A 144179-nucleotide genomic window follows, 5' to 3' on the forward strand; every position below is an offset into this window, starting at 1 on the left:
CAGAAAACGTATAAAATTCAGGTGATTGAGTAAGTCCAAAGAATTTTCTTTGAAAAGATTTAAAAGACACACTTTGATTAAGGAAAACCAAAACATAAGTAAAGAATATACAGAAAGAGTCAGGACAATGTTAGAGCAGAGAATATATGAAATGCCAGTAAATTTGAACATTTCTGTCAAGTGGACCATTTCCTAGCTCCTAAAGTTTACCAACACTGACACAAGAGGAAATCATTTAAGGTCATCATGTCTGCCCTTGGCATTCTCGGAACGCCCTGGCCTCAGAATGCAGCCTCTGTAGTCCATGGTAACCTGCGGAGTGGGGGCAGGGCTGAGGGAGGTTGGAACACTGCCCTCACTGAGGGAGTGTGTGTGGCCATCTCTGCTGTGACTGAACAAAGGGCAGGGGAGCAGGGGGCCCAGGGCAGGGCCCTCAGAGCACGGCAGGTCCAGTGGGGTGTCACAAGCATTAAGGCCCAGGCCAAAGGGCGCCTTCTTTGTCTGCACAGCTGCCCAAACTCTCACCTTTCTACTCAGGCCGCCCTCTTACTTGAAGTGTGTGTGGAATGTGTCCGCGCAGTATACCGCGCTGCACAGCTAAGCATAGGTCTGGGCATCGTAGCTTCCTGCCAGGTGACCGAAGTTCGCAGGCAGATGGGTCCCTGGGACACACGCGGAGAGGCTCCTGCCCGGGTCACAGGCTGCCCACGGCCCCTGCCCCAGATCGGAGGCCGCAAAGCAGCCCTGTCTGAGTCCCCTGCCTCTAGAGGGAGTATTGGACCAACACTTGTAGAAAACGGGGTCCTTGCGGGCCACTCATTGGAGGGACACAAATAAATCTTTGCCGACTTTCTGCTGAAACTTACGAGCGTTCACACCTAAGCCTCTTACAAGGTCAGCTGTTTAGCTAAACATGAGCTCATGATCTAAATTTACACAATATTGAAGAAAGCAGCTACAAGGGGAGACAATCAGCCAAAACCATCAATACCAGAATTAGATTCCCAAGGCCATCCATCAGATGTAGGAACAATCGGGTGCAAGGCAGAAAATATAAATAAAACTGGAACTGAAACAAGGCACAAGGATGTTTTCAAAGACTGGTAGGATCTCTAAAACATTTTTCAAGGACATGTCATTGATAAAGCTAAATACTCCAAGGTTGTGTAATACAACAGATTAATCATTGAGAAGAGTGAAATTATGCTGTTTTGAAAACTATGGCAGGTCAGATTTTCTGCCTAATTATATAAGAAGATTTCTCTAAAAAATACACATTATTTCAAAGACTTATTGGCTGTGAAATAAGTTAAGGGTATTTCAAATGGCTTGTCTGCAAAGAAAGGTGAGATGTAGGGAATCACAGAAAGTCGAGGGGAAAATAGGTCAATATATACATTGCTGTATGGTGAACTAAGCCTTAGGCCAGCAACAATGGAGAGGACCTGACCCTTAGACACGTACAAGTAAGCTGGAATCTTCAAAAGTTCAAATCTTTATAAGTAAAAAGATTTATTAAAATGAATAACCAAGTGTTTTAATTGACATCAGAAGATGAAAACAATAAAACCTGAGAACATGGAGAAAAGATAAATAAAGATATGAGCAGAAATTAATACAACATAAAACGTATAAAATTCAGGTGATTTAGTAAGTCCAAAGAATCTTTGAAAAGATTTAAAAGACACACTTTGATTAAGGAAAACCAAAACATAAGTAAAGAATATACAGAAAGAGTCAGGACAATGTTAGAGCAGAGAATATATGAAATGCCAGTAAATTTGAACATTTCTGTAAAGTGGACCATTTACTAGCTCCTAAAGTTTACCAACACTGACACAAGAGGAAATCATTTAAGGTCATCATGTCTGCCCTTGGCATTCTCGGAACGCCCTGGCCTCAGAATGCAGCCTCTGTAGTCCATGGTAACCTGCGGAGAGGGGTCGGGGCTGAGGGAGGTTGGAACACTGCCCTCACTGAGGGAGTGGGTGTGGCCATCTCTGCTGTGACTGAACAAAGGGCAGGGGAGCAGGGGGCCCAGGGCAGGGCCCTCAGAGCCCGGCAGGCCCAGTGGAGTGTCACAAGCTTTTAGGCCCAGGCCAAAGGGTGCCTTCTTTGTCTGCACAGCTGCCCAAACTCTCACCTTTCCACTCAGGCCGCCCTCTTACTTGAAGTGTGTGTGGAACGTGTCCGCGCAGTACACCGCGCTGCACAGCTAAGCATAGTTCTGGGCATCGTAGCTTCCTGCCAGGTGACCGAAGTTCGCAGGCAGATGGGACCCTGGGACACACGCGGAGAGGCTCCTGCCCGGGTCACAGGCCGCCCATGGCCCCTGCCCCAGATCGGGGGCCGCAAAGCAGCCCTGTCTGAGTCCCCTGCCTCTAGAGGGAGTATTGGGCCAACACTTGTAGAAAACGGGGTCCTTGCGGGCCACTCATTGGAGGGACACAAATAAATCTTTGCCGACTTTCTGCTGAAACTTACGAGTGTTCACACCTAAGCCTCTTACAAGGTCAGCTGTTTAGCTAAACATGAGCTCATGATCTAAATTTACACAATATTGAAAAAGCAGCTACAAGGGGAGACAATCAGCCAAAACCATCAATACCAGAATTAGATTCCCAAGGCCATCCATCAGATGTAGGAATAATCGGGTGCAAGGCAGAAAATATACATAAAACTGGAACTGAAACAAGGCACAAGGATGTTTTCAAAGACTGGTAGGATCTCTAAAACATTTTTCAAGGACATGTCATTGATAAAGCTAAATACTCCAAGGTTGTGTAATACAACAGATTAATCATTGAGAAGAGTGAAATTATGCTGTTTTGAAAACTATGGCAGGTCAGATTTTCTGCCTAATTATATAAGAAGATTTCTCTAAAAAATACACATTATTTCAAAGACTTATTGGCTGTGAAATAAGTTAAGGGTATTTCAAATGGCTTGTCTGCAAAGAAAGGTGAGATGTAGGGAATCACAGAAAGTCGAGGGGAAAATAGGTCAATATATACATTGCTGTATGGTGAACTAAGCCTTAGGCCAGCAACAATGGAGAGGACCTGACCCTTGACACGTACAAGTAAGCTGGAATCTTCAAAAGTTCAAATCTTTATAAGTAAAAAGATTTACTAAAATCAATATCCAAGTGTTTTAATTGACATCAGAAGATGAAAACAATAAACCCTGAGAACATGGAGAAAAGATAAATAAACATATGAGCAGAACTTAATACAACAGAAAACGTATAAAATTCAGGTGATTTAGTAAGTCCAAAGAATCTTCTTTGAAAAGATTTAAAAGACACACTTTGATTAAGGAAAACCAAAACATAAGTAAAGAATATACAGAAAGAGTCAGGACAATGTTAGAGCAGAGAATATATGAAATGCCAGTAAATTTGAACATTTCTGTAAAGTGGACCATTTCCTAGCTCCTAAAGTTTACCAACACTGACACAAGAGGAAATCATTTAAGGTCATCATGTCTGCCCTTGGCATTCTCGGAACGCCCTGGCCTCAGAATGCAGCCTCTGTAGTCCATGGTAACCTGTGGAGAGGGGCGGGGCTGAGGGAGGTTGGAACACTGCCCACACTGAGGGAGTGTGTGTGGCCATCTCTGCAGTGATTGAACAAAGGGCAGGGGAGCATGGGGCCCAGGGCAGGGCCCTCAGAGCCCGGCAGGCCCAGTGGAGTGTCACAAGCTTTTAGGCCCAGGTCAAAGGGCGCCTTCTTTGTCTGCACAGCTGCCCAAACTCTCACCTTTCCACTCAGGCCGCCCTCTTACTTTAAGTGTGTGTGGAACGTGTCCGTGCAGTATACCGCGCTGCACAGATAAGCATAGGTCTGGGCATCGTAGCTTCCTGCCAGGTGACCGAAGTTCGCAGGCAGATGGGTCCCTGGGACACACGCGGAGGAGCTCCTGCCCGGGTCACAGGCCGCCCACTGCCCCTGCCCCAGATCGGGGGCCGCAACGCAGCCCTGTCTGAGTCCCCTGCCTCTAGAGGGAGTATTGGACCAACACTTGTAGAAAACGGGGTCCTTGCGGGCCACTCATTGGAGGGACACAAATAAATCTTTGCCGACTTTCTGCTGAAACTTACGAGCGTTCACACCTAAGCCTCTTACAAGGTCAGCTGTTTAGCTAAACATGAGCTCATGATCTAAATTTACACAATATTGAAGAAAGCAGCTACAAGGGGAGACAATCAGCCAAAACCATCAATACCAGAATTAGATTCCCAAGGCCATCCATCAGATGTAGGAACAATCGGGTGCAAGGCAGAAAATATAAATAAAACTGGAACTGAAACAAGGCACAAGGATGTTTTCAAAGACTGGTAGGATCTCTAAAACATTTTTCAAGGACATGTCATTGATAAAGCTAAATACTCCAAGGTTGTGTAATACAACAGATTAATCATTGAGAAGAGTGAAATTATGCTGTTTTGAAAACTATGGCAGGTCAGATTTTCTGCCTAATTATATAAGAAGATTTCTCTAAAAAATACACATTATTTCAAAGACTTATTGGCTGTGAAATAAGTTAAGGGTATTTCAAATGGCTTGTCTGCAAAGAAAGGTGAGATGTAGGGAATCACAGAAAGTCGAGGGGAAAATAGGTCAATATATACATTGCTGTATGGTGAACTAAGCCTTAGGCCAGCAACAATGGAGAGGACCTGACCCTTAGACACGTACAAGTAAGCTGGAATCTTCAAAAGTTCAAATCTTAATAAGTAAAAAGATTTATTAAAATCAATAACCAAGTGTTTTAATTGACATCAGAATATGAAAACAATAAACCCTGAGAACACGGAGAAAAGATAAATAAAGATATGAGCAGAAGTTAATAAAACAGAAAACGTATAAAATTGAGGTGATTTAGTAAGTCCAAAGAATCTTCTTTGAAAAGATTTAAAAGACAAACTTTGATTAAGGAAAACCAAAACATAAGTAAAGAATATACAGAAAGAGTCAGGACAATGTTAGAGCAGAGAATATATGAAATGCCAGTAAATTTGAACATTTCTGTAAAGTGGACCATTTCCTAGCTCCTAAAGTTTACCAACACTGACACAAGAGGAAATCATTTAAGGTCATCATGTCTGCCCTTGGCATTCTCGGAACGCCCTGGCCTCAGAATGCAGCCTCTGTAGTCCATGGTAACCTGCAGAGAGGGGGCGGGGCTGAGGGAGGTTGGAACACTGCTCTCACTGAGGGAGTGGGTGTGGCCACTTCTGCTGTGACTGAACAAAGGGCAGGGAAGCAGGGGGCCCAGGGCAGGGCCCTCAGAGCCCGGCAGGCCCAGTGGAGTGTCACAAGCTTTTAGGCCCAGACCAATGGGCGCCTTCTTTGTCTGCACAGCTGCCCAAACTCTCACCTTTCCACTCAGGCCGCCCTCTTACTTGAAGTGTGTGTGGAACGTGTCTGTGCAGTATACCGCGCTGCACAGCTAAGCATAGGTCTGGACATCGTAGCTTCCTGCCATGTGACCGAAGTTCGCAGGCAGATGGGTCCCTGGGACACACGCGGAGGGGCTCCTGCCCGGGTCACAGGCCGCCCACTGCCCCTGCCCCAGATCGGGGGCCGCAAAGCAGCCCTGTCTGAGTCCCCTGCCTCTAGAGGGAGTATTGGACCAACACTTGTAGAAAACGGGGTCCTTGCGGGCCTCTCATTGGAGGGACACAAATAAATCTTTGCCGACTTTCTGCTGAAACTTACGAGCGTTCACACCTAAGCCTCTTACAAAGTCAGCTGTTTAGCTAAACATGAGCTCATAATCTAAATTTACACAATATTGAAGAAAGCAGCTACAAGGGGAGACATTCAGCCAAAACCATCAATACCAGAATTAGATTCCCAAGGCCATCCATCAGTTGTAGGAATAATCGGGTGCAAGGCAGAAAATATACATAAAACTGGAACTGAAACAAGGCACAAGGATGTTTTCAATGACTGGTAGGATCTCTAAAACATTTTTCAAGGACATGTCATTGATAAAGCTAAATACTGCAAGGTTCTGTAATACAACAGATTAATCATTGAGAAGAGTGAAATTATGCTGTTTTGAAAACTATGGCAGGTCAGATTTTCTGCCTAATTATATAAGAAGATTTCTCTAAAAAATACACATTATTTCAAAGACTTATTGGCTGTGAAATAAGTTAAGGGTATTTCAAATGGCTTGTCTGCAAAGAAAGGTGAGATGTAGGGAATCACAGAAAGTTGAGGGGAAAATAGGCCAATATATACATTGCTGTATGGTGAACTAAGCCTTAGGCCAGCAACAATGGAGAGGACCTGACCCTTAGACACGTACAAGTAAGCTGGAATCTTCAAAAGTTCAAATCTTTATAAGTAAAAAGATTTATTAAAATGAATAACCAAGTGTTTTATTTGACATCAGAAGATGAAAACAATAAACCCTGAGAACATAGAAAAAAGATAAATAAAGATATGAGCAGAACTTAATACAACAGAAAACGTATAAAATTCAGGTGATTTAGTAAGTCCAAAGAATCTTCTTTGAAAAGAATTAAAAGACACACTTTGATTAAGGAAAACCAAAACATAAGTAAAGAATATACAGAAAGAGTCAGGACAATGTTAGAGCAGAGAATATATGAAATGCCAGTAAATTTGAACATTTCTGTAAAGTGGACCATTTCCTAGCTCCTAAAGTTTACCAACACTGACACAAGAGGAAATCATTTAAGGTCATCATGTCTGCCCTTGGCATTCTCGGAACGCCCTGGCCTCAGAATGCAGCCTCTGTAGTCCATGGTAACCTGCAGAGAGGGGGCGGGGCTGAGGGAGGTTGGAACACTGCCCTCCCTGAGGGAGTGGGTGTGGCCATCTCTGCTGTGACTGAACAAAGGGCAGGGGAGCAGGGGGCCCAGGGCAGGGCCCTCAGAGCCCGGCAGGCCCAGTGGAGTGTCACAAGCTTTTAGGCGCAGGCCAAAGGGCGCCTTCTTTGTCTGCACAGCTGCCCAAACTCACACCTTTCCACTCAGGCCGCACTCTTACTTGAAGTGTGTGTGGAACGTGTCCGTGCAGTATACCGCGCTGCACAGCTAAACATAGGTCTGGGCATCGTAGCTTCCTGCGAGGTGACCGAAGTTCGCAGGTAGATGGGTCCCTGGGACACTAGTGGAGAGGCTCCTGCCCAGGTCACAGGCCGCCCACGGCCCCTGGCCCAGATCGGGGGCCGCAAAGCAGCCCTGTCTGTGTCCCCTGCCTCTAGAGGGAGTATTGGACCAACACTTGTAGAAAACGGGGTCCTTGCGGGCCACTCATTGGAGGGACACAAATAAATCTTTGCCGACTTTCTGCTGAAACTTACGAGCGTTCACACCTAAGCCACTTACAAGGTCAGCTGTTTAGCTAAACATGAGCTCATGATCTAAATTTACACAATATTGAAGAAAGCAGCTACAAGGGGAGACAATCAGCCAAAACCATCAATACCAGAATTAGATTCCCAAGGCCATCCATCAGATGAAGGAATAATCGGGTGCAAGGCAGAAAATATACATAAAACTGGAACTGAAACAAGGCACAAGGATGTTTTCAAAGACTGGTAGGATCTCTAAAACATTTTTCAAGGACATGTCATTGATAAAGCTAAATACTCCAAGGTTGTGTAATACAACAGATTAATCATTGAGAAGAGTGAAATTATGCTGTTTTGAAAACTATGGCAGGTCAGATTTTCTGCCTAATTATATAAGAAGATTTCTCTAAAAAATACACATTATTTCAAAGACTTATTGGCTGTGAAATAAGTTAAGGGTATTTCAAATGGCTTGTCTGCAAAGAAAGGTGAGATGTAGGGAATCACAGAAAGTCGAGGGGAAAATAGGTCAATATATACATTGATGTATGGTGAACTAAGCCTTAGGCCAGCAACAATGGAGAGGACCTGACCCTTAGACACGTACAAGTAAGCTGGAATCTTCAAAAGTTCATATCTTTATAAGTAAAAAGATTTATTAAAATGAATAACCAAGTGTTTTAATTGACATCAGAAGATGAAAACAATAAACCCTGAGAACATAGAGAAAAGATAAATAAAGATATGAGCAGAACTTAATACAACAGAAAACGTATAAAATTGAGGTGATTTAGTAAGTCCAAAGAATCTTCTTTGAAAAGAATTAAAAGACACACTTTGATTAAGGAAAACCAAAACATAAGTAAAGAATATACAGAAAGAGTCAGGACAATGTTAGAGCAGAGAATATATGAAATGCCAGTAAATTTGAACATTTCTGTAAAGTGGACCATTTCCTAGCTCCTAAAGTTTACCAACACTGACACAAGAGGAAATCATTTAAGGTCATCATGTCTGCCCTTGGCATTCTCGGAACGCCCTGGCCTCAGAATGCAGCCTCTGTAGTCCATGGTAACCTGCGGAGAGGGGGCGGGGCTGAGGGAGGTTGGAACACTGCCCTCACTGAGGGAGTGGGTGTGGCCAACTCTGCTGTGACTGAACAAAGGGCAGGGGAGCAGGGGGCCCAGGGCAGGGCCTTCAGAGCCCGGCAGGCCCAGTGGAGTGTCACAAGCTTTTAGGCCCAGGCCAAAGGGTGCCTTCTTTGTCTGCACAGCTGCCCAAACTCTCACCTTTCCACTCAGGCCGCCCTCTTACTTTAAGTGTGTGTGGAACGTGTCCTCGCAGTATACCGCACTACACAGCTAAGCATAGGTCTGGGCATCGTAGCTTCCTGCCAGGTGACCGAAGTTCGCAGGCAGATGGGTCCCTGGGAAACACGCGGAGAGGCTCCTGCCCGGGTCACAGGCCGCCCACTGCCCCTGCCCCAGATCGGGAGCCGCAAAGCAGCCCTGTCTGAGTCCCCTGCCTCTAGAGGGAGTATTGGACCAACACTTGTAGAAAACGGGGTCCTTGCAGGCCACTCATTGGAGGGACACAAATAAATCTTTGCCGACTTTCTGCTGAAACTTACGAGCGTTCACACCTAAGCCTCTTACAAGGTCAGCTGTTTAGCTAAACATGAGCTCATGATCTAAATTTACACAATATTGAAGAAAGCAGCTACAAGGGGAGACAATCAGCCAAAACCATCAATACCAGAATTAGATTCCCAAGGCCATCCATCAGATGTAGGAATAATCGGGTGCAAGGCAGAAAATATACATAAAACTGGAACTGAAACAAGGCACAAGGATGTTTTCAAAGACTGGTAGGATCTCTAAAACATTTTTCAAGGACATGTCATTGATAAAGCTAAATACTCCAAGGTTGTGTAATACAACAGATTAATCAATGAGAAGAGTGAAATTATGCTGTTTTGAAAACTATGGCAGGTCAGATTTTCTGCCTAATTATATAAGAAGATTTCTCTAAAAAATACACATTATTTCAAAGACTTATTGGCTGTGAAATAAGTTAAGGGTATTTCAAATGGCTTGTCTGCAAAGAAAGGTGAGATGTAGGGAATCACAGAAAGTCGAGGGGAAAATAGGTCAATATATACATTGCTGTATGGTGAACTAAGCCTTAGGCCAGCAACAATGGAGAGGACCTGACCTTTAGACACGTACAAGTAAGCTGGAATCTTCAAAAGTTCAAATCTTTATAAGTACAAAGATTTATTAAAATCAATAACCAAGTGTTTTAATTGACATCAGAAGATGAAAACAATAAACCCTGAGAACATGGAGAAAAGATAAATAAAGATATGAGCAGAACTTAATACAACAGAAAACGTATAAAATTGAGGTGATTTAGTAAGTCCAAAGAATCTTCTTTGAAAAGATTTAAAAGACAAACTTTGATTAAGGAAAACCAAAACATAAGTAAAGAATATACAGAAAGAGTCAGGACAATGTTAGAGCAGAGAATATATGAAATGCCAGTAAATTTGAACATTTCTGTAAAGTGGACCATTTCCTAGCTCCTAAAGTTTACCAACACTGACACAAGAGGAAATCATTTAAGGTCATCATGTCTGCCCTTGGCATTCTCGGAACGCCCTGGCCTCAGAATGCAGCCTCTGTAGTCCATGGTAACCTGCGGAGAGGGGGCGGGGCTGAGGGCGGTTGGAACACTGCTCTCACTGAGGGAGTGGGTGTGGCCACTTCTGCTGTGACTGAACAAAGGGCAGGGAAGCAGGGGGCCCAAGGCAGGGCCCTCAGAGCCCGGCAGGCCCAGTGGAGTGTCACAAGCTTTTAGGCCCAGAACAATGGGCGCCTTCCTTGTCTGCACAGCTGCCCAAACTCTCACCTTTCCACTCAGGCCGCCCTCTTACTTGAAGTGTGTGTGGAACGTGTCCGTGCAGTATACCGCGCTGCACAGCTAAGCATAGGTCTGGACTTCGTAGCTTCCTGCCAGGTGACCGAAGTTCGCAGGCAGATGGGTCCCTGGGACACACGCGGAGGGGCTCCTGCCCGGGTCACAGGCCGCCCACTGCCCCTGCCCCAGATCGGGGGCCGCAAAGCAGCCCTGTCTGAGTCCCCTGCCTCTAGAGGGAGTATTGGACCAACACTTGTAGAAAACGGGGTCCTTGCGGGCCTCTCATTGGAGGGACACAAATAAATCTTTGCCGACTTTCTGCTGAAACTTACGAGCGTTCACACCTAAGCCTCTTACAAAGTCAGCTGTTTAGCTAAACATGAGCTCATAATCTAAATTTACACAATATTGAAGAAAGCAGCTACAAGGGGAGACAATCAGCCAAAACCATCAATACCAGAATTAGATTCCCAAGGCCATCCATCAGTTGTAGGAATAATCGGGTGCAAGGCAGAAAATATACATAAAACTGGAACTGAAACAAGGCACAAGGATGTTTTCAATGACTGGTAGGATCTCTAAAACATTTTTCAAGGACATGTCATTGATAAAGCTAAATACTGCAAGGTTGTGTAATACAACAGATTAATCACTGAGAAGAGTGAAATTATGCTGTTTTGAAAACTATGGCAGGTCAGATTTTCTGCCTAATTATATAAGAAGATTTCTCTAAAAAAGACACATTATTTCAAAGACTTATTGGCTGTGAAATAAGTTAAGGGTATTTCAAATGGCTTGTCTGCAAAGAAAGGTGAGATGTAGGGAATCACAGAAAGTCGAGGGGAAAATAGGTCAATATATACATTGCTGTATGGTGAACTAAGCCTTAGGCCAGCAACAATGGAGAGGACCTGACCCTTAGACACCTACAAGTAAGCTGGAATCTTCAAAAGTTCAAATCTTTATAAGTAAAAAGATTTATTAAAATGAATAACCAAGTGTTTTAATTGACATCAGAAGATGAAAACAATAAACCCTGAGAACATAGAGAAAAGATAAATAAAGATATGAGCAGAACTTAATACAACAGAAAACGTATAAAATTGAGGTGATTTAGTAAGTCCAAAGAATCTTCTTTGAAAAGAATTAAAAGACACACTTTGATTAAGGAAAACCAAAACATAAGTAAACAATATACAGAAAGAGTCAGGACAATGTTAGAGCAGACAATATATGAAATGCCAGTAAATTTGAACATTTCTGTAAAGTGGACCATTTCCTAGCTCCTAAAGTTTACCAACACTGACACAAGAGGAAATCATTTAAGGTCATCATGTCTGCCCTTGGCATTCTCGGAAAGCCCTGGCCTCAGAATGCAGCCTCTGTAGTCCATGGTAACCTGCGGAGAGGGGGCGGGGCTGAGGGAGGTTGGAACACTGCCCTCACTGAGGGAGTGGGTGTGGCCAACTCTGCTGTGACTGAACAAAGGGCAGGGGAGCAGGGGGCCCAGGGCAGGGCCCTCAGAGCCCGGCAGGCCCAGTGGAGTGTCACAAGCTTTTAGGCCCAGGCCAAAGGGTGCCTTCTTTGTCTGCACAGCTGCCCAAACTCTCACCTTTCCACTCAGGCCGCCCTCTTACTTGAAGTGTGTGTGGAACGTGTCCGCGCAGTATACCGCACTACACAGCTAAGCATAGGTCTGGGCATCGTAGCTTCCTGCCAGGTGACCGAAGTTCGCAGGCAGATGGGTCCCTGGGACACACGCGGAGAGGCTCCTGCCCGGGTCACAGGCCGCCCACGGCCCCTGCCCCAGATTGGGGGCCGCAAAGCAGCCCTGTCTGAGTCCCCTGCCTCTAGAGGGAGTATTGGACCAACACTTGTAGAAAACGGGGTCCTTGCGGGCCACTCATTGGAGGGACACAAATAAATCTTTGCCGACTTTCTGCTGAAACTTACGAGCTTTCACACCTAAGCCACTTACAAGGTCAGCTGTTTAGCTAAACATGAGCTCATGATCTAAATTTACACAATATTGAAGAAAGCAGCTACAAGGGGAGACAATCAGCCAAAACCATCAATACCAGAATTAGATTCCCAAGGCCATCCATCAGATGAAGGAATAATCGGGTGCAAGGCAGAAAATATACATAAAACTGGAACTGAAACAAGGCACAAGGATGTTTTCAAAGACTGGTAGGATCTCTAAAACATTTTTCAAGGACATGTCATTGATAAAGCTAAATACTCCAAGGTTGTGTAATACAACAGATTAATCATTGAGAAGAGTGAAATTATGCTGTTTTGAAAACTATGGCAGGTCAGATTTTCTGCCTAATTATATAAGAAGATTTCTCTAAAAAATACACATTATTTCAAAGACTTATTGGCTGTGAAATAAGTTAAGGGTATTTCAAATGGCTTGTCTGCAAAGAAAGGTGAGATGTAGGGAATCATAGAAAGTCGAGGGGAAAATAGGTCAATATATACATTGCTGTATGGTGAACTAAGCCTTAGGCCAGCAACAATGGAGAGGATCTGACCCTTAGACACGAACAAGTAAGCTGGTAATTTCAAAAGTTCAAATCTTTATAAGTAAAAAGATTTATTAAAATGAATAACCAAGTGTTTTAATTGACATCAGAAGATGAAAACAATAAACCCTGAGAACATAGAAAAAAGATAAATAAAGATATGTGCAGAACTTAATACAACAGAAAACGTATAAAATTCAGGTGATTTAGTAAGTCCAAAGAATCTTCTTTGAAAAGATTTAAAAGACACACTTTGATTAAGGAAAACCAAAACATAAGTAAAGAATATACAGAAAGAGTCAGGACAATGTTAGAGCAGAGAATATATGAAATGCCAGTAAATTTGAACATTTCTGTAAAGTGGACCATTTCCTAGCTCCTAAAGTTTTCCAACACTGACACAAGAGGAAATCATTTAAGGTCATCATGTCTGCCCTTGGCATTCTCGGAACGCCCTGGCCTCAGAATGCAGCCTCTGTAGTCCATGGTAACCTGCGGAGAGGGGGCGGGGCTGAGGGAGGTTGGAACACTACCCTCACTGAGGGAGTGGGTGTGGCCATCTCTGCTGTGACTGAACAAAGGGCAGGGGAGCAGGGGTCCCAGGGCAGGGCCCTCAGAGCCCGGCAGGCCCAGTGGAGTGTCACAAGATTTTAGGCCCAGGCCAAGGGGCGCCTTCTTTGTCTGCACAGCTGCCCAAACTCTCACCTTTCCACTGAGGCAGCCCTCTTACTTGAAGTGTTTGTGGAACCTGTCCGCTCAGTACACCGCGCTGCACAGCTAAGCATAGGTCTGGGCTTCGTAGCTTCCTGCCAGGTGACCGAAGTTCGCAGGCAGATGGGTCCCTGGGACACTCGCGTAGGGGCTCCTGCCTGGGTCACAGGCCGCCCACTGCCCCTGCCCCAGATCGGGGGTCGCAAAGCAGCCCTGTCTGAGTCCCCTGCCTCTAGAGGGAGTATTGGACCAACACTTGTAGAAAACGGGGTCCTTGCGGGCCACTCATTGGAGGGACACAAATAAATCTTTGCCGACTTTCTGCTGAAACTTACGAGCGTTCACACCTAAGCCTCTTACAAGGTCAGCTGTTTAGCTAAACATGAGCACATGATCTAAATTTACACAATATTGAAGAAAGCAGCTACAAGGGGAGACAATCAGCCAAAACCATCAATACCAGAATTAGATTCTCAAGGCCATCCATCAGATGAAGGAATAATCGGGTGCAAGGCAGAAAATATACATAAAACTGGAACTGAAACAAGGCACAAGGATGTTTTCAAAGACTGGTAGGATCTCTAAAACATTTTTCAAGGACATGTCATTGATAAAGCTAAATACTCCAAGGTTGTGTAATACAACAGATTAATCACTGAGAAGAGTGAAATTATGCTGTTTTGAAAACTATGGCAGGTCAGATTTTCTGCCTAATTATATAAGAAGATTTCTCTAAAAAAGACACATTATTTCAAAGACTTATTGGCTGTGAAATAAGTTAAGGGTATTTCAAATGGCTTGTCTGCAAAGAAAGGTGAGATGTAGGGAATCACAGAAAGTCGAGGGGAAAATAGGTCAATATATACATTGCTGTATGGTGAACTAAGCCTTAGGCCAGCAACAATGGAGAGGACCTGACCCTTAGACACGTACAAGTAAGCTGGAATCTTCAAAAGTTCAAATCTTTATAAGTAAAAAGATTTATTAAAATGAATAACCAAGTGTTTTAATTGACATCAGAAGATGAAAACTATAAACCCTGAGAACATAGAAAAAAGATAAATAAAGATATGAGCAGAACTTAATACAACAGAAAATGTATAAAATTCAGGTGATTTAGTAAGTCCAAAGAACCTTCTTTGAAAAGATTTAAAAGACACACTTTGATTAAGGAAAACCAAAACATAAGTAAAGAATATACAGAAAGAGTCAGGACAATGTTAGAGCAGAGAATATATGAAATGCCCGTAAATTTGAACATTTCTGTAAAGTGGACCATTTCCTAGCTCCTAAAGTTTACCAACACTGACACAAGAGGAAATCTTTTAAGGTCATCATGTCTGCCCTTGGCATTCTCGGAACGCCCTTGCCTCAGAATGCAGCCTCTGTAGTCCATGGTAACCTGTGGAGAGGGGGCGGGGCTGAGGGAGGTTGGAACACTGCCCTCACTGAGGGAGTGGGTGTGGCCATCTCTGCTGTGACTGAACAAAGGGCAGGGGAGCAGGGGGCCCAGGGCAGGGCCCTCAGAGCCCGGCAGGCCCAGTGGAGTGTCACAAGCTTTTAGGCCCAGGCCAAAGAGCGCCTTCTTTGTCTGCACAGCTGCCCAAACTCTCACCTTTCCACTCAGGCCGCCCTCTTACTTGAAGTGTGTGTGGAACGTGTCCGTGCAGTATACCGTGCTGCACAGATAAGCATGGGTCTGGGCATCGTAGCTTCCTGCCAGGTGACCGAAGTTCGCAGGCAGATGGGTCCCTGGGACACACGCGGAGAGGCTCCTGCCCGGGTCACAGGCCACCCACTGCCCCTGCCCCAGATCGGGGGCCGCAAAGCAGCCCTGTCTGAGTCCCCTGCCTCTAGAGGGAGTATTGGACCAACACTTGTAGAAAACGGGGTCCTTGCGGGCCACTCATTGGAGGGACACAAATACATCTTTGCCGACTCTCTGCTGAAACTTACGAGCGTTCACACCTAAGCCTCTTACAAGGGCAGCTGTTTAGCTAAACATGAACTCATGATCTAAATTTACACAATAATGAAGAAAGCAGCTACAAGGGGAGACAATCAGCCAAAACCATCAATACCAGAATTAGATTCCCAAGGCCATCCATCAGATGAAGGAATAATCGGGTGCAAGGCAGAAAATATACATAAAACTGGAACTGAAACAAGGCACAAGGATGTTTTCAAAGACTGGTAGGATCTCTAAAACATTTTTCAAGGACATGTCATTGATAAAGCTAAATACTCCAAGGTTGTGTAATACAACAGATTAATCATTGAGAAGAGTGAAATTATGCTGTTTTGAAAACTATGGCAGGTCAGATTTTCTGCCTAATTATATAAGAAGATTTCTCTAAAAAATACACATTATTTCAAAGACTTATTGGCTGTGAAATAAGTTAAGGGTATTTCAAATGGCTTGTCTGCAAAGAAAGGTGAGATGTAGGGAATCACAGAAAGTCGAGGGGAAAATAGGTCAATATATACATTGCTGTATGGTGAACTAAGCCTTAGGCCAGCAACAATGGAGAGGACCTGACCCTTAGACACGTACAAGTAAGCTGGAATCTTCAAAAGTTCAAATCTTTATAAGTAAAAAGATTTATTAAAATGAATAACCAAGTGTTTTAATTGACATCAGAAGATGAAAACAATAAACCCTGAGAACATAGAGAAAAGATAAATAAAGATATGAGCAGAACTTAATACAACAGAAAACGTATAAAATTCAGGTGATTTAGTAAGTCCAAAGAATCTTCTTTGAAAAGAATTAAAAGACACACTTTGATTAAGGAAAACCAAAACATAAGTAAAGAATATACAGAAAGAGTCAGGACAATGTTAGAGCAGAGAATATATGAAATGCCAGTAAATTTGAACATTTCTGTAAAGTGGACCATTTCCTAGCTCCTAAAGTTTTCCAACACTGACACAAGAGGAAATCATTTAAGGTCATCATGTCTGCCCTTGGCATTCTCGGAACGCCCTGGCCTCAGAATGCAGCCTCTGTAGTCCATGGTAACCTGCGGAGAGGGGGCGAGGCTGAGGGAGGTTGGAACACTGCCCTCACTGAGGGAGTGGGTGTGGCCAACTCTGCTGTGACTGAACAAAGGGCAGGGGAGCAGGGGGCCCAGGGCAGGGCCCTCAGAGCCCGGCAGGCCCAGTGGAGTGTCACAAGCTTTTAGGCCCAGGCCAAAGGGTGCCTTCTTTGTCTGCACAGCTGCCCAAACTCTCACCTTTCCACTCAGGCCGCCCTCTTACTTGAAGTGTGTGTGGAACGTGTCCGCGCAGTATACCGCACTACACAGCTAAGCATAGGTCTGGGCATCGTAGCTTCCTGCCAGGTGACCGAAGTTCGCAGGCAGATGGGTCCCTGGGACACACGCGGAGAGGCTCCTGCCCGGGTCACAGGCCGCCCACGGCCCCTGCCCCAGATTGGGGGCCGCAAAGCAGCCCTGTCTGAGTCCCCTGCCTCTAGAGGGAGTATTGGACCAACACTTGTAGAAAACGGGGTCCTTGCGGGCCACTCATTGGAGGGACACAAATAAATCTTTGCCGACTTTCTGCTGAAACTTACGAGCTTTCACACCTAAGCCACTTACAAGGTCAGCTGTTTAGCTAAACATGAGCTCATGATCTAAATTTACACAATATTGAAGAAAGCAGCTACAAGGGGAGACAATCAGCCAAAACCATCAATACCAGAATTAGATTCCCAAGGCCATCCATCAGATGAAGGAATAATCGGGTGCAAGGCAGAAAATATACATAAAACTGGAACTGAAACAAGGCACAAGGATGTTTTCAAAGACTGGTAGGATCTCTAAAACATTTTTCAAGGACATGTCATTGATAAAGCTAAATACTCCAAGGTTGTGTAATACAACAGATTAATCATTGAGAAGAGTGAAATTATGCTGTTTTGAAAACTATGGCAGGTCAGATTTTCTGCCTAATTATATAAGAAGATTTCTCTAAAAAATACACATTATTTCAAAGACTTATTGGCTGTGAAATAAGTTAAGGGTATTTCAAATGGCTTGTCTGCAAAGAAAGGTGAGATGTAGGGAATCATAGAAAGTCGAGGGGAAAATAGGTCAATATATACATTGCTGTATGGTGAACTAAGCCTTAGGCCAGCAACAATGGAGAGGACCTGACCCTTAGACACGAACAAGTAAGCTGGAATCTTCAAAAGATCAAATCTTTATAAGTAAAAAGATTTATTAAAATGAATAACAAAGTGTTTTAATTGACATCAGAAGATGAAAACAATAAACCCTGAGAACATAGAAAAAAGATAAATAAAGATATGTGCAGAACTTAATACAACAGAAAACGTATAAAATTCAGGTGATTTAGTAAGTCCAAAGAATCTTCTTTGAAAAGATTTAAAAGACACACTTTGATTAAGGAAAACCAAAACATAAGTAAAGAATATACAGAAAGAGTCAGGACAATGTTAGAGCAGAGAATATATGAAATGCCAGTAAATTTGAACATTTCTGTAAAGTGGACCATTTCCTAGCTCCTAAAGTTTTCCAACACTGACACAAGAGGAAATCATTTAAGGTCATCATGTCTGCCCTTGGCATTCTCGGAACGCCCTGGCCTCAGAATGCAGCCTCTGTAGTCCATGGTAACCTGCGGAGAGGGGGCGGGGCTGAGGGAGGTTGGAACACTACCCTCACTGAGGGAGTGGGTGTGGCCATCTCTGCTGTGACTGAACAAAGGGCAGGGGAGCAGGGGTCCCAGGGCAGGGCCCTCAGAGCCCGGCAGGCCCAGTGGAGTGTCACAAGATTTTAGGCCCAGGCCAAGGGGCGCCTTCTTTGTCTGCACAGCTGCCCAAACTCTCACCTTTCCACTGAGGCAGCCCTCTTACTTGAAGTGTGTGTGGAACGTGTCCGCTCAGTACACCGCGCTGCACAGCTAAGCATAGGTCTGGGCTTCGTAGCTTCCTGCCAGGTGACCGAAGTTCGCAGGCAGATGGGTCCCTGGGACACTCGCGTAGGGGCTCCTGCCTGGGTCACAGGCCGCCCACTGCCCCTGCCCCAGATCGGGGGTCGCAAAGCAGCCCTGTCTGAGTCCCCTGCCTCTAGAGGGAGTATTGGACCAACACTTGTAGAAAACGGGGTCCTTGCGGGCCACTCATTGGAGGGACACAAATAAATCTTTGCCGACTTTCTGCTGAAACTTACGAGCGTTCACACCTAAGCCTCTTACAAGGTCAGCTGTTTAGCTAAACATGAGCACATGATCTAAATTTACACAATATTGAAGAAAGCAGCTACAAGGGGAGACAATCAGCCAAAACCATCAATACCAGAATTAGATTCCCAAGGCCATCCATCAGATGAAGGAATAATCGGGTGCAAGGCAGAAAATATACATAAAACTGGAACTGAAACAAGGCACAAGGATGTTTTCAAAGACTGGTAGGATCTCTAAAACATTTTTCAAGGACATGTCATTGATAAAGCTAAATACTCCAAGGTTGTGTAATACAACAGATTAATCACTGAGAAGAGTGAAATTATGCTGTTTTGAAAACTATGGCAGGTCAGATTTTCTGCCTAATTATATAAGAAGATTTCTCTAAAAAAGACACATTATTTCAAAGACTTATTGGCTGTGAAATAAGTTAAGGGTATTTCAAATGGCTTGTCTGCAAAGAAAGGTGAGATGTAGGGAATCACAGAAAGTCGAGGGGAAAATAGGTCAATATATACATTGCTGTATGGTGAACTAAGCCTTAGGCCAGCAACAATGGAGAGGACCTGACCCTTAGACACGTACAAGTAAGCTGGAATCTTCAAAAGTTCAAATCTTTATAAGTAAAAAGATTTATTAAAATGAATAACCAAGTGTTTTAATTGACATCAGAAGATGAAAACAATAAACCCTGAGAACATAGAAAAAAGATAAATAAAGATATGAGCAGAACTTAATACAACAGAAAACGTATAAAATTCAGGTGATTTAGTAAGTCCAAAGAACCTTCTTTGAAAAGATTTAAAAGACACACTTTGATTAAGGAAAACCAAAACATAAGTAAAGAATATACAGAAAGAGTCAGGACAATGTTAGAGCAGAGAATATATGAAATGCCAGTAAATTTGAACATTTCTGTAAAGTGGACCATTTCCTAGCTCCTAAAGTTTTCCAACACTGACACAAGAGGAAATCATTTAAGGTCATCATGTCTGCCCTTGGCATTCTCGGAACGCCCTGGCCTCAGAATGCAGCCTCTGTAGTCCATGGTAACCTGTGGAGAGGGGGCGGGGCTGAGGGAGGTTGGAACACTGCCCTCACTGAGGGAGTGGGTGTGGCCATCTCTGCTGTGACTGAACAAAGGGCAGGGGAGCAGGGGGCCCAGGGCAGGGCCCTAAGAGCCCGGCAGGCCCAGTGGAGTGTCACAAGCTTTTAGGCCCAGGCCAAAGAGCGCCTTCTTTGTCTGCACAGTTGCCCAAACTCTCACCTTTCCACTCAGGCCGCCCTCTTACTTGAAGTGTGTGTGGAACGTGTCCGTGCAGTATACCGTGCTGCACAGATAAGCATAGGTCTGGGCATCGTAGCTTCCTGCCAGGTGACCGAAGTTCGCAGGCAGATGGGTCCCTGGGACACACGCGGAGAGGCTCCTGCCCGGGTCACAGGCCGCCCACTGCCCCTGCCCCAGATCGGGGGCCGCAAAGCAGCCCTGTCTGAGTCCCCTGCCTCTAGAGGGAGTATTGGACCAACACTTGTAGAAAACGGGGTCCTTGCGGGCCACTCATTGGAGGGACACAAATACATCTTTGCCGACTCTCTGCTGAAACTTACGAGCGTTCACACCTAAGCCTCTTACAAGGACAGCTGTTTAGCTAAACATGAACTCATGATCTAAATTTACACAATAATGAAGAAAGCAGCTACAAGGGGAGACAATCAGCCAAAACCATCAATACCAGAATTAGATTCCCAAGGCCATCCATCAGATGTAGGAATAATCGGGTGCAAGGCAGAAAATATACATAAAACTGGAACTGAAACAAGGCACAAGGATGTTTTCAAAGACTGGTAGGATCTCTAAAACATTTTTCAAGGACATGTCATTGATAAAGCTAAATACTCCAAGGTTGTGTAATACAACAGATTAATCATTGAGAAGAGTGAAATTATGCTGTTTTGAAAACTATGGCAGGTCAGATTTTCTGCCTAATTATATAAGAAGATTTCTCTAAAAAATACACATTATTTCAAAGACTTATTGGCTGTGAAATAAGTTAAGGGTATTTCAAATGGCTTGTCTGCAAAGAAAGGTGAGATGTAGGGAATCACAGAAAGTCGAGGGGAAAATAGGTCAATATATACATTGCTGTATGGTGAACTAAGCCTTAGGCCAGCAACAATGGAGAGGACCTGACCCTTAGACACGTACAAGTAAGCTGGAATCTTCAAAAGTTCAAATCTTTATAAGTAAAAAGATGTACTAAAATCAATAACCAAGTGTTTTAATTGACATCAGAAGATGAAAACAATAAACCCTGAGAACATGGAGAAAAGATAAATAAAGATATGAGCAGAACTTAATACAACAGAAAACGTATAAAATTCAGGTGATTTAGTAAGTCCAAAGAATCTTCTTTGAAAAGATTTAAAAGACACACTTTGATTAAGGAAAACCAAAACATAAGTAAAGAATATACAGAAAGAGTCAGGACAATGTTAGAGCAGAGAATATATGAAATGCCAGTAAATTTGAACATTTCTGTAAAGTGGACCATTTCCTAGCTCCTAAAGTTTTCCAACACTGACACAAGAGGAAATCATTTAAGGTCATCATGTCTGCCCTTGGCATTCTCGGAACGCCCTGGCCTCAGAATGCAGCCTCTGTAGTCCATGGTAACCTGCGGAGAGGGGGCGGGGCTGAGGGAGGTTGGAACACTACCCTCACTGAGGGAGTGGGTGTGGCCATCTCTGCTGTGACTGAACAAAGGGCAGGGGAGCAGGGGGCCCAGGGCAGGGCCCTCAGAGCCCGGCAGGCCCAGTGGAGTGTCACAAGCTTTTAGGCCCAGGCCAAGGGGCGCCTTCTTTGTCTGCACAGCTGCCCAAACTCTCACCTTTCCACTCAGGCAGCCCTCTTACTTGAAGTGTGTGTGGAACCTGTCCGCTCAGTACACCGCACTGCACAGCTAAGCATAGGTCTGGGCTTCGTAGCTTCCTGCCAGGAGACCGAAGTTCGCAGGCAGATGGGTCCCTGGGACACACGCGTAGGGGCTCCTACCTGGGTCACAGGCCGCCCACTGCCCCTGCCCCAGATCGGGGGTCGCAAAGCAGCCCTGTCTGAGTCCCCTGCCTCTAGAGGGAGTATTGGACCAACACTTGTAGAAAACGGGGTCCTTGCGGGCCACTCATTGGAGGGACACAAATAAATCTTTGCCGACTTTCTGCTGAAACTTACGAGCGTTTACACCTAAGCCTCTTACAAGGTCAGCTGTTTAGCTAAACATGAGCACATGATCTAAATTTACACAATATTGAAGAAAGCAGCTACAAGGGGAGACAATCAGCCAAAACCATCAATACCAGAATTAGATTCCCAAGTTCATCCATCAGATGAAGGAATAATCGGGTGCAAGGCAGAAAATATACATAAAACTGGAACTGAAACAAGGCACAAGGATGTTTTCAAAGACTGGTAGGATCTCTAAAACATTTTTCAAGGACATGTCATTGATAAAGCTAAATACTCCAAGGTTGTGTAATACAACAGATTAATCATTGAGAAGAGTGAAATTATGCTGTTTTGAAAACTATGGCAGGTCAGATTTTCTGCCTAATTATATAAGAAGATTTCTCTAAAAAATACACATTATTTCAAAGACTTATTGGCTGTGAAATAAGTTAAGGGTATTTCAAATGGCTTGTCTGCAAAGAAAGGTGAGATGTAGGGAATCACAGAAAGTCGAGGGGAAAATAGGTCAATATATACATTGCTGTATGGTGAACTAAGCCTTAGGCCAGCAACAATGGAGAGGACCTGACCCTTAGACACGTACAAGTAAGCTGGAATCTTCAAAAGTTCAAATCTTTATAAGTAAAAAGATTTATTAAAATGAATAACCAAGTGTTTTAATTGACATCAGAAGATGAAAACAATAAACCCTGAGAACATAGAGAAAAGATAAATAAAGATATGAGCAGAACTTAATACAACAGAAAACGTATAAAATTGAGGTGATTTAGTAAGTCCAAAGAATCTTCTTTGAAAAGAATTAAAAGACACACTTTGATTAAGGAAAACCAAAACATAAGTAAAGAATATACAGAAAGAGTCAGGACAATGTTAGAGCAGAGAATATATGAAATGCCAGTAAATTTGAACATTTCTGTAAAGTGGACCATTTCCTAGCTCCTAAAGTTTTCCAACACTGACACAAGAGGAAATCATTTAAGGTCATCATGTCTGCCCTTGGCATTCTCGGAACGCCCTGGCCTCAGAATGCAGCCTCTGTAGTCCATGGTAACCTGCGGAGAGGGGGCGGGGCTGAGGGAGGTTGGAACACTACCCTCACTGAGGGAGTGGGTGTGGCCATCTCTGCTGTGACTGAACAAAGGGCAGGGGAGCAGGGGGCCCAGGGCAGGGCCCTCAGAGCCCGGCAGGCCCAGTGGAGTGTCACAAGCTTTTAGGCCCAGGCCAAGGGGCGCCTTCTTTGTCTGCACAGCTGCCCAAACTCTCACCTTTCCACTCAGGCAGCCCTCTTACTTGAAGTGTGTGTGGAACCTGTCCGCTCAGTACACCGCACTGCACAGCTAAGCATAGGTCTGGGCTTCGTAGCTTCCTGCCAGGAGACCGAAGTTCGCAGGCAGATGGGTCCCTGGGACACACGCGTAGGGGCTCCTGCCTGGGTCACAGGCCGCCCACTGCCCCTGCCCCAGATCGGGTGTCGCAAAGCAGCCCTGTCTGAGTCCCCTGCCTCTAGAGGGAGTATTGGACCAACACTTGTAGAAAACGGGGTCCTTGCGGGCCACTCATTGGAGGGACACAAATAAATCTTTGCCGACTTTCTGCTGAAACTTACGAGCGTTTACACCTAAGCCTCTTACAAGGTCAGCTGTTTAGCTAAACATGAGCACATGATCTAAATTTACACAATATTGAAGAAAGCAGCTACAAGGGGAGACAATCAGCCAAAACCATCAATACCAGAATTAGATTCCCAAGTTCATCCATCAGATGAAGGAATAATCGGGTGCAAGGCAGAAAATATACATAAAACTGGAACTGAAACAAGGCACAAGGATGTTTTCAAAGACTGGTAGGATCTCTAAAACATTTTTCAAGGACATGTCATTGATAAAGCTAAATACTCCAAGGTTGTGTAATACAACAGATTAATCATTGAGAAGAGTGAAATTATGCTGTTTTGAAAACTATGGCAGGTCAGATTTTCTGCCTAATTATATAAGAAGATTTCTCTAAAAAATACACATTATTTCAAAGACTTATTGGCTGTGAAATAAGTTAAGGGTATTTCAAATGGCTTGTCTGCAAAGAAAGGTGAGATGTAGGGAATCACAGAAAGTCGAGGGGAAAATAGGTCAATATATACATTGCTGTATGGTGAACTAAGCCTTAGGCCAGCAACAATGGAGAGGACCTGACCCTTAGACACGTACAAGTAAGCTGGAATCTTCAAAAGTTCAAATCTTTATAAGTAAAAAGATTTATTAAAATGAATAACCAAGTGTTTTAATTGACATCAGAAGATGAAAACAATAAACCCTGAGAACATAGAGAAAAGATAAATAAAGATATGAGCAGAACTTAATACAACAGAAAACGTATAAAATTGAGGTGATTTAGTAAGTCCAAAGAATCTTCTTTGAAAAGAATTAAAAGACACACTTTGATTAAGGAAAACCAAAACATAAGTAAAGAATATACAGAAAGAGTCAGGACAATGTTAGAGCAGAGAATATATGAAATGCCAGTAAATTTGAACATTTCTGTAAAGTGGACCATTTCCTAGCTCCTAAAGTTTACCAACACTGACACAAGAGGAAATCATTTAAGGTCATCATGTCTGCCCTTGGCATTCTCGGAACGCCCTGGCCTCAGAATGCAGCCTCTGTAGTCCATGGTAACCTGCGGAGAGGGGGCGGGGCTGAGGGAGGTTGGAACACTGCCCTCACTGAGGGAGTGGGTGTGGCCAACTCTGCTGTGACTGAACAAAGGGCAGGGGAGCAGGGGGCCCAGGGCAGGGCCCTCAGAGCCCGGCAGGCCCAGTGGAGTGTCACAAGCTTTTAGGCCCAGGCCAAAGGGTGCCTTCTTTGTCTGCACAGCTGCCCAAACTCTCACCTTTCCACTCAGGCCGCCCTCTTACTTGAAGTGTGTGTGGAACGTGTCCGCGCAGTATACCGCACTACACAGCTAAGCATAGGTCTGGGCATCGTAGCTTCCTGCCAGGTGACCGAAGTTCGCAGGCAGATGGGTCCCTGGGACACACGCGGAGAGGCTCCTGCCCGGGTCACAGGCCGCCCACGGCCCCTGCCCCAGATTGGGGGCCGCAAAGCAGCCCTGTCTGAGTCCCCTGCCTCTAGAGGGAGTATTGGACCAACACTTGTAGAAAACGGGGTCCTTGCGGGCCACTCATTGGAGGGACACAAATAAATCTTTGCCGACTTTCTGCTGAAACTTACGAGCTTTCACACCTAAGCCACTTACAAGGTCAGCTGTTTAGCTAAACATGAGCTCATGATCTAAATTTACACAATATTGAAGAAAGCAGCTACAAGGGGAGACAATCAGCCAAAACCATCAATACCAGAATTAGATTCCCAAGGCCATCCATCAGATGAAGGAATAATCGGGTGCAAGGCAGAAAATATACATAAAACTGGAACTGAAACAAGGCACAAGGATGTTTTCAAAGACTGGTAGGATCTCTAAAACATTTTTCAAGGACATGTCATTGATAAAGCTAAATACTCCAAGGTTGTGTAATACAACAGATTAATCATTGAGAAGAGTGAAATTATGCTGTTTTGAAAACTATGGCAGGTCAGATTTTCTGCCTAATTATATAAGAAGATTTCTCTAAAAAATACACATTATTTCAAAGACTTATTGGCTGTGAAATAAGTTAAGGGTATTTCAAATGGCTTGTCTGCAAAGAAAGGTGAGATGTAGGGAATCATAGAAAGTCGAGGGGAAAATAGGTCAATATATACATTGCTGTATGGTGAACTAAGCCTTAGGCCAGCAACAATGGAGAGGATCTGACCCTTAGACACGAACAAGTAAGCTGGTAATTTCAAAAGATCAAATCTTTATAAGTAAAAAGATTTATTAAAATGAATAACAAAGTGTTTTAATTGACATCAGAAGATGAAAACAATAAACCCTGAGAACATAGAAAAAAGATAAATAAAGATATGTGCAGAACTTAATACAACAGAAAACGTATAAAATTCAGGTGATTTAGTAAGTCCAAAGAATCTTCTTTGAAAAGATTTAAAAGACACACTTTGATTAAGGAAAACCAAAACATAAGTAAAGAATATACAGAAAGAGTCAGGACAATGTAAGAGCAGAGAATATATGAAATGCCAGTAAATTTGAACATTTCTGTAAAGTGGACCATTTCCTAGCTCCTAAAGTTTTCCAACACTGACACAAGAGGAAATCATTTAAGGTCATCATGTCTGCCCTTGGCATTCTCGGAACGCCCTGGCCTCAGAATGCAGCCTCTGTAGTCCATGGTAACCTGCGGAGAGGGGGCGGGGCTGAGGGAGGTTGGAACACTACCCTCACTGAGGGAGTGGGTGTGGCCATCTCTGCTGTGACTGAACAAAGGGCAGGGGAGCAGGGGTCCCAGGGAAGGGCCCTCAGAGCCCGGCAGGCCCAGTGGAGTGTCACAAGATTTTAGGCCCAGGCCAAGGGGCGCCTTCTTTGTCTGCACAGCTGCCCAAACTCTCACCTTTCCACTGAGGCAGCCCTCTTACTTGAAGTGTGTGTGGAACCTGTCCGCTCAGTACACCGCGCTGCACAGCTAAGCATAGGTCTGGGCTTCGTAGCTTCCTGCCAGGTGACCGAAGTTCGCAGGCAGATGGGTCCCTGGGACACTCGCGTAGGGGCTCCTGCCTGGGTCACAGGCCGCCCACTGCCCCTGCCCCAGATCGGGGGTCGCAAAGCAGCCCTGTCTGAGTCCCCTGCCTCTAGAGGGAGTATTGGACCAACACTTGTAGAAAACGGGGTCCTTGCGGGCCACTCATTGGAGGGACACAAATAAATCTTTGCCGACTTTCTGCTGAAACTTACGAGCGTTCACACCTAAGCCTCTTACAAGGTCAGCTGTTTAGCTAAACATGAGCACATGATCTAAATTTACACAATATTGAAGAAAGCAGCTACAAGGGGAGACAATCAGCCAAAACCATCAATACCAGAATTAGATTCCCAAGGCCATCCATCAGATGAAGGAATAATCGGGTGCAAGGCAGAAAATATACATAAAACTGGAACTGAAACAAGGCACAAGGATGTTTTCAAAGACTGGTAGGATCTCTAAAACATTTTTCAAGGACATGTCATTGATGAAGCTAAATACTCCAAGGTTGTGTAATACAACAGATTAATCACTGAGAAGAGTGAAATTATGCTGTTTTGAAAACTATGGCAGGTCAGATTTTCTGCCTAATTATATAAGAAGATTTCTCTAAAAAAGACACATTATTTCAAAGACTTATTGGCTGTGAAATAAGTTAAGGGTATTTCAAATGGCTTGTCTGCAAAGAAAGGTGAGATGTAGGGAATCACAGAAAGTCGAGGGGAAAATAGGTCAATATATACATTGCTGTATGGTGAACTAAGCCTTAGGCCAGCAACAATGGAGAGGACCTGACCCTTAGACACGTACAAGTAAGCTGGAATCTTCAAAAGTTCAAATCTTTATAAGTAAAAAGATTTATTAAAATGAATAACCAAGTGTTTTAATTGACATCAGAAGATGAAAACAATAAACCCTGAGAACATAGAAAAAAGATAAATAAAGATATGAGCAGAACTTAATACAACAGAAAACGTATAAAATTCAGGTGATTTAGTAAGTCCAAAGAACCTTCTTTGAAAAGATTTAAAAGACACACTTTGATTAAGGAAAACCAAAACATAAGTAAAGAATATACAGAAAGAGTCAGGACAATGTTAGAGCAGAGAATATATGAAATGCCAGTAAATTTGAACATTTCTGTAAAGTGGACCATTTCCTAGCTCCTAAAGTTTTCCAACACTGACACAAGAGGAAATCATTTAAGGTCATCATGTCTGCCCTTGGCATTCTCGGAACGCCCTGGCCTCAGAATGCAGCCTCTGTAGTCCATGGTAACCTGTGGAGAGGGGGCGGGGCTGAGGGAGGTTGGAACACTGCCCTCACTGAGGGAGTGGGTGTGGCCATCTCTGCTGTGACTGAACAAAGGGCAGGGGAGCAGGGGGCCCAGGGCAGGGCCCTCAGAGCCCGGCAGGCCCAGTGGAGTGTCACAAGCTTTTAGGCCCAGGCCAAAGAGCGCCTTCTTTGTCTGCACAGTTGCCCAAACTCTCACCTTTCCACTCAGGCCGCCCTCTTACTTGAAGTGTGTGTGGAACGTGTCCGTGCAGTATACCGTGCTGCACAGATAAGCATAGGTCTGGGCATCGTAGCTTCCTGCCAGGTGACCGAAGTTCGCAGGCAGATGGGTCCCTGGGACACACGCGGAGAGGCTCCTGCCCGGGTCACAGGCCGCCCACTGCCCCTGCCCCAGATCGGGGGCCGCAAAGCAGCCCTGTCTGAGTCCCCTGCCTCTAGAGGGAGTATTGGACCAACACTTGTAGAAAACGGGGTCCTTGCGGGCCACTCATTGGAGGGACACAAATACATCTTTGCCGACTCTCTGCTGAAACTTACGAGCGTTCACACCTAAGCCTCTTACAAGGGCAGCTGTTTAGCTAAACATGAACTCATGATCTAAATTTACACAATAATGAAGAAAGCAGCTACAAGGGGAGACAATCAGCCAAAACCATCAATACCAGAATTAGATTCCCAAGGCCATCCATCAGATGAAGGAATAATCGGGTGCAAGGCAGAAAATATACATAAAACTGGAACTGAAACAAGGCACAAGGATGTTTTCAAAGACTGGTAGGATCTCTAAAACATTTTTCAAGGACATGTCATTGATAAAGCTAAATACTCCAAGGTTGTGTAATACAACAGATTAATCATTGAGAAGAGTGAAATTATGCTGTTTTGAAAACTATGGCAGGTCAGATTTTCTGCCTAATTATATAAGAAGATTTCTCTAAAAAATACACATTATTTCAAAGACTTATTGGCTGTGAAATAAGTTAAGGGTATTTCAAATGGCTTGTCTGCAAAGAAAGGTGAGATGTAGGGAATCATAGAAAGTCGAGGGGAAAATAGGTCAATATATACATTGCTGTATGGTGAACTAAGCCTTAGGCCAGCAACAATGGAGAGGATCTGACCCTTAGACACGAACAAGTAAGCTGGTAATTTCAAAAGATCAAATCTTTATAAGTAAAAAGATTTATTAAAATGAATAACAAAGTGTTTTAATTGACATCAGAAGATGAAAACAATAAACCCTGAGAACATAGAAAAAAGATAAATAAAGATATGTGCAGAACTTAATACAACAGAAAACGTATAAAATTCAGGTGATTTAGTAAGTCCAAAGAATCTTCTTTGAAAAGATTTAAAAGACACACTTTGATTAAGGAAAACCAAAACATAAGTAAAGAATATACAGAAAGAGTCAGGACAATGTAAGAGCAGAGAATATATGAAATGCCAGTAAATTTGAACATTTCTGTAAAGTGGACCATTTCCTAGCTCCTAAAGTTTTCCAACACTGACACAAGAGGAAATCATTTAAGGTCATCATGTCTGCCCTTGGCATTCTCGGAACGCCCTGGCCTCAGAATGCAGCCTCTGTAGTCCATGGTAACCTGCGGAGAGGGGGCGGGGCTGAGGGAGGTTGGAACACTACCCTCACTGAGGGAGTGGGTGTGGCCATCTCTGCTGTGACTGAACAAAGGGCAGGGGAGCAGGGGTCCCAGGGAAGGGCCCTCAGAGCCCGGCAGGCCCAGTGGAGTGTCACAAGATTTTAGGCCCAGGCCAAGGGGCGCCTTCTTTGTCTGCACAGCTGCCCAAACTCTCACCTTTCCACTGAGGCAGCCCTCTTACTTGAAGTGTGTGTGGAACCTGTCCGCTCAGTACACCGCGCTGCACAGCTAAGCATAGGTCTGGGCTTCGTAGCTTCCTGCCAGGTGACCGAAGTTCGCAGGCAGATGGGTCCCTGGGACACTCGCGTAGGGGCTCCTGCCTGGGTCACAGGCCGCCCACTGCCCCTGCCCCAGATCGGGGGTCGCAAAGCAGCCCTGTCTGAGTCCCCTGCCTCTAGAGGGAGTATTGGACCAACACTTGTAGAAAACGGGGTCCTTGCGGGCCACTCATTGGAGGGACACAAATAAATCTTTGCCGACTTTCTGCTGAAACTTACGAGCGTTCACACCTAAGCCTCTTACAAGGTCAGCTGTTTAGCTAAACATGAGCACATGATCTAAATTTACACAATATTGAAGAAAGCAGCTACAAGGGGAGACAATCAGCCAAAACCATCAATACCAGAATTAGATTCCCAAGGCCATCCATCAGATGAAGGAATAATCGGGTGCAAGGCAGAAAATATACATAAAACTGGAACTGAAACAAGGCACAAGGATGTTTTCAAAGACTGGTAGGATCTCTAAAACATTTTTCAAGGACATGTCATTGATGAAGCTAAATACTCCAAGGTTGTGTAATACAACAGATTAATCACTGAGAAGAGTGAAATTATGCTGTTTTGAAAACTATGGCAGGTCAGATTTTCTGCCTAATTATATAAGAAGATTTCTCTAAAAAAGACACATTATTTCAAAGACTTATTGGCTGTGAAATAAGTTAAGGGTATTTCAAATGGCTTGTCTGCAAAGAAAGGTGAGATGTAGGGAATCACAGAAAGTCGAGGGGAAAATAGGTCAATATATACATTGCTGTATGGTGAACTAAGCCTTAGGCCAGCAACAATGGAGAGGACCTGACCCTTAGACACGTACAAGTAAGCTGGAATCTTCAAAAGTTCAAATCTTTATAAGTAAAAAGATTTATTAAAATGAATAACCAAGTGTTTTAATTGACATCAGAAGATGAAAACAATAAACCCTGAGAACATAGAAAAAAGATAAATAAAGATATGAGCAGAACTTAATACAACAGAAAACGTATAAAATTCAGGTGATTTAGTAAGTCCAAAGAACCTTCTTTGAAAAGATTTAAAAGACACACTTTGATTAAGGAAAACCAAAACATAAGTAAAGAATATACAGAAAGAGTCAGGACAATGTTAGAGCAGAGAATATATGAAATGCCAGTAAATTTGAACATTTCTGTAAAGTGGACCATTTCCTAGCTCCTAAAGTTTTCCAACACTGACACAAGAGGAAATCATTTAAGGTCATCATGTCTGCCCTTGGCATTCTCGGAACGCCCTGGCCTCAGAATGCAGCCTCTGTAGTCCATGGTAACCTGTGGAGAGGGGGCGGGGCTGAGGGAGGTTGGAACACTGCCCTCACTGAGGGAGTGGGTGTGGCCATCTCTGCTGTGACTGAACAAAGGGCAGGGGAGCAGGGGGCCCAGGGCAGGGCCCTCAGAGCCCGGCAGGCCCAGTGGAGTGTCACAAGCTTTTAGGCCCAGGCCAAAGAGCGCCTTCTTTGTCTGCACAGTTGCCCAAACTCTCACCTTTCCACTCAGGCCGCCCTCTTACTTGAAGTGTGTGTGGAACGTGTCCGTGCAGTATACCGTGCTGCACAGATAAGCATAGGTCTGGGCATCGTAGCTTCCTGCCAGGTGACCGAAGTTCGCAGGCAGATGGGTCCCTGGGACACACGCGGAGAGGCTCCTGCCCGGGTCACAGGCCGCCCACTGCCCCTGCCCCAGATCGGGGGCCGCAAAGCAGCCCTGTCTGAGTCCCCTGCCTCTAGAGGGAGTATTGGACCAACACTTGTAGAAAACGGGGTCCTTGCGGGCCACTCATTGGAGGGACACAAATACATCTTTGCCGACTCTCTGCTGAAACTTACGAGCGTTCACACCTAAGCCTCTTACAAGGGCAGCTGTTTAGCTAAACATGAACTCATGATCTAAATTTACACAATAATGAAGAAAGCAGCTACAAGGGGAGACAATCAGCCAAAACCATCAATACCAGAATTAGATTCCCAAGGCCATCCATCAGATGAAGGAATAATCGGGTGCAAGGCAGAAAATATACATAAAACTGGAACTGAAACAAGGCACAAGGATGTTTTCAAAGACTGGTAGGATCTCTAAAACATTTTTCAAGGACATGTCATTGATAAAGCTAAATACTCCAAGGTTGTGTAATACAACAGATTAATCATTGAGAAGAGTGAAATTATGCTGTTTTGAAAACTATGGCAGGTCAGATTTTCTGCCTAATTATATAAGAAGATTTCTCTAAAAAATACACATTATTTCAAAGACTTATTGGCTGTGAAATAAGTTAAGGGTATTTCAAATGGCTTGTCTGCAAAGAAAGGTGAGATGTAGGGAATCATAGAAAGTCGAGGGGAAAATAGGTCAATATATACATTGCTGTATGGTGAACTAAGCCTTAGGCCAGCAACAATGGAGAGGATCTGACCCTTAGACACGAACAAGTAAGCTGGTAATTTCAAAAGATCAAATCTTTATAAGTAAAAAGATTTATTAAAATGAATAACAAAGTGTTTTAATTGACATCAGAAGATGAAAACAATAAACCCTGAGAACATAGAAAAAAGATAAATAAAGATATGTGCAGAACTTAATACAACAGAAAACGTATAAAATTCAGGTGATTTAGTAAGTCCAAAGAATCTTCTTTGAAAAGATTTAAAAGACACACTTTGATTAAGGAAAACCAAAACATAAGTAAAGAATATACAGAAAGAGTCAGGACAATGTAAGAGCAGAGAATATATGAAATGCCAGTAAATTTGAACATTTCTGTAAAGTGGACCATTTCCTAGCTCCTAAAGTTTTCCAACACTGACACAAGAGGAAATCATTTAAGGTCATCATGTCTGCCCTTGGCATTCTCGGAACGCCCTGGCCTCAGAATGCAGCCTCTGTAGTCCATGGTAACCTGCGGAGAGGGGGCGGGGCTGAGGGAGGTTGGAACACTACCCTCACTGAGGGAGTGGGTGTGGCCATCTCTGCTGTGACTGAACAAAGGGCAGGGGAGCAGGGGTCCCAGGGAAGGGCCCTCAGAGCCCGGCAGGCCCAGTGGAGTGTCACAAGATTTTAGGCCCAGGCCAAGGGGCGCCTTCTTTGTCTGCACAGCTGCCCAAACTCTCACCTTTCCACTGAGGCAGCCCTCTTACTTGAAGTGTGTGTGGAACCTGTCCGCTCAGTACACCGCGCTGCACAGCTAAGCATAGGTCTGGGCTTCGTAGCTTCCTGCCAGGTGACCGAAGTTCGCAGGCAGATGGGTCCCTGGGACACTCGCGTAGGGGCTCCTGCCTGGGTCACAGGCCGCCCACTGCCCCTGCCCCAGATCGGGGGTCGCAAAGCAGCCCTGTCTGAGTCCCCTGCCTCTAGAGGGAGTATTGGACCAACACTTGTAGAAAACGGGGTCCTTGCGGGCCACTCATTGGAGGGACACAAATAAATCTTTGCCGACTTTCTGCTGAAACTTACGAGCGTTCACACCTAAGCCTCTTACAAGGTCAGCTGTTTAGCTAAACATGAGCACATGATCTAAATTTACACAATATTGAAGAAAGCAGCTACAAGGGGAGACAATCAGCCAAAACCATCAATACCAGAATTAGATTCCCAAGGCCATCCATCAGATGAAGGAATAATCGGGTGCAAGGCAGAAAATATACATAAAACTGGAACTGAAACAAGGCACAAGGATGTTTTCAAAGACTGGTAGGATCTCTAAAACATTTTTCAAGGACATGTCATTGATAAAGCTAAATACTCCAAGGTTGTGTAATACAACAGATTAATCACTGAGAAGAGTGAAATTATGCTGTTTTGAAAACTATGGCAGGTCAGATTTTCTGCCTAATTATATAAGAAGATTTCTCTAAAAAAGACACATTATTTCAAAGACTTATTGGCTGTGAAATAAGTTAAGGGTATTTCAAATGGCTTGTCTGCAAAGAAAGGTGAGATGTAGGGAATCACAGAAAGTCGAGGGGAAAATAGGTCAATATATACATTGCTGTATGGTGAACTAAGCCTTAGGCCAGCAACAATGGAGAGGACCTGACCCTTAGACACGTACAAGTAAGCTGGAATCTTCAAAAGTTCAAATCTTTATAAGTAAAAAGATTTATTAAAATGAATAACCAAGTGTTTTAATTGACATCAGAAGATGAAAACAATAAACCCTGAGAACATAGAAAAAAGATAAATAAAGATATGAGCAGAACTTAATACAACAGAAAACGTATAAAATTCAGGTGATTTAGTAAGTCCAAAGAACCTTCTTTGAAAAGATTTAAAAGACACACTTTGATTAAGGAAAACCAAAACATAAGTAAAGAATATACAGAAAGAGTCAGGACAATGTTAGAGCAGAGAATATATGAAATGCCAGTAAATTTGAACATTTCTGTAAAGTGGACCATTTCCTAGCTCCTAAAGTTTTCCAACACTGACACAAGAGGAAATCATTTAAGGTCATCATGTCTGCCCTTGGCATTCTCGGAACGCCCTGGCCTCAGAATGCAGCCTCTGTAGTCCATGGTAACCTGTGGAGAGGGGGCGGGGCTGAGGGAGGTTGGAACACTGCCCTCACTGAGGGAGTGGGTGTGGCCATCTCTGCTGTGACTGAACAAAGGGCAGGGGAGCAGGGGGCCCAGGGCAGGGCCCTCAGAGCCCGGCAGGCCCAGTGGAGTGTCACAAGCTTTTAGGCCCAGGCCAAAGAGCGCCTTCTTTGTCTGCACAGTTGCCCAAACTCTCACCTTTCCACTCAGGCCGCCCTCTTACTTGAAGTGTGTGTGGAACGTGTCCGTGCAGTATACCGTGCTGCACAGATAAGCATAGGTCTGGGCATCGTAGCTTCCTGCCAGGTGACCGAAGTTCGCAGGCAGATGGGTCCCTGGGACACACGCGGAGAGGCTCCTGCCCGGGTCACAGGCCGCCCACTGCCCCTGCCCCAGATCGGGGGCCGCAAAGCAGCCCTGTCTGAGTCCCCTGCCTCTAGAGGGAGTATTGGACCAACACTTGTAGAAAACGGGGTCCTTGCGGGCCACGCATTGGAGGGACACAAATACATCTTTGCCGACTCTCTGCTGAAACTTACGAGCGTTCACACCTAAGCCTCTTACAAGGGCAGCTGTTTAGCTAAACATGAACTCATGATCTAAATTTACACAATAATGAAGAAAGCAGCTACAAGGGGAGACAATCAGCCAAAACCATCAATACCAGAATTAGATTCCCAAGGCCATCCATCAGATGTAGGAATAATCGGGTGCAAGGCAGAAAATATACATAAAACTGGAACTGAAACAAGGCACAAGGATGTTTTCAAAGACTGGTAGGATCTCTAAAACATTTTTCAAGGACATGTCATTGATAAAGCTAAATACTCCAAGGTTGTGTAATACAACAGATTAATCATTGAGAAGAGTGAAATTATGCTGTTTTGAAAACTATGGCAGGTCAGATTTTCTGCCTAATTATATAAGAAGATTTCTCTAAAAAATACACATTATTTCAAAGACTTATTGGCTGTGAAATAAGTTAAGGGTATTTCAAATGGCTTGTCTGCAAAGAAAGGTGAGATGTAGGGAATCACAGAAAGTCGAGGGGAAAATAGGTCAATATATACATTGCTGTATGGTGAACTAAGCCTTAGGCCAGCAACAATGGAGAGGACCTGACCCTTAGACACGTACAAGTAAGCTGGAATCTTCAAAAGTTCAAATCTTTATAAGTAAAAAGATGTATTAAAATGAATAACCAAGTGTTTTAATTGACATTAGAAGATGAAAACAATAAACCCTGAGAACATAGAAAAAAGATAAATAAAGATATGAGCAGAACTTAATACAACAGAAAACGTATAAAATTCAGGTGATTTAGTAAGTCCAAAGAATCTTCTTTGAAAAGATTTAAAAGACACACTTTGATTAAGGAAAACCAAAACATAAGTAAAGAATATACAGAAAGAGTCAGGACAATGTTAGAGCAGAGAATATATGAAATGCCAGTAAATTTGAACATTTCTGTAAAGTGGACCATTTCCTAGCTCCTAAAGTTTACCAACACTGACACAAGAGGAAATCTTTTAAGGTCATCATGTCTGCCCTTGGCATTCTCGGAACGCCCTAGCCTCAGAATGCAGCCTCTGTAGTCCATGGTAAACTGTGGAGAGGGGGCGGGGCTGAGGGATGTTGGAACACTGCCCTCACTGAGGGAGTGGGTGTGGCCATCTCTGCTGTGACTGAACAAAGGGCAGGGGAGCAAGGGGCCCAGGGCAGGGCCCTCAGAGCCCGGCAGGCCCAGTGGAGTGTCACAAGCTTTTAGGCCCAGGCCAAAGGGCACCTTCTTTGTCTGCACAGCTGCCCAAACTCTCACCTTTCCACTCAGGACGCCCTCTTACTTGAAGTGTGTGTGGAACGTGTCCGTGCAGTATACCGTGCTGCACAGCTAAGCATAGGTCTGGGCTTCGTAGCTTCCTGCCAGGTGACCGAAGTTCGCAGGCAGATGGGTCCCTGGGACACACGCGGAGAGGCTCCTGCCCGGGTCACAGGCCGCCCACTTCCCCTGCCCCAGATCGGGGGCCGCAAATCAGCCCTGTCTGAGTCCCCTGCCTCTAGAGGGAGTATTGGACCAACACTTGTAGAAAACGGGGTCCTTGCGGGCCACTCATTGGAGGGACACAAATACATCTTTGCCGACTCTCTGCTGAAACTTACGAGCGTTCACACCTAAGCCTCTTACAAGGGCAGGTGTTTAGCTAAACATGAACTCATGATCTAAATTTACACAATAATGAAGAAAGCAGCTACAAGGGGAGACAATCAGCCAAAACCATCTATACCAGAATTAGATTCCCAAGGCCATCCATCAGATGTAGGAATAATCGGGTGCAAGGCAGAAAATATACATAAAACTGGAACTGAAACAAGACACAAGGATGTTTTCAAAGACTGGTAGGATCTCTAAAACATTTTTCAAGGACATGTCATTGATAAAGCTAAATACTCCAAGGTTGTGTAATACAACAGATTAATCATTGAGAAGAGTGAAATTATGCTGTTTTGAAAACTATGGCAGGTCAGATTTTCTGCCTAATTATATAAGAAGATTTCTCTAAAAAATACACATTATTTCAAAGACTTATTGGCTGTGAAATAAGTTAAGGGTATTTCAAATGGCCTGTCTGCAAAGAAAGGTGAGATGTAGGGAATCACAGAAAGTCGAGGGGAAAATAGGTCAATATATACATTGCTGTATGGTGAATTAAGCCTTAGGCCAGCAACAATGGAGAGGACCTGACCCTTAGACACGTACAAGTAAGCTGGAATCTTCAAAAGTTCAAATCTTTATAAGTAAAAATATTTACTAAAATCAATAACCAAGTGTTTTAATTGACATCAGAAGATGAAAACAATAAACCCTGAGAACATGGAGAAAAGATAAATAAAGATATGAGCAGAACTTAATACAACAGAAAACGTATAAAATTCAGGTGATTTAGTAAGTCCAAAGAATCTTCTTTGAAAAGATTTAAAAGACACACTTTGATTAAGGAAAACCAAAACATAAGTAAAGAATATACAGAAAGAGTCAGGACAATGTTAGAGCAGAGAATATATGAAATGCCAGTAAATTTGAACATTTCTGTAAAGTGGACCATTTCCTAGCTCCTAAAGTTTACCAACACTGACACAAGAGGAAATCATTTAAGGTCATCATGTCTGCCCTTGGCATTCTCGGAACGCCCTGGCCTCAGAATGCAGCCTCTGTAGTCCATGGTAACCTGCGGAGAGGGGGCGGGGCTGAGGGAGGTTGGAACACTGCCCTCACTGAGGGAGTGGGTGTGGCCATCTCTGCTGTGACTGAACAAAGGGCAGGGGAGCAGGGGGCCCAGGCCAGGGCCCTCAGAGCCCGGCAGGCCCAGTGGAGTGTCACAAGATTTTAGGCCCAGGCCAAAGGGCGCCTTCTTTGTCTGCACAGCTGCCCAAACTCTCACCTTTCCACTGAGGCCGCCCTCTTACTTGAAGTGTGTGTGAAACGTGTCCGTGCAGTATACCGCGCTGCACAGCTATGCATAGGTCTAGGCATCGTAGCTTCCTGCCAAGTGACCGAAGTTCGCAGGCAGATGGGTCCCTGGGACACACGCGGAGGGGCTCCTGCCCGGGTCACAGGCCGCCCACTGCCCCTGCCCCAGATCGGGGGCCGCAAAGCAGCCCTGTCTGAGTCCCCTGCCTCTAGAGGGAGTATTGGAGCAACACTTGTAGAAAACGGGGTCCTTGCGGGCCACTCATTGGAGGGACACAAATAAATCTTGGCCGACTTTCTGCTGAAACTTACGAGCGTTCACACCTAAGCCTCTTACAAGGTCAGCTGTTTAGCTAAACATGAGCTAATGATCTAAATTTACACAATATTGAAGAAAGCAGCTACAAGGGGAGACAATCAGCCAAAACCATCAATACCAGAATTAGATTCCCAAGGCCATCCAGCAGATGTAGGAATAATCGGGTGCAAGGCAGAAAATATACATAAAACTGGAACTGAAACAAGGCACAAGGATGTTTTCAAAGACTGGTAGGATCTCTAAAACATTTTTCAAGGACATGTCATTTATAAAGCTAAATACTCCAAGGTTGTGTAATACAACAGATTAATCATTGAGAAGAGTGAAATTATGCTGTTTTGAAAACTATGGCAGGTCAGATTTTCTGCCTAATTATATAAGAAGATTTCTCTAAAAAAAAACATTATTTCAAAGACTTATTGGCTGTGAAATAAGTTAAGGGTATTTCAAATGGCTTGTCTGCAAAGAAAGGTGAGATGTAGGGAATCACAGAAAGTCGAGGGGAAAATAGGTCAATATATATATTGCTGTATGGTGAACTAAACCTTAGGCCAGCAACAATGGAGATGACCTGACCCTTAGAAATGTACAAGTAAGCTGGAATCTTCAAAAGTTCAAATCTTTATAAGTAAAAAGATTTATTAAAATGAATAAACAAGTGTTTTAATTGACATCAGAATATGAAAACAATAAACCCTGAGAACATAGAGAAAAGATAAATAAAGATATGAGCACAAGTTAATACAACAGAAAACATATAAAATTCAGGTGATTTAGTAAGTCCAAAGAATCTTCTTTGAAAAGATTTAAAAGACACACTTTGATTAAGGAGAACCAAAACATAAGTAAAGAATATACAGAAAGAGTCAGGACAATGTTAGAGCAGAGAATATATGAAATGCCAGTAAATTTGAACATTTCTGTAAAGTGGACCATTTCCTAGCTCCTAAAGTTTACCAACACTGACACAAGAGGAAATCATTTAAGGGCATCATGTCTGCCCTTGGCATTCTCGGAACGCCCTGGCCTCAGAATGCAGCCTCTGTAGTCCATGGTAACCTGCAGAGAGGGGGCGGGGCTGAGGGAGATTGGAACACTGCCCTCACTGAGGGAGTGGGTGTGGCCATCTCTGCTGTGACTGAACAAATGTTAGGGGAGCAGAGGGCCCAGGGCAGGGCCCTCAGAGCCCGGCAGGCCCAGTGGAGTGTCACAAGTTTTTAGGCCCAGGCCAAAGGGCGCCTTCTTTGTCTGCACAGCTGCCCAAACTCTCACCTTTCCACTCAGGCCGCCCTCTTACTTGAAGTGTGTGTGGAACGTGTCCGCGGAGTACACTGCGCTGCACAGCTAAGCATAGTTCTGGGCATCGTAGCTTCCTGCCAGGTGACCGAAGTTCGCAGGCAGATGGGTCCCTGGGACACACGCGGAGGGCTCCTGCCCGGGTCACAGGCCGCCCACTGCCCCTGCCCCAGATCGGGGGCCGCAAAGCAGCCCTGTCTGAGTCCCCTGCCTCTAGAGGGAGTATTGGACCAACACTTGTAGAAAACGGGGTCCTTGCGGGCCACTCATTGGAGGGACACAAATAAATCTTTGCCGACTTTCTGCTGAAACTTATGAGAGTTCACACCTAAGCCTCTTACAAGGTCAGCTGTTTAGGTAAACATGAGCTCATGATCTAAATTTACACAATAATGAAGAAAGCAGCTACAAGGGGAGACAATCAGCCAAAATCATCAATACCAGAATTAGATTCCCAAGGCTATCCATCAGATGTAGGAATAATCGGGTGCAAGGCAGAAAATATACATAAAACTGGAACTGAAACAAGGCACAAGGATGTTTTCAAAGACTGGTAGGATCTCTAAAACATTTTTCAAGGACATGTCATTGATAAAGCTAAATACTCCAAGGTTGTGTAATACAACAGATTAATCATTGAGAAGAGTGAAATTATGCTGTTTTGAAAACTATGGCAGGTCAGATTTTCTGCCTAATTATATAAGAAGATTTCTCTAAAAAATACACATTATTTCAAAGACTTATTGGCTGTGAAATAAGTTAAGGGTGTTTCAAATGGCTTGTCTGCAAAGAAAGGTGAGATGTAGGGAATCACAGAAAGTCGAGGGGAAAATAGGTCAATATATATATTGCTGTATGGTGAACTAAGCCTTAGGCCAGCAACAATGGAGAGGACCTGACCCTTAGACACGAACAAGTAAGCTGGAATCTTCAAAAGTTCAAATCTTTATAAGTAAAAAGATTTATTAAAATGAATAACCAAGTGTTTTAATTGACATCAGAAGATGAAAACAATAAACCTGAGAACATGGAGAAAAGATAAATAAAGATATGAGCAGAACTTTATACAACAGAAAACGTATAAAATTCAGGTGATTTAGTAAGTCCAAAGAATCTTCTTTGAAAACATGTAAAAGACACACTTTGATTAAGGAAAACCAAAACATAAATAAAGAATATACAGAAAGAGTCAGGACAATGTTAGAGCAGAGAATATATGAAATGCCAGTAAATTTGAACATTTCTGTAAAGTGGACCATTTCCTAGCTCCTAAAGTTTACCAACACTGACACAAGAGGAAATCATTTAAGGTCATCATGTCTGCCCTTGGCATTCTCGGAACGCCCTGGCCTCAGAATGCAGCCTCAGTAGTCCTTGGTAACGTGCGGAGAGGGGGCGGGGCTGAGGGAGGTTGGAACACTGCCCTCACTGAGGGAGTGGGTGTGGCCATCTCTGCTGTGACTGAACAAAGGGCAGGGGAGTAGGGGGCCCAGGGCAGGGCCCTCAGAGCCCGGCAGTCCCAGTGGAGTGTCACAAGTTTTTAGGCCCAGGCCAAAGGGCGCCATCTTTGTCTGCACAGCTGCCCAAACTCTCACCTTTCCACTCAGGCCGCCCTCTTACTTGAAGTGTGTGTGGAACGTGTCCGTGCAGTATACCGCACTGCACAGCTAAGCATAGGTCTGGGCATCGTAGCTTCCTGCAAGGAGACCGAAGTTCGCAGGCAGATGGGTCCCTGGTACACACGCGGAGGGGCTCCAGCCCGGGACACAGGCCGCCCACTGCCCCTGCCCCAGATCGGGGCCCGCCAAGCAACACTGTCTGAGTCCCCTGCCTCTAGAGGGAGTATTGGACCAACACTTGTAGAAAACGGGGTCCTTGCGGGCCACTCATTGGAGGGATACAAATAAATCTTTGCCGACTTTCTGCTGAAACTTACGAGCGTTCACACCTAAGCCTCTTACAAGGTCAGCTGTTTAGCTAAACATGAGCACATGATCTAAATTTACACAATAATGAAGAAAGCAGCTACAAGGGGAGACAATCAGCCAAAACCATCAATACCAGAATTAGATTCCCAAGGCCATCCATCAGATGTAGGAATAATCGGGTGCAAGGCAGAAAATATACATAAAACTGGAACTGAAACAAGGCACAAGGATGTTTTCAAAGACTGGTAGGATCTCTCAAACATTTTTCAAGGACATGTCATTGATAAAGCTAAATACTCCAAGGTTGTGTAATACAACAGATTAATCATTGAGAAGAGTGAAATTATGCTGTTTTGAAAACTATGGCAGGTCAGATTTTCTGCCTAATTATATAAGAAGATTTCTCTAAAAAATACACATTATTTCAAAGACTTATTGGCTGTGAAATAAGTTAAGGGTATTTCAAATGGCTTGTCTGCAAAGAAAGGTGAGATGTAGGGAATCACAGAAAGTCGAGGGGAAAATAGGTCAATATATACATTGCTGTATGGTGAACTAAGCCTTAGGCCAGCAACAATGGAGAGGACCTGACCCTTAGACACGAACAAGTAAGCTGGAATCTTCAAAAGTTCAAATCTTTATAAGTAAAAAGATTTATTAAAATGAATAACCAAGTGTTTTAATTGACATCAGAAGATGAAAACAATAAACCCTGAGAACATGGAGAAAAGATAAATAAAGATATGAGCAGAAGTTAATACAACAGAAAACGTATAAAATTCAGGTGATTTAGTAAGTCCAAAGAATCTTTGAAAAGATTTAAAAGACACACTTTGATTAAGGAAAACCAAAACATAAGTAAAGAATATACAGAAAGAGTCAGGACAATGTTAGAGCAGAGAATATATGAAATGCCAGTAAATTTGAACATTTCTGTAAAGTGGACCATTTCCTAGCTCCTAAAGTTTACCAACACTGACACAAGAGGAAATCATTTAAGGTCATCATGTCTGCCCTTGGCATTCTCGGAACGCCCTGGCCTCAGAATGCAGCCTCTGTAGTCCATGGTAACCTGCGGAGAGGGGGCGGGGCTGAGGGAGTTTGGAACACTGCCCTCTCTGAGGGAGTGGGTGTGGCCATCTCTGCTGTGACTGAACAAAGGGCAGGGGAGCAGGGGGCCCAGGGCAGGGCCCTCAGAGCCCGGCAGGCCCAGTGGAGTGTCACACGCTTTTAGGCCCAGGCCAAAGGGTGCCTTCTTTGTCTGCACAGCTGCCAAACTCTCACCTTTCCACTCAGGCCGCCCTCTTACTTGAAGTGTGTGTGGAACGTGTCCGTGCAGTATACCACGCTGCACAGCTAAGCATAGGTCTGGGCATCGTAGCTTCCTGCCAGGTGACCGAAGTTCGCAGGCAGATGGGTCCCTGGGACACACGTGGAGAGGCTCCTGCCCGTGTCACAGGCCGCCCACTGCCCCTGCCCCAGATCGGGAGCCGCAAAGCAGCCCTGTCTGAGTCCCCTGCCTCTAGAGGGAGTATTGGACCAACACTTGTAGAAAACGGGGTCCTTGCGGGCCACTCATTGGAGGGACACAAATACATCTTTGCCGACTCTCTGCTGAAACTTACGAGCGTTCACACCTAAGCCTCTTACAAGGGCAGCTGTTTAGCTAAACATGAACTCATGATCTAAATTTACACAATAATGAAGAAAGCAGCTACAAGGGGAGACAATCAGCCAAAACCATCAATACCAGAATTAGATTCCCAAGGCCATCCATCAGATGTAGGAATAATCGGGTGCAAGGCAGAAAATATACATAAAACTGGAACTGAAACAAGGCACAAGGATGTTTTCAAAGACTGGTAGGATCTCTAAAACATTTTTCAAGGACATGTCATTGATAAAGCTAAATACTCCAAGGTTGTGTAATACAACAGATTAATCATTGAGAAGAGTGAAATTATGCTGTTTTGAAAACTATGGCAGGTCAGATTTTCTGCCTAATTATATAAGAAGATTTCTCTAAAAAATACACATTATTTCAAAGACTTATTGGCTGTGAAATAAGTTAAGGGTATTTCAAATGGCTTGTCTGCAAAGAAAGGTGAGATGTAGGGAATCACAGAAAGTCGAGGGGAAAATAGGTCAATATATACATTGCTGTATGGTGAACTAAGCCTTAGGCCAGCAACAATGGAGAGGACCTGACCCTTAGACACGTACAAGTAAGCTGGAATCTTCAAAAGTTCAAATCTTTATAAGTAAAAAGATGTATTAAAATGAATAACCAAGTGTTTTAATTGACATTAGAAGATGAAAACAATAAACCCTGAGAACATAGAAAAAAGATAAATAAAGATATGAGCAGAACTTAATACAACAGAAAACGTATAAAATTCAGGTGATTTAGTAAGTCCAAAGAATCTTCTTTGAAAAGATTTAAAAGACACACTTTGATTAAGGAAAACCAAAACATAAGTAAAGAATATACAGAAAGAGTCAGGACAATGTTAGAGCAGAGAATATATGAAATGCCAGTAAATTTGAACATTTCTGTAAAGTGGACCATTTCCTAGCTCCTAAAGTTTACCAACACTGACACAAGAGGAAATCTTTTAAGGTCATCATGTCTGCCCTTGGCATTCTCGGAACGCCCTAGCCTCAGAATGCAGCCTCTGTAGTCCATGGTAAACTGTGGAGAGGGGGCGGGGCTGAGGGATGTTGGAACACTGCCCTCACTGAGGGAGTGGGTGTGGCCATCTCTGCTGTGACTGAACAAAGGGCAGGGGAGCAAGGGGCCCAGGGCAGGGCCCTCAGAGCCCGGCAGGCCCAGTGGAGTGTCACAAGCTTTTAGGCCCAGGCCAAAGGGCACCTTCTTTGTCTGCACAGCTGCCCAAACTCTCACCTTTCCACTCAGGACGCCCTCTTACTTGAAGTGTGTGTGGAACGTGTCCGTGCAGTATACCGTGCTGCACAGCTAAGCATAGGTCTGGGCTTCGTAGCTTCCTGCCAGGTGACCGAAGTTCGCAGGCAGATGGGTCCCTGGGACACACGCGGAGAGGCTCCTGCCCGGGTCACAGGCCGCCCACTTCCCCTGCCCCAGATCGGGGGCCGCAAATCAGCCCTGTCTGAGTCCCCTGCCTCTAGAGGGAGTATTGGACCAACACTTGTAGAAAACGGGGTCCTTGCGGGCCACTCATTGGAGGGACACAAATACATCTTTGCCGACTCTCTGCTGAAACTTACGAGCGTTCACACCTAAGCCTCTTACAAGGGCAGGTGTTTAGCTAAACATGAACTCATGATCTAAATTTACACAATAATGAAGAAAGCAGCTACAAGGGGAGACAATCAGCCAAAACCATCTATACCAGAATTAGATTCCCAAGGCCATCCATCAGATGTAGGAATAATCGGGTGCAAGGCAGAAAATATACATAAAACTGGAACTGAAACAAGACACAAGGATGTTTTCAAAGACTGGTAGGATCTCTAAAACATTTTTCAAGGACATGTCATTGATAAAGCTAAATACTCCAAGGTTGTGTAATACAACAGATTAATCATTGAGAAGAGTGAAATTATGCTGTTTTGAAAACTATGGCAGGTCAGATTTTCTGCCTAATTATATAAGAAGATTTCTCTAAAAAATACACATTATTTCAAAGACTTATTGGCTGTGAAATAAGTTAAGGGTATTTCAAATGGCCTGTCTGCAAAGAAAGGTGAGATGTAGGGAATCACAGAAAGTCGAGGGGAAAATAGGTCAATATATACATTGCTGTATGGTGAATTAAGCCTTAGGCCAGCAACAATGGAGAGGACCTGACCCTTAGACACGTACAAGTAAGCTGGAATCTTCAAAAGTTCAAATCTTTATAAGTAAAAATATTTACTAAAATCAATAACCAAGTGTTTTAATTGACATCAGAAGATGAAAACAATAAACCCTGAGAACATGGAGAAAAGATAAATAAAGATATGAGCAGAACTTAATACAACAGAAAACGTATAAAATTCAGGTGATTTAGTAAGTCCAAAGAATCTTCTTTGAAAAGATTTAAAAGACACACTTTGATTAAGGAAAACCAAAACATAAGTAAAGAATATACAGAAAGAGTCAGGACAATGTTAGAGCAGAGAATATATGAAATGCCAGTAAATTTGAACATTTCTGTAAAGTGGACCATTTCCTAGCTCCTAAAGTTTACCAACACTGACACAAGAGGAAATCATTTAAGGTCATCATGTCTGCCCTTGGCATTCTCGGAACGCCCTGGCCTCAGAATGCAGCCTCTGTAGTCCATGGTAACCTGCGGAGAGGGGGCGGGGCTGAGGGAGGTTGGAACACTGCCCTCACTGAGGGAGTGGGTGTGGCCATCTCTGCTGTGACTGAACAAAGGGCAGGGGAGCAGGGGGCCCAGGCCAGGGCCCTCAGAGCCCGGCAGGCCCAGTGGAGTGTCACAAGATTTTAGGCCCAGGCCAAAGGGCGCCTTCTTTGTCTGCACAGCTGCCCAAACTCTCACCTTTCCACTGAGGCCGCCCTCTTACTTGAAGTGTGTGTGAAACGTGTCCGTGCAGTATACCGCGCTGCACAGCTATGCATAGGTCTAGGCATCGTAGCTTCCTGCCAAGTGACCGAAGTTCGCAGGCAGATGGGTCCCTGGGACACACGCGGAGGGCTCCTGCCCGGGTCACAGGCCGCCCACTGCCCCTGCCCCAGATCGGGGGCCGCAAAGCAGCCCTGTCTGAGTCCCCTGCCTCTAGAGGGAGTATTGGACCAACACTTGTAGAAAACGGGGTCCTTGCGGGCCACTCATTGGAGGGACACAAATAAATCTTTGCCGACTTTCTGCTGAAACTTATGAGAGTTCACACCTAAGCCTCTTACAAGGTCAGCTGTTTAGGTAAACATGAGCTCATGATCTAAATTTACACAATAATGAAGAAAGCAGCTACAAGGGGAGACAATCAGCCAAAATCATCAATACCAGAATTAGATTCCCAAGGCTATCCATCAGATGTAGGAATAATCGGGTGCAAGGCAGAAAATATACATAAAACTGGAACTGAAACAAGGCACAAGGATGTTTTCAAAGACTGGTAGGATCTCTAAAACATTTTTCAAGGACATGTCATTGATAAAGCTAAATACTCCAAGGTTGTGTAATACAACAGATTAATCATTGAGAAGAGTGAAATTATGCTGTTTTGAAAACTATGGCAGGTCAGATTTTCTGCCTAATTATATAAGAAGATTTCTCTAAAAAATACACATTATTTCAAAGACTTATTGGCTGTGAAATAAGTTAAGGGTGTTTCAAATGGCTTGTCTGCAAAGAAAGGTGAGATGTAGGGAATCACAGAAAGTCGAGGGGAAAATAGGTCAATATATATATTGCTGTATGGTGAACTAAGCCTTAGGCCAGCAACAATGGAGAGGACCTGACCCTTAGACACGAACAAGTAAGCTGGAATCTTCAAAAGTTCAAATCTTTATAAGTAAAAAGATTTATTAAAATGAATAACCAAGTGTTTTAATTGACATCAGAAGATGAAAACAATAAACCTGAGAACATGGAGAAAAGATAAATAAAGATATGAGCAGAACTTTATACAACAGAAAACGTATAAAATTCAGGTGATTTAGTAAGTCCAAAGAATCTTCTTTGAAAACATGTAAAAGACACACTTTGATTAAGGAAAACCAAAACATAAATAAAGAATATACAGAAAGAGTCAGGACAATGTTAGAGCAGAGAATATATGAAATGCCAGTAAATTTGAACATTTCTGTAAAGTGGACCATTTCCTAGCTCCTAAAGTTTACCAACACTGACACAAGAGGAAATCATTTAAGGTCATCATGTCTGCCCTTGGCATTCTCGGAACGCCCTGGCCTCAGAATGCAGCCTCAGTAGTCCTTGGTAACGTGCGGAGAGGGGGCGGGGCTGAGGGAGGTTGGAACACTGCCCTCACTGAGGGAGTGGGTGTGGCCATCTCTGCTGTGACTGAACAAAGGGCAGGGGAGTAGGGGGCCCAGGGCAGGGCCCTCAGAGCCCGGCAGTCCCAGTGGAGTGTCACAAGTTTTTAGGCCCAGGCCAAAGGGCGCCATCTTTGTCTGCACAGCTGCCCAAACTCTCACCTTTCCACTCAGGCCGCCCTCTTACTTGAAGTGTGTGTGGAACGTGTCCGTGCAGTATACCGCACTGCACAGCTAAGCATAGGTCTGGGCATCGTAGCTTCCTGCAAGGAGACCGAAGTTCGCAGGCAGATGGGTCCCTGGTACACACGCGGAGGGGCTCCAGCCCGGGACACAGGCCGCCCACTGCCCCTGCCCCAGATCGGGGCCCGCCAAGCAACACTGTCTGAGTCCCCTGCCTCTAGAGGGAGTATTGGACCAACACTTGTAGAAAACGGGGTCCTTGCGGGCCACTCATTGGAGGGATACAAATAAATCTTTGCCGACTTTCTGCTGAAACTTACGAGCGTTCACACCTAAGCCTCTTACAAGGTCAGCTGTTTAGCTAAACATGAGCACATGATCTAAATTTACACAATAATGAAGAAAGCAGCTACAAGGGGAGACAATCAGCCAAAACCATCAATACCAGAATTAGATTCCCAAGGCCATCCATCAGATGTAGGAATAATCGGGTGCAAGGCAGAAAATATACATAAAACTGGAACTGAAACAAGGCACAAGGATGTTTTCAAAGACTGGTAGGATCTCTCAAACATTTTTCAAGGACATGTCATTGATAAAGCTAAATACTCCAAGGTTGTGTAATACAACAGATTAATCATTGAGAAGAGTGAAATTATGCTGTTTTGAAAACTATGGCAGGTCAGATTTTCTGCCTAATTATATAAGAAGATTTCTCTAAAAAATACACATTATTTCAAAGACTTATTGGCTGTGAAATAAGTTAAGGGTATTTCAAATGGCTTGTCTGCAAAGAAAGGTGAGATGTAGGGAATCACAGAAAGTCGAGGGGAAAATAGGTCAATATATACATTGCTGTATGGTGAACTAAGCCTTAGGCCAGCAACAATGGAGAGGACCTGACCCTTAGACACGAACAAGTAAGCTGGAATCTTCAAAAGTTCAAATCTTTATAAGTAAAAAGATTTATTAAAATGAATAACCAAGTGTTTTAATTGACATCAGAAGATGAAAACAATAAACCCTGAGAACATGGAGAAAAGATAAATAAAGATATGAGCAGAAGTTAATACAACAGAAAACGTATAAAATTCAGGTGATTTAGTAAGTCCAAAGAATCTTTGAAAAGATTTAAAAGACACACTTTGATTAAGGAAAACCAAAACATAAGTAAAGAATATACAGAAAGAGTCAGGACAATGTTAGAGCAGAGAATATATGAAATGCCAGTAAATTTGAACATTTCTGTAAAGTGGACCATTTCCTAGCTCCTAAAGTTTACCAACACTGACACAAGAGGAAATCATTTAAGGTCATCATGTCTGCCCTTGGCATTCTCGGAACGCCCTGGCCTCAGAATGCAGCCTCTGTAGTCCATGGTAACCTGCGGAGAGGGGGCGGGGCTGAGGGAGTTTGGAACACTGCCCTCTCTGAGGGAGTGGGTGTGGCCATCTCTGCTGTGACTGAACAAAGGGCAGGGGAGCAGGGGGCCCAGGGCAGGGCCCTCAGAGCCCGGCAGGCCCAGTGGAGTGTCACACGCTTTTAGGCCCAGGCCAAAGGGTGCCTTCTTTGTCTGCACAGCTGCCAAACTCTCACCTTTCCACTCAGGCCGCCCTCTTACTTGAAGTGTGTGTGGAACGTGTCCGTGCAGTATACCACGCTGCACAGCTAAGCATAGGTCTGGGCATCGTAGCTTCCTGCCAGGTGACCGAAGTTCGCAGGCAGATGGGTCCCTGGGACACACGTGGAGAGGCTCCTGCCCGTGTCACAGGCCGCCCACTGCCCCTGCCCCAGATCGGGAGCCGCAAAGCAGCCCTGTCTGAGTCCCCTGCCTCTAGAGGGAGTATTGGACCAACACTTGTAGAAAACGGGGTCCTTGCGGGCCACTCATTGGAGGGACACAAATACATCTTTGCCGACTCTCTGCTGAAACTTACGAGCGTTCACACCTAAGCCTCTTACAAGGGCAGCTGTTTAGCTAAACATGAACTCATGATCTAAATTTACACAATAATGAAGAAAGCAGCTACAAGGGGAGACAATCAGCCAAAACCATCAATACCAGAATTAGATTCCCAAGGCCATCCATCAGATGTAGGAATAATCGGGTGCAAGGCAGAAAATATACATAAAACTGGAACTGAAACAAGGCACAAGGATGTTTTCAAAGACTGGTAGGATCTCTAAAACATTTTTCAAGGACATGTCATTGATAAAGCTAAATACTCCAAGGTTGTGTAATACAACAGATTAATCATTGAGAAGAGTGAAATTATGCTGTTTTGAAAACTATGGCAGGTCAGATTTTCTGCCTAATTATATAAGAAGATTTCTCTAAAAAATACACATTATTTCAAAGACTTATTGGCTGTGAAATAAGTTAAGGGTATTTCAAATGGCTTGTCTGCAAAGAAAGGTGAGATGTAGGGAATCACAGAAAGTCGAGGGGAAAATAGGTCAATATATACATTGCTGTATGGTGAACTAAGCCTTAGGCCAGCAACAATGGAGAGGACCTGACCCTTAGACACGTACAAGTAAGCTGGAATCTTCAAAAGTTCAAATCTTTATAAGTAAAAAGATGTATTAAAATGAATAACCAAGTGTTTTAATTGACATTAGAAGATGAAAACAATAAACCCTGAGAACATAGAAAAAAGATAAATAAAGATATGAGCAGAACTTAATACAACAGAAAACGTATAAAATTCAGGTGATTTAGTAAGTCCAAAGAATCTTCTTTGAAAAGATTTAAAAGACACACTTTGATTAAGGAAAACCAAAACATAAGTAAAGAATATACAGAAAGAGTCAGGACAATGTTAGAGCAGAGAATATATGAAATGCCAGTAAATTTGAACATTTCTGTAAAGTGGACCATTTCCTAGCTCCTAAAGTTTACCAACACTGACACAAGAGGAAATCTTTTAAGGTCATCATGTCTGCCCTTGGCATTCTCGGAACGCCCTAGCCTCAGAATGCAGCCTCTGTAGTCCATGGTAAACTGTGGAGAGGGGGCGGGGCTGAGGGATGTTGGAACACTGCCCTCACTGAGGGAGTGGGTGTGGCCATCTCTGCTGTGACTGAACAAAGGGCAGGGGAGCAAGGGGCCCAGGGCAGGGCCCTCAGAGCCCGGCAGGCCCAGTGGAGTGTCACAAGCTTTTAGGCCCAGGCCAAAGGGCACCTTCTTTGTCTGCACAGCTGCCCAAACTCTCACCTTTCCACTCAGGACGCCCTCTTACTTGAAGTGTGTGTGGAACGTGTCCGTGCAGTATACCGTGCTGCACAGCTAAGCATAGGTCTGGGCTTCGTAGCTTCCTGCCAGGTGACCGAAGTTCGCAGGCAGATGGGTCCCTGGGACACACGCGGAGAGGCTCCTGCCCGGGTCACAGGCCGCCCACTTCCCCTGCCCCAGATCGGGGGCCGCAAATCAGCCCTGTCTGAGTCCCCTGCCTCTAGAGGGAGTATTGGACCAACACTTGTAGAAAACGGGGTCCTTGCGGGCCACTCATTGGAGGGACACAAATACATCTTTGCCGACTCTCTGCTGAAACTTACGAGCGTTCACACCTAAGCCTCTTACAAGGGCAGGTGTTTAGCTAAACATGAACTCATGATCTAAATTTACACAATAATGAAGAAAGCAGCTACAAGGGGAGACAATCAGCCAAAACCATCTATACCAGAATTAGATTCCCAAGGCCATCCATCAGATGTAGGAATAATCGGGTGCAAGGCAGAAAATATACATAAAACTGGAACTGAAACAAGACACAAGGATGTTTTCAAAGACTGGTAGGATCTCTAAAACATTTTTCAAGGACATGTCATTGATAAAGCTAAATACTCCAAGGTTGTGTAATACAACAGATTAATCATTGAGAAGAGTGAAATTATGCTGTTTTGAAAACTATGGCAGGTCAGATTTTCTGCCTAATTATATAAGAAGATTTCTCTAAAAAATACACATTATTTCAAAGACTTATTGGCTGTGAAATAAGTTAAGGGTATTTCAAATGGCCTGTCTGCAAAGAAAGGTGAGATGTAGGGAATCACAGAAAGTCGAGGGGAAAATAGGTCAATATATACATTGCTGTATGGTGAATTAAGCCTTAGGCCAGCAACAATGGAGAGGACCTGACCCTTAGACACGTACAAGTAAGCTGGAATCTTCAAAAGTTCAAATCTTTATAAGTAAAAATATTTACTAAAATCAATAACCAAGTGTTTTAATTGACATCAGAAGATGAAAACAATAAACCCTGAGAACATGGAGAAAAGATAAATAAAGATATGAGCAGAACTTAATACAACAGAAAACGTATAAAATTCAGGTGATTTAGTAAGTCCAAAGAATCTTCTTTGAAAAGATTTAAAAGACACACTTTGATTAAGGAAAACCAAAACATAAGTAAAGAATATACAGAAAGAGTCAGGACAATGTTAGAGCAGAGAATATATGAAATGCCAGTAAATTTGAACATTTCTGTAAAGTGGACCATTTCCTAGCTCCTAAAGTTTACCAACACTGACACAAGAGGAAATCATTTAAGGTCATCATGTCTGCCCTTGGCATTCTCGGAACGCCCTGGCCTCAGAATGCAGCCTCTGTAGTCCATGGTAACCTGCGGAGAGGGGGCGGGGCTGAGGGAGGTTGGAACACTGCCCTCACTGAGGGAGTGGGTGTGGCCATCTCTGCTGTGACTGAACAAAGGGCAGGGGAGCAGGGGGCCCAGGCCAGGGCCCTCAGAGCCCGGCAGGCCCAGTGGAGTGTCACAAGATTTTAGGCCCAGGCCAAAGGGCGCCTTCTTTGTCTGCACAGCTGCCCAAACTCTCACCTTTCCACTGAGGCCGCCCTCTTACTTGAAGTGTGTGTGAAACGTGTCCGTGCAGTATACCGCGCTGCACAGCTATGCATAGGTCTAGGCATCGTAGCTTCCTGCCAAGTGACCGAAGTTCGCAGGCAGATGGGTCCCTGGGACACACGCGGAGGGGCTCCTGCCCGGGTCACAGGCCGCCCACTGCCCCTGCCCCAGATCGGGGGCCGCAAAGCAGCCCTGTCTGAGTCCCCTGCCTCTAGAGGGAGTATTGGAGCAACACTTGTAGAAAACGGGGTCCTTGCGGGCCACTCATTGGAGGGACACAAATAAATCTTGGCCGACTTTCTGCTGAAACTTACGAGCGTTCACACCTAAGCCTCTTACAAGGTCAGCTGTTTAGCTAAACATGAGCTAATGATCTAAATTTACACAATATTGAAGAAAGCAGCTACAAGGGGAGACAATCAGCCAAAACCATCAATACCAGAATTAGATTCCCAAGGCCATCCAGCAGATGTAGGAATAATCGGGTGCAAGGCAGAAAATATACATAAAACTGGAACTGAAACAAGGCACAAGGATGTTTTCAAAGACTGGTAGGATCTCTAAAACATTTTTCAAGGACATGTCATTTATAAAGCTAAATACTCCAAGGTTGTGTAATACAACAGATTAATCATTGAGAAGAGTGAAATTATGCTGTTTTGAAAACTATGGCAGGTCAGATTTTCTGCCTAATTATATAAGAAGATTTCTCTAAAAAAAAACATTATTTCAAAGACTTATTGGCTGTGAAATAAGTTAAGGGTATTTCAAATGGCTTGTCTGCAAAGAAAGGTGAGATGTAGGGAATCACAGAAAGTCGAGGGGAAAATAGGTCAATATATATATTGCTGTATGGTGAACTAAACCTTAGGCCAGCAACAATGGAGATGACCTGACCCTTAGAAATGTACAAGTAAGCTGGAATCTTCAAAAGTTCAAATCTTTATAAGTAAAAAGATTTATTAAAATGAATAAACAAGTGTTTTAATTGACATCAGAAGATGAAAACAATAAACCCTGAGAACATAGAGAAAAGATAAATAAAGATATGAGCACAACTTAATACAACAGAAAACATATAAAATTCAGGTGATTTAGTAAGTCCAAAGAATCTTCTTTGAAAAGATTTAAAAGACACACTTTGATTAAGGAGAACCAAAACATAAGTAAAGAATATACAGAAAGAGTCAGGACAATGTTAGAGCAGAGAATATATGAAATGCCAGTAAATTTGAACATTTCTGTAAAGTGGACCATTTCCTAGCTCCTAAAGTTTACCAACACTGACACAAGAGGAAATCATTTAAGGGCATCATGTCTGCCCTTGGCATTCTCGGAACGCCCTGGCCTCAGAATGCAGCCTCTGTAGTCCATGGTAACCTGCAGAGAGGGGGCGGGGCTGAGGGAGATTGGAACACTGCCCTCACTGAGGGAGTGGGTGTGGCCATCTCTGCTGTGACTGAACAAATGTTAGGGGAGCAGAGGGCCCAGGGCAGGGCCCTCAGAGCCCGGCAGGCCCAGTGGAGTGTCACAAGTTTTTAGGCCCAGGCCAAAGGGCGCCTTCTTTGTCTGCACAGCTGCCCAAACTCTCACCTTTCCACTCAGGCCGCCCTCTTACTTGAAGTGTGTGTGGAACGTGTCCGCGGAGTACACTGCGCTGCACAGCTAAGCATAGTTCTGGGCATCGTAGCTTCCTGCCAGGTGACCGAAGTTCGCAGGCAGATGGGTCCCTGGGACACACGCGGAGGGCTCCTGCCCGGGTCACAGGCCGCCCACTGCCCCTGCCCCAGATCGGGGGCCGCAAAGCAGCCCTGTCTGAGTCCCCTGCCTCTAGAGGGAGTATTGGACCAACACTTGTAGAAAACGGGGTCCTTGCGGGCCACTCATTGGAGGGACACAAATAAATCTTTGCCGACTTTCTGCTGAAACTTATGAGAGTTCACACCTAAGCCTCTTACAAGGTCAGCTGTTTAGGTAAACATGAGCTCATGATCTAAATTTACACAATAATGAAGAAAGCAGCTACAAGGGGAGACAATCAGCCAAAATCATCAATACCAGAATTAGATTCCCAAGGCTATCCATCAGATGTAGGAATAATCGGGTGCAAGGCAGAAAATATACATAAAACTGGAACTGAAACAAGGCACAAGGATGTTTTCAAAGACTGGTAGGATCTCTAAAACATTTTTCAAGGACATGTCATTGATAAAGCTAAATACTCCAAGGTTGTGTAATACAACAGATTAATCATTGAGAAGAGTGAAATTATGCTGTTTTGAAAACTATGGCAGGTCAGATTTTCTGCCTAATTATATAAGAAGATTTCTCTAAAAAATACACATTATTTCAAAGACTTATTGGCTGTGAAATAAGTTAAGGGTGTTTCAAATGGCTTGTCTGCAAAGAAAGGTGAGATGTAGGGAATCACAGAAAGTCGAGGGGAAAATAGGTCAATATATATATTGCTGTATGGTGAACTAAGCCTTAGGCCAGCAACAATGGAGAGGACCTGACCCTTAGACACGAACAAGTAAGCTGGAATCTTCAAAAGTTCAAATCTTTATAAGTAAAAAGATTTATTAAAATGAATAACCAAGTGTTTTAATTGACATCAGAAGATGAAAACAATAAACCTGAGAACATGGAGAAAAGATAAATAAAGATATGAGCAGAACTTTATACAACAGAAAACGTATAAAATTCAGGTGATTTAGTAAGTCCAAAGAATCTTCTTTGAAAACATGTAAAAGACACACTTTGATTAAGGAAAACCAAAACATAAATAAAGAATATACAGAAAGAGTCAGGACAATGTTAGAGCAGAGAATATATGAAATGCCAGTAAATTTGAACATTTCTGTAAAGTGGACCATTTCCTAGCTCCTAAAGTTTACCAACACTGACACAAGAGGAAATCATTTAAGGTCATCATGTCTGCCCTTGGCATTCTCGGAACGCCCTGGCCTCAGAATGCAGCCTCAGTAGTCCTTGGTAACGTGCGGAGAGGGGGCGGGGCTGAGGGAGGTTGGAACACTGCCCTCACTGAGGGAGTGGGTGTGGCCATCTCTGCTGTGACTGAACAAAGGGCAGGGGAGTAGGGGGCCCAGGGCAGGGCCCTCAGAGCCCGGCAGTCCCAGTGGAGTGTCACAAGTTTTTAGGCCCAGGCCAAAGGGCGCCATCTTTGTCTGCACAGCTGCCCAAACTCTCACCTTTCCACTCAGGCCGCCCTCTTACTTGAAGTGTGTGTGGAACGTGTCCGTGCAGTATACCGCACTGCACAGCTAAGCATAGGTCTGGGCATCGTAGCTTCCTGCAAGGAGACCGAAGTTCGCAGGCAGATGGGTCCCTGGTACACACGCGGAGGGGCTCCAGCCCGGGACACAGGCCGCCCAATGCCCCTGCCCCAGATCGGGGCCCGCCAAGCAACACTGTCTGAGTCCCCTGCCTCTAGAGGGAGTATTGGACCAACACTTGTAGAAAACGGGGTCCTTGCGGGCCACTCATTGGAGGGATACAAATAAATCTTTGCCGACTTTCTGCTGAAACTTACGAGCGTTCACACCTAAGCCTCTTACAAGGTCAGCTGTTTAGCTAAACATGAGCACATGATCTAAATTTACACAATAATGAAGAAAGCAGCTACAAGGGGAGACAATCAGCCAAAACCATCAATACCAGAATTAGATTCCCAAGGCCATCCATCAGATGTAGGAATAATCGGGTGCAAGGCAGAAAATATACATAAAACTGGAACTGAAACAAGGCACAAGGATGTTTTCAAAGACTGGTAGGATCTCTCAAACATTTTTCAAGGACATGTCATTGATAAAGCTAAATACTCCAAGGTTGTGTAATACAACAGATTAATCATTGAGAAGAGTGAAATTATGCTGTTTTGAAAACTATGGCAGGTCAGATTTTCTGCCTAATTATATAAGAAGATTTCTCTAAAAAATACACATTATTTCAAAGACTTATTGGCTGTGAAATAAGTTAAGGGTATTTCAAATGGCTTGTCTGCAAAGAAAGGTGAGATGTAGGGAATCACAGAAAGTCGAGGGGAAAATAGGTCAATATATACATTGCTGTATGGTGAACTAAGCCTTAGGCCAGCAACAATGGAGAGGACCTGACCCTTAGACACGAACAAGTAAGCTGGAATCTTCAAAAGTTCAAATCTTTATAAGTAAAAAGATTTATTAAAATGAATAACCAAGTGTTTTAATTGACATCAGAAGATGAAAACAATAAACCCTGAGAACATGGAGAAAAGATAAATAAAGATATGAGCAGAAGTTAATACAACAGAAAACGTATAAAATTCAGGTGATTTAGTAAGTCCAAAGAATCTTTGAAAAGATTTAAAAGACACACTTTGATTAAGGAAAACCAAAACATAAGTAAAGAATATACAGAAAGAGTCAGGACAATGTTAGAGCAGAGAATATATGAAATGCCAGTAAATTTGAACATTTCTGTAAAGTGGACCATTTCCTAGCTCCTAAAGTTTACCAACACTGACACAAGAGGAAATCATTTAAGGTCATCATGTCTGCCCTTGGCATTCTCGGAACGCCCTGGCCTCAGAATGCAGCCTCTGTAGTCCATGGTAACCTGCGGAGAGGGGGCGGGGCTGAGGGAGTTTGGAACACTGCCCTCTCTGAGGGAGTGGGTGTGGCCATCTCTGCTGTGACTGAACAAAGGGCAGGGGAGCAGGGGGCCCAGGGCAGGGCCCTCAGAGCCCGGCAGGCCCAGTGGAGTGTCACACGCTTTTAGGCCCAGGCCAAAGGGTGCCTTCTTTGTCTGCACAGCTGCCAAACTCTCACCTTTCCACTCAGGCCGCCCTCTTACTTGAAGTGTGTGTGGAACGTGTCCGTGCAGTATACCACGCTGCACAGCTAAGCATAGGTCTGGGCATCGTAGCTTCCTGCCAGGTGACCGAAGTTCGCAGGCAGATGGGTCCCTGGGACACACGTGGAGAGGCTCCTGCCCGTGTCACAGGCCGCCCACTGCCCCTGCCCCAGATCGGGAGCCGCAAAGCAGCCCTGTCTGAGTCCCCTGCCTCTAGAGGGAGTATTGGACCAACACTTGTAGAAAACGGGGTCCTTGCGGGCCACTCATTGGAGGGACACAAATAAATCTTTGCCGACTTTCTGCTGAAACTTACGAGCGTTCACACCTAAGCCTCTTACAAGGTCAGCTGTTTAGCTAAACATGAGCTCATGATCTAAATTTACACAATATTGAAGAAAGCAGCTACAAGGGGAGACAATCAGCCAAAACCATCAATACCAGAATTAGATTCCCAAGGCCATCCATCAGATGTAGGAATAATCGGGTGCAAGGCAGAAAATATACATAAAACTGGAACTGAAACAAGGCACAAGGATGTTTTCAAAGACTGGTAGGATCTCTAAAACATTTTTCAAGGACATGTCATTGATAAAGCTAAATACTCCAAGGTTGTGTAATACAACAGATTAATCATTGAGAAGAGTGAAATTATGCTGTTTTGAAAACTATGGCAGGTCAGATTTTCTGCCTAATTATATAAGAAGACTTCTCTAAAAAATACACATTATTTCAAAGACTTATTGGCTGTGAAATAAGTTAAGGGTATTTCAAATGGCTTGTCTGCAAAGAAAGGTGAGATGTAGGGAATCACAGAAAGTCGAGGGGAAAATAGGTCAATATATACATTGCTGTATGGTGAACTAAGCCTTAGGCCAGCAACAATGGAGAGGACCTGACCCTTAGACACGAACAAGTAAGCTGGAATCTTCAAAAGTTCAAATCTTTATAAGTAAAAAGATTTATTAAAATGAATAACCAAGTGTTTTAATTGACATCAGAAGATGAAAACAATAAACCCTGAGAACATGGAGAAAAGATAAATAAAGATATGAGCAGAAGTTAATACAACAGAAAACGTATAAAATTCAGGTGATTTAGTAAGTCCAAAGAATCTTTGAAAAGATTTAAAAGACACACTTTGATTAAGGAAAACCAAAACATAAGTAAAGAATATACAGAAAGAGTCAGGACAATGTTAGAGCAGAGAATATATGAAATGCCAGTAAATTTGAACATTTCTGTAAAGTGGACCATTTCCTAGCTCCTAAAGTTTACCAACACTGACACAAGAGGAAATCATTTAAGGTCATCATGTCTGCCCTTGGCATTCTCGGAACGCCCTGGCCTCAGAATGCAGCCTCTGTAGTCCATGGTAACCTGCGGAGAGGGGGCGGGGCTGAGGGAGGTTGGAACACTGCCCTCACTGAGGGAGTGGGTGTGGCCATCTCTGCTGTGACTGAACAAAGGGCAGGGGAGCAGGGGGCCCAGGGCAGGGCCCTCAGAGCCCGGCAGGCCCAGTGGAGTGTCACACGCTTTTAGGCCCAGGCCAAAGGGTGCCTTCTTTGTCTGCACAGCTGCAAAACTCTCACCTTTCCACTCAGGCCGCCCTCTTACTTGAAGTGTGTGTGGAACGTGTCCGTGCAGTATACCGCGCTGCACAGCTAAGCATAGGTCTGGGCATCGTAGCTTCCTGCCAGGTGACCGAAGTTCGCAGGCAGATGGGTCCCTGGGACAAACGTGGAGAGGCTCCTGCCTGTGTCACAGGCCGCCCACTGCCCCTGCCCCAGATCGGGAGCCGCAAAGCAGCCCTGTCTGAGTCCCCTGCCTCTAGAGGGAGTATTGGACCAACACTTGTAGACAACGGGGTCCTTGCGGGCCACTCATTGGAGGGACACAAATAAATCTTTGCCGACTTTCTGCTGAAACTTACGAGCGTTCACACCTAAGCCTCTTACAAGGAAGGCTGTTTAGCTAAACATGAGCTCATGATCTAAATTTACACAATATTGAAGAAAGCAGCTACAAGGGGAGACAGTCAGCCAAAACCATCAATACCAGAATTAGATTCCCAAGGCCATCCATCAGATGTAGGAATAATCGGGTGCAAGGCAGAATATATACATAAAACTGGAAGTGAAACAAGGAACAAGGATGTTTTCAAAGACTGGTAGGATCTCTAAAACATTTTTCAAGGACATGTCATTGATAAAGCTAAATACTCCAAGGTTGTGTAATACAACAGATTAATCATTGAGAAGAGTGAAATTATGCTGTTTTGAAAACTATGGCAGGTCAGATTTTCTGCCTAATTATATAAGAAGATTTCTCTAAAAAATACACATTATTTCAAAGACTTATTGGCTGTGAAATAAGTTAAGGGTATTTCAAATGGCTTGTCTGCAAAGAAAGGTGCGATGTAGGGAATCACAGAAAGTCGAGGGGAAAATAGGTCAATATATACATTGCTGTATGGTGAACTAAGCCTTAGGCCAGCAACAATGGAGAGGACCTGACCCTTAGACACGTACAAGTAAGCTGGAATCTTCAAAAGTTCAAATCTTTATAAGTAAAAAGATTTATTAAAATGAATAACCAAGTGTTTTAATTGATATCAGAAGATGAAAACAATAAACCCTGAGAACATGGAGAAAAGATAAATAAAGATATGAGCAGAACTTAATACAACAGAAAACGTATAAAATTCAGGTGATTTAGTAAGTCCAAAGAATCTTTGAAAAGATTTAAAAGACACACTTTGATTAAGGAAAACCAAAACATAAGTAAAGAATATACAGAAAGAGTCAGGACAATGTTAGAGCAGAGAATATATGAAATGCCAGTAAATTTGAACATTTCTGTCAAGTGGACCATTTCCTAGCTCCTAAAGTTTACCAACACTGACACAAGAGGAAATCATTTAAGGTCATCATGTCTGCCCTTGGCATTCTCGGAACGCCCTGGCCTCAGAATGCAGCCTCTGTAGTCCATGGTAACCTGTGGAGAGGGGGCGGGGCTGAGGGAGTTTGGAACACTGCCCTCACTGAGGGAGTGGGTGTGGCCATCTCTGCAGTTACTGAACAAAGGGCAGGGGAGCAGGGGGCCCAGGGCAGGGCCCTCAGAGCCCGGCAGGCCCTGTGGAGTGTCACAAGCTTTTAGGCCCAGGCCAAAGGGCGCCTTCTTTGTCTGCACAGCTGCCCAAACTCTTACCTTTCCACTCATGCCGCCCTCTTACTTGAAGTGTGTGTGGAACGTGTCCGTACAGTATACCGCGCTGCACAGCTAAGCATAGGTCTGGGCATCGTAGCTTCCTGCCAGGTAACCCAAGTTCGCAGGCAGATGGGTCCCTGGGACACACGCGGAGGGGCTCCTGCCCGGGTCACAGGCCGCCCACTGCCCCTGCCCCAGATCGGGGGCCGCAAAGCAGCCCTGTCTGAGTCCCCTGCCTCTAGAGGGAGTATTGGAGCAACACTTGTAGAAAACGGGGTCCTTGGGGGCCACTCATTGGAGGGACACAAATAAATCTTTGACGACTTTCTGCTGAAACTTACGAGCGTTCACACCTAAGCCTCTTACATGGTCAGCTGTTTAGCTACACATGAGCTCATGATCTAAATTTACACAATATTGAAGAAAGCAGCTACAAGGGGAGACAATCAGCCAAAACCATCAATACCAGAATTAGATTCCCAAGGCCATCCATCAGATGTAGGAATAATCGGGTGCAAGGCAGAAAATATACATAAAACTGGAACTGAAACAAGGCAAAAGGATGTTTTCAAAGACTGGTAGGATCTCTAAAACATTTTTCAAGGACATGTCATTGATAAAGCTAAATACTCCAAGATTGTGTAATACAACAGATTAATCATTGAGAAGAGTGAAATTATGCTGTTTTGAAAACTATGGCAGGTCAGATTTTCTGCCTAATTATATAAGAAGACTTCTCTAAAAAATACACATTATTTCAAAGACTTATTGGCTGTGAAATAAATTAAGGGTATTTCAAATGGCTTGTCTGCAAAGAAAGGTGAGATGTAGGGAATCACAGAAAGTCGAGGGGAAAATAGGTCAATATATACATTGCTGTATGGTGAACTAAGCCTTAGGCCAGCAACAATGGAGAGGACCTGACCCTTAGACACGAACAAGTAAGCTGGAATCTTCAAAAGTTCAAATCTTTATAAGTAAAAAGATTTATTAAAATCAATAACCAAGTGTTTTAATTGACATCAGAAGATGAAAACAATAAACCCTGAGAACATGGAGAAAAGATAAATAAAGATATGAGCAGAACTTAATACAACAGAAAACGTATAAAATTCAGGTGATTTAGTAAGTCCAAAGAATCTTCTTTGAAAAGATTTAAAAGACACACTTTGATTAAGGAAAACCAAAACATAAGTAAAGAATATACAGAAAGAGTCAGGACAATGTTAGAGCAGAGAATATATGAAATGCCAGTAAATTTGAACATTTCTGTAAAGTGGACCATTTCCTAGCTCCTAAAGTTTACCAACACTGACACAAGAGGAAATCATTTAAGGTCATCATGTCTGCCCTTGGCATTCTCGGAACGCCCTGGCCTCAGAATGCAGCCTCTGTAGTCCATGGTAACCTGCGGAGAGGGGGCGGGGCTGAGAGAGGTTGGAACACTGCTCTCACTGAGGGAGTGAGTGTGGACACTTCTGCTGTGACTGAACAAAGGGCAGGGAAGCAGGGGGCCCAGGGCAGGGCCCTCAGAGCCCGGCAGGCCCAGTGGAGTGTCACAAGCTTTTAGGCCCACGCCAATGGGTGCCTTCTTTGTCTGCACAGCTGCCCAAACTCTCACCTTTCCACTCAGGCCGCCCTCTTACTTTAAGTGTGTGTGGAACGTGTCCGTTGCAGTATACCGCGCTGCACAGCTAAGCATAAGTCTGGGCATCGTAGCTTCCTGCCAGGTGACCGAAGTTCGCAGGCAGATGGGTCCCTGGGACACACGCGGAGGTGCTCCTGCCCGGGTCACAGGCCGCCCACTGCCCCTGCCCCAGATCTGGGGCCGCAAATCAGCCCTGTTTGAGTCCCCTGACTCTAGAGGGAGTATTGGACCAACACTTGTAGAAAACGGGGTCCTTGCGGGCCACTCATTGGAGGGACACAAATAAATCTTTGCCGACTTTCTGCTGAAACTTACGAGCGTTCAAACCTAAGCCTCTTACAAGGTCAGCTGTTTAGCTAATCATGAGCTCATGATCTAAATTTACACAATATTGAAGAAAGCAGCTACAAGGGGAGACAATCAGCCAAAACCATCAATACCAGAATTAGATTCCCAAGGCCATCCATCAGATGTAGGAATAATCGGGTGCAAGGCAGAAAATATACATAAAACTGGAACTGAAACAAGGCACAAGGATGTTTTCAATGACTGGTAGGATCTCTAAAACATTTTTCAAGGACATGTCATTGATAAAGCTAAATACTCCAAGGTTGTGTAATACAACAGATTAATCATTGAGAAGAGTGAAATTATGCTGTTTTGAAAACTATGGCAGGTCAGATTTTCTGCCTAATTATATAAGAAGATTTCTCTAAAAAATACACATTATTTCAAAGACTTATTGGCTGTGAAATAAGTTAAGGGTATTTCAAATGGCTTGTCTGCAAAGAAAGGTGAGATGTAGGGAATCACAGAAAGTGGAGGGGAAAATAGGTCAATATATACATTGCTGTATGGTGAACTAAGCCTTAGGCCAGCAACAATGGAGAGGACCTGACCCTTAGACACGTACAAGTAAGCTGGAATCTTCAAAAGTTCAAATCTTTATAAGTAAAAAGATTTATTAAAATGAATAACCAAGTGTTTTAATTGACATCAGAAGATGAAAACAATAAACCCTGAGAACATAGAAAAAAGATAAATAAAGATATGAGCAGAACTTAATACAACAGAAAACGTATAAAATTCAGGTGATTTAGTAAGTCCAAAGAATCTTCTTTGAAAAGATTTAAAAGACACACTTTGATTAAGGAAAACCAAAACATAAGTAAAGAATATACAGAAAGAGTCAGGACAATGTTAGAGCAGACAATATATGAAATGCCAGTAAATTTGAACATTTCTGTCAAGTGGACCATTTCCTAGCTCCTAAAGTTTACCAACACTGACACAAGAGGAAATCATTTAAGGTCATCATGTCTGCCCTTGGCATTCTCGGAACGCCCTGGCCTCAGAATGCAGCCTCTGTAGTCCATGGTAACCTGCGGAGAGGGGGCGGGGCTGAGGGAGGTTGGAACACTGCCCTCACTGAGGGAGTGTGTGTGGCCATCTCTGCTGTGACTGAACAAAGGGCAGGGGAGCAGGGGGCCCAGGGCAGGGCCCTCAGAGCCCGGCAGGCCCAGTGGAGTGTCACAAGTTTTAGGCCCAGGCCAAAGGGCGCCTTCTTTGTCTGCACAGCTGCCCAAATTCTCACCTTTCCACTCAGGCCGCCCTCTTACTTGAAGTGTGTGTGGAACGTGTCCGCGTAGTATACCGCGCTGCACAGCTAAGCATAGGTCTGGGCATCGTAGCTTCCTGCCAGGTGACCGAAGTTCGCAGGCAGATGGGTCCCTGGGACACACGCGGAGAGACTCCTGCCCGGGTCACAGGCCGCCCACTGCCCCTGCCCCAGATCGGGAGCCGCAAAGCAGCCCTGTCTGAGTCCCCTGCCTCTAGAGGGAGTATTGGAGCAACACTTGTAGAAAACGGGGTCCTTGCGGGCCACTCATTGGAGGGACACAAATAAATCTTTGCCGACTTTCTGCTGAAACTTACGAGCTTTCACACCTAAGCCTCTTACAAGGTCAGCTGTTTAGCTAAACATGAGCTCATGATCTAAATTTACACAATATTGAAGAAAGCAGCTACAAGGGGAGACAATCAGCCAAAACCACCAATACCAGAATTAGATTCCCAAGGCCATCCATCAGATGTAGGAATAATCGGGTGCAAGGCAGAAAATATACATAAAACTGGAACTGAAACAAGGCACAAGGATGTTTTCAAAGACTGGTAGGATCTCTAAAACATTTTTCAAGGACATGTCACTGATAAAGCTAAATACTCCAAGGTTGTGTAATACAACAGATTAATCATTGAGAAGAGTGAAATTATGCTGTTTTGAAAACTATGGCAGGTCAGATTTTCTGCCTAATTATATAAGAAGATTTCTCTAAAAAATACACATTATTTCAAAGACTTATTGGCTGTGAAATAAGTTAAGGGTATTTCAAATGGCTTGTCTGCAAAGAAAGGTGAGATGTAGGGAATCACAGAAAGTCGAGGGGAAAATAGGTCAATATATACATTGCTGTATGGTGAACTAAGCCTTAGGCCAGCAACAATGGAGAGGACGTGACCCTTAGACACGTACAAGTAAGCTGGAATCTTCAAAAGTTCAAATATTTATAAGTAAAAAGATTTATTAAAATGAATAACCAAGTGTTTTAATTGACATCAGAAGATGAAAACAATAAACCCTGAGAACATAGAGAAAAGATAAATAAAGATATGAGCAGAACTTAATACAACAGAAAACGTATAAAATTCAGGTGATTTAGTAAGTCCAAAGAATCTTCTTTGAAAAAAATTAATAGACACACTTTGATTAAGGAAAACCAAAACATAAGTAAAGAATATACAGAAAGAGTCAGGACAATGTTAGAGCAGAGAATATATGAAATGCCAGTAAATTTGAACATTTCTGTAAAGTGGACCATTTCCTAGCTCCTAAAGTTTACCAACACTGACACAAGAGGAAATCATTTAAGGTCATCATGTCTGCCCTTGGCATTCTCGGAACGCCCTGGCCTCAGAATGCAGCCTCTGTAGTCCATGGTAACCTGCAGAGAGGGGGCGGGGCTGAGGGAGGTTGGAACACTGCCCTCACTGAGGGAGTGGGTGTGGCCATCTCTGCTGTGACTGAACAAAGGGCAGGGGAGCAGGGGGCCCAGGGCAGGGCCCTCAGAGCCCGGCAGGCCCAGTGGAGTGTCATAAGTTTTTAGGCCCAGGCCAAAGGGTGCCTTCTTTGTCTGCACAGCTGCCCAAACTCTCACCTTTCCTCTCAGGCCGCCGTCTTACTTGACGTGTGTGTGGAACGTGTCTGCGCAGTACACCGCGCTGCACAGCTAATCATAGTTCTGGGCATCGTAGCTTCCTGCAAGGTGACCGAAGTTTGCAGGCAGATGGGACCCTGGGACACACGCGGAGGGGCTCCTGCCCGGGTCACACTCTGCCCACTGCCCCTGCCCCAGATCGGGGGCCGCAAAGCAGCCCTGTCTGAGTCCCCTGCCTCTAGAGGGAGTATTGGACCAACACTTGTAGAAAACGGGGTCCTTGCGGGCCACTCATTGGAGGGACACAAATAAATCTTTGCCGACTTTCTGCTGAAACTTACGAGCGTTCACACCTAAGCCTCTTACAAGGTCAGCTGTTTAGCTAAACATGAGCACATGATCTAAATTTACACAATATTGAAGAAAGCAGCTACAAGGGGAGACAATCAGCCAAAACCATCAATACCAGAATTAGATTCCCAAGGCCATCCATCAGATGTAGGAATAATCGGGTGCAAGGCAGAAAATATACATAAAACTGGAACTGAAACAAGGCACAAGGATGTTTTCAAAGACTGGTAGGATCTCTCAAACATTTTTCAAGGACATGTCATTGATAAAGCTAAATACTCCAAGGTTGTGTAATACAACAGATTAATCATTGAGAAGAGTGAAATTATGCTGTTTTGAAAACTATGGCAGGTCAGATTTTCTGCCTAATTATATAAGAAGATTTCTCTAAAAAATACACATTATTTCAAATACTTATTGGCTGTGAAATAAGTTAAGGGTATTTCAAATGGCTTGTCTGCAAAGAAAGGTGAGATGTAGGGAATCACAGAAAGTCGAGGGGAAAATAGGTCAATATATACATTGCTGTATGGTGAACTAAGCCTTAGGCCAGCAACAATGGAGAGGACCTGACCCTTAGACACGAACAAGTAAGCTGGAATCTTCAAAAGTTCAAATCTTTATAAGTAAAAAGATTTATTAAAATGAATAACCAAGTGTTTTAATTGACATCAGAAGATGAAAACAATAAACCCTGAGAACATGGAGAAAAGATAAATAAAGATATGAGCAGAAGTTAATACAACAGAAAACGTATAAAATTCAGGTGATTTAGTAAGTCCAAAGAATCTTTGAAAAGATTTAAAAGACACACTTTGATTAAGGAAAACCAAAACATAAGTAAAGAATATACAGAAAGAGTCAGGACAATGTTAGAGCAGAGAATATATGAAATGCCAGTAAATTTGAACATTTCTGTAAAGTGGACCATTTCCTAGCTCCTAAAGTTTACCAACACTGACACAAGAGGAAATCATTTAAGGTCATCATGTCTGCCCTTGGCATTCTCGGAACGCCCTGGCCTCAGAATGCAGCCTCTGTAGTCCATGGTAACCTGCGGAGAGGGGGCGGGGCTGAGGGAGGTTGGAACACTGCCCTCACTGAGGGAGTGTGTGTGGCCATCTCTGCTGTGACTGAACAAAGGGCAGGGGAGCAGGGGGCCCAGGGCAGGGCCCTCAGAGCCCGGCAGGCCCAGTGGAGTGTCACACGCTTTTAGGCCCAGGCCAAAGGGTGCCTTCTTTGTCTGCACAGCTGCCAAACTCTCACCTTTCCACTCAGGCCGCCCTCTTACTTGAAGTGTGTGTGGAACGTGTCCGTGCAGTATACCGCGCTGCACAGCTAAGCATAGGTCTGGGCATCGTAGCTTCCTGCCAGGTGACCGAAGTTCGCAGGTAGATGGGTCCCTGGGACACACGTGGAGAGGCTCCTGCCCGGGTCACAGGCCGCCCACTGCCCCTGCCCCAGATCGGGAGCCGCAAAGCAGCCCTGTCTGATTCCCCTGCCTCTAGAGGGAGTATTGGACCAACACTTGTAGAAAACGGGGTCCTTGCGGGCCACTCATTGGAGGGACACAAATAAATCTTTGCCGACTTTCTGCTGAAACTTACGAGCGTTCACACCTAAGCCTCTTACAAGGTCAGCTGTTTAGCTAAACATGAGCTCATGATCTAAATTTACACAATATTGAAGAAAGCAGCTACAAGGGGAGACAATCAGCCAAAACCATCAATACCAGAATTAGATTCCCAAGGCCATCCATCAGATGTAGGAATAATCGGGTGCAAGGCAGAAAATATACATAAAACTGGAACTGAAACAAGGCACAAGGATGTTTTCAAAGACTGGTAGGATCTCTAAAACATTTTTCAAGGACATGTCATTGATAAAGCTAAATACTCCAAGGTTGTGTAATACAACAGATTAATCATTGAGAAGAGTGAAATTATGCTGTTTTGAAAACTATGGCAGGTCAGATTTTCTGCCTAATTATAGAAGAAGATTTCTCTAAAAAATACACATTATATCAAAGACTTATTGGCTGTGAAATAAGTTAAGGGTATTTCAAATGTCTTGTCTGCAAAGAAAGGTGAGATGTAGGGAATCACAGAAAGTCGAGGGGAAAATAGGTTAATATATACATTGCTGTATGGTGAACTAAGCCTTAGGCTAGCAACAATGGAGAGGACGTGACCCTTAGAAATGTACAAGTAAGCTGGAATCTTCAAAAGTTCAAATCTTTATAAGTAAAAAGATTTATTAAAATGAATAACCAAGTGTTTTAATTGACATCAGAAGATGAAAACAATAAACCCTGAGAACATAGAGAAAAGATAAATAAAGATATGAGCAGAACTTAATACAACAGAAAACGTATAAAATTGAGGTGATTTAGTAAGTCCAAAGAATCTTCTTTGAAAAGAATTAAAAGACACAATTTGATTAAGGAAAACCAAAACATAAGTAAAGAATATACAGAAAGAGTCAGGACAATGTTAGAGCAGAGAATATATGAAATGCCAGTAAATTTGAACATTTCTGTAAAGTGGACCATTTCCTAGCTCCTAAAGTTTACCAACACTGACACAAGAGGAAATCATTTAAGGTCATCATGTCTGCCCTTGGCATTCTCGGAACGCCCTGGCCTCAGAATGCAGCCTCTGTAGTCCATGGTAACCTGCGGAGAGGGGGCGGGGCTGAGGGAGGTTGGAACACTGCCCTCACTGAGGGAGTGTGTGTGGCCATCTCTGCTGTGACTGAACAAAGGGCAGGGGAGCAGTGGGCCCAGGGCAGGGCCCTCAGAGCACGGCAGGCCCAGTGGAGTGTCACAAGCTTTTAGGCCCAGGCCAAAGGGCGCCTTCTTTGTCTGCACAGCTGCCCAAATTCTCACCTTTCCACTCAGGCCGCCCTCTTACTTGAAGTGTGTGTGGAACGTGTCCGCGCAGTATACCGCGCTGCACAGCTAAGCATAGGTCTGGGCATCGTAGCTTCTTGCCAGGTGACCGAAGTTCGCAGGCAGATGGGTCCCTGGGACACACGCGGAGAGGCTCCTGCCCGGGTCACAGGCCGCCCACTACCCCTGCCCCAGATCGGGAGCCGCAAATAGCCCTGTGTGAGTCCCCTGCCTCTAGAGGGAGTATTGGACCAACACTTGTAGAAAACGGGGTCCTTGCGGGCCACTCATTGGAGGGACACAAATAAATCTTTGCCGACTTTCTGCTGAAACTTACGAGCGTTCACACCTAAGCCTCTTACAAGGTCAGCTGTTTAGCTAAACATGAGCTCATGATCTAAATTTACACAATATTGAAGAAAGCAGCTACAAGGGGAGACAATCAGCCAAAACCATCAATACCAGAATTAGATTCCCAAGGCCATCCATCAGATGTAGGAATAATCGGGTGCAAGGCAGAAAATATACATAAAACTGGAACTGAAACAAGGCACAAGGATGTTTTCAAAGACTGGTAGGATCTCTCAAACATTTTTCAAGGACATGTCATTGATAAAGCTAAATACTCCAAGGTTGTGTAATACAACAGATTAATCATTGAGAAGAGTGAAATTATGCTGTTTTGAAAACTATGGCAGGTCAGATTTTCTGCCTAATTATAGAAGAAGATTTCTCTAAAAAATACACATTATTTCAAAGACTTATTGGCTGTGAAATAAGTTAAGGGTATTTCAAATGGCTTGTCTGCAAAGAAAGGTGAGATGTAGGGAATCACAGAAAGTCGAGGGGAAAATAGGTCAATATATACATTGCTGTATGGTGAACTAAGCCTTAGGCCAGCAACAATGGAGAGGACGTGACCCTTAGACACGTACAAGTAAGCTGGAATCTTCAAAAGTTCAAATATTTATAAGTAAAAAGATTTATTAAAATGAATAACCAAGTGTTTTAATTGACATCAGAAGATGAAAACAATAAACCTTGAGAACATAGAGAAAAGATAAATAAAGATATGAGCAGAACTTAATACAACAGAAAACGTATAAAATTCAGGTGATTTAGTAAGTCCAAAGAATCTTCTTTGAAAAAAATTAATAGACACACTTTGATTAAGGAAAACCAAAACATAAGTAAAGAATATACAGAAAGAGTCAGGACAATGTTAGAGCAGAGAATATATGAAATGCCAGTAAATTTGAACATTTCTGTAAAGTGGACCATTTCCTAGCTCCTAAAGTTTACCAACACTGACACAAGAGTAAATCATTTAAGGTCATCATGTCTGCCCTTGGCATTCTCGGAACGCCCTGGCCTCAGAATGCAGCCTCTGTAGTCCATGGTAACCTGCAGAGAGGGGGCGGGGCTGAGGGAGGTTGGAACACTGCCCTCACTGAGGGAGTGGGTGTGGCCATCTCTGCTGTGACTGAACAAAGGGCAGGGGAGCAGGGGGCCCAGGGCAGGGCCCTCAGAGCCCGGCAGGCCCAGTGGAGTGTCATAAGTTTTTAGGCCCAGGCCAAAGGGTGCCTTCTTTGTCTGCACAGCTGCCCAAACTCTCACCTTTCCTCTCAGGCCGCCGTCTTACTTGACGTGTGTGTGGAACGTGTCTGCGCAGTACACCGCGCTGCACAGCTAATCATAGTTCTGGGCATCGTAGCTTCCTGCAAGGTGACCGAAGTTCGCAGGCAGATGGGACCCTGGGACACACGCGGAGGGGCTCCTGCCCGGGTCACACTCTGCCCACTGCCCCTGCCCCAGATCGGGGGCCGCAAAGCAGCCCTGTCTGAGTCCCCTGCCTCTACAGGGAGTATTGGACCAACACTTGTAGAAAACGGGGTCCTTGCGGGCCACTCATTGGAGGGACACAAATAAATCTTTGCCGACTTTCTGCTGAAACTTACGAGCGTTCACACCTAAGCCTCTTACAAGGTCAGCTGTTTAGCTAAACATGAGCACATGATCTAAATTTACACAATAATGAAGAAAGCAGCTACAAGGGGAGACAATCAGCCAAAACCATCAATACCAGAATTAGATTCCCAAGGCCATCCATCAGATGTAGGAATAATCGGGTGCAAGGCAGAAAATATACATAAAACTGGAACTGAAACAAGGCACAAGGATGTTTTCAAAGACTGGTAGGATCTCTCAAACATTTTTCAAGGACATGTCATTGATAAAGCTAAATACTCCAAGGTTGTGTAATACAACAGATTAATCATTGAGAAGAGTGAAATTATGCTGTTTTGAAAACTATGGCAGGTCAGATTTTCTGCCTAATTATATAAGAAGATTTCTCTAAAAAATACACATAATTTCAAAGACTTATTGGCTGTGAAATAAGTTAAGGGTATTTCAAATGGCTTGTCTGCAAAGAAAGGTGAGATGTAGGGAATCACAGAGGGTGGAGGGGAAAATAGGTCAATATATACATTGCTGTATGGTGAACTAAGCCTTAGGCCAGCAACAATGGAGAGGACCTGACCCTTAGACACGAACAAGTAAGCTGGAATCTTCAAAAGTTCAAATCTTTATAAGTAAAAAGATTTATTAAAATGAATAACCAAGTGTTTTAATTGACATCAGAAGATGAAAACAATAAACCCTGAGAACATGGAGAAAAGATAAATAAAGATATGACCAGAAGTTAATACAACAGAAAACGTATAAAATTCAGGTGATTTAGTAAGTCCAAAGAATCTTTGAAAAGATTTAAAAGACACACTTTGATTAAGGAAAACCAAAACATAAGTAAAGAATATACAGAAAGAGTCAGGACAATGTTAGAGCAGAGAATATATGAAATGCCAGTAAATTTGAACATTTCTGTAAAGTGGACCATTTCCTAGCTCCTAAAGTTTACCAACACTGACACAAGAGGAAATCATTTAAGGTCATCATGTCTGCCCTTGGCATTCTCGGAACGCCCTGGCCTCAGAATGCAGCCTCTGTAGTCCATGGTAACCTGCGGAGAGGGGGCGGGGCTGAGGGAGGTTGGAACACTGCCCTCACTGAGGGAGTGTGTGTGGCCATCTCTGCTGTGACTGAACAAAGGGCAGGGGAGCAGGGGGCCCAGGGCAGGGCCCTCAGAGCCCGGCAGGCCCAGTGGAGTGTCACACGCTTTTAGGCCCAGGCCAAAGGGTGCCTTCTTTGTCTGCACAGCTGCCAAACTCTCACCTTTCCACTCAGGCCGCCCTCTTACTTGAAGTGTGTGTGGAACGTGACCGTGCAGTATACCGCGCTGCACAGCTAAGCATAGGTCTGGGCATCGTAGCTTCCTGCCAGGTGACCGAAGTTCGCAGGTAGATGGGTCCCTGGGACACACGTGGAGAGGCTCCTGCCCGTGTCACAGGCCGCCCACTGCCCCTGCCCCAGATCGGGAGCCGCAAAGCAGCCCTGTCTGATTCCCCTGCCTCTAGAGGGAGTATTGGACCAACACTTGTAGACAACGGGGTCCTTGCGGGCCACTCATTGGAGGGACACAAATAAATCTTTGCCGACTTTCTGCTGAAACTTACGAGCGTTCACACCTAAGCCTCTTACAAGGTCAGCTGTTTAGCTAAACATGAGCTCATGATCTAAATTTACACAATATTGAAGAAAGCAGCTACAAGGGGAGACAATCAGCCAAAACCATCAATACCAGAATTAGATTCCCAAGGCCATCCATCAGATGTAGGAATAATCGGGTGCAAGGCAGAAAATATACATAAAACTGGAACTGAAACAAGGCACAAGGATGTTTTCAAAGACTGGTAGGATCTCTAAAACATTTTTCAAGGACATGTCATTGATAAAGCTAAATACTCCAAGGTTGTGTAATACAACAGATTAATCATTGAGAAGAGTGAAATTATGCTGTTTTGAAAACTATGGCAGGTCAGATTTTCTGCCTAATTATAGAAGAAGATTTCTCTAAAAAATACACATTATTTCAAAGACTTATTGGCTGTGAAATAAGTTAAGGGTATTTCAAATGGCTTGTCTGCAAAGAAAGGTGAGATGTAGGGAATCACAGAAAGTCGAGGGGAAAAGAGGTCAATATATACATTGCTGTATGGTGAACTAAGCCTTAGGCCAGCAACAATGGAGAGGACCTGACCCTTAGACACGTACAAGTAAGCTGGAATCTTCAAAAGTTCAAATCTTTTTAAGTAAAAAGATTTATTAAAATGAATAACCAAGTGTTTTAATTGACATCAGAAGATGAAAATAATAAACCCTGAGAACATAAAGAAAAGATAAATAAAGATATGAGCAGAACTTAAAACAACAGAAAACGTATAAAATTCAGGTGATTGAGTAAGTCCAAAGAATTTTCTATGAAAAGATTTAAAAGACACACTTTGATTAAGGAAAACCAAAACATAAGTAAAGAATATACAGAAAGAGTCAGGACAATGTTAGAGCAGAGAATATATGAAATGCCAGTAAATTTGAACATTTCTGTAAAGTGGACCATTTCCTAGCTCCTAAAGTTTACCAACACTGACACAAGAGGAAATCATTTAAGTTCATCATGTCTGCACTTGGCATTCTCGGAACGCCCTGGCCTCAGAATGCAGCCTCTGTAGTCCATGGTAACCTGCGGAGAGGGGGCGGGGCTGAGGGAGGTTGGAACACTGCCCTCACTGAGGGAGTGGGTGTGGCCATCTCTGCTGTGACTGAACAAAGGGCAGGGGAGCAGGGGGCCCAGGGCAGGGCCCTCAGAGCCCGGCAGGCCCAGTGGAGTGTCACAAGCTTTTAGGCCCAGGACAAAGTGTGCCTTCTTTGTCTGCATAGCTGCCCAAACTCTCACCTTTCCACTCAGGCCGCCCTCTAACTTGAAGTGTGTGTGGAACGTGTCCGCGCAGTATACCGCGCTGCACAGTTAAGCATATGTCTGGGCATCGTAGCTTCCTGCCAGGTGACCGAAGTTCGCAGGCAGATGGGTCCCTGGGACACACGCGGAGTGGCTCCTGCCCGGGTCACAGGCCGCCCACTGCCCCTCCCCCAGATCGGGAGCCGAAAAGCAGCCCTGTCTGAGTCCCCTGCCTCTAGAGGGAGTATTGGACCAACACTTGTAGACAACGGGGTCCTTGCGGGCCACTCATTGGAGGGACACAAATAAATCTTTGCCGACTTTCTGCTGAAACTTACGAGCGTTCACACCTAAGCCTCTTACAAGGTCAGCTGTTTAGCTAAACATGAGCTCATGATCTAAATTTACACAATATTGAAGAAAGCAGCTACAAGGGGAGACAATCAGCCAAAACCATCAATACCAGAATTAGATTCCCAAGGCCATACATCAGATGTAGGAATAATCGGGTGCAAGGCAGAAAATATACATAAAACTGGAACTGAAACAAGGCACAAGGATGTTTTCAAAGACTGGTAGGATCTCTAAAACATTTTTCAAGGACATGTCATTGATAAAGCTAAATACTCCAAGGTTGTGTAATACAGCAGATTAATCATTGAGAAGAGTGAAATTATGCTGTTTTGAAAACTATGGCAGGTCAGATTTTCTGCCTAATTATAGAAGAAGATTTCTCTAAAAAATACACATTATTTCAAAGACTTATTGGCTGTGAAATAAGTTAAGGGTATTTCAAATGGCTTGTCTGCAAAGAAAGGTGCGATGTAGGGAATCACAGAAAGTCGAGGGGAAAATAGGTCAATATATACATTGCTGTATGGTGAACTAAGCCTTAGGCCAGCAACAATGGAGAGGACCTGACCCTTAGACAAGAACAAGTAAGCTGGAATCTTCAAAAGTTCAAATCTTTATAAGTAAAAAGATTTATTAAAATGAATAACCAAGTGTTTTAATTGACATCAGAAGATGAAAACAATAAACCCTGAGAACATAGAGAAAAGATAAATAAAGATATGAGCAGAACTTAATACAACAGAAAACGTATAAAATTGAGGTGATTTAGTAAGTCCAAAGAATCTTCTTTGAAAATAATTAAAAGACACACTTTGATTAAGGAAAATCAAAACATAAGTAAAGAATATACAGAAAGAGTCAGGACAATGTTAGAGCAGAGAATATATGAAATGCCAGTAAATTTGAACATTTCTGTCAAGTGGACCATTTCCTAGCTCCTAAAGTTTACCAAACCTGACACAAGAGGAAATCATTTAAGGTCATCATGTCTGCCCTTGGCATTCTCGGAACGCCCTGGCCTCAGAATGCAGCCTCTGTAGTCCATGGTAACCTGCGGAGAGGGGGCGGGGCTGAGGGAGGTTGGAACACTGCCCTCACTGAGGGAGTGGGTGTGGCCATCTCTGCTGTGACTGAACAAAGGGCAGGGGAGCAGGGGGCCCAGGGCAGGGCCCTCAGAGCCCGGCAGGCCCAGTGGAGTGTCACACGCTTTTAGGCCCAGGCCAAAGGGTGCCTTCTTTGTCTGCACAGCTGCCAAACTCTCACCTTTCCACTCAGGCCGCCCTCTTACTTGAAGTGTGTGTGGAACGTGTCCGTGCAGTATACCGCGCTGCACAGCTAAGCATAGGTCTGGGCATCGTAGCTTCCTGCCAGGTGACCGAAGTTCGCAGGCAGATGGGTCCCTGGGACACACGTGGAGAGGCTCCTGCCCGTGTCACAGGCCGCCCACTGCCCCTGCCCCAGATCGGGAGCCGCAAAGCAGCCCTGTCTGAGTCCCCTGCCTCTAGAGGGAGTATTGGAGCAACACTTGTAGAACACGGGGTCCTTGCGGGCCACTCATTGGAGGGACACAAATAAATCTTTGCCGACTTTCTGCTGAAACTTACGAGCGTTCACACCTAAGCCTCTTACAAGGTCAGCTGTTTAGCTAAACATGAGCACATGATCTAAATTTACACAATATTGAAGAAAGCAGCTACAAGGGGAGACAATCAGCCAAAACCATCAATACCAGAATTAGATTCCCAAGGCCATCCATCAGATGTAGGAATAATCGGGTGCAAGGCAGAAAATATACATAAAACTGGAACTGAAACAAGGCACAAGGATGTTTTCAAAGACTGGTAGAATCTCTAAAACATTTTTCAAGGACATGTCATTGATAAAGCTAAATACTCCAAGGTTGTGTAATACAACAGATTAATCATTGAGAAGAGTGAAATTATGCTGTTTTGAAAACTATGGCAGGTCAGATTTTCTGCCTAATTATATAAGAAGATTTCTCTAAAAAATACACATTATTTCAAAGACTTATTGGCTGTGAAATAAGTTAAGGGTATTTCAAATGGCTTGTCTGCAAAGAAAGGTGAGATGTAGGGAATCACAGAAAGTCGAGGGGAAAATAGGTCAATATATACATTGCTGTATGGTGAACTAAGCCTTAGGCCAGCAACAATGGAGAGGACGTGACCCTTAGACACGTACAAGTAAGCTGGAATCTTCAAAAGTTCAAATCTTTATAAGTAAAAAGATTTATTAAAATGAATAACCAAGTGTTTTAATTGACATCAGAAGATGAAAACAATAAACCCTGAGAACATAGAGAAAAGATAAATAAAGATATGAGCAGAACTTAATACAACAGAAAACGTATAAAATTCAGGTGATTTAGTAAGTCCAAAGAATCTTCTTTGAAAAGATTTAAAAGACACACTTTGATTAAGGAAAACCAAAACATAAGTAAAGAATATACAGAAAGAGTCAGGACAATGTTAGAGCAGAGAATATATGAAATGCCAGTAAATTTGAACATTTCTGTAATGTGGACCATTTCCTAGCTCCTAAAGTTTACCAACACTGACACAAGAGGAAATCATTTAAGGTCATCATGTCTGCCCTTGGCATTCTCGGAACGCCCTGGCCTCAGAATGCAGCCTCTGTAGTCCATGGTAACCTGCGGAGAGGGGGCGGGGCTGAGGGAGGTTGGAACACTGCCCTCACTGAGGGAGTGGGTGTGGCCATCTCTGCTGTGACTGAACAAAGGGCAGGGGAGCAGGGGGCCCAGGGCAGGGCCCTCAGAGCCCGGCAGGCCCAGTGGAGTGTCACAAGCTTTTAGGCCCAGGACAAAGGGTGCCTTCTTTGTCTGCACAGCTGCCCAAACTCTCACCTTTCCACTCAGGCCGCCCTCTTACTTGAAGTGTGTGTGGAACGTGTCCGCGCAGTATACCGCGCTGCACAGCTAAGCATAGGTCTGGGCATCGTAGCTTCCTGCCAGGTGACCGAAGTTCGCAGGCAGATGGGTCCCTGGGACACACACGGAGAGGCTCCTGCCCGGGTCACAGGCCGCCCACTGCCCCTCCCCCAGATCGGGAGCCGCAAAGCAGCCCTGTCTGAGTCCCCTGCCTCTAGAGGGAGTATTGGACCAACACTTGTAGACAACGGGGTCCTTGAGGGCCACTCATTGGAGGGACACAAATAAATCTTTGCCGACTTTCTGCTGAAACTTACGAGCGTTCACACCTAAGCCTCTTACAAGGTCAGCTGTTTAGCTAAACATGAGCTCATGATCTAAATTTACACAATATTGAAGAAAGCAGCTACAAGGGGAGACAATCAGCCAAAACCATCAATACCAGAATTAGATTCCCAAGGCCATCCATCAGATGAAGGAATAATCGGGTGCAAGGCAGAAAATATACATAAAACTGGAACTGAAACAAGGCACAAGGATGTTTTAGAAGACTGGTAGGATCTCTAAAACATTTTTCAAGGACATGTCATTGATAAAGCTAAATACTCCAAGATTGTGTAATACAACAGATTAATCATTGAGAAGAGTGAAATTATGCTGTTTTGAAAACTATGGCAGGTCAGATTTTCTGCCTAATTATATAAGAAGACTTCTCTAAAAAATACACATTATTTCAAAGACTTATTGGCTGTGAAATAAGTTAAGGGTATTTCAAATGGCTTGTCTGCAAAGAAAGGTGAGATGTAGGGAATCACAGAAAGTCGAGGGGAAAATAGGTTAATATATACATTGCTGTATGGTGAACTAAGCCTTAGGCTAGCAACAATGGAGAGGACGTGACCCTTAGAAATGTACAAGTAAGCTGGAATCTTCAAAAGTTCAAATCTTTATAAGTAAAAAGATTTATTAAAATGAATAACCAAGTGTTTTAATTGACATCAGAAGATGAAAACAATAAACCCTGAGAACATAGAAAAAAGATAAATAAAGATATGAGCAGAACTTAATACAACAGAAAACGTATAAAATTCAGGTGATTTAGTAAGTCCAAAGAATCTTCTTTGAAAAGATTTAAAAGACACACTTTGATTAAGGAAAACCAAAACATAAGTAAAGAATATACAGAAAGAGTCAGGACAATGTTAGAGCAGACAATATATGAAATGCCAGTAAATTTGAACATTTCGGTCAAGTGGACCATTTCCTAGCTCCTAAAGTTTACCAACACTGACACAAGAGGAAATCATTTAAGGTCATCATGTCTGCCCTTGGCATTCTCGGAACGCCCTGGCCTCAGAATGCAGCCTCTGTTGTCCATGGTAACCTGCGGAGAGGGGGCGCGGCTGAGGGAGGTTGGAACACTGCCCTCACTGAGGGAGTGGGTGTGGCCATCTCTGCTGTGACTGAACAAAGGGCAGGGGAGCAGGGGGCCCAGGGCAGGGCCCTCAGAACCCGGCAGGCCCAGTGGAGTGTCACAAGCTTTTAGGCCCAGGCCAAAGGGCGCCTTCTTTGTCTGCACAGCTGCCCAAATTCTCACCTTTCCACTCAGGCCGCCCTCTTACTTGAAGTGTGTGTGGAACGTGTCCGCGTAGTATACCGCGCTGCACAGCTAAGCATAGGTCTGGGCATCGTAGCTTCCTGCCAGGTGACCGAAGTTCGCAGGCAGATGGGTCCCTGGGACACACGCGCAGAGACTCCTGCCCGGGTCACAGGCCGCCCACTGCCCCTGCCCCAGATCGGGAGCCGCAAAGCAGCCCTGTCTGAGTCCCCTGCCTCTAGAGGGAGTATTGGAGCAACACTTGTAGAAAACGGGGTCCTTGCGGGCCACTCATTGGAGGGACACAAATAAATCTTTGCCGACTTTCTGCTGAAACTTACGAGCGTTCACACCTAAGCCTCTTACAAGGTCAGCTGTTTAGCTAAACATGAGCTCATGATCTAAATTTACACAATATTGAAGAAAGCAGCTACAAAGGGAGACAATCAGCCAAAACCATCAATACCAGAATTAGATTCCCAAGGCCATCCATCAGATGTAGGAATAATCGGGTGCAAGGCAGAAAATATACATAAAACTGGAACTGAAACAAGGCACAAGGATGTTTTCAAAGACTGGTAGGATCTCTAAAACATTTTTCAAGGACATGTCATTGATAAAGCTAAATACTCCAAGGTTGTGTAATACAACAGATTAATCATTGAGAAGAGTGAAATTATGCTGTTTTGAAAACTATGGCAGGTCAGATTTTCTGCCTAATTATATAAGAAGATTTCTCTAAAAAATACACATTATTTCAAAGACTTATTGGCTGTGAAATAAGTTAAGGGTATTTCAAATGGCTTGTCTGAAAAGAAAGGTGAGATGTAGGGAATCACAGAAAGTCGAGGGGAAAATAGGTCAATATATACATTGCTGTATGGTGAACTAAGCCTTAGGCCAGCAACAATGGAGAGGACCTGACCTTAGACACGAACAAGTAAGCTGGAATCTTCAAAAGTTCAAATCTTTATAAGTAAAAAGATTTATTAAAATGAATAACCAAGTGTTTTAATTGACATCAGAAGCTGAAAACAATAAACCCTGAGAACATAGAGAAAAGATAAATAAAGATATGAGCAGAACTTAATACAACAGAAAACGTATAAAATTCAGGTGATTTAGTAAGTCCAAAGAATCTTCTTTGAAAAGAATTAATAGACACACTTTGATTAAGGAAACCCAAAACATAAGTAAAGAATATACAGAAAGAGTCAGGACAATGTTAGAGCAGAGAATATATGAAATGCCAGTAAATTTGAACATTTCTGTCAAGTGGACCATTTCCTAGCTCCTAAAGTTTACCAACACTGACACAAGAGGAAATCATTTAAGGTCATCATGTCTGCCCTTGGCATTCTCGGAACGCCCTGGCCTCAGAATGCAGCCTCTGTAGTCCATGGTAACCTGCAGAGAGGGGGCGGGGCTGAGGGAGGTTGCAACCCTGCCCTCACTGAGGGAGTGGGTGTGGCCATCTCTGCTGTGACTGAACAAAGGGCAGGGGAGCAGGGGGCCCAGGGCAGGGCCCTCAGAGCCCGGCAGGCCCAGTGGAGTGTCACAAGAATTTAGGCCCAGGCCAAAGGGCGCCTTCTTTGTCTGCACAGCTGCCCAAACTCTCACCTTTCCACTCAGGCCGCCCTCTTACTTTAAGTCTGTGTGGAACGTGTCCATGCAGTATACCGCGCTGCACAGCTATGCATAGGTCTGGGCATCGTAGCTTCCTGCCAGGTGACCGAAGTTCGCAGGCAGATGGGTCCCTGGGACACACGCGTAGGGGCTCCTGCCCGGGTCAAAGGCCGCCCACTGCCCCTGCCCCAGATCGGGGGCCGCAAAGCAGCCCTGTCTGAGTCCCCTGCCTCTAGAGGGAGTATTGGAGCAACACTTGTAGAAAACGGGGTCCTTGCGGGCCACTCATTGGAGGGACACAAATAAATCTTTGCCGACTTTCTGCTGAAACTTACGAGCGTTCACACCTAAGCCTCTTACAAGGTCAGCTGTTTAGCTAAACATGAGCTCATGATCTAAATTTACACAATATTGAAGAAAGCAGCTACAAGGGGAGACAATCAGCCAAAACCATCAATACCAGAATTAGATTCCCAAGGCCATCCATCAGATGTAGGAATAATCGGGTGCAAGGCAGAAAATATACATAAAACTGGAACTGAAACAAGGCACAAGGATGTTTTCAAAGACTGGTAGGATCTCTAAAACATTTTTCAAGGACATGTCATTGATAAAGCTAAATACTCCAAGGTTGTGTAATACAACAGATTAATCATTGAGAAGAGTGAAATTATGCTGTTTTGAAAACTATGGCAGGTCAGATTTTCTGCCTAATTATATAAGAAGATTTCTCTAAAAAATACACATTATTTCAAAGACTTATTGGCTGTGAAATAAGTTAAGGGTATTTCAAATGGCTTGTCTGCAAAGAAAGGTGAGATGTAGGGAATCACAGAAAGTCGAGGGGAAAATAGGTCAATATATACATTGCTGTATGGTGAACTAAGCCTTAGGCCAGCAACAATGGAGAGGACCTGATCCTTAGACACGAACAAGTAAGCTGGAATCTTCAAAAGTTCAAATCTTTATAAGTAAAAAGATTTATTAAAATGAATAACCAAGTGTTTTAATTGACATCAGAAGATGAAAACAATAAACCCTGAGAACATGGAGAAAAGATAAATAAAGATATGAACAGAACTTAATACAACAGAAAACGTATAAAATTCAGGTGATTTAGTAAGTTCAAAGAATCTTTGAAAAGATTTAAAAGACACACATTGATTAAGGAAAACCAAAACATAAGTAAAGAATATACAGAAAGAGTCAGGACAATGTTAGAGCAGAGAATATATGAAATGCCAGTAAATTTGAACATTTCTGTAAAGTGGTACATTTCCTAGCTCCTAAAGTTTACCAACACTGACACAAGAGGAAATCATTTAAGGTCATCATGTCTGCCCTTGGCATTCTCGGAACGCCCTGGCCTCAGAATGCAGCCTCTGTAGTCCATGGTAACCTGCGGAGAGGGGGCGGGGCTGAGGGAGGTTGGAACACTGCCCTCACTGAGGGAGTGTGTGTGGCCATCTCTGCTGTGACTGAACAAAGGGCAGGGGAGCAGGGGGCCCAGGGCAGGGCCCTCAGAGCCCGGCAGCCCCAGTGGAGTGTCACAAGTTTTTAGGCCCAGGCCAAAGGGCGCCTTCTTTGTCTGCACAGCTGCCCAAACTCTCACCTTTCCACTCAGGCCGCCCTCTTACTTGAAGTGTGTGTGGAACGTGTCTGCCCAGTACACCGCGCTGCACAGATAAGCATAGTTCTGGGCATCGTAGCTTCCTGCAAGGTGACCGAAGTTCGCAGGCAGATGGGACCCTGGGACACACGCGGAGGGGCTCCTGCCCGGGTCACACTCCGCCCACTGCCCCTGCCCCAGATCGGGGGCCGCAAAGAAGCCCTGTCTGAGTCCCCTGCCTCTAGAGGGAGTATTGGACCAACACTTGTAGAAAACGGGGCCCTTGCGGGCCACTCGTTGGAGGGACACAAATAAATCTTTGCCGACTTTTTGCTGAAACTTATGAGCGTTCATACCTAAGCCTCTTAAAAGGTCAGCTGTTTAGCTAAACATGAGCTCATGATCTAAATTTACACAATAATGAAGAAAGCAGCTACAAGGGGAGACAATCAGCCAAAACCATCAATACCAGAATTAGATTCCCAAGGCCATCCATCAGATGAAGGAATAATCGGGTGCAAGGCAGAAAATATACATAAAACTGGAACTGAAACAAGGCACAAGGATGTTTTAGAAGACTGGTAGGATCTCTAAAACATTTTTCAAGGACATGTCATTGATAAAGCTAAATACTCCAAGGTTGTGTAATACAACAGATTAAGCATTGAGCAGAGTGAAATTATGCTGTTTTGAAAACTATGGCAGGTCAGATTTTCTGCCTAATTATATAAGAAGATTTCTCTAAAAAATACACATTATTTCAAAGACTTCTTGGCTGTGAAATAAGTTAAGGGTATTTCAAATGGCTTGTCTGCAAAGAAAGGTGAGATGTAGGGAATCACAGAAAGTCGAGGGGAAAATAGGTTAATATATACATTGCTGTATGGTGAACTAAGCCTTAGGCTAGCAACAATGGAGAGGACGTGACCCTTAGACACGTACAAGTAAGCTGGAATCTTCAAAAGTTCAAATCTTTATAAGTAAAAAGATTTATTAAAATGAATAACCAAGTGTTTTAATTGACATCAGAAGATGAAAACAATAAACCCTGAGAACATAGAGAAAAGATAAATAAAGATATGAGCAGAACTTAATACAACAGAAAACGAATAAAATTGAGGTGATTTAGTAAGTCCAAAGAATCTTCTTTGAAAAGATTTAAAAGACACACTTTGATTAAGGAAAACCAAAACATAAGTAAAGAATATACAGAAAGAGTCAGGACAATGTTAGAGCAGAGAATATATGAAATGCCAGTAAATTTGAACATTTCTGTCAAGTGGACCATTTCCTAGCTCCTAAAGTTTACCAACACTGACACAAGAGGAAATCATTTAAGGTCATCATGTCTGCCCTTGGCATTCTCGGAACGCCCTGGCCTCAGAATGCAGCCTCTGTAGTCCATGGTAACCTGCGGAGAGGGGGCGGGGCTGAGGGAGGTTGGAACACTGCCCTCACTGAGGGAGTGGGTGTGGCCATCTCTGCTGTGACTGAACAAAGGGCAGGGGAGCAGGGGGCCCAGGGCAGGGCCCTCAGAGCCCGGCAGGCCCAGTGGAGTGTCACAAGATTTTAGGCCCAGGCCAAAGGGCGCCTTCTTTGTCTGCACAGCTGCCCAAACTCTCACCTTTCCACTCAGGACGCCCTCTTACTTTAAGTGTGTGTGGAACGTGTCCATGCAGTATACCGCGCTGCACAGCTATGCATAGGTCTGGGCATCGTAGCTTCCTGCCAGGTGACCGAAGTTCGCAGGCAGATGGGTCCCTGGGACACACGCGTAGGGGCTCCTGCCCGGGTCAAAGGCCGCCCACTGCCCCTGCCCCAGATCGGGGGCCGCAAAGCAGCCCTGTCTGAGTCCCCTGCCTCTAGAGGGAGTATTGGAGCAACACTTGTAGAAAACGGGGTCCTTGCGGGCCACTCATTGGAGGGACACAAATAAATCTTTGCCAACTTTCTGCTGAAACTTATGAGCGTTCACACCTAAGCCTCTTACAAGGTCAGCTGTTTAGCTAAACATGAGCTCATGATCTAAATTTACACAATATTGAAGAAAGCAGCTACAAGGGGAGACAATCAGCCAAAACCATCAATACCAGAATTAGATTCCCAAGGCCATCCATCAGATGTAGGAATAATCGGGTGCAAGGCAGAAAATATACATAAAACTGGAACTGAAACAAGGCACAAGGATGTTTTCAAAGACTGGTAGGATCTCTCAAACATTTTTCAAGGACATGTCATTGATAAAGCTAAATACTCCAAGGTTGTGTAATACAACAGATTAATCATTGAGAAGAGTGAAATTATGCTGTTTTGAAAACTATGGCAGGTCAGATTTTCTGCCTAATTATATAAGAAGATTTCTCTAAAAAATACACATTATTTCAAAGACTTCTTGGCTGTGAAATAAGTTAAGGGTATTTCAAATGGCTTGTCTGCAAAGAAAGGTGAGATGTAGGGAATCATAGAAAGTCGAGGGGAAAATAGGTCAATATATACATTGCTGTATGGTGAACTAAGCCTTAGGCCAGCAACAATGGAGAGGACCTGATCCTTAGACACGAACAAGTGAGCTGGAATCTTCAAAAGTTCAAATCTTTATAAGTAAAAAGATTTATTAAAATGAATAACCAAGTGTTTTAATTGACATCAGAAGATGAAAACAATAAACCCTGAGAACATGGAGAAAAGATAAATAAAGATATGAGCAGAACTTAATACAACAGAAAACGTATAAAATTCAGGTGATTTAGTAAGTCCAAAGAATCTTTGAAAAGATTTAAAAGACACACTTTGATTAAGGAAAACCAAAACATAAGTAAAGAATATACAGAAAGAGTCAGGACAATGTTAGAGCAGAGAATATATGAAATGCCAGTAAATTTGAACATTTCTGTAAAGTGGACCATTTCCTAGCTCCTAAAGTTTACCAACACTGACACAAGAGGAAATCATTTAAGGTCATCATGTCTGCCCTTGGCATTCTCGGAACGCCCTGGCCTCAGAATGCAACCTCTGTAGTCCATGGTAACCTGCGGAGAGAGGGCGGGGCTGAGGGAGGTTGGAACACTGCCCTCACTGAGGGAGTGGGTGTGGCCATCTCTGCTGTGACTGAACAAAGGGCAGGGGAGCAGGGGGCCCAGGGCAGGGCCCTCAGAGCCCGGCAGCCCCAGTGGAGTGTCACAAGTTTTTAGGCCCAGGCCAAAGGGCGCCTTCTTTGTCTGCACAGCTGCCCAAACTCTCACCTTTCCACTCAGGCCGCCCTCTTACTTGAAGTGTGTGTGGAACGTGTCCACGCAGTATACCGTGCTGCACAGTTAAGCATAGGTCTGGGCATCGTAGCTTCCTGCCAGGTGACCGAAGTTCGCAGGCAGATGGGACCCTGGGACACACGCGGAGAGGCTCCTGCCCGGGTCACAGGCCGCCCACTGCCCCTGCCCCAGATCGGGGGCCGCAAAGCAGCCCTGTCTGAGTCCCCTGCCTCTAGAGGGAGTATTGGACCAACACTTGTAGAAAACGGGGTCCTTGCGGGCCACTCATTGGAGGGACACAAATAAATCTTTGCCGACTTTCTGCTGAAACTTACGAGCGTTCACACCTAAGCCTCTTACAAGGTCAGCTGTTTAGCTAAACATGAGCTCATGATCTAAATTTACACAATATTGAAGAAAGCAGCTACAAGGGGAGACAATCAGCCAAAACCATCAATACCAGAATTAGATTCCCAAGGCCATCCATCAGATGTAGGAATAATCGGGTGCAAGGCAGAAAATATACATAAAACTGGAACTGAAACAAGGCACAAGGATGTTTTCAAAGACTGGTAGGATCTCTAAAACATTTTTCAAGGACATGTCATTGATAAAGCTAAATACTCCAAGGTTGTGTAATACAACAGATTAATCATTGAGAAGAGTGAAATTATGCTGTTTTGAAAACTATGGCAGGTCAGATTTTCTGCCTAATTATATAAGAAGATTTCTCTAAAAAATACACATTATTTCAAAGACTTATTGGCTGTGAAATAAGTTAAGGGTATTTCAAATGGCTTGTCTGCAAAGAAAGGTGAGATGTAGGGAATCACAGAAAGTGGAGGGGAAAATAGGTCAATATACACATTGCTGTATGGTGAACTAAGCCTTAGGCCAGCAACAATGGAGAGGACCTGACCCTTAGACACGTACAAGTAAGCTGGAATCTTCAAAAGTTCAAATCTTTATAAGTAAAAAGATTTATTAAAATGAATAACCAAGTGTTTTAATTGACATCAGAAGATGAAAACAATAAACCCTGAGAACATAGAGAAAAGATAAATAAAGATATGAGCAGAACTTAATACAACAGAAAACGAATAAAATTGAGGTGATTTAGTAAGTCCAAAGAATCTTCTTTGAAAAGAATTAAAATACACACTTTGATTAAGGAAAACCAAAACATAAGTAAAGAATATACAGAAAGAGTCAGGACAATGTTAGAGCAGAGAATATATGAAATGCCAGTAAATTTGAACATTTCTGTAAAGTGGACCATTTCCTAGCTCCTAAAGTTTACCAACACTGACACAAGAGGAAATTATTTAAGGTCATCATGTCTGCCCTTGGCATTCTCGGAACGCCCTGGCCTCAGAATGCAGCCTCTGTAGTCCATGGTAACCTGCGGAGAGGGGGCGGGGCTGAGGGAGGTTGGAACACTGCCCTCACTGAGGGAGTGGGTGTGGCCATCTCTGCTGTGACTGAACAAAGGGCAGGGGAGCAGGGGGCCCAGGGCAGGGCCCTCAGAGCCCGGCAGGCCCAGTGGAGTGTCACAAGATTTTAGGCCCAGGCCAAAGGGCGCCTTCTTTGTCTGCACAGCTGCCCAAACTCTCACCTTTCCACTCAGGACGCCCTCTTACTTTAAGTGTGTGTGGAACGTGTACGCGCAGTACACCGCGCTGCACAGCTATGCATAGGTCTGGGCATCGTAGCTTCCTGCCAGGTGACCGAAGTTCGCAGGCAGATGGGTCCCTGGGACACACGCGTAGGGGCTCCTGCCCGGGTCAAAGGCCGCCCACTGCCCCTGCCCCAGATCGGGGGCCGCAAAGCAGCCCTGTCTGAGTCCCCTGCCTCTAGAGGGAGTATTGGAGCAACACTTGTAGAAAACGGGGTCCTTGCGGGCCACTCATTGGAGGGACACAAATAAATCTTTGCCAACTTTCTGCTGAAACTTATGAGCGTTCACACCTAAGCCTCTTACAAGGTCAGCTGTTTAGCTAAACATGAGCTCATGATCTAAATTTACACAATATTGAAGAAAGCAGCTACAAGGGGAGACAATCAGCCAAAACCATCAATACCAGAATTAGATTCCCAAGGCCATCCATCAGATGTAGGAATAATCGGGTGCAAGGCAGAAAATATACATAAAACTGGAACTGAAACAAGGCACAAGGATGTTTTCAAAGACTGGTAGGATCTCTCAAACATTTTTCAAGGACATGTCATTGATAAAGCTAAATACTCCAAGGTTGTGTAATACAACAGATTAATCATTGAGAAGAGTGAAATTATGCTGTTTTGAAAACTATGGCAGGTCAGATTTTCTGCCTAATTATATAAGAAGATTTCTCTAAAAAATACACATTATTTCAAAGACTTCTTGGCTGTGAAATAAGTTAAGGGTATTTCAAATGGCTTGTCTGCAAAGAAAGGTGAGATGTAGGGAATCATAGAAAGTCGAGGGGAAAATAGGTCAATATATACATTGCTGTATGGTGAACTAAGCCTTAGGCCAGCAACAATGGAGAGGACCTGATCCTTAGACACGAACAAGTGAGCTGGAATCTTCAAAAGTTCAAATCTTTATAAGTAAAAAGATTTATTAAAATGAATAACCAAGTGTTTTAATTGACATCAGAAGATGAAAACAATAAACCCTGAGAACATGGAGAAAAGATAAATAAAGATATGAGCAGAACTTAATACAACAGAAAACGTATAAAATTCAGGTGATTTAGTAAGTCCAAAGAATCTTTGAAAAGATTTAAAAGACACACTTTGATTAAGGAAAACCAAAACATAAGTAAAGAATATACAGAAAGAGTCAGGACAATGTTAGAGCAGAGAATATATGAAATGCCAGTAAATTTGAACATTTCTGTAAAGTGGACCATTTCCTAGCTCCTAAAGTTTACCAACACTGACACAAGAGGAAATCATTTAAGGTCATCATGTCTGCCCTTGGCATTCTCGGAACGCCCTGGCCTCAGAATGCAACCTCTGTAGTCCATGGTAACCTGCGGAGAGAGGGCGGGGCTGAGGGAGGTTGGAACACTGCCCTCACTGAGGGAGTGGGTGTGGCCATCTCTGCTGTGACTGAACAAAGGGCAGGGGAGCAGGGGGCCCAGGGCAGGGCCCTCAGAGCCCGGCAGCCCCAGTGGAGTGTCACAAGTTTTTAGGCCCAGGCCAAAGGGCGCCTTCTTTGTCTGCACAGCTGCCCAAACTCTCACCTTTCCACTCAGGCCGCCCTCTTACTTGAAGTGTGTGTGGAACGTGTCCACGCAGTATACCGTGCTGCACAGTTAAGCATAGGTCTGGGCATCGTAGCTTCCTGCCAGGTGACCGAAGTTCGCAGGCAGATGGGACCCTGGGACACACGCGGAGAGGCTCCTGCCCGGGTCACAGGCCGCCCACTGCCCCTGCCCCAGATCGGGGGCCGCAAAGCAGCCCTGTCTGAGTCCCCTGCCTCTAGAGGGAGTATTGGACCAACACTTGTAGAAAACGGGGTCCTTGCGGGCCACTCATTGGAGGGACACAAATAAATCTTTGCCGACTTTCTGCTGAAACTTACGAGCGTTCACACCTAAGCCTCTTACAAGGTCAGCTGTTTAGCTAAACATGAGCTCATGATCTAAATTTACACAATATTGAAGAAAGCAGCTACAAGGGGAGACAATCAGCCAAAACCATCAATACCAGAATTAGATTCCCAAGGCCATCCATCAGATGTAGGAATAATCGGGTGCAAGGCAGAAAATATACATAAAACTGGAACTGAAACAAGGCACAAGGATGTTTTCAAAGACTGGTAGGATCTCTAAAACATTTTTCAAGGACATGTCATTGATAAAGCTAAATACTCCAAGGTTGTGTAATACAACAGATTAATCATTGAGAAGAGTGAAATTATGCTGTTTTGAAAACTATGGCAGGTCAGATTTTCTGCCTAATTATATAAGAAGATTTCTCTAAAAAATACACATTATTTCAAAGACTTATTGGCTGTGAAATAAGTTAAGGGTATTTCAAATGGCTTGTCTGCAAAGAAAGGTGAGATGTAGGGAATCACAGAAAGTGGAGGGGAAAATAGGTCAATATACACATTGCTGTATGGTGAACTAAGCCTTAGGCCAGCAACAATGGAGAGGACCTGACCCTTAGACACGTACAAGTAAGCTGGAATCTTCAAAAGTTCAAATCTTTATAAGTAAAAAGATTTATTAAAATGAATAACCAAGTGTTTTAATTGACATCAGAAGATGAAAACAATAAACCCTGAGAACATAGAGAAAAGATAAATAAAGATATGAGCAGAACTTAATACAACAGAAAACGAATAAAATTGAGGTGATTTAGTAAGTCCAAAGAATCTTCTTTGAAAAGAATTAAAATACACACTTTGATTAAGGAAAACCAAAACATAAGTAAAGAATATACAGAAAGAGTCAGGACAATGTTAGAGCAGAGAATATATGAAATGCCAGTAAATTTGAACATTTCTGTAAAGTGGACCATTTCCTAGCTCCTAAAGTTTACCAACACTGACACAAGAGGAAATTATTTAAGGTCATCATGTCTGCCCTTGGCATTCTCGGAACGCCCTGGCCTCAGAATGCAGCCTCTGTTGTCCATGGTAACCTGCGGAGAGGGGGCGGGGCTGAGGGAGGTTGGAACACTGCCCTCACTGAGGGAGTGGGTGTGGCCATCTCTGCTGTGACTGAACAAAGGGCAGGGGAGCAGGGGGCCCAGGCCAGGGCCCTCAGAGCCCGGCAGGACCAGTGGAGTGTCACAAGCTTTTAGGCCCAGGCCAAAGGGCGCCTTCTTTGTCTGCACAGCTGCCCAAACTCTCACCTTTCCACTCAGGCCGCCCTCTTACTTGAAGTGTGTGTGGAACGTGTACGCGCAGTACACCGCGCTGCACAGCTAAGCATAGTTCTGGGCATCGTAGCTTCCTGCCAGGTGACCGAAGTTCGCAGGCAGATGGGTCCCTGGGACACACGCGGAGAGGCTCCGGCCCGGGTCACAGGCCCCCCATGGCCCCTGCCCCAGATCGGGGGCCACAAAGCAGCCCTGTCTGAGTCCCCTGCCTCTAGAGGGAGTATTGGACCAACACTTGTAGAAAACGGGGTCCTTGCGGGCCACTCATTGGAGGGACACAAATAAATCTTTGCCGACTTTCTGCTGAAACTTACGAGCGTTCACACCTAAGCCTCTTACAAGGTCAGCTGTTTAGCTAAACATGAGCTCATGATCTAAATTTACACAATATTGAAGAAAGCAGCTACAAGGGGAGACAATCAGCCAAAACCATCAATACCAGAATTAGATTCCCAAGGCCATCCATCAGATGTAGGAATAATCGGGTGCAAGGCAGAAAATATACATAAAACTGGAACTGAAACAAGGCACAAGGATGTTTACAAAGACTGGTAGGATCTCTAAAACATTTTTCAAGGACATGTCATTGATAAAGCTAAATACTCCAAGGTTGTGTAATACAACAGATTAATCATTGAGAAGAGTGAAATTATGCTGTTTTGAAAACTATGGCAGGTCAGATTTTCTGCCTAATTATATAAGAAGATTTCTCTAAAAAATACACATTATTTCAAAGACTTCTTGGCTGTGAAATAAGTTAAGGGTATTTCAAATGGCTTGTCTGCAAAGAAAGGTGAGATGTAGGGAATCACAGAAAGTCGAGGGGAAAATAGGTTAATATATACATTGCTGTATGGTGAACTAAGCCTTAGGCTAGCAACAATGGAGAGGACGTGACCCTTAGACACGTACAAGTAAGCTGGAATCTTCAAAAGTTCAAATCTTTATAAGTAAAAAGATTTATTAAAATGAATAACCAAGTGTTTTAATTGACATCAGAAGATGAAAACAATAAACCCTGAGAACATAGAGAAAAGATAAATAAAGATATGAGCAGAACTTAATACAACAGAAAACGAATAAAATTGAGGTGATTTAGTAAGTCCAAAGAATCTTCTTTGAAAAGATTTAAAAGACACACTTTGATTAAGGAAAACCAAAACATAAGTAAAGAATATACAGAAAGAGTCAGGACAATGTTAGAGCAGAGAATATATGAAATGCCAGTAAATTTGAACATTTCTGTCAAGTGGACCATTTCCTAGCTCCTAAAGTTTACCAACACTGACACAAGAGGAAATCATTTAAGGTCATCATGTCTGCCCTTGGCATTCTCGGAACGCCCTGGCCTCAGAATGCAGCCTCTGTAGTCCATGGTAACCTGCGGAGAGGGGGCGGGGCTGAGGGAGGTTGGAACACTGCCCTCACTGAGGGAGTGGGTGTGGCCATCTCTGCTGTGACTGAACAAAGGGCAGGGGAGCAGGGGGCCCAGGGCAGGGCCCTCAGAGCCCGGCAGGCCCAGTGGAGTGTCACAAGATTTTAGGCCCAGGCCAAAGGGCGCCTTCTTTGTCTGCACAGCTGCCCAAACTCTCACCTTTCCACTCAGGACGCCCTCTTACTTTAAGTGTGTGTGGAACGTGTCCATGCAGTATACCGCGCTGCACAGCTATGCATAGGTCTGGGCATCGTAGCTTCCTGCCAGGTGACCGAAGTTCGCAGGCAGATGGGTCCCTGGGACACACGCGTAGGGGCTCCTGCCCGGGTCAAAGGCCGCCCACTGCCCCTGCCCCAGATCGGGGGCCGCAAAGCAGCCCTGTCTGAGTCCCCTGCCTCTAGAGGGAGTATTGGAGCAACACTTGTAGAAAACGGGGTCCTTGCGGGCCACTCATTGGAGGGACACAAATAAATCTTTGCCAACTTTCTGCTGAAACTTATGAGCGTTCACACCTAAGCCTCTTACAAGGTCAGCTGTTTAGCTAAACATGAGCTCATGATCTAAATTTACACAATATTGAAGAAAGCAGCTACAAGGGGAGACAATCAGCCAAAACCATCAATACCAGAATTAGATTCCCAAGGCCATCCATCAGATGTAGGAATAATCGGGTGCAAGGCAGAAAATATACATAAAACTGGAACTGAAACAAGGCACAAGGATGTTTTCAAAGACTGGTAGGATCTCTCAAACATTTTTCAAGGACATGTCATTGATAAAGCTAAATACTCCAAGGTTGTGTAATACAACAGATTAATCATTGAGAAGAGTGAAATTATGCTGTTTTGAAAACTATGGCAGGTCAGATTTTCTGCCTAATTATATAAGAAGATTTCTCTAAAAAATACACATTATTTCAAAGACTTCTTGGCTGTGAAATAAGTTAAGGGTATTTCAAATGGCTTGTCTGCAAAGAAAGGTGAGATGTAGGGAATCATAGAAAGTCGAGGGGAAAATAGGTCAATATATACATTGCTGTATGGTGAACTAAGCCTTAGGCCAGCAACAATGGAGAGGACCTGATCCTTAGACACGAACAAGTGAGCTGGAATCTTCAAAAGTTCAAATCTTTATAAGTAAAAAGATTTATTAAAATGAATAACCAAGTGTTTTAATTGACATCAGAAGATGAAAACAATAAACCCTGAGAACATGGAGAAAAGATAAATAAAGATATGAGCAGAACTTAATACAACAGAAAACGTATAAAATTCAGGTGATTTAGTAAGTCCAAAGAATCTTTGAAAAGATTTAAAAGACACACTTTGATTAAGGAAAACCAAAACATAAGTAAAGAATATACAGAAAGAGTCAGGACAATGTTAGAGCAGAGAATATATGAAATGCCAGTAAATTTGAACATTTCTGTAAAGTGGACCATTTCCTAGCTCCTAAAGTTTACCAACACTGACACAAGAGGAAATCATTTAAGGTCATCATGTCTGCCCTTGGCATTCTCGGAACGCCCTGGCCTCAGAATGCAACCTCTGTAGTCCATGGTAACCTGCGGAGAGAGGGCGGGGCTGAGGGAGGTTGGAACACTGCCCTCACTGAGGGAGTGGGTGTGGCCATCTCTGCTGTGACTGAACAAAGGGCAGGGGAGCAGGGGGCCCAGGGCAGGGCCCTCAGAGCCCGGCAGCCCCAGTGGAGTGTCACAAGTTTTTAGGCCCAGGCCAAAGGGCGCCTTCTTTGTCTGCACAGCTGCCCAAACTCTCACCTTTCCACTCAGGCCGCCCTCTTACTTGAAGTGTGTGTGGAACGTGTCCACGCAGTATACCGTGCTGCACAGTTAAGCATAGGTCTGGGCATCGTAGCTTCCTGCCAGGTGACCGAAGTTCGCAGGCAGATGGGACCCTGGGACACACGCGGAGAGGCTCCTGCCCGGGTCACAGGCCGCCCACTGCCCCTGCCCCAGATCGGGGGCCGCAAAGCAGCCCTGTCTGAGTCCCCTGCCTCTAGAGGGAGTATTGGACCAACACTTGTAGAAAACGGGGTCCTTGCGGGCCACTCATTGGAGGGACACAAATAAATCTTTGCCGACTTTCTGCTGAAACTTACGAGCGTTCACACCTAAGCCTCTTACAAGGTCAGCTGTTTAGCTAAACATGAGCTCATGATCTAAATTTACACAATATTGAAGAAAGCAGCTACAAGGGGAGACAATCAGCCAAAACCATCAATACCAGAATTAGATTCCCAAGGCCATCCATCAGATGTAGGAATAATCGGGTGCAAGGCAGAAAATATACATAAAACTGGAACTGAAACAAGGCACAAGGATGTTTTCAAAGACTGGTAGGATCTCTAAAACATTTTTCAAGGACATGTCATTGATAAAGCTAAATACTCCAAGGTTGTGTAATACAACAGATTAATCATTGAGAAGAGTGAAATTATGCTGTTTTGAAAACTATGGCAGGTCAGATTTTCTGCCTAATTATATAAGAAGATTTCTCTAAAAAATACACATTATTTCAAAGACTTATTGGCTGTGAAATAAGTTAAGGGTATTTCAAATGGCTTGTCTGCAAAGAAAGGTGAGATGTAGGGAATCACAGAAAGTGGAGGGGAAAATAGGTCAATATACACATTGCTGTATGGTGAACTAAGCCTTAGGCCAGCAACAATGGAGAGGACCTGACCCTTAGACACGTACAAGTAAGCTGGAATCTTCAAAAGTTCAAATCTTTATAAGTAAAAAGATTTATTAAAATGAATAACCAAGTGTTTTAATTGACATCAGAAGATGAAAACAATAAACCCTGAGAACATAGAGAAAAGATAAATAAAGATATGAGCAGAACTTAATACAACAGAAAACGAATAAAATTGAGGTGATTTAGTAAGTCCAAAGAATCTTCTTTGAAAAGAATTAAAATACACACTTTGATTAAGGAAAACCAAAACATAAGTAAAGAATATACAGAAAGAGTCAGGACAATGTTAGAGCAGAGAATATATGAAATGCCAGTAAATTTGAACATTTCTGTAAAGTGGACCATTTCCTAGCTCCTAAAGTTTACCAACACTGACACAAGAGGAAATTATTTAAGGTCATCATGTCTGCCCTTGGCATTCTCGGAACGCCCTGGCCTCAGAATGCAGCCTCTGTTGTCCATGGTAACCTGCGGAGAGGGGGCGGGGCTGAGGGAGGTTGGAACACTGCCCTCACTGAGGGAGTGGGTGTGGCCATCTCTGCTGTGACTGAACAAAGGGCAGGGGAGCAGGGGGCCCAGGCCAGGGCCCTCAGAGCCCGGCAGGACCAGTGGAGTGTCACAAGCTTTTAGGCCCAGGCCAAAGGGCGCCTTCTTTGTCTGCACAGCTGCCCAAACTCTCACCTTTCCACTCAGGCCGCCCTCTTACTTGAAGTGTGTGTGGAACGTGTACGCGCAGTACACCGCGCTGCACAGCTAAGCATAGTTCTGGGCATCGTAGCTTCCTGCCAGGTGACCGAAGTTCGCAGGCAGATGGGTCCCTGGGACACACGCGGAGAGGCTCCGGCCCGGGTCACAGGCCCCCCATGGCCCCTGCCCCAGATCGGGGGCCACAAAGCAGCCCTGTCTGAGTCCCCTGCCTCTAGAGGGAGTATTGGACCAACACTTGTAGAAAACGGGGTCCTTGCGGGCCACTCATTGGAGGGACACAAATAAATCTTTGCCGACTTTCTGCTGAAACTTACGAGCGTTCACACCTAAGCCTCTTACAAGGTCAGCTGTTTAGCTAAACATGAGCTCATGATCTAAATTTACACAATATTGAAGAAAGCAGCTACAAGGGGAGACAATCAGCCAAAACCATCAATACCAGAATTAGATTCCCAAGGCCATCCATCAGATGTAGGAATAATCGGGTGCAAGGCAGAAAATATACATAAAACTGGAACTGAAACAAGGCACAAGGATGTTTACAAAGACTGGTAGGATCTCTAAAACATTTTTCAAGGACATGTCATTGATAAAGCTAAATACTCCAAGGTTGTGTAATACAACAGATTAATCATTGAGAAGAGTGAAATTATGCTGTTTTGAAAACTATGGCAGGTCAGATTTTCTGCCTAATTATATAAGAAGATTTCTCTAAAAAATACACATTATTTCAAAGACTTCTTGGCTGTGAAATAAGTTAAGGGTATTTCAAATGGCTTGTCTGCAAAGAAAGGTGAGATGTAGGGAATCACAGAAAGTCGAGGGGAAAATAGGTTAATATATACATTGCTGTATGGTGAACTAAGCCTTAGGCTAGCAACAATGGAGAGGACGTGACCCTTAGACACGTACAAGTAAGCTGGAATCTTCAAAAGTTCAAATCTTTATAAGTAAAAAGATTTATTAAAATGAATAACCAAGTGTTTTAATTGACATCAGAAGATGAAAACAATAAACCCTGAGAACATAGAGAAAAGATAAATAAAGATATGAGCAGAACTTAATACAACAGAAAACGAATAAAATTGAGGTGATTTAGTAAGTCCAAAGAATCTTCTTTGAAAAGATTTAAAAGACACACTTTGATTAAGGAAAACCAAAACATAAGTAAAGAATATACAGAAAGAGTCAGGACAATGTTAGAGCAGAGAATATATGAAATGCCAGTAAATTTGAACATTTCTGTCAAGTGGACCATTTCCTAGCTCCTAAAGTTTACCAACACTGACACAAGAGGAAATCATTTAAGGTCATCATGTCTGCCCTTGGCATTCTCGGAACGCCCTGGCCTCAGAATGCAGCCTCTGTAGTCCATGGTAACCTGCGGAGAGGGGGCGGGGCTGAGGGAGGTTGGAACACTGCCCTCACTGAGGGAGTGGGTGTGGCCATCTCTGCTGTGACTGAACAAAGGGCAGGGGAGCAGGGGGCCCAGGGCAGGGCCCTCAGAGCCCGGCAGGCCCAGTGGAGTGTCACAAGATTTTAGGCCCAGGCCAAAGGGCGCCTTCTTTGTCTGCACAGCTGCCCAAACTCTCACCTTTCCACTCAGGACGCCCTCTTACTTTAAGTGTGTGTGGAACGTGTCCATGCAGTATACCGCGCTGCACAGCTATGCATAGGTCTGGGCATCGTAGCTTCCTGCCAGGTGACCGAAGTTCGCAGGCAGATGGGTCCCTGGGACACACGCGTAGGGGCTCCTGCCCGGGTCAAAGGCCGCCCACTGCCCCTGCCCCAGATCGGGGGCCGCAAAGCAGCCCTGTCTGAGTCCCCTGCCTCTAGAGGGAGTATTGGAGCAACACTTGTAGAAAACGGGGTCCTTGCGGGCCACTCATTGGAGGGACACAAATAAATCTTTGCCAACTTTCTGCTGAAACTTATGAGCGTTCACACCTAAGCCTCTTACAAGGTCAGCTGTTTAGCTAAACATGAGCTCATGATCTAAATTTACACAATATTGAAGAAAGCAGCTACAAGGGGAGACAATCAGCCAAAACCATCAATACCAGAATTAGATTCCCAAGGCCATCCATCAGATGTAGGAATAATCGGGTGCAAGGCAGAAAATATACATAAAACTGGAACTGAAACAAGGCACAAGGATGTTTTCAAAGACTGGTAGGATCTCTCAAACATTTTTCAAGGACATGTCATTGATAAAGCTAAATACTCCAAGGTTGTGTAATACAACAGATTAATCATTGAGAAGAGTGAAATTATGCTGTTTTGAAAACTATGGCAGGTCAGATTTTCTGCCTAATTATATAAGAAGATTTCTCTAAAAAATACACATTATTTCAAAGACTTCTTGGCTGTGAAATAAGTTAAGGGTATTTCAAATGGCTTGTCTGCAAAGAAAGGTGAGATGTAGGGAATCATAGAAAGTCGAGGGGAAAATAGGTCAATATATACATTGCTGTATGGTGAACTAAGCCTTAGGCCAGCAACAATGGAGAGGACCTGATCCTTAGACACGAACAAGTGAGCTGGAATCTTCAAAAGTTCAAATCTTTATAAGTAAAAAGATTTATTAAAATGAATAACCAAGTGTTTTAATTGACATCAGAAGATGAAAACAATAAACCCTGAGAACATGGAGAAAAGATAAATAAAGATATGAGCAGAACTTAATACAACAGAAAACGTATAAAATTCAGGTGATTTAGTAAGTCCAAAGAATCTTTGAAAAGATTTAAAAGACACACTTTGATTAAGGAAAACCAAAACATAAGTAAAGAATATACAGAAAGAGTCAGGACAATGTTAGAGCAGAGAATATATGAAATGCCAGTAAATTTGAACATTTCTGTAAAGTGGACCATTTCCTAGCTCCTAAAGTTTACCAACACTGACACAAGAGGAAATCATTTAAGGTCATCATGTCTGCCCTTGGCATTCTCGGAACGCCCTGGCCTCAGAATGCAACCTCTGTAGTCCATGGTAACCTGCGGAGAGAGGGCGGGGCTGAGGGAGGTTGGAACACTGCCCTCACTGAGGGAGTGGGTGTGGCCATCTCTGCTGTGACTGAACAAAGGGCAGGGGAGCAGGGGGCCCAGGGCAGGGCCCTCAGAGCCCGGCATCCCCAGTGGAGTGTCACAAGTTTTTAGGCCCAGGCCAAAGGGCGCCTTCTTTGTCTGCACAGCTGCCCAAACTCTCACCTTTCCACTCAGGCCGCCCTCTTACTTGAAGTGTGTGTGGAACGTGTCCACGCAGTATACCGTGCTGCACAGTTAAGCATAGGTCTGGGCATCGTAGCTTCCTGCCAGGTGACCGAAGTTCGCAGGCAGATGGGACCCTGGGACACACGCGGAGAGGCTCCTGCCCGGGTCACAGGCCGCCCACTGCCCCTGCCCCAGATCGGGGGCCGCAAAGCAGCCCTGTCTGAGTCCCCTGCCTCTAGAGGGAGTATTGGACCAACACTTGTAGAAAACGGGGTCCTTGCGGGCCACTCATTGGAGGGACACAAATAAATCTTTGCCGACTTTCTGCTGAAACTTACGAGCGTTCACACCTAAGCCTCTTACAAGGTCAGCTGTTTAGCTAAACATGAGCTCATGATCTAAATTTACACAATATTGAAGAAAGCAGCTACAAGGGGAGACAATCAGCCAAAACCATCAATACCAGAATTAGATTCCCAAGGCCATCCATCAGATGTAGGAATAATCGGGTGCAAGGAAGAAAATATACATAAAACTGGAACTGAAACAAGGCACAAGGATGTTTTCAAAGACTGGTAGGATCTCTAAAACATTTTTCAAGGACATGTCATTGATAAAGCTAAATACTCCAAGGTTGTGTAATACAACAGATTAATCATTGAGAAGAGTGAAATTATGCTGTTTTGAAAACTATGGCAGGTCAGATTTTCTGCCTAATTATATAAGAAGATTTCTCTAAAAAATACACATTATTTCAAAGACTTATTGGCTGTGAAATAAGTTAAGGGTATTTCAAATGGCTTGTCTGCAAAGAAAGGTGAGATGTAGGGAATCACAGAAAGTGGAGGGGAAAATAGGTCAATATACACATTGCTGTATGGTGAACTAAGCCTTAGGCCAGCAACAATGGAGAGGACCTGACCCTTAGACACGTACAAGTAAGCTGGAATCTTCAAAAGTTCAAATCTTTATAAGTAAAAAGATTTATTAAAATGAATAACCAAGTGTTTTAATTGACATCAGAAGATGAAAACAATAAACCCTGAGAACATAGAGAAAAGATAAATAAAGATATGAGCAGAACTTAATACAACAGAAAACGAATAAAATTGAGGTGATTTAGTAAGTCCAAAGAATCTTCTTTGAAAAGAATTAAAATACACACTTTGATTAAGGAAAACCAAAACATAAGTAAAGAATATACAGAAAGAGTCAGGACAATGTTAGAGCAGAGAATATATGAAATGCCAGTAAATTTGAACATTTCTGTAAAGTGGACCATTTCCTAGCTCCTAAAGTTTACCAACACTGACACAAGAGGAAATTATTTAAGGTCATCATGTCTGCCCTTGGCATTCTCGGAACGCCCTGGCCTCAGAATGCAGCCTCTGTTGTCCATGGTAACCTGCGGAGAGGGGGCGGGGCTGAGGGAGGTTGGAACACTGCCCTCACTGAGGGAGTGGGTGTGGCCATCTCTGCTGTGACTGAACAAAGGGCAGGGGAGCAGGGGGCCCAGGCCAGGGCCCTCAGAGCCCGGCAGGCCCAGTGGAGTGTCACAAGCTTTTAGGCCCAGGCCAAAGGGCGCCTTCTTTGTCTGCACAGCTGCCCAAACTCTCACCTTTCCACTCAGGCCGCCCTCTTACTTGAAGTGTGTGTGGAACGTGTACGCGCAGTACACCGCGCTGCACAGCTAAGCATAGTTCTGGGCATCGTAGCTTCCTGCCAGGTGACCGAAGTTCGCAGGCAGATGGGTCCCTGGGACACACGCGGAGAGGCTCCGGCCCGGGTCACAGGCCCCCCATGGCCCCTGCCTCAGATCGGGGGCCACAAAGCAGCCCTGTCTGAGTCCCCTGCCTCTAGAGGGAGTATTGGACCAACACTTGTAGAAAACGGGGTCCTTGCGGGCCACTCATTGGAGGGACACAAATAAATCTTTGCCGACTTTCTGCTGAAACTTACGAGCGTTCACACCTAAGCCTCTTACAAGGTCAGCTGTTTAGCTAAACATGAGCTCATGATCTAAATTTACACAATATTGAAGAAAGCAGCTACAAGGGGAGACAATCAGCCAAAACCATCAATACCAGAATTAGATTCCCAAGGCCATCCATCAGATGTAGGAATAATCGGGTGCAAGGCAGAAAATATACATAAAACTGGAACTGAAACAAGGCACAAGGATGTTTACAAAGACTGGTAGGATCTCTAAAACATTTTTCAAGGACATGTCATTGATAAAGCTAAATACTCCAAGGTTGTGTAATACAACAGATTAATCATTGAGAAGAGTGAAATTATGCTGTTTTGAAAACTATGGCAGGTCAGATTTTCTGCCTAATTATATAAGAAGATTTCTCTAAAAAATACACATTATTTCAAAGACTTATTGGCTGTGAAATAAGTTAAGGGTATTTCAAATGGCTTGTCTGCAAAGAAAGGTGAGATGTAGGGAATCACAGAAAGTCGAGGGGAAAATAGGTCAATATATACATTGCTGTATGGTGAACTAAGCCTTAGGCCAGCAACAATGGAGAGGACCTGACCCTTAGACACGAACAAGTAAGCTGGAATCTTCAAAAGTTCAAATCTTTATAAGTAAAAAGATTTATTAAAATGAATAACCAAGTGTTTTAATTGACATCAGAAGATGAAAACAATAAACCCTGAGAACATGGAGAAAAGATAAATAAAGATATGAGCAGAACTTAATACAACAGAAAACGTATAAAATTCAGGTGATTTAGTAAGTCCAAAGAATCTTTGAAAAGATTTAAAAGACACACTTTGATTAAGGAAAACCAAAACATAAGTAAAGAATATACAGAAAGAGTCAGGACAATGTTAGAGCAGAGAATATATGAAATGCCAGTAAATTTGAACATTTCTGTAAAGTGGACCATTTCCTAGCTCCTAAAGTTTACCAACACTGACACAAGAGGAAATCATTTAAGGTCATCATGTCTGGACTTGGCATTCTCGGAACGCCCTGGCCTCAGAATACAGCCTCTGTAGTCCATGGTAACCTGCGGAGAGGGGGCGGGGCTGAGGGAGGTTGGAACACTGCCCTCACTGAGGGAGTGGGTGTGGCCATCTCTGCTGTGACTGAACAAAGGGCAGGGGAGCAGGGGGCCCAGGGCAGGGCCCTCAGAGCCCGGCAGCCCCAGTGGAGTGTCACAAGATTTTAGGCCCAGGACAAAGGGCGCCTTCTTTGTCTGCACAGCAGCCCAAACTCTCACCTTTCCACTCAGGCCGCCCTCTTACTTGAAGTGTGTGTGGAACGTGTCTGCGCAGTACACCGCGCTGCACAGATAAGCATAGTTCTGGGCATCGTAGCTTCCTGCAAGGTGACCGAAGTTCGCAGGCAGATGGGACCCTGGGACACACGCGGAGGGGCTCCTGCCTGGGTCACACTCCGCCCACTGCCCCTGCCCCAGATCGGGGGCCGCAAAGCAGCCCTGTCTGAGTCCCCTGCCTCTAGAGGGAGTTTTGGACCAACACTTGTAGAAAACGGGGCCCTTGCGGGCCACTCGTTGGAGGGACACAAATAAATCTTTGCCGACTTTTTGCTGAAACTTACGAGCGTTCATACCTAAGCCTCTTAAAAGGTCACCTGTTTAGCTAAACATGAGCTCATGATCTAAATTTACACAATAATGAAGAAAGCAGCTACAAGGGGAGACAATCAGCCAAAACCATCAATACCAGAATTAGATTCCCAAGGCCATCCATCAGATGAAGGAATAATCGGGTGCAAGGCAGAAAATATACATAAAACTGGAACTGAAACAAGGCACAAGGATGTTTTCAAAGACTGGTAGGATCTCTAAAACATTTTTCAAGGACATGTCATTGATAAAGCTAAATACTCCAAGGTTGTGTAATACAACAGATTAATCATTGAGAAGAGTGAAATTATGCTGTTTTGAAAACTATGGCAGGTCAGATTTTCTGCCTAATTATATAAGAAGATTTTTCTAAAAAATACACATTATTTCAAAGACTTCTTGGCTGTGAAATAAGTTAAGGGTATTTCAAATGGCTTGTCTGCAAAGAAAGGTGAGATGTAGGGAATCACAGAAAGTCGAGGGGAAAATAGGTCAATATATACATTGCTGTATGGTGAACTAAGCCTTAGGCCAGCAACAATGGAGAGGACCTGACCCTTAGACACGTACAAGTAAGCTGGAATCTTCAAAAGTTCAAATCTTTATAAGTAAAAAGATTTATTAAAATGAATAACCAAGTGTTTTAATTGACATCAGAAGATGAAAACAATAAACCCTGAGAACATAGAGAAAAGATAAATAAAGATATGAGCAGAATTTAATACAACAGAAAACGTATAAAATTCAGGTGATTGAGTAAGTCCAAAGAATTTTCTATGAAAAGATTTAAAAGACACACTTTGATTAAGGAAAACCAAAACATAAGTAAAGAATATACAGAAAGAGTCAGGACAATGTTAGAGCAGAGAATATATGAAATGCCAGTAAATTTGAACATTTCTGTAAAGTGGACCATTTCCTAGCTCCTAAAGTTTACCAACACTGACACAAGAGGAAATCATTTAAGGTCATCATGTCTGCCCTTGGCATTCTCGGAACGCCCTGGCCTCAGAATGCAGCCTCTGTAGTCCATGGTAAACTGCGGAGAGGGGGCGGGGTTGAGGGAGGTTGGAACACTGCCCTCACTGAGGGAGTGGGTGTGGCCATCTCTGCTGTGACTGAACAAAGGGCAGGGGAGCAGGGGGCCCAGGGCAGGGCCCTCAGAGCCCACAGCCCCAGTGGAGTGTCACAAGTTTTTAGGCCCAGGACAAAGGGCGCCTTCTTTGTCTGCACAGCTGCCCAAACTCTCACCTTTCCACTCAGGCCGCCCTCTTACTTGAAGTGTGTGTGGAACGTGTCTGCGCAGTACACAGCGCTGCACAGATAAGCATAGTTCTGGGCATCGTAGCTTCCTGCAAGGTGACCGAAGTTCGCAGGCAGATGGGACCCTGGGACACACGCGGAGGGGCTCCTGCCCGGGTCACACTCTGCCCACTGCCCCTGCCCCAGATCGGGGGCCGCAAAGCAGCCCTGTCTGAGTCCCCTGCCTGTAGAGGGATTATTGGACAGACACTTGTAGAAAACGGGGCCCTTGCGGGCCACTCGTTGGAGGGACACAAATAAATCATTGCCGACTTTTTGCTGAAACTTACGAGCGTTCATACCTAAGCCTCTTAAAAGGTCAGCTGTTTAGCTAAACATGAGCTCATGATCTAAATTTACACAATAATGAAGAAAGCAGCTACAAGGGGAGACAATCAGCCAAAACCATCAATACCAGAATTAGATTCCCAAGGCCATCCATCAGATGAAGGAATAATCGGGTGCAAGGCAGAAAATATACATAAAACTGGAACTGAAACAAGGCACAAGGATGTTTTAGAAGACTGGTAGGATCTCTAAAACATTTTTCAAGGACATGTCATTGATAAAGCTAAATACTCCAAGGTTGTGTAATACAACAGATTAATCATTGAGAAGAGTGAAATTATGCTGTTTTGAAAACTATGGCAGGTCAGATTTTCTGCCTAATTATATAAGAAGATTTCTCTAAAAAATACACATTATTTCAAAGACTTATTGGCTGTGAAATAAGTTAAGGGTATTTCAAATGGCTTGTCTGCAAAGAAAGGTGAGATGTAGGGAATCACAGAAAGTCGAGGGGAAAATAGGTCAATATATACATTGCTGTATGGTGAACTAAGCCTTAGGCCAGCAACAATGGAGAGGACCTGACCCTTAGACACGTACAAGTAAGCTGGAATCTTCAAAAGTTCAAATATTTATAAGTAAAAAGATTTATTAAAATGAATAACCAAGTGTTTTAATTGACATCAGAAGATGAAAACAATAAACCCTGAGAACATAGAGAAAAGATATATAAAGATATGAGCAGAACTTAATACAACAGAAAACGTATAAAATTCAGGTGATTGAGTAAGTCCAAAGAATTTTCTATGAAATGATTTAAAAGACACACTTTGATTAAGGAAAACCAAAACATAAGTAAAGAATATACAGAAAGAGTCAGGACAATGTTAGAGCAGAGAATATATGAAATGCCAGTAAATTTGAACATTTCTGTAAAGTGGACCATTTCCTAGCTCCTAAAGTTTACCAACACTGACACAAGAGGAAATCATATAAGGTCATCATGTCTGCCCTTGGCATTCTCGGAACACCCTGGCCTCAGAATGCAGCCTCTGTAGTCCATGGTAACCTGCGGAGAGGGGGCAGGGCTGAGGGAGGTTGGAACACTGCCCTCACTGAGGGAGTGGGTGTGGCCATCTCTGCTGTGACTGAACAAAGGGCAGGGGAGCAGGGGGCCCAGGCCAGGGCCCTCAGAGCCCGGCAGGCCCAGTGGAGTGTCACAAGCTTTTAGGCCCAGGCCAAAGTGTGCCTTCTTTGTCTGCACAGCTGCCCAAACTCTCACCTTTCCACTCAGGCCGCCCTCTTACTTGAAGTGTGTGTGGAACGTGTCCACGCTGTATACCGTGCTGCACAGTTAAGCATAGGTCTGGGCATCGTAGCTTCCTGCCAGGTGACCGAAGTTCGCAGGCAGATGGGTCCCTGGGACTCACGTGGAGAGGCTCCTGCCCGGGTCACAGGCCGCCCACTGCCCCTGCCCCAGATCGGGAGCCGCAAAGCAGCCCTGTCTGAGTCCCCTGCCTCTAGAGGGAGTATTGGAGCAACACTTGTAGAAAACGGGGTCCTTGCGGGCCACTCATTGGAGGGACACAAATAAATCTTTGCCGACTTTCTGCTGAAACTTACGAGCGTTCACACCTAAGCCTCTTACAAGGTCAGCTGTTTAGCTAAACATGAGCTCATGATCTAAATTTACACAATATTGAAGAAAGCAGCTACAAGGGGAGACAATCAGCCAAAACCATCAATACCAGAATTAGATTCCCAAGGCCATCCATCAGATGTAGGAATAATCGGGTGCAAGGCAGAAAATATACATAAAACTGGAACTGAAACAAGGCACAAGGATGTTTTCAAAGACTGGTAGGATCTCTAAAACATTTTTCAAGGACATGTCATTGATAAAGCTAAATACTCCAAGGTTGTGTAATACAACAGATTAATCATTGAGAAGAGTGAAATTATGCTGTTTTGAAAACTATGGCAGGTCAGATTTTCTGCCTAATTATATAAGAAGATTTCTCTAAAAAATACACATTATTTCAAAGACTTCTTGGCTGTGAAATAAGTTAAGGGTATTTCAAATGGCTTGTCTGCAAAGAAAGGTGAGATGTAGGGAATCACAGAAAGTCGAGGGGAAAATAGGTCAATATATACATTGCTGTATGGTGAACTAAGCCTTAGGCCAGCAACAATGGAGAGGACCTGACCCTTAGACACGTACAAGTAAGCTGGAATCTTCAAAAGTTCAAATATTTATAAGTAAAAAGATTTATTAAAATGAATAACCAAGTGTTTTAATTGACATCAGAAGATGAAAACAATAAACCCTGAGAACATAGAGAAAAGATAAATAAAGATATGAGCAGAACTTAATACAACAGAAAACGAATAAAATTGAGGTGATTTAGTAAGTCCAAAGAATCTTCTTTGAAAAGAATTAAAAGACACACTTTGATTAAGGAAAACCAAAACATAAGTAAAGAATATACAGAAAGAGTCAGGACAATGTTAGAGCAGAGAATATATGAAATGCCAGTAAATTTGAACATTTCTGTAAAGTGGACCATTTCCTAGCTCCTAAAGTTTACCAACACTGACACAAGAGGAAATCATTTAAGGTCATCATGTCTGCCCTTGGCATTCTCGGAATGCCCTGGCCTCAGAATGCAGCCTCTGTAGTCCATGGTAACCTGCGGAGAGGGGGCGGGGCTGAGGGAGGTTGGAACACTGCCCTCACTGAGGGAGTGGGTGTGGCCATCTCTGCTGTGACTGAACAAAGGGCAGGGGAGCAGGGGGCCCAGGGCAGGGCCCTCAGAGCCCGGCAGGCCCAGTGGAGTGTCACAAGCTTTTAGGCCCAGGTCAAAGTGTGCCTTCTTTGTCTGCACAGCTGCCCAAACTCTCACCTTTCCACTCAGGCCGCCCTCTTACTTTAAGTGTGTGTGGAACGTGTCCGCGCAGTATAACGCGCTGCACAGCTAAGCATAGGTCTGGGCATCGTAGCTTCCTGCCAGGTGACCGAAGTTCGCAGGCAGATGGGTCCCTGGGACACACACGGAGAGGCTCCTGCCCGGGTCACAGGCCGCCCACTGCCCCTGCCCCAGATCGGGTGCCGCAAAGCAGCCCTGTCTGAGTCCCCTGCCTCTAGAGGAAGTATTGGACCAACACTTGTAGAAAACGGGGTCCTTGCGGGCCACTCATTGGAGGGACACAAATAAATCTTTGCCGACTTTCTGCTGAAAGTTACGAGCGTTCACACCTAAGCCTCTTACAAGGTCAGCTGTTTAGCTAAACATGAGCTCATGATCTAAATTTACACAATATTGAAGAAAGCAGCTACAAGGGGAGACAATCAGCCAAAACCATCAATACCAGAATTAGATTCCCAAGGCCATCCATCAGATGTAGGAATAATCGGGTGCAAGGCAGAAAATATACATAAAACTGGAACTGAAACAAGGCACAAGGATGTTTTCAAAGACTGGTAGGATCTCTAAAACATTTTTCAAGGACATGTCATTGATAAAGCTAAATACTCCAAGGTTGTGTAATACAACAGATTAATCATTGAGAAGAGTGAAATTATGCTGTTTTGAAAACTATGGCAGGTCAGATTTTCTGCCTAATTATATAAGAAGATTTCTCTAAAAAATACACAGTATTTCAAAGACTTATTGGCTGTGAAATAAGTTAAGGGTATTTCAAATGGCTTGTCTGCAAAGAAAGGTGAGATGTAGGGAATCACAGAAAGTCGAGGGGAAAATAGGTCAATATATACATTGTTGTATGGTGAACTAAGCCTTAGGCCAGCAACAATGGAGAGGACCTGACCCATAGACACGTACAAGTAAGCTGGAATCTTCAAAAGTTCAAATCTTTATAAGTAAAAGGATTTACTAAAATCAATAACCAAGTGTTTTAATTGACATCAGAAGATGAAAACAATAAACCCTGAGAACATGGAGAAAAGATAAATAAAGATATGAGCAGAACTTAATACAACAGAAAACGTATAAAATTCAGGTGATTTAGTAAGTCCAAAGAATCTTTGAAAAGATTTAAAAGACACACTTTGATTAAGGAAAACCAAAACATAAGTAAAGAATATACAGAAAGAGTCAGGACAATGTTAGAGCAGAGAATATATGAAATGCCAGTAAATTTGAACATTTCTGTAAAGTGGACCATTTACTAGCTCCTAAAGTTTACCAACACTGACACAAGAGGAAATCATTTAAGGTCATCATGTCTGCCCTTTGAATTCTCGGAATGCCCTGGCCTCAGAATGCAGCCTCTGTAGTCCATGGTAACCTGCGGAGAGGGGGCGGGGCTGAGGGAGGTTGGAACACTGCCCTCACTGAGGGAGTGGGTGTGGCCATCTCTGCTGTGACTGAACAAAGGGCAGGGGAGCAGGGGGCCCAGGGCAGGGCCCTCAGAGCCCGGCAGGCCCAGTGGAGTGTCACAAGTTTTTAGGCCCAGGCCAAAGGGCGCCTTCTTTGTCTGCACAGCTGCCCAAACTCTCACCTTTCCACTCAGGCCGCCCTCTTACTTGAAGTGTGTGTGGAACGTGTCCGCGCAGTACACCGCGCTGCACAGCTAAGCATAGTTCTGGGCATCGTAGCTTCCTGCCAGGTGACCGAAGTTCGCAGGCAGATGGGTCCCTGGGACACACGCGGAGAGGCTCCAGCCCGGGTCACAGGCCCCCCATGGCCCCTGCCCCAGATCGGGGGCCGCAAAGCAGCCCTGTCTGAGTCCCCTGCCTCTAGAGGGAGTATTGGACCAACACTTGTAGAAAACGGGGTCCTTGCGGGCCACTCATTGGAGGGACACAAATAAATCTTTGCCGACTTTCTGCTGAAACTTACGAGCCTTCACACCTAAGCCTCTTACAAGGTCAGCTGTTTAGCTAAACATGAGCTCATGATCTAAATTTACACAATATTGAAGAAAGCAGCTACAAGGGGAGACAATCAGCCAAAACCATCAATACCAGAATTAGATTCCCAAGGCCATCCATCAGATGTAGGAATAATCGGGTGCAAGGCAGAAAATATACATAAAACTGGAACTGAAACAAGGCACAAGGATGTTTTCAATGACTGGTAGGATCTCTAAAACATTTTTCAAGGACATGTCATTGATAAAGCTAAATACTCCAAGGTTGTGTAATACAACAGATTAATCATTGAGAAGAGTGAAATTATGCTGTTTTGAAAACTATGGCAGGTCAGATTTTCTGCCTAATTATATAAGAAGATTTCTCTAAAAAATACACATTATTTCAAAGACTTATTGGCTGTGAAATAAGTTAAGGGTATTTCAAATGGCTTGTCTGCAAAGAAAGGTGAGATGTAGGGAATCACAGAAAGTCGAGGGGAAAATAGGTCAATATATACATTGCTGTATGGTGAACTAAGCCTTAGGCCAGCAACAATGGAGAGGACCTGACCCTTAGACACGTACAAGTAAGCTGGAATCTTCAAAAGTTCAAATCTTTATAAGTAAAAAGATTTACTAAAATCAATAACCAAGTGTTTTAATTGACATCAGAAGATGAAAACAATAAACCCTTAGAACATGGAGAAAAGATAAATAAACATATGAGCAGAACTTAATACAACAGAAAACGTATAAAATTCAGGTGATTTAGTAAGTCCAAAGAATCTTCTTTGAAAAGATTTAAAAGACACACTTTGATTAAGGAAAACCAAAACATAAGTAAAGAATATACAGAAAGAGTCAGGACAATGTTAGAGCAGAGAATATATGAAATGCCAGTAAATTTGAACATTTCTGTAAAGTGGACCATTTCCTAGCTCCTAAAGTTTACCAACACTGACACAAGAGGAAATCATTTAAGGTCATCATGTCTGCCCTTGGCATTCTCGGAACGCCCTGGCCTCAGAATGCAGCCTCTGTAGTCCATGGTAACCTGCGGAGAGGGGGCGGGGCTGAGGGAGGTTGGAACACTGCCCTCACTGAGGGAGTGGGTGTGGCCATCTCTGCAGTGACTGAACAAAGGGCAGGGGAGCAGGGGGCCCAGGGCAGGGCCCTCAGAGCCCGACAACCCAGTGGAGTGTCACAAGCTTTTAGGCCCAGGCCAAAGGGCGCCTTCTTTGTCTGCACAGCTGCCCAAACTCTCACCTTTCCACTCAGGCCGCCCTCTTACTTGAAGTGTGTGTGGAACGTGTCCGTGCAGTATACCGCGCTGCACAGGTAAGCATAGGTCTGGGCATCGTAGCTTCCTGCCAGGTGACCGAAGTTCGCAGGCAGATGGGTCCCTCGGACACACGCGGAGGGGCTCCTGCCCGGGTCACAGGCCGCCCACTGCCCCTGCCCCAGATCGGGGGCCGCAAAGCAGCCCTGTCTGAGTCCCCTGCCTCTAGAGGGAGTATTGGAGCAACACTTGTAGAAAACGGGGTCCTTGCGGGCCACTCATTGGAGGGACACAAATAAATCTTTGCCGACTTTCTGCTGAAACTTACGAGCGTTCACACCTAAGCCTCTTACAAGGTCAGCTGTTTAGCTAAACATGAGCTCATGATCTAAATTTACACAATATTGAAGAAAGCAGCTACAAGGGGAGACAATCAGCCAAAACCACCAATACAAGAATTAGATTCCCAAGGCCATCCATCAGATGTAGGAATAATCGGGTGCAAGGCAGAAAATATACATAAAACTGGAACTGAAACAAGGCACAAGGATGTTTTCAATGACTGGTAGGATCTCTAAAACATTTTTCAAGGACATGTCACTGATAAAGCTAAATACTCCAAGGTTGTGTAATACAACAGATTAATCATTGAGAAGAGTGAAATTATGCTGTTTTGAAAACTATGGCAGGTCAGATTTTCTGCCTAATTATATAAGAAGATTTCTCTAAAAAATACACATTATTTCAAAGACTTATTGGCTGTGAAATAAGTTAAGGGTATTTCAAATGGCTTGTCTGCAAAGAAAGGTGAGATGTAGGGAATCACAGAAAGTCGAGGGGAAAATAGGTCAATATATACATTGTTGTATGGTGAACTAAGCCTTAGGCCAGCAACAATGGAGAGGACCTGACCCTTAGACACGAACAAGTAAGCTGGAATCTTCAAAAGTTCAAATCTTTATAAGTAAAAAGATTTATTAAAATCAATAACCAAGTGTTTTAATTGACATCAGAAGATGAAAACAATAAACCCTGAGAACATGGAGAAAAGATAAATAAAGATATGAGCAGAACTTAATACAACAGAAAACGTATAAAATTCAGGTGATTTAGTAAGTGCAAAGAATCTTCTTTGAAAAGATTTAAAAGACACACTTTGATTAAGGAAAACCAAAACATAAGTAAAGAATATACAGAAAGAGTCAGGACAATGTTAGAGCAGAGAATATATGAAATGCCAGTAAATTTGAACATTTCTCTAAAATGGACCATTTCCTAGCTCCTAAAGTTTACCAACACTGACACAAGAGGAAATCATTTAAGGTCATCATGTCTGCCCGTGGCATACTCGGAACGCCCTGGCCTCAGAATGCAGCCTCTGTAGTCCATGGTAACCTGCGGAGAGGGGGCGGGGATGAGGGAGGTTGGAACACTGCTCTCACTGAGGGAGTGGGTGTGGCCACTTCTGCTGTGACTGAACAAATGGCTGGGAAGCAGGGGGCCCAGGGCAGGGCCCTCAGAGCCCGGCAGGCCCAGTGGAGTGTCACAAGCTTTTAGGCCCAGGCCAATGGGCGCCTTCTTTGTCTGCACAGCTGCCCAAACTCTCACCTTTCCACTCAGGCCGCCCTCTTACTTGAAGTGTGTGTGGAACGTGTCCGTGCAGTATAACGCGCTGCACAGCTAAGCATAAGTCTGGGCATCGTAGCTTCCTGCCAGGTGACCGAAGTTCGCAGGCAGATGGGTCCCTGGGACACACACGGAGGTGCTCCTGCCCGGGTCACAGGCCGCCCACTGCCCCTGCCCCAGATCGGGGGCCGCAAAGCAGCCCTGTCTGAGTCCCCTGCCTCTAGAGGGAGTATTGGACCAACACTTGTAGAAAACGGGGTCCTTGCGGGCCACTCATTGGAGGGACACAAATAAATCTTTGCCGACTTTCTGCTGAAACTTACGAGCGTTCAAACCTAAGCCTCTTACAAGGTCAGCTGTTTAGCTAAACATGAGCTCATGATCTAAATTTACACAATATTGAAGAAAGCAGCTACAAGGGGAGACAATCAGCCAAAACCACCAATACCAGAATTAGATTCCCAAGGCCATCCATCAGATGTAGGAATAATCGGGTGCAAGGCAGAAAATATACATAAAACTGGAACTGAAACAAGGCACAAGGATGTTTTCAAAGACTGGTAGGATCTCTAAAACATTTTTCAAGGACATGTCACTGATAAAGCTAAATACTCCAAGGTTGTGTAATACAACAGATTAATCATTGAGAAGAGTGAAATTATGCTGTTTTGAAAACTATGGCAGGTCAGATTTTCTGCCTAATTATATAAGAAGATTTCTCTAAAAAATACACATTATTTCAAAGACTTATTGGCTGTGAAATAAGTTAAGGGTATTTCAAATGGCTTGTCTGCAAAGAAAGGTGAGATGTAGGGAATCACAGAAAGTCGAGGGGAAAATAGGTCAATATATACATTGCTGTATGGTGAACTAAGCCTTAGGCCAGCAACAATGGAGAGGACCTGACCCTTAGACACGTACAAGTAAGCTGGAATCTTCAAAAGTTCAAATCTTTATAAGTAAAAAGATTTATTAAAATGAATAACCAAGTGTTTTAATTGACATCAGAAGATGAAAACAATAAACCCTGAGAACATAGAGAAAAGATAAATAAAGATATGAGCAGAACTTAATACAACAGAAAACGTATAAAATTCAGGTGATTTAGTAAGTCCAAAGAATCTTCTTTGAAAAGATTTAAAAGACACACTTTGATTAAGGAAAACCAAAACATAAGTAAAGAATATACAGAAAGAGTCAGGACAATGTTAGAGCAGACAATATATGAAATGCCAGTAAATTTGAACATTTCTGTCAAGTGGACCATTTCCTAGCTCCTAAAGTTTACCAACACTGACACAAGAGGAAATCATTTAAGGTCATCATGTCTGCCCTTGGCATTCTCGGAACGCCCTGGCCTCAGAATGCAGCCTCTGTAGTCCATGGTAACCTGCGGAGAGGGGGCGGGGCTGAGGGAGGTTGGAACACTGCCCTCACTGAGGGAGTGTGTGTGGCCATCTCTGCTGTGACTGAACAAAGGGCAGGGGAGCAGGGGGCCCAGGGCAGGGCCCTCAGAGCCCGGCAGGCCCAGTGGAGTGTCACAAGCTTTTAGGCCCAGGCCAAAGGGCGACTTCTTTGTCTGCACAGCTGCCCAAACTCTCACCTTTCCACTCAGGCCGCCCTCTTACTTGAAGTGTGTGTGGAACGTGTCCGCGCAGTATACCGCGCTGCACAGCTAAGCATAGGTCTGGGCATCGTAGCTTCCTGCCAGGTGACCGAAGTTCGCAGGCAGATGGGTCCCTGGGACACACGCGGAGAGGCTCTTGCCCGGGTCACAGGCCGCCCACTGCCCCTGCCCCAGATCGGGAGCCGCAAAGCAGCCCTGTCTGAGTCCCCTGCCTCTAGAGGGAGTATTGGACAAACACTTGTAGAAAACGGGGTCCTTGCGGGCCACTCATTGGAGGGACACAAATAAATCTTTGCCGACTTTCTGCTGAAACTTACGAGCGTTCACACCTAAGCCTCTTACAAGGTCAGCTGTTTAGCTAAACATGAGCTCATGATCTAAATTTACACAATATTGAAGAAAGCAGCTACAAGGGGAGACAATCAGCCAAAACCATCAATACCAGAATTAGATTCCCAAGGCCATCCATCAGATGTAGGAATAATCGGGTGCAAGGCAGAAAATATACATAAAACTGGAACTGAAACAAGGCACAAGGATGTTTTCAAAGACTGGTAGGATCTCTAAAACATTTTTCAAGGACATGTCATTGATAAAGCTAAATACTCCAAGGTTGTGTAATACAACAGATTAATCATTGAGAAGAGTGAAATTATGCTGTTTTGAAAACTATGGCAGGTCAGATTTTCTGCCTAATTATATAAGAAGATTTCTCTAAAAAATACACATTATTTCAAAGACTTCTTGGCTGTGAAATAAGTTAAGGGTATTTCAAATGGCTTGTCTGCAAAGAAAGGTGAGATGTAGGGAATCACAGAAAGTCGAGGGGAAAATAGGTCAATATATACATTGTTGTATGGTGAACTAAGCCTTAGGCCAGCAACAATGGAGAGGACCTGACCCTTAGACAAGAACAAGTAAGCTGGAATCTTCAAAAGTTCAAATATTTATAAGTAAAAAGATTTATTAAAATCAATAACCAAGTGTTTTAATTGACATCAGAAGATGAAAACAATAAACCCTGAGAACATGGAGAAAAGATAAATAAAGATATGAGCAGAACTTAATACAACAGAAAACGTATAAAATTCAGGTGATTTAGTAAGTCCAAAGAATCTTCTTTGAAAAGAATTAAGAGACACACTTTGATTAAGGAAAACCAAAACATAAGTAAAGAATATACAGAAAGATTCAGGACAATGTTAGAGCAGAGAATATATGAAATGCCAGTAAATTTGAACATTTCTGTAAAGTGGACCATTTCCTAGCTCCTAAAGTTTACCAACACTGACACAAGAGGAAATCATTTAAGGTCATCATGTCTGCCCTTGGCATTCTCGGAACGCCCTGGCCTCAGAATGCAGCCTCTGTAGTCCATGGTAACCTGCGGAGAGGGGGCGGGGCTGAGGGAGGTTGGAACACTGCTCTCACTGAGGGAGTGGGTGTGGCCACTTCTGCTGTGACTGAACAAACGGCAGGGAAGCAGGGGGCCCAGGGCAGGGCCCTCAGAGCCCGGCAGGCCCAGTGGAGTGTCACAAGCTTTTAGGCCCAGGCCAATGGGCGCCTTCTTTGTCTGCACAGCTGCCCAAACTCTCACCTTTCCACTCAGGCCGCCCTCTTACTTGAAGTGTGTGTGGAACGTGTCCGTGCAGTATACCGCGCTGCACAGCTAAGCATAAGTCTGGGCATCGTAGCTTCCTGCCAGGTGACCGAAGTTCGCAGGCAGATGGGTCCCTGGGACACACGCGGAGGTGCTCCTGCCCGGGTCACAGGCCGCGCACTGCCCCTGCCCCAGATCAGGGGCCGCAAAGCAGCCCTGTCTGAGTCCCCTGCCTCTAGAGGGAGTATTGGAGCAACACTTGTAGAAAACGGGGTCCTTGCGGGCCACTCATTGGAGGGACACAAATAAATCTTTGCCGACTTTCTGCTGAAACTTTCGAGCGTTCAAACCTAAGCCTCTTACAAGGTCAGCTGTTTAGCTAAACATGAGCTCATGATCTAAATTTACACAATATTGAAGAAAGCAGCTACAAGGGGAGACAATCAGCCAAAACCATCAATACCAGAATTAGATTCCCAAGGCCATCCATCAGATGTAGGAATAATCGGGTGCAAGGCAGAAAATATACATAAAACTGGAACTGAAACAAGGCACAAGGATGTTTTCAAAGACTGGTAGGATCTCTAAAACATTTTTCAAGGACATGTTATTGATAAAGCTAAATACTCCAAGGTTGTGTAATACAACAGATTAATCATTGAGAAGAGTGAAATTATGCTGTTTTGAAAACTATGGCAGGTCAGATTTTCTGCCTAATTATATAAGAAGATTTCTCTAAAAAATACACATTATTTCAAAGACTTATTGGCTGTGAAATAAGTTAAGGGTATTTCAAATGGCTTGTCTGCAAAGAAAGGTGAGATGTAGGGAATCACAGAAAGTCGAGGGGAAAATAGGTCAATATATACATTGCTGTATGGTGAACTAAGCCTTAGGCCAGCAACAATGGAGAGGACCTGACCCTTAGACACGTACAAGTAAGCTGGAATCTTCAAAAGTTCAAATCTTTATAAGTAAAAAGATTTATTAAAATGAATAACCAAGTGTTTTAATTGACATCAGAAGATGAAAACAATAAACCCTGAGAACATAGAAAAAAGATAAATAAAGATATGAGCAGAACTTAATACAACAGAAAACGTATAAAATTCAGGTGATTTAGTAAGTCCAAAGAATCTTCTTTGAAAAGATTTAAAAGACACACTTTGATTAAGGAAAACCAAAACATAAGTAAAGAATATACAGAAAGAGTCAGGACAATGTTAGAGCAGAGAATATATGAAATGCCAGTAAATTTGAACATTTCTGTAAAGTGGACCATTTCCTAGCTCCTAAAGTTTACCAACACTGACACAAGAGGAAATCATTTAAGGTCATCATGTCTGCCCTTGGCATTCTCGGAACGCCCTGGCCTCAGAATGCAGCCTCTGTAGTCCATGGTAACCTGCGGAGAGGGGGCGGGGCTGAGGGAGGTTGGAACACTGCCCTCACTGAGGGAGTGTGTGTGGCCATCTCTGCTGTGACTGAACAAAGGGCAGGGGAGCAGGGGGCCCAGGGCAGGGCCCTCAGAGCCCGGCAGGCCCAGTGGAGTGTCACAAGCTTTTAGGCCCAGGCCAAAGGGCGACTTCTTTGTCTGCACAGCTGCCCAAACTCTCACCTTTCCACTCAGGCCGCCCTCTTACTTGAAGTGTGTGTGGAACGTGTCCGCGCAGTATACCGCGCTGCACAGCTAAGCATAGGTCTGGGCATCGTAGCTTCCTGCCAGGTGACCGAAGTTCGCAGGCAGATGGGTCCCTGGGACACACGCGGAGAGGCTCTTGCCCGGGTCACAGGCCGCCCACTGCCCCTGCCCCAGATCGGGAGCCGCAAAGCAGCCCTGTCTGAGTCCCCTGCCTCTAGAGGGAGTATTGGACAAACACTTGTAGAAAACGGGGTCCTTGCGGGCCACTCATTGGAGGGACACAAATAAATCTTTGCCGACTTTCTGCTGAAACTTACGAGCGTTCACACCTAAGCCTCTTACAAGGTCAGCTGTTTAGCTAAACATGAGCTCATGATCTAAATTTACACAATATTGAAGAAAGCAGCTACAAGGGGAGACAATCAGCCAAAACCATCAATACCAGAATTAGATTCCCAAGGCCATCCATCAGATGTAGGAATAATCGGGTGCAAGGCAGAAAATATACATAAAACTGGAACTGAAACAAGGCACAAGGATGTTTTCAAAGACTGGTAGGATCTCTAAAACATTTTTCAAGGACATGTCATTGATAAAGCTAAATACTCCAAGGTTGTGTAATACAACAGATTAATCATTGAGAAGAGTGAAATTATGCTGTTTTGAAAACTATGGCAGGTCAGATTTTCTGCCTAATTATATAAGAAGATTTCTCTAAAAAATACACATTATTTCAAAGACTTCTTGGCTGTGAAATAAGTTAAGGGTATTTCAAATGGCTTGTCTGCAAAGAAAGGTGAGATGTAGGGAATCACAGAAAGTCGAGGGGAAAATAGGTCAATATATACATTGTTGTATGGTGAACTAAGCCTTAGGCCAGCAACAATGGAGAGGACCTGACCCTTAGACAAGAACAAGTAAGCTGGAATCTTCAAAAGTTCAAATATTTATAAGTAAAAAGATTTATTAAAATCAATAACCAAGTGTTTTAATTGACATCAGAAGATGAAAACAATAAACCCTGAGAACATGGAGAAAAGATAAATAAAGATATGAGCAGAACTTAATACAACAGAAAACGTATAAAATTCAGGTGATTTAGTAAGTCCAAAGAATCTTCTTTGAAAAGAATTAAGAGACACACTTTGATTAAGGAAAACCAAAACATAAGTAAAGAATATACAGAAAGATTCAGGACAATGTTAGAGCAGAGAATATATGAAATGCCAGTAAATTTGAACATTTCTGTAAAGTGGACCATTTCCTAGCTCCTAAAGTTTACCAACACTGACACAAGAGGAAATCATTTAAGGTCATCATGTCTGCCCTTGGCATTCTCGGAACGCCCTGGCCTCAGAATGCAGCCTCTGTAGTCCATGGTAACCTGCGGAGAGGGGGCGGGGCTGAGGGAGGTTGGAACACTGCTCTCACTGAGGGAGTGGGTGTGGCCACTTCTGCTGTGACTGAACAAACGGCAGGGAAGCAGGGGGCCCAGGGCAGGGCCCTCAGAGCCCGGCAGGCCCAGTGGAGTGTCACAAGCTTTTAGGCCCAGGCCAATGGGCGCCTTCTTTGTCTGCACAGCTGCCCAAACTCTCACCTTTCCACTCAGGCCGCCCTCTTACTTGAAGTGTGTGTGGAACGTGTCCGTGCAGTATACCGCGCTGCACAGCTAAGCATAAGTCTGGGCATCGTAGCTTCCTGCCAGGTGACCGAAGTTCGCAGGCAGATGGGTCCCTGGGACACACGCGGAGGTGCTCCTGCCCGGGTCACAGGCCGCGCACTGCCCCTGCCCCAGATCAGGGGCCGCAAAGCAGCCCTGTCTGAGTCCCCTGCCTCTAGAGGGAGTATTGGAGCAACACTTGTAGAAAACGGGGTCCTTGCGGGCCACTCATTGGAGGGACACAAATAAATCTTTGCCGACTTTCTGCTGAAACTTTCGAGCGTTCAAACCTAAGCCTCTTACAAGGTCAGCTGTTTAGCTAAACATGAGCTCATGATCTAAATTTACACAATATTGAAGAAAGCAGCTACAAGGGGAGACAATCAGCCAAAACCATCAATACCAGAATTAGATTCCCAAGGCCATCCATCAGATGTAGGAATAATCGGGTGCAAGGCAGAAAATATACATAAAACTGGAACTGAAACAAGGCACAAGGATGTTTTCAAAGACTGGTAGGATCTCTAAAACATTTTTCAAGGACATGTCATTGATAAAGCTAAATACTCCAAGGTTGTGTAATAAACAGATTAATCATTGAGAAGAGTGAAATTATGCTGTTTTGAAAACTATGGCAGGTCAGATTTTCTGCCTAATTATATAAGAAGATTTCTCTAAAAAATACACATTATTTCAAAGACTTCTTGGCTGTGAAATAAGTTAAGGGTATTTCAAATGGCTTGTCTGCAAAGAAAGGTGAGATGTAGGGAATCACAGAAAGTCGAGGGGAAAATAGGTCAATATATACATTGCTGTATGGTGAACTAAGCCTTAGGCCAGCAACAATGGAGAGGACCTGACCCTTAGACACGTACAAGTAAGCTGGAATCTTCAAAAGTTCAAATCTTTATAAGTAAATAGATTTATTAAAATGAATAACCAAGTGTTTTAATTGACATCAGAAGATGAAAACAATAAACCCTGAGAACATAGAAAAAAGATAAATAAAGATATGAGCAGAACTTAATACAACAGAAAACGTATAAAATTCAGGTGATTTAGTAAGTCCAAAGAATCTTCTTTGAAAATATTTAAAAGACACACTTTGATTAAGGAAAACCAAAACATAAGTAAAGAATATACAGAAAGAGTCAGGACAATGTTAGAGCAGACAATATATGAAATGCCAGTAAATTTGAACATTTCTATCAAGTGGACCATTTCCTAGCTCCTAAAGTTTACCAACACTGACACAAGAGGAAATCATTTAAGGTCATCATGTCTGCCCTTGGCATTCTCGGAACGCCCTGGCCTCAGGATGCAGCCTCTGTAGTCCATGGTAACCTGCGGAGAGGGGGCGGGGCTGAGGGAGGTTGGAACACTGCCCTCACTGAGGGAGTGTGTGTGGCCATCTCTGCTGTGACTGAACAAAGGGCAGGGGAGCAGGGGGCCCAGGGCAGGGCCCTCAGAGCCCAGCAGGCCCAGTGGAGTGTCACAAGCTTTTAGGCCCAGGCCAAAGGGCGCCTTCTTTGTCTGCACAGCTGCCCAAACTCTCACCTTTCCACTCAGGCCGCCCTCTTACTTGAAGTGTGTGTGGAACGTGTCCGCGCAGTATACCGCGCTGCACAGCTAAGCATAGGTCTGGGCATCGTAGCTTCCTGCCAGGTGACCGAAGTTCGCAGGCAGATGGGTCCCTGGGACACACGCGGAGAGGCTCCTGCCCGGGTCACAGGCCGCCCACTGCCCCTGCCCCAGATCGGGAGCCGCAAAGCAGCCCTGTCTGAGTCCCCTGCCTCTAGAGGGAGTATTGGACCAACACTTGTAGAAAACGGGGTCCTTGCGGGCCACTCATTGGAGGGACACAAATAAATCTTTGCCGACTTTCTGCTGAAACTTACGAGCGTTCACACCTAAGCCTCTTACAAGGTCAGCTGTTTAGCTAAACATGAGCTCATGATCTAAATTTACACAATATTGAAGAAAGCAGCTACAAGGGGAGACAATCAGCCAAAACCATCAATACCAGAATTAGATTCCCAAGGCCATCCATCAGATGTAGGAATAATCGGGTGCAAGGCAGAAAATATACATAAAACTGGAACTGAAACAAGGCACAAGGATGTTTTCAAAGACTGGTAGGATCTCTAAAACATTTTTCAAGGACATGTCATTGATAAAGCTAAATACTCCAAGGTTGTGTAATACAACAGATTAATCATTGAGAAGAGTGAAATTATGCTGTTTTGAAAACTATGGCAGGTCAGATTTTCTGCCTAATTATATAAGAAGATTTCTCTAAAAAATACACATTATTTCAAAGACTTATTGGCTGTGAAATAAGTTAAGGGTATTTCAAATGGCTTGTCTGCAAAGAAAGGTGAGATGTAGGGAATCACAGAAAGTCGAGGGGAAAATAGGTCAATATATACATTGCTGTATGGTGAACTAAGCCTTAGGCCAGCAACAATGGAGAGGACCTGACCCTTAGACACGTACAAGTAAGCTGGAATCTTCAAAAGTTCAAATCTTTATAAGTAAAAAGATTTATTAAAATGAATAACCAAGTGTTTTAATTGACATCAGAAGATGAAAACAATAAACCCTGAGAACATAGAGAAAAGATAAATAAAGATATGAGCAGAACTTAATACAACAGAAAACGTATAAAATTCAGGTGATTTAGTAAGTCCAAAGAATCTTCTTTGAAAAGATTTAAAAGACACACTTTGATTAAGGAAAACCAAAACATAAGTAAAGAATATACAGAAAGAGTCAGGACAATGTTAGAGCAGACAATATATGAAATGCCAGTAAATTTGAACATTTCTGTCAAGTGGACCATTTCCTAGCTCCTAAAGTTTACCAACACTGACACAAGAGGAAATCATTTAAGGTCATCATGTCTGCCCTTGGCATTCTCGGAACGCCCTGGCCTCAGAATGCAGCCTCTGTAGTCCATGGTAACCTGCGGATAGGGGGCGGGGCTGAGGGAGGTTGGAACACTGCCCTCACTGAGGGAGTGTGTGTGGCCATCTCTGCTGTGACTGAACAAAGGGCAGGGGAGCAGGGGGCCCAGGGCAGGGCCCTCAGAGCCCAGCAGGCCCAGTGGAGTGTCACAAGCTTTTAGGCCCAGGCCAAAGGGCGCCTTCTTTGTCTGCACAGCTGCCCAAACTCTCACCTTTCCACTCAGGCCGCCCTCTTACTTGAAGTGTGTGTGGAACGTGTCCACGCAGTATACCGCGCTGCACAGCTAAGCATAGGTCTGGGCATCGTAGCTTCCTGCCAGGTGACCGAAGTTCGCAGGCAGATGGGTCCCTGGGACACACGTGGAGAGGCTCCTGCCCGGGTCACAGGCCGCCCACTGCCCCTGCCCCAGATCGGGAGCCGCAAAGCAGCCCTGTCTGAGTCCCCTGCCTCTAGAGGGAGTATTGGACCAACACTTGTAGAAAACGGGGTCCTTGCGGGCCACTCATTGGAGGGACACAAATAAATCTTTGCCGACTTTCTGCTGAAACTTACGAGCGTTCACACCTAAGCCTCTTACAAGGTCAGCTGTTTAGCTAAACATGAGCTCATGATCTAAATTTACACAATATTGAAGAAAGCAGCTACAAGGGGAGACAATCAGCCAAAACCATCAATACCAGAATTAGATTCCCAAGGCCATCCATCAGATGTAGGAATAATCGGGTGCAAGGCAGAAAATATACATAAAACTGGAACTGAAAGAAGGCACAAGGATGTTTTCAAAGACTGGTAGGATCTCTAAAACATTTTTCAAGGACATGTCATTGATAAAGCTAAATACTCCAAGGTTGTGTAATACAACAGATTAATCATTGAGAAGAGTGAAATTATGCTGTTTTGAAAACTATGGCAGGTCAGATTTTCTGCCTAATTATATAAGAAGATTTCTCTAAAAAATACACATTATTTCAAAGACTTATTGGCTGTGAAATAAGTTAAGGGTATTTCAAATGGCTTGTCTGCAAAGAAAGGTGAGATGTAGGGAATCACAGAAAGTCGAGGGGAAAATAGGTCAATATATACATTGCTGTATGGTGAACTAAGCCTTAGGCCAGCAACAATGGAGAGGACCTGACCCTTAGACACGTACAAGTAAGCTGGAATCTTCAAAAGTTCAAATCTTTATAAGTAAAAAGATTTATTAAAATGAATAACCAAGTGTTTTAATTGACATCAGAAGATGAAAACAATAAACCCTGAGAACATAGAGAAAAGATAAATAAAGATATGAGCAGAACTTAATACAACAGAAAACGTATAAAATTCAGGTGATTTAGTAAGTCCAAAGAATCTTCTTTGAAAAGATTTAAAAGACACACTTTGATTAAGGAAAACCAAAACATAAGTAAAGAATATACAGAAAGAGTCAGGACAATGTTAGAGCAGACAATATATGAAATGCCAGTAAATTTGAACATTTCTGTCAAGTGGACCATTTCCTAGCTCCTAAAGTTTACCAACACTGACACAAGAGGAAATCATTTAAGGTCATCATGTCTGCCCTTGGCATTCTCGGAACGCCCTGGCCTCAGAATGCAGCCTCTGTAGTCCATGGTAACCTGCGGAGAGGGGGCGGGGCTGAGGGAGGTTGGAACACTGCCCTCACTGAGGGAGTGGGTGTGGCCATCTCTGCTGTGACTGAACAAAGGGCAGGGGAGCAGGGGGCCCAGGGCAGGGCCCTCAGAGCCCGGCAGGCCCAGTGGAGTGTCACAAGCTTTTAGGCCCAGGCCAAAGGGCGCCTTCTTTGTCTGCACAGCTGCCCAAACTCTCACCTTTCCACACAGGCCGCCCTCTTACTTGAAGTGTGTGTGGAACGTGTCCACGCAGTATACCGCGCTGCACAGCTAAGCATAGGTCTGGGCATCGTAGCTTCCTGCCAGGTGACCGAAGTTCGCAGGCAGATGGGTCCCTGGGACACACGCGGAGGTGCTCCTGCCCGGGTCACAGGCCGCGCACTGTCCCTGCCCCAGATCGGGGGCCGCAAAGCAGCCCTGTCTGAGTCCCCTGCCTCTAGAGGGAGTATTGGAGCAACACTTGTAGAAAACGGGGTCCTTGCGGGCCACTCATTGGAGGGACACAAATAAATCTTTGCCGACTTTCTGCTGAAACTTTCGAGCGTTCAAACCTAAGCCTCTTACAAGGTCAGCTGTTTAGCTAAACATGAGCTCATGATCTAAATTTACACAATATTGAAGAAAGCAGCTACAAGGGGAGACAATCAGCCAAAACCATCAATACCAGAATTAGATTCCCAAGGCCATCCATCAGATGTAGGAATAATCGGGTGCAAGGCAGAAAATATACATAAAACTGGAACTGAAACAAGGCACAAGGATGTTTTCAAAGACTGGTAGGATCTCTAAAACATTTTTCAAGGACATGTCATTGATAAAGCTAAATACTCCAAGGTTGTGTAATAAACAGATTAATCATTGAGAAGAGTGAAATTATGCTGTTTTGAAAACTATGGCAGGTCAGATTTTCTGCCTAATTATATAAGAAGATTTCTCTAAAAAATACACATTATTTCAAAGACTTCTTGGCTGTGAAATAAGTTAAGGGTATTTCAAATGGCTTGTCTGCAAAGAAAGGTGAGATGTAGGGAATCACAGAAAGTCGAGGGGAAAATAGGTCAATATATACATTGCTGTATGGTGAACTAAGCCTTAGGCCAGCAACAATGGAGAGGACCTGACCCTTAGACACGTACAAGTAAGCTGGAATCTTCAAAAGTTCAAATCTTTATAAGTAAATAGATTTATTAAAATGAATAACCAAGTGTTTTAATTGACATCAGAAGATGAAAACAATAAACCCTGAGAACATAGAAAAAAGATAAATAAAGATATGAGCAGAACTTAATACAACAGAAAACGTATAAAATTCAGGTGATTTAGTAAGTCCAAAGAATCTTCTTTGAAAATATTTAAAAGACACACTTTGATTAAGGAAAACCAAAACATAAGTAAAGAATATACAGAAAGAGTCAGGACAATGTTAGAGCAGACAATATATGAAATGCCAGTAAATTTGAACATTTCTGTCAAGTGGACCATTTCCTAGCTCCTAAAGTTTACCAACACTGACACAAGAGGAAATCATTTAAGGTCATCATGTCTGCCCTTGGCATTCTCGGAACGCCCTGGCCTCAGGATGCAGCCTCTGTAGTCCATGGTAACCTGCGGAGAGGGGGCGGGGCTGAGGGAGGTTGGAACACTGCCCTCACTGAGGGAGTGTGTGTGGCCATCTCTGCTGTGACTGAACAAAGGGCAGGGGAGCAGGGGGCCCAGGGCAGGGCCCTCAGAGCCCAGCAGGCCCAGTGGAGTGTCACAAGCTTTTAGGCCCAGGCCAAAGGGCGCCTTCTTTGTCTGCACAGCTGCCCAAACTCTCACCTTTCCACTCAGGCCGCCCTCTTACTTGAAGTGTGTGTGGAACGTGTCCGCGCAGTATACCGCGCTGCACAGCTAAGCATAGGTCTGGGCATCGTAGCTTCCTGCCAGGTGACCGAAGTTCGCAGGCAGATGGGTCCCTGGGACACACGCGGAGAGGCTCCTGCCCGGGTCACAGGCCGCCCACTGCCCCTGCCCCAGATCGGGAGCCGCAAAGCAGCCCTGTCTGAGTCCCCTGCCTCTAGAGGGAGTATTGGACCAACACTTGTAGAAAACGGGGTCCTTGCGGGCCACTCATTGGAGGGACACAAATAAATCTTTGCCGACTTTCTGCTGAAACTAACGAGCGTTCACACCTAAGCCTCTTACAAGGTCAGCTGTTTAGCTAAACATGAGCTCATGATCTAAATTTACACAATATTGAAGAAAGCAGCTACAAGGGGAGACAATCAGCCAAAACCATCAATACCAGAATTAGATTCCCAAGGCCATCCATCAGATGTAGGAATAATCGGGTGCAAGGCAGAAAATATACATAAAACTGGAACTGAAAGAAGGCACAAGGATGTTTTCAAAGACTGGTAGGATCTCTAAAACATTTTTCAAGGACATGTCATTGATAAAGCTAAATACTCCAAGGTTGTGTAATACAACAGATTAATCATTGAGAAGAGTGAAATTATGCTGTTTTGAAAACTATGGCAGGTCAGATTTTCTGCCTAATTATATAAGAAGATTTCTCTAAAAAATACACATTATTTCAAAGACTTATTGGCTGTGAAATAAGTTAAGGGTATTTCAAATGGCTTGTCTGCAAAGAAAGTTGAGATGTAGGGAATCACAGAAAGTCGAGGGGAAAATAGGTCAATATATACATTGCTGTATGGTGAACTAAGCCTTAGGCCAGCAACAATGGAGAGGACCTGACCCTTAGACACGTACAAGTAAGCTGGAATCTTCAAAAGTTCAAATCTTTATAAGTAAAAAGATTTATTAAAATGAATAACCAAGTGTTTTAATTGACATCAGAAGCTGAAAACAATAAACCCTGAGAACATAGAGAAAAGATAAATAAAGATATGAGCAGAACTTAATACAACAGAAAACGTATAAAATTCAGGTGATTTAGTAAGTCCAAAGAATCTTCTTTGAAAAGATTTAAAAGACACACTTTGATTAAGGAAAACCAAAACATAAGTAAAGAATATACAGAAAGAGTCAGGACAATGTTAGAGCAGACAATATATGAAATGCCAGTAAATTTGAACATTTCTGTCAAGTGGACCATTTCCTAGCTCCTAAAGTTTACCAACACTGACACAAGAGGAAATCATTTAAGGTCATCATGTCTGCCCTTGGCATTCTCGGAACGCCCTGGCCTCAGAATGCAGCCTCTGTAGTCCATGGTAACCTGCGGAGAGGGGGCGGGGCTGAGGGAGGTTGGAACACTGCCCTCACTGAGGGAGTGTGTGTGGCCATCTCTGCTGTGACTGAACAAAGGGCAGGGGAGCAGGGGGCCCAGGGCAGGGCCCTCAGAGCCCAGCAGGCCCAGTGGAGTGTCACAAGCTTTTAGGCCCAGGCCAAAGGGCGCCTTCTTTGTCTGCACAGCTGCCCAAACTCTCACCTTTCCACTCAGGCCGCCCTCTTACTTGAAGTGTGTGTGGAACGTGTCCGCGCAGTATACCGCGCTGCACAGCTAAGCATAGGTCTGGGCATCGTAGCTTCCTGCCAGGTGACCGAAGTTCGCAGGCAGATGGGTCCCTGGGACACACGCGGAGAGGCTCCTGCCCGGGTCACAGGCCGCCCACTGCCCCTGCCCCAGATCGGGAGCCGCAAAGCAGCCCTGTCTGAGTCCCCTGCCTCTAGAGGGAGTATTGGACCAACACTTGTAGAAAACGGGGTCCTTGCGGGCCACTCATTGGAGGGACACAAATAAATCTTTGCCGACTTTCTGCTGAAACTTACGAGCGTTCACACCTAAGCCTCTTACAAGGTCAGCTGTTTAGCTAAACATGAGCTCATGATCTAAATTTACACAATATTGAAGAAAGCAGCTACAAGGGGAGACAATCAGCCAAAACCATCAATACCAGAATTAGATTCCCAAGGCCATCCATCAGATGTAGGAATAATCGGGTGCAAGGCAGAAAATATACATAAAACTGGAACTGAAAGAAGGCACAAGGATGTTTTCAAAGACTGGTAGGATCTCTAAAACATTTTTCAAGGACATGTCATTGATAAAGCTAAATACTCCAAGGTTGTGTAATACAACAGATTAATCATTGAGAAGAGTGAAATTATGCTGTTTTGAAAACTATGGCAGGTCAGATTTTCTGCCTAATTATATAAGAAGATTTCTCTAAAAAATACACATTATTTCAAAGACTTATTGGCTGTGAAATAAGTTAAGGGTATTTCAAATGGCTTGTCTGCAAAGAAAGGTGAGATGTAGGGAATCACAGAAAGTCGAGGGGAAAATAGGTCAATATATACATTGCTGTATGGTGAACTAAGCCTTAGGCCAGCAACAATGGAGAGGACCTGACCCTTAGACACGTACAAGTAAGCTGGAATCTTCAAAAGTTCAAATCTTTATAAGTAAAAAGATTTATTAAAATGAATAACCAAGTGTTTTAATTGACATCAGAAGATGAAAACAATAAACCCTGAGAACATAGAGAAAAGATAAATAAAGATATGAGCAGAACTTAATACAACAGAAAACGTATAAAATTCAGGTGATTTAGTAAGTCCAAAGAATCTTCTTTGAAAAGATTTAAAAGACACACTTTGATTAAGGAAAACCAAAACATAAGTAAAGAATATACAGAAAGAGTCAGGACAATGTTAGAGCAGACAATATATGAAATGCCAGTAAATTTGAACATTTCTGTCAAGTGGACCATTTCCTAGCTCCTAAAGTTTACCAACACTGACACAAGAGGAAATCATTTAAGGTCATCATGTCTGCCCTTGGCATTCTCGGAACGCCCTGGCCTCAGAATGCAGCCTCTGTAGTCCATGGTAACCTGCGGAGAGGGGGCGGGGCTGAGGGAGGTTGGAACACTGCCCTCACTGAGGGAGTGTGTGTGGCCATCTCTGCTGTGACTGAACAAAGGGCAGGGGAGCAGGGGGCCCAGGGCAGGGCCCTCAGAGCCCGGCAGGCCCAGTGGAGTGTCACAAGCTTTTAGGCCCAGGCCAAAGGGCGCCTTCTTTGTCTGCACAGCTGCCCAAACTCTCACCTTTCCACTCAGGCCGCCCTCTTACTTGAAGTGTGTGTGGAACGTGTCCGCGCAGTATACCGCGCTGCACAGCTAAGCATAGGTCTGGGCATCGTAGCTTCCTGCCAGGTGACCGAAGTTCGCAGGCAGATGGGTCCCTGGGACACACGCGGAGAGGCTCCTGCCCGGGTCACAGGCCGCCCACTGCCCCTGCCCCAGATCGGGAGCCGCAAAGCAGCCCTGTCTGAGTCCCCTGCCTCTAGAGGGAGTATTGGAGCAACACTTGTAGAAAACGGGGTCCTTGCGGGCCACTCATTGGAGGGACACAAATAAATCTTTGCCGACTTTCTGCTGAAACTTACGAGCGTTCACACCTAAGCCTCTTACAAGGTCAGCTGTTTAGCTAAACATGAGCTCATGATCTAAATTTACACAATATTGAAGAAAGCAGCTACAAGGGGAGACAATCAGCCAAAACCATCAATACCAGAATTAGATTCCCAAGGCCATCCATCAGATGTAGGAATAATCGGGTGCAAGGCAGAAAATATACATAAAACTGGAACTGAAAGAAGGCACAAGGATGTTTTCAAAGACTGGTAGGATCTCTAAAACATTTTTCAAGGACATGTCATTGATAAAGCTAAATACTCCAAGGTTGTGTAATACAACAGATTAATCATTGAGAAGAGTGAAATTATGCTGTTTTGAAAACTATGGCAGGTCAGATTTTCTGCCTAATTATATAAGAAGATTTCTCTAAAAAATACACATTATTTCAAAGACTTCTTGGCTGTGAAATAAGTTAAGGGTATTTCAAATGGCTTGTCTGCAAAGAAAGGTGAGATGTAGGGAATCACAGAAAGTCGAGGGGAAAATAGGTCAATATATACATTGTTGTATGGTGAACTAAGCCTTAGGCCAGCAACAATGGAGAGGACCTGACCCTTAGACACGAACAAGTAAGCTGGAATCTTCAAAAGTTCAAATCTTTATAAGTAAAAAGATTTATTAAAATCAATAACCAAGTGTTTTAATTGACATCAGAAGATGAAAACAATAAACCCTGAGAACATGGAGAAAAGATAAATAAAGATATGAGCAGAACTTAATACAACAGAAAACGTATAAAATTCAGGTGATTTAGTAAGTCCAAAGAATCTTCTTTGAAAAGATTTAAAAGACACACTTTGATTAAGGAAAACCAAAACATAAGTAAAGAATATACAGAAAGAGTCAGGACAATGTTAGAGCAGAGAATATATGAAATGCCAGTAAATTTGAACATTTCTCTAAAATGGACCATTTCCTAGCTCCTAAAGTTTACCAACACTGACACAAGAGGAAATCATTTAAGGTCATCATGTCTGCCCGTGGCATTCTCGGAACGCCCTGGCCTCAGAATGCAGCCTCTGTAGTCCATGGTAACCTGCGGAGAGGGGGCGGGGCTGAGGGAGGTTGGAACACTGCTCTCACTGAGGGAGTGGGTGTGGCCACTTCTGCTGTGACTGAACAAATGGCAGGGAAGCAGGGGTCCCAGGGCAGGGCCCTCAGAGCCCGGCAGGCCAGGTGGAGTGTCACAAGCTTTTAGGCCCAGGCCAATGGGCGCCTTCTTTGTCTGCACAGCTGCCCAAACTCTCACCTTTCCACTCAGGCCGCCCTCTTACTTGAAGTGTGTGTGGAACGTGTCCGCGCAGTATACCGCGCTGCACAGCTAAGCATATGTCTGGGCATCGTAGCTTCCTGCCAGGTGACCGAAGTTCGCAGGCAGATGGGTCCCTGGGACACACGCGGAGAGGCTCCTGCCCGGGTCACAGGCCGCCCACTGCCCCTGCCCCAGATCGGGAGCCGCAAAGCAGCCCTGTCTGAGTCCCCTGCCTCTAGAGGGAGTATTGGACCAACACTTGTAGAAAACGGGGTCCTTGCGGGCCACTCATTGGAGGGACACAAATAAATCTTTGCCGACTTTCTGCTGAAACTTACGAGCGTTCACACCTAAGCCTCTTACAAGGTCAGCTGTTTAGCTAAACATGAGCTCATGATCTAAATTTACACAATATTGAAGAAAGCAGCTACAAGGGGAGACAATCAGCCAAAACCATCAATACCAGAATTAGATTCCCAAGGCCATCCATCAGATGTAGGAATAATCGGGTGCAAGGCAGAAAATATACATAAAACTGGAACTGAAACAAGGCACAAGGATGTTTTCAAAGACTGGTAGGATCTCTAAAACATTTTTCAAGGACATGTCATTGATAAAGCTAAATACTCCAAGGTTGTGTAATACAACAGATTAATCATTGAGAAGAGTGAAATTATGCTGTTTTGAAAACTATGGCAGGTCAGATTTTCTGCCTAATTATATAAGAAGATTTCTCTAAAAAATACACATTATTTCAAAGACTTATTGGCTGTGAAATAAGTTAAGGGTATTTCAAATGGCTTGTCTGCAAAGAAAGGTGAGATGTAGGGAATCACAGAAAGTCGAGGGGAAAATAGGTCAATATATACATTGTTGTATGGTGAACTAAGCCTTAGGCCAGCAACAATGGAGAGGACCTGACCCTTAGACAAGAACAAGTAAGCTGGAATCTTCAAAAGTTCAAATATTTATAAGTAAAAAGATTTATTAAAATCAATAACCAAGTGTTTTAATTGACATCAGAAGATGAAAACAATAAACCCTGAGAACATGGAGAAAAGATAAATAAAGATATGAGCAGAACTTAATACAACAGAAAACGTATAAAATTCAGGTGATTTAGTAAGTCCAAAGAATCTTCTTTGAAAAGAATTAAGAGACACACTTTGATTAAGGAAAACCAAAACATAAGTAAAGAATATACAGAAAGAGTCAGGACAATGTTAGAGCAGAGAATATATGAAATGCCAGTAAATTTGAACATTTCTGTAAAGTGGACCATTTCCTAGCTCCTAAAGTTTACCAACACTGACACAAGAGGAAATCATTTAAGGTCATCATGTCTGCCCTTGGCATTCTCGGAACGCCCTGGCCTCAGAATGCAGCCTCTGTAGTCCATGGTAACCTGCGGAGAGGGGGCGGGGCTGAGGGAGGTTGGAACACTGCTCTCACTGAGGGAGTGGGTGTGGCCACTTCTGCTGTGACTGAACAAATGGCAGGGAAGCAGGGGGCCCAGGGCAGGGCCCTCAGAGCCCGGCAGGCCCAGTGGAGTGTCACAAGCTTTTAGGCCCAGGCCAATGGGCGCCTTCTTTGTCTGCACAGCTGCCCAAACTCTCACCTTTCCACTCAGGCCGCCCTCTTACTTGAAGTGTGTGTGGAACGTGTCCGTGCAGTATACCGCGCTGCACAGCTAAGCATAAGTCTGGGCATCGTAGCTTCCTGCCAGGTGACCGAAGTTCGCAGGCAGATGGGTCCCTGGGACACACGCGGAGGTGCTCCTGCCCGGGTCACAGGCCGCGCACTGCCCCTGCCCCAGATCGGGGGCCGCAAAGCAGCCCTGTCTGAGTCCCCTGCCTCTAGAGGGAGTATTGGAGCAACACTTGTAGAAAACGGGGTCCTTGCGGGCCACTCATTGGAGGGACACAAATAAATCTTTGCCGACTTTCTGCTGAAACTTTCGAGCGTTCAAACCTAAGCCTCTTACAAGGTCAGCTGTTTAGCTAAACATGAGCTCATGATCTAAATTTACACAATATTGAAGAAAGCAGCTACAAGGGGAGACAATCAGCCAAAACCATCAATACCAGAATTAGATTCCCAAGGCCATCCATCAGATGTAGGAATAATCGGGTGCAAGGCAGAAAATATACATAAAACTGGAACTGAAACAAAGCACAAGGATGTTTTCAAAGACTGGTAGGATCTCTAAAACATTTTTCAAGGACATGTCATTGATAAAGCTAAATACTCCAAGGTTGTGTAATACAACAGATTAATCATTGAGAAGAGTGAAATTATGCTGTTTTGAAAACTATGGCAGGTCAGATTTTCTGCCTAATTATATAAGAAGATTTCTCTAAAAAATACACATTATTTCAAAGACTTATTGGCTGTGAAATAAGTTAAGGGTATTTCAAATGGCTTGTCTGCAAAGAAAGGTGAGATGTAGGGAATCACAGAAAGTCGAGGGGAAAATAGGTCAATATATACATTGCTGTATGGTGAACTAAGCCTTAGGCCAGCAACAATGGAGAGGACCTGACCCTTAGACACGTACAAGTAAGCTGGAATCTTCAAAAGTTCAAATCTTTATAAGTAAATAGATTTATTAAAATGAATAACCAAGTGTTTTAATTGACATCAGAAGATGAAAACAATAAACCCTGAGAACATAGAAAAAAGATAAATAAAGATATGAGCAGAACTTAATACAACAGAAAACGTTTAAAATTCAGGTGATTTAGTAAGTCCAAAGAATCTTCTTTGAAAATATTTAAAAGACACACTTTGATTAAGGAAAACCAAAACATAAGTAAAGAATATACAGAAAGAGTCAGGACAATGTTAGAGCAGACAATATATGAAATGCCAGTAAATTTGAACATTTCTGTCAAGTGGACCATTTCCTAGCTCCTAAAGTTTACCAACACTGACACAAGAGGAAATCATTTAAGGTCATCATGTCTGCCCTTGGCATTCTCGGAACGCCCTGGCCTCAGGATGCAGCCTCTGTAGTCCATGGTAACCTGCGGAGAGGGGGCGGGGCTGAGGGAGGTTGGAACACTGCCCTCACTGAGGGAGTGTGTGTGGCCATCTCTGCTGTGACTGAACAAAGGGCAGGGGAGCAGGGGGCCCAGGGCAGGGCCCTCAGAGCCCAGCAGGCCCAGTGGAGTGTCACAAGCTTTTAGGCCCAGGCCAAAGGGCGCCTTCTTTGTCTGCACAGCTGCCCAAACTCTCACCTTTCCACTCAGGCCGCCCTCTTACTTGAAGTGTGTGTGGAACGTGTCCGCGCAGTATACCGCGCTGCACAGCTAAGCATAGGTCTGGGCATCGTAGCTTCCTGCCAGGTGACCGAAGTTCGCAGGCAGATGGGTCCCTGGGACACACGCGGAGAGGCTCCTGCCCGGGTCACAGGCCGCCCACTGCCCCTGCCCCAGATCGGGAGCCGCAAAGCAGCCCTGTCTGAGTCCCCTGCCTCTAGAGGGAGTATTGGACCAACACTTGTAGAAAACGGGGTCCTTGCGGGCCACTCATTGGAGGGACACAAATAAATCTTTGCCGACTTTCTGCTGAAACTTACGAGCGTTCACACCTAAGCCTCTTACAAGGTCAGCTGTTTAGCTAAACATGAGCTCATGATCTAAATTTACACAATATTGAAGAAAGCAGCTACAAGGGGAGACAATCAGCCAAAACCATCAATACCAGAATTAGATTCCCAAGGCCATCCATCAGATGTAGGAATAATCGGGTGCAAGGCAGAAAATATACATAAAACTGGAACTGAAACAAGGCACAAGGATGTTTTCAAAGACTGGTAGGATCTCTAAAACATTTTTCAAGGACATGTCATTGATAAAGCTAAATACTCCAAGGTTGTGTAATACAACAGATTAATCATTGAGAAGAGTGAAATTATGCTGTTTTGAAAACTATGGCAGGTCAGATTTTCTGCCTAATTATATAAGAAGATTTCTCTAAAAAATACACATTATTTCAAAGACTTATTGGCTGTGAAATAAGTTAAGGGTATTTCAAATGGCTTGTCTGCAAAGAAAGGTGAGATGTAGGGAATCACAGAAAGTCGAGGGGAAAATAGGTCAATATATACATTGCTGTATGGTGAACTAAGCCTTAGGCCAGCAACAATGGAGAGGACCTGACCCTTAGACACGTACAAGTAAGCTGGAATCTTCAAAAGTTCAAATCTTTATAAGTAAAAAGATTTATTAAAATGAATAACCAAGTGTTTTAATTGACATCAGAAGCTGAAAACAATAAACCCTGAGAACATAGAGAAAAGATAAATAAAGATATGAGCAGAACTTAATACAACAGAAAACGTATAAAATTCAGGTGATTTAGTAAGTCCAAAGAATCTTCTTTGAAAAGATTTAAAAGACACACTTTGATTAAGGAAAACCAAAACATAAGTAAAGAATATACAGAAAGAGTCAGGACAATGTTAGAGCAGACAATATATGAAATGCCAGTAAATTTGAACATTTCTGTCAAGTGGACCATTTCCTAGCTCCTAAAGTTTACCAACACTGACACAAGAGGAAATCATTTAAGGTCATCATGTCTGCCCTTGGCATTCTCGGAACGCCCTGGCCTCAGAATGCAGCCTCTGTAGTCCATGGTAACCTGCGGAGAGGGGGCGGGGCTGAGGGAGGTTGGAACACTGCCCTCACTGAGGGAGTGTGTGTGGCCATCTCTGCTGTGACTGAACAAAGGGCAGGGGAGCAGGGGGCCCAGGGCAGGGCCCTCAGAGCCCAGCAGGCCCAGTGGAGTGTCACAAGCTTTAAGGCCCAGGCCAAAGGGCGCCTTCTTTGTCTGCACAGCTGCCCAAACTCTCACCTTTCCACTCAGGCCGCCCTCTTACTTGAAGTGTGTGTGGAACGTGTCCGCGCAGTATACCGCGCTGCACAGCTAAGCATAGGTCTGGGCATCGTAGCTTCCTGCCAGGTGACCGAAGTTCGCAGGCAGATGGGTCCCTGGGACACACGCGGAGAGGCTCCTGCCCGGGTCACAGGCCGCCCACTGCCCCTGCCCCAGATCGGGAGCCGCAAAGCAGCCCTGTCTGAGTCCCCTGCCTCTAGAGGGAGTATTGGAGCAACACTTGTAGAAAACGGGGTCCTTGCGGGCCACTCATTGGAGGGACACAAATAAATCTTTGCCGACTTTCTGCTGAAACTTACGAGCGTTCACACCTAAGCCTCTTACAAGGTCAGCTGTTTAGCTAAACATGAGCTCATGATCTAAATTTACACAATATTGAAGAAAGCAGCTACAAGGGGAGACAATCAGCCAAAACCATCAATACCAGAATTAGATTCCCAAGGCCATCCATCAGATGTAGGAATAATCGGGTGCAAGGCAGAAAATATACATAAAACTGGAACTGAAACAAGGCACAAGGATGTTTTCAAAGACTGGTAGGATCTCTAAAACATTTTTCAAGGACATGTCATTGATAAAGCTAAATACTCCAAGGTTGTGTAATACAACAGATTAATCATTGAGAAGAGTGAAATTATGCTGTTTTGAAAACTATGGCAGGTCAGATTTTCTGCCTAATTATATAAGAAGATTTCTCTAAAAAATACACATTATTTCAAAGACTTATTGGCTGTGAAATAAGTTAAGGGTATTTCAAATGGCTTGTCTGCAAAGAAAGGTGAGATGTAGGGAATCACAGAAAGTCGAGGGGAAAATAGGTCAATATATACATTGCTGTATGGTGAACTAAGCCTTAGGCCAGCAACAATGGAGAGGACCTGACCCTTAGACACGTACAAGTAAGCTGGAATCTTCAAAAGTTCAAATCTTTATAAGTAAAAAGATTTATTAAAATGAATAACCAAGTGTTTTAATTGACATCAGAAGATGAAAACAATAAACCCTGAGAACATAGAGAAAAGATAAATAAAGATATGAGCAGAACTTAATACAACAGAAAACGTATAAAATTCAGGTGATTTAGTAAGTCCAAAGAATCTTCTTTGAAAAGATTTAAAAGACACACTTTGATTAAGGAAAACCAAAACATAAGTAAAGAATATACAGAAAGAGTCAGGAAAATGTTAGAGCAGACAATATATGAAATGCCAGTAAATTTGAACATTTCTGTCAAGTGGACCATTTCCTAGCTCCTAAAGTTTACCAACACTGACACAAGAGGAAATCATTTAAGGTCATCATGTCTGCCCTTGGCATTCTCGGAACGCCCTGGCCTCAGAATGCAGCCTCTGTAGTCCATGGTAACCTGCGGAGAGGGGGCGGGGCTGAGGGAGGTTGGAACACTGCCCTCACTGAGGGAGTGTGTGTGGCCATCTCTGCTGTGACTGAACAAAGGGCAGGGGAGCAGGGGGCCCAGGGCAGGGCCCTCAGAGCCCGGCAGGCCCAGTGGAGTGTCACAAGCTTTTAGGCCCAGGCCAAAGGGCGCCTTCTTTGTCTGCACAGCTGCCCAAACTCTCACCTTTCCACTCAGGCCGCCCTCTTACTTGAAGTGTGTGTGGAACGTGTCCGCGCAGTATACCGCGCTGCACAGCTAAGCATAGGTCTGGGCATCGTAGCTTCCTGCCAGGTGACCGAAGTTCGCAGGCAGATGGGTCCCTGGGACACACGCGGAGAGGCTCCTGCCCGGGTCACAGGCCGCCCACTGCCCCTGCCCCAGATCGGGAGCCGCAAAGCAGCCCTGTCTGAGTCCCCTGCCTCTAGAGGGAGTATTGGAGCAACACTTGTAGAAAACGGGGTCCTTGCGGGCCACTCATTGGAGGGACACAAATAAATCTTTGCCGACTTTCTGCTGAAACTTACGAGCGTTCACACCTAAGCCTCTTACAAGGTCAGCTGTTTAGCTAAACATGAGCTCATGATCTAAATTTACACAATATTGAAGAAAGCAGCTACAAGGGGAGACAATCAGCCAAAACCATCAATACCAGAATTAGATTCCCAAGGCCATCCATCAGATGTAGGAATAATCGGGTTCAAGGCAGAAAATATACATAAAACTGGAACTGAAAGAAGGCACAAGGATGTTTTCAAAGACTGGTAGGATCTCTAAAACATTTTTCAAGGACATGTCATTGATAAAGCTAAATACTCCAAGGTTGTGTAATACAACAGATTAATCATTGAGAAGAGTGAAATTATGCTGTTTTGAAAACTATGGCAGGTCAGATTTTCTGCCTAATTATATAAGAAGATTTCTCTAAAAAATACACATTATTTCAAAGACTTATTGGCTGTGAAATAAGTTAAGGGTATTTCAAATGGCTTGTCTGCAAAGAAAGGTGAGATGTAGGGAATCACAGAAAGTCGAGGGGAAAATAGGTCAATATATACATTGCTGTATGGTGAACTAAGCCTTAGGCCAGCAACAATGGAGAGGACCTGACCCTTAGACACGTACAAGTAAGCTGGAATCTTCAAAAGTTCAAATCTTTATAAGTAAAAAGATTTATTAAAATGAATAACCAAGTGTTTTAATTGACATCAGAAGATGAAAACAATAAACCCTGAGAACATAGAGAAAAGATAAATAAAGATATGAGCAGAACTTAATACAACAGAAAACGTATAAAATTCAGGTGATTTAGTAAGTCCAAAGAATCTTCTTTGAAAAGATTTAAAAGACACACTTTGATTAAGGAAAACCAAAACATAAGTAAAGAATATACAGAAAGAGTCAGGACAATGTTAGAGCAGACAATATATGAAATGCCAGTAAATTTGAACATTTCTGTCAAGTGGACCATTTCCTAGCTCCTAAAGTTTACCAACACTGACACAAGAGGAAATCATTTAAGGTCATCATGTCTGCCCTTGGCATTCTCGGAACGCCCTGGCCTCAGAATGCAGCCTCTGTAGTCCATGGTAACCTGCGGAGAGGGGGCGGGGCTGAGGGAGGTTGGAACACTGCCCTCACTGAGGGAGTGTGTGTGGCCATCTCTGCTGTGACTGAACAAAGGGCAGGGGAGCAGGGGGCCCAGGGCAGGGCCCTCAGAGCCCAGCAGGCCCAGTGGAGTGTCACAAGCTTTTAGGCCCAGGCCAAAGGGCGCCTTCTTTGTCTGCACAGCTGCCCAAACTCTCACCTTTCCACTCAGGCCGCCCTCTTACTTGAAGTGTGTGTGGAACGTGTCCGCGCAGTATACCGCGCTGCACAGCTAAGCATAGGTCTGGGCATCGTAGCTTCCTGCCAGGTGACCGAAGTTCGCAGGCAGATGGGTCCCTGGGACACACGCGGAGAGGCTCCTGCCCGGGTCACAGGCCGCCCACTGCCCCTGCCCCAGATCGGGAGCCGCAAAGCAGCCCTGTCTGAGTCCCCTGCCTCTAGAGGGAGTATTGGAGCAACACTTGTAGAAAACGGGGTCCTTGCGGGCCACTCATTGGAGGGACACAAATAAATCTTTGCCGACTTTCTGCTGAAACTTACGAGCGTTCACACCTAAGCCTCTTACAAGGTCAGCTGTTTAGCTAAACATGAGCTCATGATCTAAATTTACACAATATTGAAGAAAGCAGCTACAAGGGGAGACAATCAGCCAAAACCATCAATACCAGAATTAGATTCCCAAGGCCATCCATCAGATGTAGGAATAATCGGGTGCAAGGCAGAAAATATACATAAAACTGGAACTGAAACAAGGCACAAGGATGTTTTCAAAGACTGGTAGGATCTCTAAAACATTTTTCAAGGACATGTCATTGATAAAGCTAAATACTCCAAGGTTGTGTAATACAACAGATTAATCATTGAGAAGAGTGAAATTATGCTGTTTTGAAAACTATGGCAGGTCAGATTTTCTGCCTAATTATATAAGAAGATTTCTCTAAAAAATACACATTATTTCAAAGACTTCTTGGCTGTGAAATAAGTTAAGGGTATTTCAAATGGCTTGTCTGCAAAGAAAGGTGAGATGTAGGGAATCACAGAAAGTCGAGGGGAAAATAGGTCAATATATACATTGCTGTATGGTGAACTAAGCCTTAGGCCAGCAACAATGGAGAGGACCTGACCCTTAGACACGTACAAGTAAGCTGGAATCTTCAAAAGTTCAAATCTTTATAAGTAAATAGATTTATTAAAATGAATAACCAAGTGTTTTAATTGACATCAGAAGATGAAAACAATAAACCCTGAGAACATAGAAAAAAGATAAATAAAGATATGAGCAGAACTTAATACAACAGAAAACGTATAAAATTCAGGTGATTTAGTAAGTCCAAAGAATCTTCTTTGAAAATATTTAAAAGACACACTTTGATTAAGGAAAACCAAAACATAAGTAAAGAATATACAGAAAGAGTCAGGACAATGTTAGAGCAGACAATATATGAAATGCCAGTAAATTTGAACATTTCTGTCAAGTGGACCATTTCCTAGCTCCTAAAGTTTACCAACACTGACACAAGAGGAAATCATTTAAGGTCATCATGTCTGCCCTTGGCATTCTCGGAACGCCCTGGCCTCAGAATGCAGCCTCTGTAGTCCATGGTAACCTGCGGAGAGGGGGCGGGGCTGAGGGAGGTTGGAACACTGCCCTCACTGAGGGAGTGTGTGTGGCCATCTCTGCTGTGACTGAACAAAGGGCAGGGGAGCAGGGGACCCAGGCCAGGGCCCTCAGAGCCCAGCAGGCCCAGTGGAGTGTCACAAGCTTTTAGGCCCAGGCCAAAGGGCGCCTTCTTTGTCTGCACAGCTGCCCAAACTCTCACCTTTCCACTCAGGCCGCCCTCTTACTTGAAGTGTGTGTGGAACGTGTCCGCGCAGTATACCGCACTGCACAGCTAAGCATAGGTCTGGGCATCGTAGCTTCCTGCCAGGTGACCGAAGTTCGCAGGCAGATGGGTCCCTGGGACACACGCGGAGAGGCTCCTGCCCGGGTCACAGGCCGCCCACAGCCCCTGCCCCAGATCGGGAGCCGCAAAGCAGCCCTGTCTGAGTCCCCTGCCTCTAGAGGGAGTATTGGACCAACACTTGTAGAAAACGGGGTCCTTGCGGGCCACTCATTGGAGGGACACAAATAAATCTTTGCCGACTTTCTGCTGAAACTTACGAGCGTTCACACCTAAGCCTCTTACAAGGTCAGCTGTTTAGCTAAACATGAGCTCATGATCTAAATTTACACAATATTGAAGAAAGCAGCTACAAGGGGAGACAATCAGCCAAAACCATCAATACCAGAATTAGATTCCCAAGGCCATCCATCAGATGTAGGAATAATCGGGTGCAAGGCAGAAAATATACATAAAACTGGAACTGAAACAAGGCACAAGGATGTTTTCAAAGACTGGTAGGATCTCTAAAACATTTTTCAAGGACATGTCATTGATAAAGCTAAATACTCCAAGGTTGTGTAATACAACAGATTAATCATTGAGAAGAGTGAAATTATGCTGTTTTGAAAACTATGGCAGGTCAGATTTTCTGCCTAATTATATAAGAAGATTTCTCTAAAAAAGACACATTATTTCAAAGACTTCTTGGCTGTGAAATAAGTTAAGGGTATTTCAAATGGCTTGTCTGCAAAGAAAGGTGAGATGTAGGGAATCACAGAAAGTCGAGGGGAAAATAGGTCAATATATACATTGCTGTATGGTGAACTAAGCCTTAGGCCAGCAACAATGGAGAGGACCTGACCCTTAGACACGTACAAGTAAGCTGGAATCTTCAAAAGTTCAAATCTTTATAAGTAAAAAGATTTATTAAAATGAATAACCAAGTGTTTTAATTGACATCAGAAGATGAAAACAATAAACCCTGAGAACATAGAGAAAAGATAAATAAAGATATGAGCAGAACTTAATACAACAGAAAACGTATAAAATTCAGGTGATTTAGTAAGTCCAAAGAATCTTCTTTGAAAAGATTTAAAAGACACACTTTGATTAAGGAAAACCAAAACATAAGTAAAGAATATACAGAAAGAGTCAGGACAATGTTAGAGCAGACAATATATGAAATGCCAGTAAATTTGAACATTTCTGTAAAGTGGACCATTTCCTAGCTCCTAAAGTTTACCAACACTGACACAAGAGGAAATCATTTAAGGTCATCATGTCTGCCCTTGGCATTCTCGGAACGCCCTGGCCTCAGAATGCAGCCTCTGTAGTCCATGGTAACCTGCGGAGAGGGGGCGGGGCTGAGGGAGGTTGGAACACTGCTCTCACTGAGGGAGTGGGTGTGGCCACTTCTGCTGTGACTGAACAAATGGCAGGGAAGCAGGGGGCCCAGGGCAGGGCCCTCAGAGCCCGGCAGGACCAGTGGAGTGTCACAAGCTTTTAGGCCCAGGCCAATGGGCGCCTTCTTTGTCTGCACAGCTGCCCAAACTCTCACCTATCCCCTCAGGCCGCCCTCTTACTTGAAGTGTGTGTGGAACTTGTCCGTGCAGTATACCGCGCTGCACTGCTAAGCATAAGTCTGGGCATCGTAGCTTCCTGCCAGGTGACCGAAGTTCGCAGACAGATGGGTCCCTGGGACACACGCGGAGGTGCTCCTGCCCGGGTCACAGGCCGCGCACTGCCCCTGCCCCAGATCGGGGGCCGCAAAGCAGCCCTGTCTGAGTCCCCTGCCTCTAGAGGGAGTATTGGAGCAACACTTGTAGAAAACGGGGTCCTTGCGGGCCACTCATTGGAGGGACACAAATAAATCTTTGCCGACTTTCTGCTGAAACTTACGAGCGTTCACACCTAAGCCTCTTACAAGGTCAGCTGTTTAGCTAAACATGAGCTCATGATCTAAATTTACACAATATTGAAGAAAGCAGCTACAAGGGGAGACAATCAGCCAAAACCATCAATACCAGAATTAGATTCCCAAGGCCATCCATCAGATGTAGGAATAATCGGGTGCAAGGCAGAAAATATACATAAAACTGGAACTGAAACAAGGCACAAGGATGTTTTCAAAGACTGGTAGGATCTCTAAAACATTTTTCAAGGACATGTCATTGATAAAGCTAAATACTCCAAGGTTGTGTAATACAACAGATTAATCATTGAGAAGAGTGAAATTATGCTGTTTTGAAAACTATGGCAGGTCAGATTTTCTGCCTAATTATATAAGAAGATTTCTCTAAAAAATACACATTATTTCAAAGACTTATTGGCTGTGAAATAAGTTAAGGGTATTTCAAATGGCTTGTCTGCAAAGAAAGGTGAGATGTAGGGAATCACAGAAAGTCGAGGGGAAAATAGGTCAATATATACATTGCTGTATGGTGAACTAAGCCTTAGGCCAGCAACAATGGAGAGGACCTGACCCTTAGACACGTACAAGTAAGCTGGAATCTTCAAAAGTTCAAATCTTTATAAGTAAAAAGATTTATTAAAATGAATAACCAAGTGTTTTAATTGACATCAGAAGATGAAAACAATAAACCCTGAGAACATAGAGAAAAGATAAATAAAGGTATGAGCAGAACTTAATACAACAGAAAACGTATAAAATTCAGGTGATTTAGTAAGTCCAAAGAATCTTCTTTGAAAAGATTTAAAAGACACACTTTGATTAAGGAAAACCAAAACATAAGTAAAGAATATACAGAAAGAGTCAGGACAATGTTAGAGCAGACAATATATGAAATGCCAGTAAATTTGAACATTTCTGTCAAGTGGACCATTTCCTAGCTCCTAAAGTTTACCAACACTGACACAAGAGGAAATCATTTAAGGTCATCATGTCTGCCCTTGGCATTCTCGGAACGCCCTGGCCTCAGAATGCAGCCTCTGTAGTCCATGGTAACCTGCGGAGAGGGGGCGGGGCTGAGGGAGGTTGGAACACTGCCCTCACTGAGGGAGTGTGTGTGGCCATCTCTGCTGTGACTGAACAAAGGGCAGGGGAGCAGGGGGCCCAGGGCAGGGCCCTCAGAGCCCGGCAGGCCCAGTGGAGTGTCACAAGCTTTTAGGCCCAGGCCAAAGGGCGCCTTCTTTGTCTGCACAGCTGCCCAAACTCTCACCTTTCCCCTCAGGCCGCCCTCTTACTTGAAGTGTGTGTGGAACGTGTCCGTGCAGTATACCGCGCTGCACAGCTAAGCATAAGTCTGGGCATCGTAGCTTCCTGCCAGGTGACCGAAGTTCGCAGGCAGATGGGTTCCTGGGACACACGCGGAGGTGCTCCTGCCCGGGTCACAGGCCGCCCACTGCCCCTGCCCCAGATCGGGGGCCGCAAAGCAGCCCTGTCTGAGTCCCCTGCCTCTAGAGGGAGTATTGGAGCAACACTTGTAGAAAACGGGGTCCTTGCGGGCCACTCATTGGAGGGACACAAATAAATCTTTGCCGACTTTCTGCTGAAACTTTCGAGCGTTCACACCTAAGCCTCTTACAAGGTCAGCTGTTTAGCTAAACATGAGCTCATGATCTAAATTTACACAATATTGAAGAAAGCAGCTACAAGGGGAGACAATCAGCCAAAACCATCAATACCAGAATTAGATTCCCAAGGCCATACATCAGATGTAGGAATAATCGGGTGCAAGGCAGAAAATATACATAAAACTGGAACTGAAACAAGGCACAAGGATGTTTTCAAAGACTGGTAGGATCTCTAAAACATTTTTCAAGGACATGTCATTGATAAAGCTAAATACTCCAAGGTTGTGTAATACAACAGATTAATCATTGAGAAGAGTGAAATTATGCTGTTTTGAAAACTATGGCAGGTCAGATTTTCTGCCTAATTATATAAGAAGATTTCTCTAAAAAATACACATTATTTCAAAGACTTCTTGGCTGTGAAATAAGTTAAGGGTATTTCAAATGGCTTGTCTGCAAAGAAAGGTGAGATGTAGGGAATCACAGAAAGTCGAGGGGAAAATAGGTCAATATATACATTGCTGTATGGTGAACTAAGCCTTAGGCCAGCAACAATGGAGAGGACCTGACCCTTAGACACGTACAAGTAAGCTGGAATCTTCAAAAGTTCAAATCTTTATAAGTAAATAGATTTATTAAAATGAATAACCAAGTGTTTTAATTGACATCAGAAGCTGAAAACAATAAACCCTGAGAACATAGAGAAAAGATAAATAAAGATATGAGCAGAACTTAATACAACAGAAAACGTATAAAATTCAGGTGATTTAGTAAGTCCAAAGAATCTTCTTTGAAAAGATTTAAAAGACACACTTTGATTAAGGAAAACCAAAACATAAGTAAAGAATATACAGAAAGAGTCAGGACAATGTTAGAGCAGACAATATATGAAATGCCAGTAAATTTGAACATTTCTGTCAAGTGGACCATTTCCTAGCTCCTAAAGTTTACCAACACTGACACAAGAGGAAATCATTTAAGGTCATCATGTCTGCCCTTGGCATTCTCGGAACGCCCTGGCCTCAGAATGCAGCCTCTGTAGTCCATGGTAACCTGCGGAGAGGGGGCGGGGCTGAGGGAGGTTGGAACACTGCCCTCACTGAGGGAGTGTGTGTGGCCATCTCTGCTGTGACTGAACAAAGGGCAGGGGAGCAGGGGGCCCAGGGCAGGGCCCTCAGAGCCCAGCAGGCCCAGTGGAGTGTCACAAGCTTTTAGGCCCAGGCCAAAGGGCGCCTTCTTTGTCTGCACAGCTGCCCAAACTCTCACCTTTCCACTCAGGCCGCCCTCTTACTTGAAGTGTGTGTGGAACGTGTCCGCGCAGTATACCGCGCTGCACAGCTAAGCATAGGTCTGGGCATCGTAGCTTCCTGCCAGGTGACCGAAGTTCGCAGGCAGATGGGTCCCTGGGACACACGCGGAGAGGCTCCTGCCCGGGTCACAGGCCGCCCACTGCCCCTGCCCCAGATCGGGAGCCGCAAAGCAGCCCTGTCTGAGTCCCCTGCCTCTAGAGGGAGTATTGGAGCAACACTTGTAGAAAACGGGGTCCTTGCGGGCCACTCATTGGAGGGACACAAATAAATCTTTGCCGACTTTCTGCTGAAACTTACGAGCGTTCACACCTAAGCCTCTTACAAGGTCAGCTGTTTAGCTAAACATGAGCTCATGATCTAAATTTACACAATATTGAAGAAAGCAGCTACAAGGGGAGACAATCAGCCAAAACCATCAATACCAGAATTAGATTCCCAAGGCCATCCATCAGATGTAGGAATAATCGGGTGCAAGGCAGAAAATATACATAAAACTGGAACTGAAACAAGGCACAAGGATGTTTTCAAAGACTGCTAGGATCTCTAAAACATTTTTCAAGGACATGTCATTGATAAAGCTAAATACTCCAAGGTTGTGTAATACAACAGATTAATCATTGAGAAGAGTGAAATTATGCTGTTTTGAAAACTATGGCAGGTCAGATTTTCTGCCTAATTATATAAGAAGATTTCTCTAAAAAATACACATTATTTCAAAGACTTCTTGGCTGTGAAATAAGTTAAGGGTATTTCAAATGGCTTGTCTGCAAAGAAAGGTGAGATGTAGGGAATCACAGAAAGTCGAGGGGAAAATAGGTCAATATATACATTGTTGTATGGTGAACTAAGCCTTAGGCCAGGAACAATGGAGAGGACCTGACCCTTAGACACGAACAAGTAAGCTGGAATCTTCAAAAGTTCAAATCTTTATAAGTAAAAAGATTTATTAAAATCAATAACCAAGTGTTTTAATTGACATCAGAAGATGAAAACAATAAACCCTGAGAACATGGAGAAAAGATAAATAAAGA

The sequence above is a fragment of the Mesoplodon mirus genome (assembly GCF_964341445.2).
Source record: "Mesoplodon mirus genome assembly, chromosome: 1".
NCBI classification, from domain to species: domain Eukaryota; kingdom Metazoa; phylum Chordata; class Mammalia; order Artiodactyla; family Ziphiidae; genus Mesoplodon; species Mesoplodon mirus.